The sequence below is a fragment of the Nothobranchius furzeri genome, chromosome 15, assembly GCF_043380555.1.
Source record: "Nothobranchius furzeri strain GRZ-AD chromosome 15, NfurGRZ-RIMD1, whole genome shotgun sequence".
Taxonomy (NCBI): Eukaryota; Metazoa; Chordata; class Actinopteri; order Cyprinodontiformes; family Nothobranchiidae; genus Nothobranchius; species Nothobranchius furzeri.
Window position 1 is genome coordinate 52393102 of NC_091755.1, and position 144179 is coordinate 52537280.

The 144179-nt window shown below is 42.2% G+C and overlaps 3 protein-coding genes across 11 annotated transcripts in view; 2 read left to right on the forward strand and 1 right to left on the reverse strand.

Moving 5' to 3' along the window:
- Positions 1 to 27284: 27284 nt before the first annotated feature.
- Positions 27285 to 115458, reverse strand: mtor (mechanistic target of rapamycin kinase). Its single transcript, XM_015968523.3, has 58 exons — positions 115317 to 115458; positions 114774 to 114911; positions 114462 to 114570; positions 114150 to 114382; positions 113399 to 113599; positions 113155 to 113289; positions 112810 to 113085; positions 112298 to 112406; positions 112031 to 112214; positions 111132 to 111260; positions 110809 to 111053; positions 109325 to 109534; positions 108527 to 108732; positions 108171 to 108293; positions 107921 to 108004; positions 107198 to 107290; positions 106894 to 107028; positions 105210 to 105339; positions 98237 to 98487; positions 98062 to 98148; positions 95259 to 95426; positions 93231 to 93343; positions 92780 to 92942; positions 92246 to 92338; positions 91798 to 91944; positions 91259 to 91401; positions 90861 to 91023; positions 89511 to 89656; positions 70259 to 70334; positions 65707 to 65846; positions 61481 to 61581; positions 58866 to 58981; positions 55808 to 55885; positions 55283 to 55390; positions 53845 to 53970; positions 53257 to 53388; positions 49082 to 49197; positions 46454 to 46571; positions 45292 to 45489; positions 45088 to 45188; positions 44868 to 44964; positions 44658 to 44756; positions 41108 to 41230; positions 40732 to 40914; positions 40517 to 40651; positions 38767 to 38941; positions 36806 to 36941; positions 36271 to 36418; positions 32673 to 32795; positions 31374 to 31456; positions 31212 to 31284; positions 31060 to 31134; positions 30761 to 30896; positions 29530 to 29595; positions 29359 to 29439; positions 29190 to 29270; positions 27789 to 27894; positions 27285 to 27693 (listed from the first exon to the last, which is right to left on the reverse strand). The coding sequence occupies exons 2-58, from the start codon at positions 114900 to 114902 to the stop codon at positions 27678 to 27680; spliced, it is 7551 nt and encodes a 2516-aa protein (XP_015824009.1). The 5' UTR covers positions 114903 to 114911; positions 115317 to 115458; the 3' UTR covers positions 27285 to 27677.
- angptl7 (angiopoietin-like 7) lies at positions 83328 to 86294 on the forward strand. The gene is made up of 5 exons (XM_015968524.3): positions 83328 to 83820; positions 84666 to 84766; positions 84860 to 85054; positions 85279 to 85474; positions 85587 to 86294. Exons 1-5 carry the CDS (start codon positions 83469 to 83471, stop codon positions 85754 to 85756), a joined length of 1014 nt encoding a protein of 337 aa, XP_015824010.1. The 5' UTR covers positions 83328 to 83468; the 3' UTR covers positions 85757 to 86294.
- A 23336-nt stretch (positions 115459 to 138794) lies between the features above and the next one.
- agrn (agrin) overlaps positions 138795 to 144179 on the forward strand; it is a 391168-nt gene continuing 385783 nt past the window's right edge. For 3 of the 9 annotated variants that reach the window (XM_054746151.2, XM_054746154.2, XM_054746157.2), the window contains exons 1-2: positions 138795 to 139336; positions 140834 to 141089. In XM_054746151.2, the coding sequence (XP_054602126.2) occupies positions 139136 to 139336; positions 140834 to 141089 (457 nt within the window). In that variant the 5' untranslated portion in view covers positions 138795 to 139135. The remainder of the gene's footprint in view (positions 139337 to 140833; positions 141090 to 144179) is intronic. The other 6 variants (XM_054746152.2, XM_054746158.2, XM_015968514.3 and 3 more) reach the window with 3 other exon arrangements.

The window sequence follows — 144179 nt, forward strand, 5'->3', positions numbered from 1 at the left end:
TCAGTTCATTGAGAGGGACTAAAAACAAGACCTTGAGATACTTCCATCATGAACAACATTAAATAAAAACGAGGTAGCAGATTTTCCAGACAGTTGGCCACATTTGTAGAGTTTGAGGGGCTGATCAGGTCACCATTTTTTTAAGGTTAAGGAGCTCAGAACTACATCATCAGCAAAAAAAAGCTGTTGTTCAAGCCAAAGGTCAAGAAACTGGATGATTTCCAGTGCACATGTGCACAAAAGTTTCTTTCACATCAGAGTCAAACCTGCACAATCTAAAAATAGACAGAAAACTTTTGTTTTATCAGAGACATTTTGGCTCCAGCTCACCAAAAAAAGTGTCTGTCATTTGCATTTCAAATACTCCACGCTGCTTTGCAAGAGCAACTTGCCAGTCACACCGCTGCAATAGAGCAGAAAAACAAAATCAGTCACTGTTCTTTTCGACAGCTGCAACTTGCAACTAAAATTCAAGGAGCTGTGCTCCGGTGAAAGGCCAAGATATGCACCAAGAAAGTTTTTTCACTCGACCATTGCATTTTTAATTAAAACATGATTTCAAAAGCTTTATTTTCTAATCTCAGGGGGTTTGATGATGGCTCATTACTCTGAAGTTATTGTTTCTTTTGTACCTCATGAATACAACAGCGATGTAATTTATAAAATGCAACAACACACATACAAAGTCTGCTGTTGATAACACTCAAAAGAAAAAATGCTAAACTTGAGGCACATTTCATTACCATATCAGCTATTTTCATTTGAATCTGGTTACTCGGAACAGCCGGTAGTTAATAGAAAGTCTTGGCTCTTTTGTGGGGAAAGGTGGGTGGAAACAGGGGAGGAAGGAGGTGGTCGTCACTGATTGAGCACTAATTTGGGGCCACTTTTGAAGCTTGTTTCTGTAAAAGTTATGCGTGAATAGTAGAAGATTGCTTCCTGGATGACCTCTATTTGGAGACATAGTTTACCCCGTGATGCTACATATTACTGCAGTAGGTGTTATTTTCATTTGAATTAACCATAAAACACCCTTTAAAACAGGGGTGCTCAATCCTGGTCCCGGAGGGCCAGTATCCAGCATGTTTTAGTTGTTTCCCTGCTTCAACACACCTGATTTCAGTCAGCAGGTGATTAACAGGCTTCTGTGGAGCTGGATGAGCTGCCGCACAGGTGACTCCACCACTAAATCAAGTGTGTCGGAGCGGAGAAACCTCAACAACTGCTGGATACCGGCCCTCCAGCACCAGGATTGGGCACCCCTTCTTTAAAGTAACGCTAGACAGTTTCCTGCTCCTCCGCCCTCCATGGTTGAAAGTGGAATTACAACAGACATAAACAGCCCTGCTTTAGCTAGAGCTAACTACAAGCTAACACTGACATGAGCCAACTTATACTAAAATAAACTACCAGGCCATGTTCACTCTGGTTTTAGCTCCAAAGGCATTACTCGTTTACCTTTACTTCCAGGCTTCGCTATGATGCCAACAATAAAGAAATTTAATTATTTTTGTTCGTATGGTGCTTTTTAATAGTGAATTGAAAAAGCTAACTGCTAGCTTTTATATTAGCTACTGACTCTGTGAGCAGCTAACAGCTGTGAAGCAGGTAAAGATCCCCCCCCCCCCCCCCCCCCCCCCCCCGGGGGGGGCACCTACCCGTCCTACAAAACTAAAGTTTCTGGTCAGCAGAGGGCCGAAGAAGGCTGTTTGAGGTGAAGTTGGTGAAGTTTGTACCTACACAATCACCAGGGGCGTCGGACTGGGGGGGAAAGGGTACCGTTTACCCAGGGCCCACAGCAGGGAGGGGCCCTGAGACAGCTTTGAATAAAAATGTTTTATTGTTGTTGTTTTTTTCCCCCCAACTTACTTAATGTCTTAATAAACTTGCCTTTACCTGGATAAAGAAGTTAAGAAACAGAATTTCGCCTTAAAAATAATAACTGAATAATCTCTGAGGCATCCATCACCCCTTAAAAATGTGCAAAGTGGTTTAGTCCACACCAGCGGCCAGGGGCTGCACGGCTGCATGTACAGCTAATGAGACTAGTGATGGGAATTCCGGCTCTTTTTAGAGAGCCGGTTCTTTTGGCTCAGCTCACCAAAAAGAGATGGCTCTTTCGGCTCCCAAGCGGCTCCTCAGATTTTCTGTTGCGTAGAGTACATTTATAACCAAAATAATGCTAAACTATATGTAAAATAATTTACTAATGTAAAAAAAAAGCAATTTATCAAATATTTATCATTTCTATGGATTTAATAACTGAACACTTTAAGAAATCTCCACTTCCTGACTGCTGGCGCTCATTTTCTCACCGTCTTCGTCGCGCTCTCCTCCCTCTCGCTCGCCTTTTTCCTCCTCCTCATTCCCTCTCGTCTCCCTCCTCCCACATGTGCTCTACTGTGTGTCTGAGTCTGATCCTCCCTCTTCCCCGCCCCTACTGCTCTGTGTGTGGACAGTCTGGACACACAGTTACACATGTTGACCAATCGCCTGTAGCTTTCACCAAGGCGGGGGGGAGGGGAGGGGACGGCTCCCGATGACGAGCCGGCTCCCGTCGTTCACTTCAAAGAGCCGGCTCTTAGAGCCGGTTCGTTCGCAACCGACACATCACTAAATGAGACATCGCAGATGCCGACAGCCAGAGCTGGAGGCAGGAGAGTCAGTCATGTCTTTTCCCAAGAAAGGGAAATCTGGCTTCCAGAAAAGAAAAGAAGGAGAAGGAGAAAAAATTAATTGAACAGAAGCAAGTATTGACTAGGTTTTTCAAGAAAGAAGGTGAGCAGCAGCAGAACACAGTTTTAGCTGATATTAGCTAGCTCTCAGAAGCTGCATTCATGTTAGGTGTTCAGTGTTAAACGCCTTTAGTTTCACCATCAAGATCAAATATAAATTAATTAGTGTTTCAGTGAAAACACTAATATTTATTTTTATATATAAATTAATCAGAATTATTATCACGGGCGGCCGCCGCCAATTAATTCGCGGACCTCGCAGTAAAAACAGGTTCACTCTGTGTGGATGTTTCAGCTCCTTCCCAGTCATGGACCAGGACAAACTTGGTATCGATGGATTCGTGGTAATCTCAGGAATGAGAAGATGCCACTGTTTTTCGTATAGCATGATGACACTGGTGTTAGAGGATTGTTATTGACTTGGTTAGATATTTTAAGCCTATTTTAAATTTCTTTATATTTGATCTTGAAAATGGACAATCTTATAATTTGGCTGATAATGCAGGGATTATAAAATTTAGAGTACATTACATTCACAGAGAGAACCTGGTTTATTTCATGTCATATGTATTTAATATATCAATATATCAGCAAAGCTTAACATCATGAACCATGACAGACATGACTGAAGAGCAGATGAAGATATCATGCCAGGCACTGATGAGAAAACATTACAAGGATCTCACAGCTGAATTTGAGAATGAGATGCTACACCTGAGAACAATATATGGTGCCACATTCCCACACATTCGGCCTCCTCTTGAGCTGCTTAATACCATACAGGATGCAATTACAGAGCATTTTTGGAGAAGTTTGTATTGGACTGAGGATTTTTTGCACACTACCTGTGACTGTTGCTGGGGGTGAATGGGCTTTTAGCAAACTGAAACTGGTGAAAAATTTTTTGAGATCAACAATGTCCTAGCTCTTTCTATTGAAAGCCAATTAGCCAAAGGATTGGACTTTAAAGATCTCATAAGTGATTTTGCTAACATGAAGACCCGCCAGTGGGCATTTACTGGAAAATAAATTCCAGGATTTTTGTTTGAACACATTGTTGGCAAATAAAAATAATTATATGTGAAGTCTGGGCATTTCACTTTTATTATGCTGGCATTTGTATTTGCTCAATATGGTGGTTAAACTAAGATCATATTTATTATCTTGTCTTATAGCATGACAAAAAATGTGTAAGAGAGATATTAAGTAATTGAGCATGGGGGCCCACCTAGAAGACTTGTACCTAGGGCACAGAATTTGGTGCTACGCCCCTGACAATCACTGAAACCTACTTTTAACAAATAGCAAGTGTTAAAAACTGTTTAGTTTTACTTTAAAGTAAAAATAGCGATGATGAAAAGGTGTCTGAACCAACATTTGCACAAACTCCTGTGAAATGCTGGAGATTAGAGCTGTTTTAGGATGGGGGCAATCCACTTGGTTTTTTGGCTGTGCTAAGACTAGCTGTTCTAGCTTTCCACCGGATGCAGGTGGAGTGTAATGTTTAACACATTTTCTGCTAGTTCAGCGGTGCAGAATCAGCCGTGAAAATCTGTGAAAAGCGTTAAACACAGCTGGTTGTGTAAGGTCATGAAATCACTAAAAAAGTGCAAGTTCACGCATGATTTAAGCAGTTCACAAGCAAGGAGAAAGATGGCAGCATGTATTCAACAGGTTTGTGGTTACTTTTCTTTTTTTTTTTTTACCTTGGCTTCAGAGGTTTCACAGGTATGACGTACATGTCACACCCTGTCCTGTCTCCCCATTCTGTTCAGTCATGCGTCTCTGTTAATTGCTCCCACCTGCCTCTCGTTTTCCAATCACCCAAGCTCCCAGCCCTCATGTATTTAAACCCCTTCAGTTCTGTGTCTCTGGTTGGTTCATTGTTTCATAGTCCTGCGTGGTCCTTATTAAAATCCTTGTTTTAATTGTTCCTGCCTGCCTGCTTCTTCCCCTGCAATTGGATCCTCACCTCCGCTTCACTCACCAGCACGCCTGACAGTATACATAATTTTTAAGCTAATGAAAATCTGCATGTGTGTTTTATTTTGAAAGTTGCCACATAATTCATACTGCTCTCGTGTTTGAGTTCCTGTCTGGTTCGATCTCAACTGCTGAGTTTGTCGTGTTCTGAAAGTGTAGCACATAAAAAATAGACACGGTGTAAATTTAGCTGAGCAACACGGCGCTATGTTCGGGAACACTTTAAGCAACGCAGTTGAGAACTGACGACCAGCAGAAAGCCGGGGTAAGGCTGTGCTTTAAAACAGAGGCTGTTCAGGGAGCTGTCTACAACAACTAAGACGGAAATTATTTACAACTTTTACACAGAAAGACACTTGAAAAGGTTCAAACGTTGAAAAGTCTTTCAGCAGTATGATCACTATTTTACCCATGAAGCCTATTTTTGTCACAATTCTCCCTGAAATCACATTTTGGAATTGTCACATTTGACTTGCCATTATCCAAACCAGCTACACGAGTGGCACTGCTGCCCCGAGGATAACGAGCCCATCGAACGGCACCGAGGTGGCCACCGCCCTGACTGGACCTGCAGCAGTATCGGGTATATGCCATAATGCTCCCATGATGTCTTCCTGTGGAGGGAGAGGGCCACGCTGCCTCCTTGCTCTGTGGTTTTGCTGTGTAATGAAATATGTCTCCCTTGATGTATGGCTGCAGGAGAAGTCCAAATCGAAAATTGAATCACACTAACTTCATTTGTGGTTGGGGCAATCAAATTACTTGTTTTGGCTGCTGCTCTGACGATGAATTCATCTTTGTGACAAAGTTGTCACAGCAGCGTAAAAGAGGGCGAAGAAGACGGACGAATACACGTGCGTATGTATTGTTTGGGGGGTGATGGTCAAAAGAAGCTAGCTGTATTGTGCCAGTGAGGCTGGATCTGTAGCCGGGATAATGCAAAAAATTCTCAGGGGTTTAATAACAGCAACAACAGAGGTTATTTTTTCACAGCACCCGATGGACAGCTACAGTTGCAAGCAGCTTAAGCAGGCCTGGGTTACCCCGTGGAGTAGTGAGGAGTAAAAGTGTCAGGAAGCGTCGGCATCCACAGTATGTGCTCATTTCTGCAGCAGCTGAACAGCTTGACATCAGTGCCTCAAGACCCAGAGCTTCATATGGCTACAGTAAGACTGAGCTCAGTGGCTCATTAAAGGATCAGTTCTTAGAAAAGGCAAAAAGAACAGTTTCTTTTTGCTTTTCGGGTTTATTTCTTGGCTGTAATTAAAAGATAGGTTCAGCAGGTGATGACATGTCCCTCTGGTTTGCTTTGGAGTAAAGCTAAAGGCTGAAACTGTGCCAGCGCTGTGACTTTCTTCTGTTCGAGTCAAAAGGAGTGGAGAAGTGGGAGCACATTATGACACACCAACGGTGTCAGAATGCAAAGTGCACAGCTTTTCAGTATCTTGACCAAGGACACTGACAGCTGGTCCTGCCTTCACTGGGTGATGGTGAACACATTTAAGATGTGGATGCCTGTTACTGCCACTGAATCACACCAGAAGTCATTAAAAGCCACTACAGTTGGCTTAATAATTGTGAATTATTATTATGTAAATAAAACTAGACCGAGAAATGAAGGAGTTGGAGGAAAAATAAACCAAAACACCCCCTAGTGGCTGGCTGCAGGATATGTTTGAAAGACCAAGTCACTCCAAAATAAACAATTTTTTGCTGATAAACTGTGTAAATGATTGCCTAATATTGCTTTAGACATGTAGTCATTATTTAGGGGTTTTAATGCATCTTATTTAATAAATCAGACTAAAACCATCAGTGTGGCGCCATCTTTAGGTAAAAAGTCTGCGCTACATTTAAATTTGAATCAGCCATTGCTATTGGCTGAGCAGCACCCTGATGATGTTGCTGGTGCCACATGACGGGCTGCACCGCAGCAGAGTCTCAGCCACGCCTCCGACCAGCTCAGCCACTCATGAACCGATATGAAATACTACGGCTCAGAGCCACTCACGACTCTTCCGCTGCCTTCATTCGCTCGTACTTGTTGGTAAAAAGGCATTATTGATGTTTCTACTAGCCAAGACGCGCCCGGCTCTCTCCTGGCTGCTAAATCAATACAGCCTTCTGTGGTCGCAAGCCAAGGTGGGTGAGGCCATGAATGCTAATTTCACAGTGTGACACAGATCTATGTGTCCTTTTTCTGACCTGAGCCTTTCCCCGCCTGTTTTCATTGGACAGTTAAAGCGGGAAGTAGGGGGGAGAAGACTACTTTCACGTTCTGCATGCAACTCAGACTGAATTGTGTTTCAGACAGAATGAGTATTTCAAGCTTCACTAGAGAAACTTCAGCGGAGTTCAAACTGCTGGATGAATATTTAAAACAGTTTGGTCAACATGCTTTTAACAAGTTTTGTGTAAAATTACAAAAAGTCGATTTATTTCACTAGTTTCTAAACCTGCTTTGAGTCTGGCCCTGCCATCACCTAGCAAGATGGAGGGTGGATCCTGGACAAGTCACCATCCTGAAGCTGACCCAACGTGCACATACATGTGTACTGAAGTCCCCAGGAAAACGTAGCGCTGCAAGGGAACAGTGGAATCCACGTCATTCCCACCCTCACACGGCTATATTTGGAGAGTATTTCAAATGGATGCAATGGTGATAATGACGTACATTTAGCAGGTCATTCCAGGGACTTGTGTGTGACACGGTCAAACACAGCAGTGACTCGTCCTTGAAGCGAGGCTGATGAGAGCTGACAGTAAGGGTGGGAGTAATGTTCAAGTGTCACTCATCTTCCGTCCATTCACTTCACACATAGTGAAAACCGGCGCCCCAGGCGTAGAATATTCCAGCGCTGTTTAAATCCCATAAAAGCAGAAATAATAGCGTTTTTATTCACCGAGGGTGAACACGCCAAGCAGAATTAACAAGTTGCAAGATTTGTCCCTCGTTCAACCAATTCCCCCAATCGGGAATGCGTCTGTGATGGGGCAGCGCAAATAAAACGTGTCCATGCATACAAGTTTACTCACCATCCGTGAATGCTTGGCACTCGCTGATGAAACAAACAGAGAAGCCATTTTAAAGGATGGATACCCTTTTATTTTTATCTTCAGGGAGCAAATAACAGCCAAGCAGAGAAGATAGAAAATGACTCAATGGTCAAACTCTCAGTGACGGATCAACATGCTTTTATCTGAGCCGTTTTATCACGTCAAACTCAACACAAAGGAAGAATCCTGATACGAATCGGCTAAGATGGGACATAATCTGGGCTCAGTGATAAGGCTGTGGGGGTGTAAACGGGACTTTCTGCTCATTTTTCTGCGCTGACTTAAACTCTTTTTTTCCAAATTCCAATGTGATGAAATAATTTTCTCTTAGTGCTTTGCATTCCCAAAGTGGTCTTATTATGACAAGTTTTAGGTACCTGCACTGTGATCTCACCTGTGGGTAGGTTTAGCATCGTGTGGTCTCGATCCATTCGAGCTTCAGAAGCTTTAGTGTCATTCTGTGAAAAGTGAACGCAGAAACATTTATTTGTCATATCGTGAGCACTCTCGATCTAATCTTAACCTTAAAGTGACGATGTGTAGTTTTAACCGTTAATCTCTGGAAATCTGCATGGAAATGTTGTTGAAAATGAATGAAATGATGCCCAGTTTTTGAACCATATTGGCAGCTTTGTTAAAAATTGGGTCTAAAGTGCATGGGAGCAGGTTTAAGTCTCTGGGCGACGCCGTATTAGACACTATGTTTCCTTCTACGGGAGCCCGTGAGGACAAAATGCATTTACTGGTCTGTTACAAACAATTACAAAACTTTCACCATTCATAAACTTTGCTGTTTCACACGTTTACCTCTTCACTTGCTGCCAGCGATGAAAGGGAGTCTGATGTGCTTGTTTTGTTGCTGAGGTTGTCCTCCCAGGGATTTTTGACCCTAATGGGCATCTGTTGGTAAGGTCTTACTTGAACACTAAAATACTGCATCCTTGCAATGATTTAGGAGCGTACTGCCCCCTTTCGCCAGGGAATATATTCTTAATTTAGAGCTGTTAAGTAAAGGGGCTCAAAAAGATTTCTGAGACAAAACGCAGCTTTAAATTAGGGATGTTTAATATTGTCGGCAGATACTGGCTTTAAAATGTAATATTGGAAATTATCTGTATCGGTTTTTACTCTTTAATGACAAAACCTTTACATGCCATGCACATCTAACTCTTCAGCTAACCTGCACTCACTCAAAATGTCAAGATATGACAGGTCGGAGGTATACTGGTATGGGGTTACAGCGCTATTGGAAATAAAGAAGGACACTCTATCAGTATATCAGATATCTGAAAAAAAAAATAAAAAGACAATGTTGAGCATCCCTTCTTTAAATCTTTGACCTTAACCTGATCCGCAAGGACAAAATAGTAGCTTCTTTTTCTATCCATCTTAGTTGTGTGTCTGCCGCAAAAGTAGAAATAAAAATGATGACTGTTTTAATATAATTCTTATAAATTCAAACCCTGAAAAACATAACATCTCTGAATCTTAAAGAGCAAATTCACAGAAAAACAATTTTCTACTTGTCCTTTTTGAAAGAGTCGGTGACTCTGAGTTTAACATGCAGGCTAAACGTAAAATTGTCTTCTGTCCCATTTCCTGCATTAGCTGCCAATAGAAAATAGAAACGTTCAGATTAGAAAATCCTGACAGACCCGTACGTCACACTATCACTCAACATTCATCGGCCCACCCATCTATGCTCGTGGTGGGGAAGGCTGTTGTTGGTTTAGCATTCAGGAATGCCTTGACTAGCAGAAGCTAACTATTAGCATTATCAACTCCACCACACAGCAGAACTCCTTCATGCTTGTGTTATTTATGGAGATAAAACATCAGCGTAATGGAGTCAGTGGTAGAGTTGTGTCTCTGTTATCCAATCAGATGTCTGAATATCAGGAAACAAGACTCCAGACCCTGTCGCCGAAAAACAGGATGGTGTCGATGGCGTTCGAGTCACAAAGTTCCAAACTCCACATTTCCAACCAAAACTGGGCCCAAGTGGACGTTTGTGAACTGATACATGAAAGAGATTCACATCACAGGCAGACTCTCTTAATGATGCCAGCTGACGTATGTAAACAGCACACGCTTCGGCCCAAACCATCCCAACAAAACAGACTAATGTTACATTGGTGCAAAGCAGATGCCCTGCTTTTGGCTTCTTTATGAGAGACAACAGCAACCCAAGAATAGTCTGCCCTGTGTCCTGCTGCGACTCCCCGTGGCGGCGCACTCCTTTTGCATGGTCTGTGTCACCTTCCATCACTTTTAGAGCAGCGCGAGCAGATGGAGAGCAAAAGAAGCTGATGTAATAGAAAGACTTGTGTAACATATAAAGACGTAAAAAGGAGAGATGTGGAGAAAAGACTGAGGCAGAAATTTGGATGGAGGAGGCGACTTTGGTGCTTTACAAGGAGACAGCTTTTAAGAAAGTGAGAGGTGGGGGGACAGAGGAAGAGGCTGAGAGGAAAAATGACTCCTGGGACGGATGGAGTTTTTGAAACAGGAAGAAAAAGAAATGCCAGGCAGAGTGAATGAAAACAGCTAGAGAGAGAGAGAGAAAGTGTGTCAGAGAAGCTCTTCTGAGAGCGATCTTCATGTCCTGGCTCCGCACCGCTCCGCTGTCAGGTCCACCTTACCAGGACAAGGACTCCTTGTCACGTTAATGGCCTGGAAGAAAGACTATGTCACTTTATCACCTTGCTGCGTCGTTAACATGGCCGTGGCTTTTGTCTCCTCGGCTCCCTCTCTGCTCCCCAAATCCCAGGAAGTGACTAATTGATCCTGAGAGACGAGGACTTTTTTTCCCCGTGTCCGTCTCGTTGGGCTGAGGAACAATGTCAGGAGAAAGCCACTGATAACGGGGGGGGGGGGGGGGGAAGCAGGATGTGCACCCAGCACTGTCTGCTGCAGCGCTATCTCATTTCCCCACACAAAAGTAACATCGCCACTTTGTAAATGAAAGTCAGTCAGGCGAAAGATGCCCCTCACGCTCTGGCAGCTCCTTCTCCAGATAATGGGCACAAGTACATTATTCCTGTAGACACACGATCAACTCAGAAAAAGCAGTATGTGGGTAGTTAATGAAATCCATTCAAGTGTGTGTGTGCGCGCAGGTGTGTGTGTGTGCACGCTTCTGGTATCCAACCCTTTTAAAATCCTGAGTATTTTTACAGGAACATAGATGGTGAATGGTGGGCTTACAGCCTGAAACATCCATCCAGCTGCTTCACAGTACGACTCCATATCTCTGCTCATCTCTGCTGGATCCCATCCCTTCTGGTCTAAAGCTACAAGAGCAGTTATTGTTTGCCTTGCCTTCATCGTGATGCTAAATGCCCTGGGATACAGACAAGTGGGGGTAAAATGAAAAGGAACGGTTGAGCAAACAATATGAAAACAAACACAAAAGAAAACGGCTCCATTTTGAGAAGGAGGAAGCTCGGGCCATGCAGCGCCCGTGGAAACAAGCCAAAAAGAACAGAAGGGTGGAGAGCTATCTGAAGGAGGCGAGAATTCACCCCCTCCTCCGGTAGCTCTGGCCCTGTCAGATCTGGTTATGCTTACTGGAGATGCAGGCAAAGGGGGTCAGTGCACCAGCACGCCTCCGAACATCACCGCGCTCGGGTTATGATGAGAATAGAGCCCTGAATCACAGCTCTCTGCGCAGCTTTGTGGTGAATGAACTGAAGACGAGGCCAAGAAGATGCTGGATGGTCTGAAAGCAGCAGCGCGTCTGCACCGAGCAGACTGTGTGTGTTTGGCAAAAAAAGTAACAGACTAGTTCAGGACGGATTGAGGAGCTAACAGCTAGTCACAGTGAGAAGTTGACAGCTGCTGTTTTCAAAACAACTTTAATCTCCGAAATGTCTCAGAGGTTTGTGCGAGCGTTTTATAAACCTGAACACTGCCATGGCTGTGTTCCTGTTAAAACACTTCCTCACAGAATTTTATATTATATAAAATAAATCATAGTGTTTTGATTTATAAAATTTATTCTAAAACAAATATTTCCCTCCAGAAATAAAAAGAAGTTTCTTAGGTTTGAATAACTGGGATCTACAAAAGAAAAATAATAAATAAAAATTTCTCACCTCGAAGTGATCCGTTTGTTTTACAGAAAATATGCTGGCAACAAAAAAACAGTTAAGTCTGTTTATAGTGTGAACTCGACCTGACAGAATGACCTTGTGCACGCTGCAGATTTGAGCCAAATGCCCTCCGGCAGCCAGGCTTGTGGTGCATTCTGGGATGGGGGGGGGGCGGGGGGGGGGCAGAGAAATGTTTTAGCTCCTAGCTAGCTGAAAGTTAAGCAGCAAGATCTATTGTGTCACTGCTAGTTGGATAGATGACTATATAGTAGCTCTGACTCTGAAGGAAGACATACTGAGACTTTTTTTCTTGAGTTGTAATAGTTTTATTATAACTTGCTATCTAACTATGTGTGACAAATCCCTATCACATTTTCAGTACCACCCAAAATGAGTTGTTTCAGCACTCTGTCACTTTAAGAAAACAAGCTGGAGCTGGCCACGCCCACCCATCCCCCACTCAGGTTGCATTAGGGTTAATGCCGCTGTCCCCTGGTTTGACGCTTCCAGACTGAATCCCTTCCGGGTTGCAGTGACGTTTGTTTATTAAATGATCGTTACAGGACCAGTCAAGTATATATGCGACAACTATAAACTTAGCTTAGTTACTGAACTATGATCACATTACAGCCTGAATGGTAACAGATCAACTGACAGCTTGTATATGTCGATGACCCTTTTCAGTGCGGACATGTTTTGATTCCAAGGGCCAATAATGCATTCTATATTTAAAGGTGTAGTCCTTGAAGAAATGGATGCTTTCCGACACTTTTCATTTCCATTTCAAACCAAGATTATTTAATGTGAAGGAATGATGGAGTTGTACCTAGTTGCTTACATGTAAAGAGTAATACACATTTGCTTTTGATTTAACGATGTATAACAATATATATTTATCTTTACATTTAAGCTACTAGGTTTAGTGGAATCAGCTGACATAACTGGGTTAAAGTAACACTAAACCGTTTCCAGCTTATCTGCCCTACTGGTTGAAAGTGGAAGTACTACTGTCATAAACAAACCTAGTTAGGACACCTTCCTGGTGAGGTTTTCCGAACACATCCAACCGAGAGAAGATCTAAAGGAAGACCCAGGACACGCTGGAGAGACTTTGTCTCTGGGCTGGCCAGGGAACGCCGTAGGATTCCCCCGGAGGAGCTGGCCCAAGTGGCTGGGGAGAGGGAAGTCTGGGCCTCCCTGCTTAAGCTACTGCCCCCGCGACCCTAAGAAATGATGCATAAACAAACCTGCAGCAGTCTGATGTAGCTAGCTCTAACAACACGCTAACTAATACTAAATAAGCCACACAATAAAAAGAGCCACACTGTTGTGAAAAAAAAATATTATTACATACAGGTCCAGTAGAAACAAAGCCAGGTCACCATCAGCCTGTGATTTTGCAGCTTCTTTTAGCTCCCTCAAACTGGTGTCGGCCGCCCGATGTTTACTCTGGTGTTAGCTCTTTGCTTCACCTCCACAAACATTACTCTTAATTTTACTTCCAGGCTCTGCCATGATGCTAACAAAATAACCAAACTTCTTTTACTTTCTTCTTGTCTTTTTATTTTTGATAAATGGCAAGCTGAAAAAGTTTACTACTAGTCTTTATATTAGTTACCAGTATAGAAAATAGCTAACAGCTATTTTGCAGGTAATTCAATTAAATTCAAAAGTACTTTATTAATCCCAGAGGGAAATTGATTGCTGTAGTAGCTCAGAATAATAATAATAATAATCAAGTCATCAAAGAGTTATTGTAAATTACAATGGCTGTTGGCAGGAAGGATCTCCAGTAGCGGTCAGTGTTGCAGCCAAACTGAAGAAACCTCTGACTGAAGACACTCTTCCGTTGTCGGACAGTCTTGTGAAGAGAATGCTCAGGGTTGTCCATCATTTTCTTGATTCTCTGGAGAATCCTTCTTTGCATCATCTCCTCCAGCGGTTCCGAAACTGCCGAAACTCTGGCTGAGTCCTTGAAAGGCCTTGGAGTTCCTCCATCTTGTTGGCCAGTGATCTCACGTTGCCCAATATGATCGATGGAAGAGATGGTTTGAATTTCCTCTTTCTCTGTCTCCGTTTTGCTCCTGCTCTGCACCCACGCTTCTTGCATGGTCATTTGGGATTTGTGGCTTCAGTTGAGGTATTATTTCTGCCTTTCCAATGTTAATCAGCTGCTCCCGATTGTAAACCAGCTTGTTGCCATGGTTACGCATCATAACAAATGCTCAAAAAGTGAAAAAAAGCTTAAAAAATTGCTGTAAAAATCCTCCAAGCTTCACAGCACCAGAAACAGAAAAGTAAAGTGTCCAAAAAATACAGTTTTTCTTGAGAAACTGGAAGAAAAATGCCCAAGAAAAGGCAAAACTTACATGTAGTCAACAGAGCTACTCCAACATGCAGCCACCCAGAGCAGCGCAGTTCCGGAAAAAGAGAAGGTAGGGCACCTACCCACTCCACAAAACCGTTAAGTGCTGTTTCGGGTCAGCAGAGCGCCGCAGAGTGCTGTTCAATGTGAAGTTGGTCAAATTTCTACCTACACAATCACTGAACCCAATTTTTAAAGGGATTAGTTTAAAGCTTATTGATCTAAGTACATTCAACGTTTCCTTTTTTACAGTGTAGCTTCAGTTCACGTTTCAGGCTGATTTTGGTGATCGGCTGGAAAAATGTCACTAATGAGTGAATTAAATAAAAACAAGAAAAGGGCACACCAACATTCACAAATTATGATCAGTTCTTTTAAAAATAGCTCTATCCTGCTTCCCTCCCTCCCCTCCCCCTCCCGCCTTTTACCATCACTCCCCCTTTTTCACACCCTAATCGCTGAGACTTACAGAAAAATCAATTTCCACCACCCAGTGGAGAAACCCAATGTTTCACCAGTGTGTCTGATTGATGGTGCGCAGACAACATCTCACACCCCACTGCTTTTTATTGCGCCTCAGAGTTGGTCGCCATTCACTGCATTTTTATGGCAAATAATAACAGCAGATGTAATAGCAATTCCCCCCCGGTGAGTAAATCTGAGCGAGCAGACAAGAGCACGGCCCACCCAGACAGCTGGAGGACAGTCCCACGTCAACAAGTTACTTAGGCTAAATGATTAGGTGCACTGCCGTGAACGGGGGTGGGGGTGGGGCGATCCAACAGTCAGACCTGAAGGCTGCTTCTGAGATCATTTCCATCCAATCTGAGCTTCAGGGCTTTAATACTGCTAAGTGGCCACTTTATCAGGTGATCAAACACACACACACACACACACACACACACACACACACACACACACACACACACACACACACACACACAGACACACACATTTTGAATTTAATAAACGGCAGAAAGCGTTTCCAGGATACGGCTGCTGGATGACACGTGTGGAAGAACATGTGACAAGAGAGATTTGAGACAGACTCGAGAGATTTTCACACACCTTCTGAACATGGTGTGAAAACAACATCATGCATAGCAAAAGGAAAAAACACCACGTCTTCTGCACAATCCAAAGAGACATGTACACGAGCCCAAAGGTGAGGGACGAGAGCTTGTTTCACACTGCAGAAGAAATCTCAACATTTTTTTTAAATAAAAACAACAAAGTCTTTTCTTTAATAAGAAAACTCAAAGCAACATTAATGCACAAATATTTTTCTTGCTTTCTAATGCCTTGGTTTTATTCCCCTGAACCAGTAGGAGAAAATCCATTTTACTTGAATGGTCATAAGTTCCAGGTACCAGCCCCCTCACGACCCAGCGTGGATAAGCGCATGTAGAGAAGGATGGATGGTTTATAAGTTCCCTGCTAAAAAAACAAGGATTGTGGAAACTGAAAGAATCCTTTCAAAAAGCTAAGTTTTCTTTTATGTTAGCATCTGAAGCTAATGTGTGATGGTGACAGCAGGGATTATTGGCTGTCTGTGGGTTCATTGATCCAACAATTTTTATGTTTAGAGCCGAAAGGAGGCAACAAAATGAGAAGATTTGTTTGTCACAGCCCTTCTGCTGAGTCTTTACAGGAAAAACGAGTCACATTTACTAATAATACATCCTTTTAGATATGCATTGCTTAAATAATACCTACAATCCATCACTCAGACATACAACTTCCCTTTAGCTTTGATTAATAAATCTGCCAGATCAGAAAAGCTTTTTCTTTCTATATAGACAAAATTCAGAAAATTGCAACAAATACCGCCATTACTGAGAATGAATAGCAGATTTTATACAGGGGCGGTTCTAGACTAACATTAAAGGGGGGGCCTAGAACCATCATTTACCGAAGCTAAATTGATGGGCTAGCAACACTCCATTGGAGCCCCACAGCTACGGCCACTCACAGTGCTTCAATTTAGAAAATTAACGTATGTTTGTTTCTTTATGTTTTATGCAGTTCTCCCACGATGTAATGGCCGACTAACCCGTTGACTGACATTCGTAGCGGTCCAATCTCTGTTGGTTTGGTGGACTAATCACAGCGCTCCATCAGCCAGGTGAGTAGGACGTTACTGCGACAGAGCAAAACTAAGGCCAAAGCTCCGGCGGTCCAGTCACTGCTCTCTATTGGCTTGGTTGGCCAATAACAGTGGGATAATGGGTGGGATGTTACTGTTACTAAGATGGGGATGCCTTGTTTGAAATGGCTTTGGCATTAACTTTGGACTGTTTTTACAAGCTTGCTGCAAGGGTGGAACTGAGCCACCCTGGCCCACCCCTGATTGGAACCACCCCTGATTTTATAAAAGCAAATGTCTAAATTTCTGTACTCTGGTTTCTAAGTTCCTGAGACATCTACCTCTTTACTGGGTGAAGCAGTTGTTCTTTTATCACTGACGTAATACCAACAGTTTTTGCTGCCTCGAAGTTTTCTTATTCAAGTCTCATACTCACTCTTTTTCCCCCCACAGTGTGAAAATGTTTTTTTTTATAAGTGCCAGACTTGGTGTGTGTCTCACACATCTCACATGAGATAAAGCACAATGGAAATGTCAATTTCAATAGCGTCAGTCTCCACGACTCGCAGTACAGCTGCGCCTACAGAGAGAACGGAGACAAACAATACTTTAACAACCTTTATTTATCCGGAGGAATGGTTTTGCTGAATGTGCAGCCTCTCAGAGCACATTCATAAAGTCCCAAACACACACCTGGGAGCTGTCTCACACACACACACACACACACACACACACGCACACACACACATACACACACACGCACAAACACACACACACACACACGCGCGCGCACACACACACACACACAGCTGCAGCGGACTTCTTACGGCTCAGCTGAAGCAAACACGATCCTGAGGCCACGTTTAGTGAGACGGTCCAATAACCGCGTCAGATCTGGAGTAATGTTCTAAACCTGACTGTGTTTTATCTTTGGAGAACAACAGTCTGTGTGTGTGAGTCCTACATAGGGTGACTCAACGCCGGTCCAAGCTCACGGCGAACGCAGGCCTTTACCTCCCCCTGACCTGCCTCCTGTCACCGAGAGCCAACGCGTGCTATCTGGAGGAAAGGCTGGCTTTTCACCAAGATGCAAATAAATACTTAGACCAGCGCAGCTGCACCTTCAACAAAGAAGATCTACGGATTTCGTTTGGACCTCTAAATAAATATGTCGGCCTGTTTGTGCGAGCGTTTGGTTCTGGCAAAGCACCTGCATCTGCAGATCTCAGAGGAATAAAATGTCATGATGAGATAATGGCCAATATAATTTGACAGCATGCTGCCAAAGTTCCCTTCCTAAACACATTTGTGTGCCTGACACTCCCCTCAAAAAGCAAAAAGGAGGTCTAAAAGTTAATCAGCTACATAAATAAACCCCAGCTACGTTCAGCACAGAGAAGAAAGGTGCTGTTGTGGAAATCAGGAGGATGAAAAACGAGGAACAATGAGCATTCAGTGAAAAGTATCATGCTGTACTGAAATAAGTAATGCAGAAATGATTTTACCCGTATTGTTTTTTAACTATTCAGGTTTGTCAGGTTTAAAATAATGACTGTTTAGAAGTTTTACGAGGAGCAACCAGAAGCATTTGTTGGTAATCAAAATGCTAAATCCTGCTTTTCGAAGACAGAGTGCATGAAAATAATGAGACTACTCTTCCATATAACCTTTGACCCTTAGTAATGCTGCAAGACCTGGTTATTCCGACAGGAATATTCAAATTCAAATTCAAAAATACTTTATTAATCCCAGAGGGAAATTGATTTAAATAAAATGAAACACTGCAGCAGTCAGCTACTTAAACCACTAATTCCCACTTGAAACAATGAAATATTTCCATTTAAAAAACTTAGTACTTCACAATTACACAACCATGTACATGTTAAACAGTGTGAACTTCTGTAAAACTTTTGGTGTTGGAGTGGCTTTAAAATACCAACAATCCATTTTGGGCCTTGTGGGACTAGATGTTAGTTCATCTATCCAATTAGAATTATGCTCTATTTCTACTAACTGTGGCTGTTCATAGAGCTATCAACAACAGGTGAGCGATTCAGTGAGATATTCAGCAACGGCAACTTACACTAAAGATTTAAAATCAATTCTGAGAGTTAGATTTCTTTCCACACGAGAAAGAAAGAAAACAAAAGGGGGATAAAACAAATCCCTGTGGAACACCTGTGGTTGTGTTTTTTTTCCGGCTCTTGGCAGGTGCAGACGCTTCTTTTCCTCCTCTCCTCCATATCTTATCCTCAAGGCCTTTGTCTGCCTCTGTGTGCTGGGTGCACGGCTGCTTCTACATTTTTCCGGAAACTGGAAACTGAAATACATTTAAATGGATCTCGTCAGCTGGTCTCTCAACGCGATTGATAAAAAATTTTCAAAGATGAGAACGGGAGAAGGGGCTCCCGGATGTCCTGCCGGTACAGACCCAGCTGGACACATCATGGACTCCTGGAAACAGTGGAACTTGAACTGTTTATCTCAGCTGTCTGTGGAGGACTCTGAAGATGTGTAGATATTCCTGGTGTTGGTGTCAGGTTTCCTGCTCATTGGCCTTGGAGGCAACCTGGCTTACCGGAAAATTAACGAGCTGTCGAAGAATATTGGCCTGATCCCGGAGCTCAGAGATGGATTGCACCATGCTGTGAATTCAGACTCACATAATTGTCGAGATGAATCGTGAGCAGGGCCGTTGTTAGGTATTTTGGTGCCCTAAGCACAAAGGCTTCGTGGTGCCCCGCAAAAAACAACACAATAACACAGTATGTGCACGCGCTTTGCCTTAAATTCTCTTTAATTCTCTTGTATGCACAAACTGCTTATTATTTCCAAAAAGTAGGATTGATATTTACATAATATAACATACTCAACACAGGAACTCCATATTGTTATTATTTAGAACTATGTAACAGATCCACACACCACAAGCACCGGTTGTGTCACATGTGTTTCTCCAATGTAATTTTCAGATGCTTTTTCAGATCCAGGACTCACTCTGCCTTCAGAAGTGCTGGCTGTGGGCTGTGCTCGGTCTGTAGGTGTGCTTTACTTTGTAATTCCTGGTCAGGGCTGGGTGATGTTGTAGAAGGTTCAGATGTGATGGCTGACAACTGATCTTGAGCTCTTGAACTGCTGGTGGATGGCTGATCTGAACTTTTGGCGTGAGCTCCTCCTTGAATATACTTGTTCATTGAGCCTGCATTCAAACACAAAAAGATAGTTTGTCATATTCATTCTATAATAAGATAAAAGTTTTAAACCACGGTAAAAAAATACTGCAATAGATTATTATAGGTTTATACTGGCTTATAAATCACTGGCATGTGACATGACTAAATTCAAAACTATTTAACCTTTATTAAGAACTAGAGAGGCACAATGTACACATTTTATACACAACTAGAAATTCTGAATATGAAGGGAGGAGGTTAGCATAATGGACTTTTTTCTTCAAATTATACCATCAGCAGCTGATGTTCCCCTTGGCCCGTAAATGTTTATGAAATATATAACATAGAGCAAATACCTAATTAGAAAATAAGTTAGTCTAATTTTTCATATTAAATCTCAGTTACATAGCCTGTAGGCCACATAGGCTATTTAATAATGATAAAAATCATGTCCACAGTTAACTCATGATTAATCACAAACAGCCGCTTATTTAAAAATAAAATTTCTTACTTTACCTTGACGGTGTTTTTGTCTTTCCTGTTTTTGTGATATTGAGAGGAAATTATCTCTGTCTGGCCCCAAAACTATTTCTAATCGGAATCTGGCGTCCTTGAGCCTGCAAGGCTCCAACGAAAACTCCCCCTCAGAAGATATGTGGAATGTGCCGTTGCTATGGCAACTCAACTCTGTCTCCTTTCCCAGCCTGGGCGGGACAGTGGGAAGGCTGCTGAAGCGTCCAGGGTCACTGCAACCATCCAACACTCAATGCTCCCCCCCCCCCACCCCTCCCCCCCATCCACACTGAGGTGACATGCGTTGCTTCATCGTGGCTGCAGGAACTGGAGTTGGGATAGTCCCAACCTCCCACCCCACTTAGTGGACAGTTATGTTGTGTTGTCTGAAGTCTGTTGCACATCTGTCTGAGGTGGGTTTTTTTTTTTGCAGAGCAAAGCTGCCCTCCAGCTGGAGAGTAGCTCTGAAGTGCCTCTTTTTTCCCTCCACCTGAACCAATCCTCATGTAACCCTCTTATCTCTATTAAGGTAGCGCGACTCAGGGTTGCGAATGACCACAGTCACCAATTCTTGTCATGTGTCTTGCCCATGTATGTCTGATCTCTGAATTGTGTGTACTGAAACTCTAATTTCCCTCTGGGATTAATAAAGTATCTTTGATTTGATTTGATTGTAGAGTCCGAATATCTTAACAGATCAGCAAATTCTGAGCTATTTCAAAAAGATTTATAAAACTATCGGCCTAAAAAGTTTTTCATTTACAATTTTACATTCTTTTAGAGGGAAAAAAACACTAAACAATGGTAAGTGGTCTGTATTTTAAGTATCTACAACCCCCCAAGGCACTTCACAACACCACCAGTCATCCACACATTCACACACTGCTGGTGATGAGCTACAATGTAGCCACAGCTGCCCTGGGGCGCACTGACAGATGCGACACTGCCGAACACTGGCACCAGTCTTTCAGACCACCAGAAACCTCTTCTATTTTCATTTGTAACTATTTGTGGGATAAATCCCGACTGAAAACGTTGCTCCTAATTGTTAATGAAAGAATGAACAGCTTCAGGAAGCAGACTGACTGAAAACAGGGTTCATCAGTGATTTTGTAGACACTTTCATCCAGTTTAACCTAAACACGCATGTTTTTTATCTTAGAGTGAAACCCGGAGTACCCTGGGAAAACCCACGCTTGCTTGGATAGAACATGCAAACGCAGTACAGAAAGGCCGCAGATGGGATTTGAACCTGCAATCTTCCATCAGCACCGCCATGCACACAAGTAGAAGTAATACGTAAACAATAGGAGAACCAGGTTTTAACGTGGGAGATTTGGATCATATGGCCTAAAAAAGAAGGCACAAAATTCCACCGTGATGTTTTTTTAATTCATGGCTCATTATGACCAGGAAGACTTTTTAAATTTGCACATTTGACAGGATTTTATGGCAGAAATATCAGAAACAGTGAGCCTCTTTGCAGGGTAACCTGAAAAAGACTCAGGAGTTCTTTTTTTCCAACTCGTTCTGAATAAAAATTGACCGGGGGAGAAATTAAATGATTGGTAAAGGTTGCAGGAGGATTGATGCTCCCTTAATTACACTCTTGATTAAATTTTAGAAGATCAGAAAAATTGTCTGCCAGGACGGAATCTGATGAGAATTTAAGCTGCATGATTGTAGTTTAATCCTTTGTCTCGTGCTCGGCTTTCTGCGGTTCTTCTAATTTCTAAATGATCAAATGTCCATTAATAAGTGCGAGAAGACCACACCAGAGTTTTCTTCATTTTGAAAGGGTTTAAGGGTCGTGAAAAAGTAAAATAAAATGTTGAATACATAAGACTGTGCCCCTCGGACCGAAAGGTCAGCATCTGCAAAGATTTAATCGGAAGAAACAGCAGCAGTGAGTAGTCTTGACTTCAGGTTATCTGGGAGAGTTTCTAGGCAATATCTCTAGGATTAAATGGCAACATTTGCATTATTTTTCTCCCGGAGTTCTGCTCTGGATCATAAGATCAGTTTATGCTCTGCGGCACTTTCTATAAATACATGTTTTCTCTGTAGGAGACATGTAAAACACTAAGGAGGTTAGGATACACATGGAAGAGATTTAAATTATTTGTTTATAGATGAAAAGAGAAGCAGAAGTCTGATCCAGCCGGTTGGAGCGGTGAGTTTGTTTGAAGTCATCCTAAGCCGAGAGCATCGGTCAACACTAACACAAGCATACTGTGCACCATTTGCTGGTGTCACTGACTATTAAACATGTGGTTTTTCAAATGCTTAAAAACTGCATGGTGTACAGATTGTGTGCAGAGTGCCATTTGGAGCTGCCAGCATGCAGAATGCCCAGTTCTTCCATTTTCATCTCCTCGTTCAGTGAAGAAGAATTTAGCCCCAACAGATGTACTCAGCAGGTTTTTGCTTGTTTATCACACTTAAATGTTTTGAATCAGAAAACAAACTTCAATATCAAACAAAGACGTAAATGGTAAAGGGAAAAAAGTCATAAGACATAAGATATTTTCTCACTAGTTGCATTCATTCACCGTGATTAACCAGATTATTAAGAATGTGGATTTTATTAAAGCACCATCAGCCACACTGGTGCTTTAATTAATGCCAGACCTGGAAATGAACAATATGTAAGAAGTGAAATAATCACAAAACAGTCTAACGTCTCAGTCGTGTTGGGAGGAAGGTTACATCCAAACAGATTTCCTTCTCAGTCAGCTGGGGGTTGTCTGGTTTTTTCCTTTTACAATAACTAACGAGAGATGCCGACAACTCGGGTTGTTGAGTCTGTTCCGGCTAACGCTGCAGCGCCGGTATTTGTGACAGCTCAATATTACAGTAAAAATTATATATGTACTTATCATCTTACCGTGCATGAGCTCTGAGCCGTAGATGTCAATAGCCATGAAACTCTAGCCATTTGTCTTTAGAGGCTCAGCCATAATGGACACGATACGATAAACGCCCACCATCTGTGGCTGATCTGCCCTGAGGTGTAAATGTGGATTGCTATAAAGCATCATGGAGACATCTCCCTTTGTAGGGGTCAAGGAAGCAGCCCAGCATCATACCAACAGTCAAACACGGTGGTGGTAGTGTGATGGTCTGGGGCTGAACAATAAATTCTGCTGATCAGAAAATCTTGAAGAATGTTTGACCTTTGACCTCAAACAGGCCGTTCACATTGGAAACCCCTCTTATGAGGCTGAAATAAAACAACTGTGTACGAAAGAGGAGTTGGAAAGTTCCCCCCCAGTGATCACTCATTAGCAGTATTCAGAAATGTATGATTGCAGATGTTGCCACAAAGTTTGATTAAACTTAGGTTATTACACTTTCACTGTCTGGTAATCTCCTGCGGCAGGCCCCAAGTCCTGCAACCCAGCCGCACACCACCAGAGGCCAGCGGAGAGTGTTGTGGAGCAGCTGCACCCAATTTACCATTAATGTGATCTCCATTCTTGGGTTTTGGTTTGCTGTTAAGTGTCCCAGAGTTTGGATTTAGATATTAGATATAGATAAATTGTGCCGTTTTGCCTCCAGTTACTGTTAATCTCCTAGTCCTCAGTTTAGCTCGACTCTTTGTTTTGTTTTGGAGGATTTTTAGTTAAGGAGATTTCTAGCTTCTGTTTTGTGGGTCGTTTTGGTTTTAGTGATGGTTTAGGTTTATCCTTTTGTTCCTTTAGTGGTCGATTTAGTTTAACTGGGCGTATTTTCCCTTTTTGGACTCCTCTCTCGCTTTAAGTTGTTGTCGGTTTGCTGCTCCCTGTTTTAGCAGAGGGAGTTTATTTAGTTTATGTATTAAATATCCAACTTTTTGCAAATACACCTTTTGAAACAACCACTCCGTTAACCTCCTTCCATTCACTTATTTACCATCACAAACAGACACCATCCATCCGTATTCATTCCTTTTTATTTTTACATAATTTAATTTTTCTGCGTTCTCCCCTCATCACTCCTAAGACGCCCGAGGGGACGCAACATTCACAAAGAGTCGGGATGGTTTGAATAGTTTTCCTTTATTAAATAAAATCCTCAAATGAAAACTGTAAATTGAGCTTACTCAGGTTGGATCTTTAGGTTTTGTTAGATGATCTGAAACGTTTAAGTGACAAAACGTAACAACAGAAAGCGTATTTCTAAAACGGAGCTACCTTACTTCCACCCACGTTCCGATAAGCCACTTCACTCGTCAGACACACCTGGAGTTTATTAGAGCTCAAGCCAACATCCCAGCTCTCAGGAACATCACCAGGCAGGGTAAATAAGGCTAAAGCTGGCAGGAGAATTCCTCTGAAGTGACCTCAGAGAGCAGCAGATCTCAGGCGGGCTAAACTGCTGTCAAGTTCATCGATACTGGCTTTACACCACAGTGCACAGAGACAGCCAGAGTCCTGGCTGCAGGCTCCAGAGCTTGCAATCGAACCGCTCCAGCTGACCGTCAATATCGCCTGTGTCTTTGTCTTCAGCTGTTGGACACGCCAAGAGAAGACGACTTGGACAGTGCGGCATGTGGGGCAAACTGTTTTCATAACACCAGAGAGGGAAGGAGAGTCAGGACTGTAGCTCACTTGTATTAAAGGAACGTAAATCGACTCCTTCACAGCTGTTTCTCAGACCTTTAAAGGAGCTATACATTTTCACGACACTTTAATTAGATCCTTTTCACAGTCATCAAGCTGAAGCGGAGTCTTGTGCTCCTTTTCCACATCACCTGTGATCCCTGAAGGGAAAATTACCCTCGTCTCTCATTCAGCTGCTCGTTTCAGCTTGCTGCACCTTAAATCTTCAGTTACTTTGAATTTCAAACGCCTTCTTTTTAAACTCTGGATTAGTTTTTGGAGTTTTAAAAAACACTCCGTTGACAAGGTGCTTATCAGTGAGCAGTCAAGATTAAAGAGCACCCTGCAGCTCATCTAGTTAGTCAGAAAAGTTTTTTTTTTTCAAAATAAAAGTATCCAAACTTTTGAATTTGATGTCATATTTTCAAATTTTGTGCAATTTAAAATGATTTTCACCCATTCTAGTATTTTATGACATATAAAACGTGTCGTACCTAAATCCTGCAGAAAAGTAATTAATCCCGATCTGTTTTGGAAAACATCTTGTTATGGTTTCACTCCTTCCTATTAACATGTGTTTTAACAAATAATACAAACAAAAATATGAAGTGAGTAAATGCAGGTACAAATGTGATGCATAAACTAAAAGAAGTGGAAGGATGGCCAATGTCAAAAGAAATGTTGAAGCTGTTGCCAGTGGTTCATTGCGGTCACCATGGTAACCATGGATGCTGTGCAAAACAGAAGTTATACAGAAAACATTCTTCAACTTTGAGCTGCAGGAAGTTTAGATGACCACAAAGTCACCTTTTCTTGTTTCTGTGTTTTATGAAGGAAACATAAAAGTTAAAATATATTTACCTTCAAATTTGAAGAGAATTTTAGCTTCAAAAACAACTGAAATCTACTGAATTGAACATTTTAAAGTGTATAAGACTTCAGCTGGGTTGTAATGGGTAGAAAAATCACACATTTAATCATGTAAAGTCCAGCTTTCTCATACCTGGGCTGTTTCGTCTAAAACGTATCTTTTGTGGGGAAATTTCTTGCCGATTTTGGCTAATTTTGATTATATTGTGAACTGAAGGTTGAAGCACTCCTCCCAACTGAACGACATCTTTTGAAGTATAATTAGCATTTTTATCCCAAAGCTGTATGATGGCCTAAACAGAACTATTTGAAAAATTAAACCTTGTGTGTTGATGACACTTTAAATATAGGCTATGAATGATGAGAAACTGGCTAAATTTGGTCTGCTTGTTATAATATATTAAGAATTATATTTGAGAGTTGAGACTAAACACATGTAACAGATTTACTGGAAACAGAAGAACACTCTCCACTTCTGGAGCATGCTCTGGTTAGTGTGACTGCACTCCAGACTCTACAAGGGCTGGAAGGAACATTTATGGAATCTCAAGGGGTTGTGGGGAAGCTAAAGAGGGTGCAGGGAGGTGGAATAACATCCGGAGGGAAGCTCTTGAGGAGGAATATGAGATGAAGGAGGGAAAAAGGCTAACACGCAAAAGCAAAAAGCTCTGGTTTCATCAGAGGAGCACATTTTAGTGAATGAATTGTTATAACCAATCATGCTTAGCATTTTGGCTCAGTGTACCGGGCCCGTCGCCTGATTGAGCGTGACCTCTAACATTCCCAGCCTCCAACGCCAAACCTTTCCCCTCCTCTCATTTCGGGGGCATGGTCTCCCAATAAGAATCATTTGTCACCATCGACTTGCTCGGCGCAGACACCTGGGCGTTTCTTTCTGTGGTTTGAGCTCATTTCCACAGTCGGTAAACAGCTAGATCCCCCCTAACAATCAATGCAACCTATTTAGCTTAAGCTATTGACTCGCACGGCCCCCACCAGACTTCTGACTCTGGAAAAATAAATGAATACAAACAAATTAGACCCGAAAGTGAGGAACAGAAACGGTGGCACCGGCTACGAAAAGTCACATTTTGGATAATGAGGTTCTGGGAGCAGGCGGGAGGAAAGCGACGGAAAGCAAAGGGAGGATAAAAAGAGCGAGAGAAAACAGAGGAATGGATCGATAGGAACAGATTATCGCCAGGCCTCTGTTCTAGCGTGTAAAGAGTGTGTGACATTGCAGAGGTGGGCACGGCAGGGAAGAGATCAATGGGCTGCCTTTTGTTGATCTCTAATCCTTAACTATCTATAAGTAATTAACCTTCAGAGGAGGAATCAGGGGGAGAAATAAATGAAGAAATTAGAGTGGGAATAGCAATGAGCACAAACACAACCGAGGCTAGCCGGCACTCGGCAGATAACAGAACAGGAAGCCAAATTAATCGTCGTCTCCAGAGCTGCCTCTGCAATTTACAGCATCTGATTCAGTTTTAGGCAGAGCGGGCGCACCTCAGCACGGACGTGAGACGGCAAGCAAGTAATCTCATCTCAGCTCAGGAGCTCACATCTTTAAAAAAAAAGAGTCCTCATCTGGTTCTGGTTGGAGAGAAGAAACTAATCTGGTCTCATCATCACCGACCTGCTGAGCTCCCCCAAAGACTCGCAGGAGGAGTCAGAGTGCCACTCTGTGGGTGAGAAGAAAGCCAGCAGGTTTCTACAGGAGGTGCTCCTTCTGATGGGTGCCTTTTAGTTCAGGAGCATAAATAAAGGTAAATAAATAAAAATAATAAATAAATAAAGGTAAATAAATGCAAAAGAGCCACAGTGTGATTCTGTACAGGGTTTAATGGCACACACTCCCCTTACAGTACGTTATAATCATCTCACGTCAACGTTTAACCTTAAACGTGTCTACGCTGGTAAAGGGCGTTATTCATATTTTATACACACAGACACAATCGATTGGCGCATTTTTATGAAGCGTATGTAAGAAAGACATCAATCAATGAAGTTATGGCAACGATTGAAAGCTTTTAGCAAATAATTAGGGTGTTAAAATGCACGAAAGTCCTTCTGAGGACGACTGCGGCTTATTAAATTATTTAATCAGATAAAAACTCCTAAGTTCTTCATATTCTCAAAGAATGCCACAAGAAATAGAAAGTAGCTCAAGGATATTTGTGTTTGAGGGTGTAGCTTCAGCTGAAACGGCGCTTCTTCACCAGAACGGGCACCTAGAAGGTAGAAGTAAGTATTAGAAAATAGGATGGTGTTGGAGTCGGACGTGATGGGTCTGAGCTCTAACTAAAACGCGGGGATGAGTACCGACCAGCCGATGTAGCACTGACACAGGTTTTCGTGTGAGGTGGCTTGTTTGATGAGGAGCTCCACTTGTGTTGGCACATCCAGCGTCTCTTCGTGAGAAAAGTCTCGACCTGGAAACATTTTCAGGAAGCTTTAGAAGACTTGGAGCTTTAAATAGTTTTTTAAAGGTTCCATTCACTCGTATTTTCCATAAACCTGCTCTGATCTCTAGTATGAATGACTGAGTAGTTTTCTGTGGCGCTTGTTTCAGGAAGTTGATGTTAGCAAAAAGAGCGGGGTGGAGATCGACAGGAGTATGCACCGTGCTCATTAATGTTCATGATACGCAAATGTCTCACCTCTGATTGGCTAAGCAACAAGACTCTTCCACTGCCTCCGTTCGAAGTCCTTTTTTATGTAAAAAAATGCATCATTGATGTTTTGTCTCCACACACAACACAATCCTGAACGTGTTCCACTATGTTGTGGAGTTGCTAATGGTAAGAGTTAGCTTCTTGGGCGACGGTGGCACAGGAGTTAAGCGCTCGCCTCATAATCGGAAGGTTGCAGGTTCAAGCCCCACTCAGTCTGTTGCTGTCGTCGTGTCCTTGGGCAAGACACTTAACCCACCTTGCCTGCTGGTGGTGGTCGGAGGGGCCGGTGGCGCCAGTGCTCGGCAGCCTCGCCTCTGTCAGTGCGCCCCAGGGCAGCTGTGGCTACATTGTAGCTCATCCCCACCAGTGTATGAATGTGTGTGTGAATGTGTGTGTGAATGGGTGAATGACTGATTGTGTTGTAAAGCGCCTTGGGGGGTTCCAGGACTCTAGAAGGCGCTATATCAAATACACGCCATTTACCATTCTACAAGCTGAGATGTGCTCTGCTCTCGTTTCCACGGCTAGTCACAATCCAAGGTGGGCGGGGCCATGAATACTAACCAACCAAACCAGCCGATTTCCCACCTAATTCCTTTCTGCGGCTAACACAGGCGATGGGGGATGAAGGAAGTTTTCACCATGCATGTGCAACCCAGAGTCACCGATCTTATTTAAAAAAAATAACAGTTTCTCAGTAGACCAGACCTTTAATCAACACCATCAAATTCAAAGTTTCTCACTTTTTTATTTCAAATTAATTAGAAACTCATAAATTTCTTCAAAGGCAAATTTACAGATTTTCAGTTCAGACATTTGAGACATTTTGAGTAAAATAAGAAGAAGAAGAAGAAAATATCATTTCTATAGCGCCTCTCAGGATAAAAATCACGAGCGCTTAGGAGACATTTTATGCATATTTATTTAATTTGCCATCATCTTGACCCTAAAACACTAGGACATTTCCTGGTTTCCTTATGAGTATTGTACATTTGGAAGGAAAACTGAATTCTGTTACTTCAGTTTATCAAGTGGCGTCTTTCATCACTCACCTGTAAGTTTGTCCCGAACTCTGTTGATGATCTGAATAGCTTTTTTGTTGAGCGCTTCAGGCTGCACCAGACCATCTCCAACTTTAAAACAGGAACATGCCAGAGTAAACACCAAAGGAGCTGCAGATCAGATCAGACTCAAGAGCTTCAGAAGCAAAAGGAAACTGACTGAAGGAGTGGATGGATTCAGGCACGGTGGTCCCTGCTTTCTTGTGCGTGGTCTCTCCGAGGTCAATCCCATCCAGAGCCTCTGCAGTCGACACGACACGTTCAAATGTTTCAACTTGTTTTTGTGCTAAAATCAGGAAGTGGTTATGAATGCAGTTGGTGGTGTACTGACCCACTGACTGCCCGGCGGTGTACGAGTCTGTTCTGGTACGGGATCGCTTGTTGCCTTTAGTGTTTGCTGTGAGTGAAGGAAAGAGAAAAAAGTTGGTTTTCTTTTGATTATTATTGCCTAATTTTGAAAATCTTGAAACATCCAACTGGAAGTAGCTCTTTAAAAGTAAACTGAATGTTAAGTCTTTTCAAAAAACTTACCTTAAAGCAAAAAATAAATATATAAAAAAATTGTCCTTCAGGTGGCATTTTCCTGCCGTTTCTGTCACTTATCCAAGGTTAGGGTTAGGAGCAGCTCTTTCTGGATGAAGGACCTTCTCACCTCATGCCCAACGGGCATCTATGCTCGCTTTAAAGCCCTAGTGTCTGAAAATACTTGACTCTTTAGCACCGAGAAGCTTAAAATAGTTATTGCAGTTATGCTAGCCCACACGCATCAAAAAGGCTATATGTCATCGACGGCTTCCAGCTTTCAATTCTGCGATTAACTTTTGCATTTTATTTAAATTTGAATTAAGTAAGTGTTGAGTAATATAAAGCTGAGAGGCAGGTGTGTCAAATGCAGTCAGCGCGGGGCAGAGAACCCGTAGAGATAACCGGTGCCATCCCGATATGTTGCATGTCCCCAAACAGATACCAGATGGTGCATGACAATGGAGCATCAACCACAGTTTATGTAAATAACACGGTTACATTTGAAGCCAATAGGAGTACTTAGAATAGACGTTGGTGAAAAATGTTGATGAAAAATTTGTGAACGGATAAACAGAATTTGATAGTAAACAAGTAAAAATATTCCACACTGGGGCTTTAAGTGAAAAAAATGAGTCAAAGAGTTTCAAATGTTGTCTCCATCACAGCCCACGCGTGTGCTTTCAGATCATGTATCTTCTAGAGGGCCATTCAATTTCAGACTAAGCGATGCCGCATGCACCTCTGATCCACTTGAACTTTTCCATGATCCATGTTCAAGATTCTCTCAAATATACTTTTTATATTTTTTTGTTCCTGCACCCAAGGGAGATGACATCATAGATGTTTTTATAATTCTGTATCGATTCAAACAGCTGCTCTTTTGCATTTTTCTGTAGCTGGTCACACAAGGTCTACGATGCACCGCTGCATCAGCGGCTTTGAGACTTTTCCTCTTTAAGTCTGTAACTTCAGATCGACCCAAAGAAAAGAATCTAAATTATGTCTGAGTGTAAAATGAAGCTCAACCAGGTGCTTACTGTCCATGAGCCTCCAGTTGAGCAGGGGGTCGTAAACAAAAGCCTCCAGAACAGCCATGACGCTGTCCCTGTGCTCCCTCAGCACCTCCATCACTGTGTGGCAGGTGATCCTGTAGTTCCCGTCCAAACCTGTCACCTGAGACACAACAGACACAAAATCAGCCGCTTCAAACTCACCAGAGTCGTTGTTTGAAGCCTAAAAAGCTCCTGTTGTCTTGAGAGATGACTCAAGTTCTCTCCAAAGCTGAAACACCCACTTTATATATAAAAGAACAGCATCATTAACACGAGTCTTGTACCTCCATCGCGTTGGTCAGCATCCTGGTAAGTCTGAATGGGATCTTTTCAGGGAACTTCTCCCTGGTCATGGCCACCTGTTTAATGTTGATTTATAATAAGTTACATTATTTACATCATTTTGTAATGAAGCAGCAAAAGGAAATCTTCTCACTTCAAAACAGTCTCCAAAGTCAATGTGAAGAATTTTGCCGCTTAAACGGTCCAACATCAAGTTGGATGGATGCCTGGGAACAAAACAAAAAAATCCTCAATTATGCTAGAAAATCGATTTTAAAGATAAAGGAAGTCTGAATTTTAGGGGCGAGGACCCCACCTGTCACCCAGGCCCAGAATGTAGCCCACCATAGACATCACAGCCAGGGAGCGGGTGTAGTTAGTCCTCCTGTCGAACCACACCTGCAGGAGAAAAGACGTCCAGTCAATAAACGAGTATCTGAATAAAAACTGGAGCTGCTTTCTGTTGCTTTTCCAGGATCTGGTTTGGGGACCTCAGGACCAGGGCTGAGGGACGTGCACTTCAGAATCTTAACTTCCCTTTTCTAAAAGCTCAACACTGGCAAATTCAGCTAAAATACATGGAGATATAAGTTGTAGTCCATATCACTCAGCCCTAGCTTAAAGACAAGGCCAGTTGCTCCATAATCAGCAGCAAAGGGTTCCAGGTGCTGCTTTTCCGTGTTTCCACTCAAGGAGGCCCGGGAAGTTTCTTGGAGGGAAGAAGATGATGAAAAATACGATGGCTCTGTCCTCTCAGCCGTTGTGTCTCCTTACTGAATCGTCCCTTTCAGGACTTTGCTAAAACATCAGCATATCACCACGTTTTGGCCGTGAGTGATGTCACTCATCAGTGCTTAAAGGAGTCCACGGACATTAATGACAATAAAAGTTTTATTTTGCTGCAATCAAATCACTTCAGGGTCCGAGGACAGCAGCTGTTTGATGTAAAATGTTGCGTTCAATGACCAGAAGAGTCAGTTTTTTACGGTGCTCTCTGACCATAAAGGAGCATAAATCACAGCGGTGTGGAGGGAATTCAGCCAAATTTTTGGGCACTGGGCGTTTTAAAAATGGTCATTTAAAAGCAGCGCAAAGGCTACTTGTTTTGTTTTTCTTCCGTAGTGCTTCAGCAGCAAATCTTGCACTTTTACAATTTTCAGTTGTTTTGCAACATCTGCTGACATCATTTCCCATTGAATTACAACCAATCAGCCCGAGTTAAGCCCAAGTCCTGCCTCAACCAGGCCATTTGTCAGGACATACCCTGTTCAGGTCCATGAAAACTGTCCTTTTGGGTTGGTCCAGTAAAATGGAGACTGTGGAGGTCCAGTAAAATTACCCGTAAGCTCCAATAGTTGAAACAGGAATAACCAGGCAGGCAAAAAGGACAACATCGTCGGTTAAAAACCGTTTTATGTATTAGTTCAGAGTGAGCGGACTAAGAAACTCAAAGCTCTGAAAGTAGGACCAAAAAAACCCAGTAAGCCTGTTAAATTGTCATCAGGTGAATTTCTAAATCTGCACTTTATCGGTTGTATAATTGAGAACTCTTGGCATTTTCCCACAGAAATCACTAAAATCTGACGGACACTGAAAAGATCGAGCACCATCTCACCTCAGAGCTGGGACTCTTGAGCCACAAGAGCTTGGCCAGGTCGTCTCCGGCGGTGTTGTTGACGGCGTGCTCGAACACCTCCACCTTCTCCATCAGCGTCAGGTGGTCGTAGTCTGGCGCCATCTGGAACACGCACATTTAGAAACACACGTGGTTAAAATCTTTAAAGGCAGACAAAACCGAAACATGTTTCAGGATGGAAACAGCTATTCCTCCAACCAGCCACTCATGTAATAACAAGAAAACCCTACAGTTGCCTTTTTTTACTCCCAGAACTGAAACAGCAGATCTAAAAGCAGATATATGAACAGAACGGCTCAAGGGAATCACTAAAAACAGGAAACTATTTTCTTTATAACTGGAGCTGTCATGACCAGGGTGATTGTTCTCAAAATGTCATCACAGCAGAACGATGTTAATTTCCACTTAAAAGGAACCCAGATGAGGAAGCAGAACCCACAGGGCATGCGTCACTCCCAAACAGCTGCAGAATTACTTTTTAAATACTTTTCCCTGTTGTGTCTCTTTTTGGAAAAAGATGAATAAATTCCTGACACGTAAAGTATATTAAGAAAATCTGGAAGTCATGCAGAGTGGTGTGTGTGTGTGTGTGTGTGTGTGTGTGTGTGTGTGTGTGTGTGTGTGTGTACGCTAATGCTAAGTCCCAAAAATAAGTTTACATTTAAGATATTTCAACAATTTGATCAAGTGTTGCTTATAAAACTAGAAACATCTATTTATATAGTACGTTTAATTAAATACGGAGATGAACATATGAAATTACAATTATATGTTAAAAAATTTGATGCCAAAAAGTCTTGGAAAGATTGGACTGAAGCGTTTTTTTCATGAAGTTGTCATTGCCAACTGAAAATCTTAATTATTTTTTAATGTTTTCTTTTTTTTGTTCAATAAGTGTCTAAGTATCCTTGGTTAATATGCTTGATGTAATCATTTCATTTAATAGATTTAAAAAGAATAAAAAATAGTAAAATTATTTTAAATTATAATAAAATAAACAAAACATTAAATCAATACATTTCATAACAGGGTTTTGTCCTGAAATTATTTTTATTCGTATTTGTTATGATGCCGTTTCAGGTCAAAAATCATTGCCTCTGGCTTCCTGACTGCAATATGACACGGCTTAAAGGTGCACGATATAAGAATGACCTCCGGTGGTCAAATCTGGGTACTGCAGTCCATGACAGAGTTCGCTCTGATCAACTCAGCCCCAGACTCTAGACAACGCGTAACGACGAGTCATACACAGTAAGATTAGCAGATACCGTAAATCCTCTAATACAGGCCCGGGCCTGTATTTGACTCAAGCTCATCAAGCTCCAGGCCTTTATTGGAAGGAGGACCACAATTAGAGGCAGGCCTCAATTTCTATTTGAGCAAAATGAACTAATGGTTCGTTGGAGTTTTTGACAATTAAAATTGCGCCCACATTTTCAAAGTTAAACACATTTCTTTTAACAACGGTAGTTTCTGCTTCAGCCCTCTCCCCCCTCCCCCTGCGCAGCGGCCGCAAACTCACTGATGCGCCTGCAGCCTCTCAGAGTTCCTGCTGCTCTAAACATTAAAATAATTATTTCATTTTCTGTTCCTCACTTCTGATTACCTTCAATGGTGTCTGTTTGTTGCAACCACCAGGTACAAAAACTAACTTGTTTTTATTTGACTATTTTTCTGTCCTGTCTGTTTATTATCTTCCTGCATCTCCTCTCAATCCTAAAGAGAAACTGCTACCTGGGTTCATATATATTCACCTCATGAGTTACCTTTGAACTGCAGTTCTAAAAGATCTACCGACCGCAAAAACAGCAGAGTGCTCGCCGGCCACATCAGTTAGGTGCGTCACCGAGGACGTAACAGGTGATGCGCCCCGATCCACAGCAGCGAAATGCATCAGGCACAAATAAAAGAATAAAAGACAGAAAACATAAAAGGAAATGAGCCGACATGAACGATCGCGTGTTAAATTAGTTTTTGAGGTGGCGACACCTGATTTGATAATGTTACTGTGGCCGTGCTCAGGACGCAGATGTCTGGAGCGCGTCAACAATCAAGAGCTTTGCATGCGCAAGCTGGTTAAGGTTAGGATGGAGGAGAGGGGAAGGTTAAATTGCAAGAGGGTAAACGTCACAATTTGGTTAAATGTCCGTTTTACGGCGGGTGTCAGTACCGACGCTCTGGCACAGCGCGTTGCCTCCCGACGCGCAGGAGCTTGTCACCTGCTGACAGCAGGCTGCTGTCTTTTCCGTGGACTGCATCTTGCCGGTCATTATCACGTGACAGCGACTAGTTGATGACAGGCATAAAAAGTCACTATAGAGCGGTGAAGTCGACTAGTGACTAGTTCATACAACCCCTGCTACTGCTCCCCAGAGTGTTCTGCAGCATAATCAGCACGTTCTCTTTGAACTTGATATCAAATTTTCGCCTCCTCTTCGTCTCCACACGGTTAAAGTTACCCTCGCGGTCTATCACTGGCAAATCAAAAGTGAGACGGATGACACAACCGCCCCCCGTACTTGCTTGTTACCACATTCCACTCGGCCACAATAAAAACCGGCCATTAATCACCTCCGCCGACTCCGACACCGGCCACAATATGATACCCGGCCGTTAATTAAATACAGGCTAATATTAGAGGATTTATGGTAATTACTTTTCACTGTAATATCCAGTTGTTGGTAATTGAAAAAGTAGCTTGAGATATTTTTAGAACCGACTACATTTCTTCTAATTCACTGTTAGCATAGTTAACTCAATTTTTAGCCTCTACATTCTTTACCTGATATTAAATTAAAAAAAAATAAAATAAAAAAAACGATGCTGTGACTTCTTGGGCCTACAAGAAATAACTTCAGGGTCGCTCCTCTCACTGGCTAACGTTCCTCTAAATCGCTGCTGCTCTGTGCCAGCTGATGTCGAATTACAAATGCAGGTGCAGGAGTGTTTGTCGGGGCAGACTTGGCAACCCCACAGACTCAAATGGATTGGCTCTGGAATCAGGAAGTATGTAGGGGCGATGATGGCCAACATGATCTACGTCCCTCTTAGAAAAACTGAAAGCGCCCCAGCTGGTTGAGAAGGAAATCTGTTTCAATGAAACTGCTCTTCCAGCATGATTGAGACATCAGACTGTTTCATGATTATTTCACTGTAGAAACTTTACATATTGTACCTTTAACTTCTCCGTTTCTAACAACTATAACCACCAGAGACTGTTTTGATATTATAAATAAAGTGACAGTAAAAAACAAACTACACAAGGATGAAAACTATGCTGTTTTGACTGACTGGGAATTGAGAGGAAGAGATATGTAGTTACATTGTGACATAGCCTGAATATGACTTGATTAGGGCAAAAATTGGTTTTCTTGATATAATTACATAACAGATGTTGTCAGAGCTGCAATAAATCTATCTAGTATAGTTGATTCAAATGAAAGTGACAAGTTGACTGGTGCTAGTTTTCCAGTCGCAAAACAGCAAAACAAAGTTCCAGAAGTTCAGACGGACATGACTGCACAGCTTCACAAGCCTGTAAAAGACGTAGAAGTCTAAAAGAATAAAGGTTCCTCACCCTGAGCATGATGCGATGTTCAATGTTGAGTAAAATCTTTTTCTTCTCTCGGTAGTCTCTGATGAGGGCGTGCAGGGTGTCACAGTGGGGCACCCAGCCAATCAGGCCGGAGTTGGTGGACAGGGGAATCACGGCGTAGCGCTGAATACTGACGATCCCAGCCGAGGGGCAACGACACACACACACGCACACACACACACACACACACACGCACGCACGCACACACACACACACACGCGCACACACACACACACGTAGGCGTCAGAGGTTACAGATGAGTAAACACACATTAGTGTTGCACATGCACTGTGATCAGTGGAAAAGTTGGAGAAGATACCATCATGTTAATATCTGAAATTTAAAAGAAAGCATCCAGTGGGTTTTATTTTAACATTTTCAGTAGTGAGAATTCATCTCAAACAAAAGATCTTCTGGAAAAGCGTGAAAGAAAAAGAAAAACTGAACAATTCTCAGAGCTGGTCCTGAGTCCATGCACAGAAGCAGCTCGTGTGTGTTTGGACTTGACTGAGTCTACCTGAGGTTCTTCCTCAGAGATGCGGGATCGTTGGCCAGCAGCGTGTTGACCAAACCGAACAGCTGCATGACTCGCTCATCCTGCCTGAGATCCTCGTGACCCTTCAACAGGAACATGAACTCATGGCCGTTGCTTCCTGCAGACAAAACATGAAAAGGAAAACATTATCGTTAAACTTCTCTGTAAAGGTAATAGTGTTCTGGGATTGGGCTCTGCTGGTCGTCTGCAGGGTGCTCTCCCGCTGCTCTGCAGCAGGATCTGCACAACCACAACCCGAGGCAATGTCTGGTACATTTCAGCACCAAATAAATTATTTCACATGAAGAACATTACCTTCAACCCAACTTTTAGAGAAGTACATTACTAGAATTTTTAGTGGGACGTGAAACTGATCAATATTAATTACAATTCTTTACACTCAGTAGGAACTATCTTAAAAATAACAAACAAGAGCACAGCTGTTGCTCCTGCAGTCATTATGAAGGATTTGTGTCATTTTTCTAATCACAGCAAATGAGACGAGTTTGAAGAGGCGGAGCTGCAGTGTGTCAACAAGCTGTCAGCATCCGAGGATGAAGTTGGGATCAGCATGAAATCTGGAAGAACAAGAGCTGGAACAATTTCAAATATTCATCATTAGCAAAGCTGGTTCTGAGGCAACCTACTGCATCATTTGTGAGTTGGTCCAAACAACAACCTGACCCTGCCAACACGATGCGACACAATAAGACAACACTACAATAACAGAAGTAGAGTGAGGAGCAAAAGTATCTGAACGCCCTGAGATTTATTAAAGTCCCCCACCTAGAAATCAGGGAGGGGTCTGACGCATTCCCACGGTGAGAGACAGCATTTAAAAAATAACACTGTATGTTTGCTAAATAGTTTATTTGTATTGCGGTGCTTTTTAATTTTCTTTTCAACTGAATGCAATATGTTGCCACAACAACTTCCCTTTCGACTTTTACAAAAATTTTCTCAAATGTTTCTGTTTATTTTCAGTAATCAATTCAGTCCATCATTCTAGATATTTTAGGCTTTGTTCTAAGATTTTTGGTCCAGGCAGACTTAAAGCATGACCCAGTGCCACCACTCGCCCTATGATGGGTGATCCATGGATAGCACCAAGAAAACACTCATTTGTTGAATCTTTAATCCAAACGGCCTAATTATTGCTCATCTTATCCACATTTTTTCATGAAAACTGAAATTTTTAGAATACCCCAGTTCTTTAATCAGGGTCACAGTGAGCAACACGCTGAGTGCAATAATAGGAAGAAAGCATGGACAGTAAATCTAAGCTGCCTGCAGTGGGTGACGTCTTGCTCTAGAGGTCAGCTGATTTATTGGCCATCATCCCTCTACACAGCGTGTTGTGTAACACTGATGGGATACATCAGACCGAGGTATCAAACCTTCCAGTGAAAGGTGTGAGGCAGACTGAACTGTTTGTGATTGATAACTTGGCTTAGAGACAAAGTGACTTTCATACTCTCGTGTCATTTCTCTGTTGTATTTTATTTCCTGCAGCAGTCGCTGATGGAGGAAGGATGATTTATTCCTATTATTTATTTCTAAATTCAATTCGGTGTCGAAGCGCAGTGATAGAAGATTTTGTGACAAACAAATCATTGCTTGTTTGTCTTGGGATAGAAAATGAAAAATTGATGACTTCTTTGAGTCTGGGATTCATTTCTGCATAAAGTTCATCAATGTTTTCATCTCAGTTTTGTTGGAGAAGACTATTTTTATTCTCATGGATTTATTACCCAAACACGTAACTTTGCCTCGACTGGTGAATTGTAAATAAATGATGGCTTTGAGGCAGCTTATCGTTTCGTTTAATATTGACTTTTCTCTAACGGGACGGCTCGTCTTCCCACAAAAGCAGAACACCATAAGTATTCTCCAGTCTAATGCTTTTTTCCCATGGGGCTTGTGCAGTTTCCTCCTTATCGTACCCATGATGGTGAGTTTACGTGGGCGCTGCTTGGAGGTGATGACCTGCAGGGAGGGGGCGATGGACTGGATGCGAATGATGGGCTGGTTGGGGTCGTACGTGCCAGGTACAGCGAGCTCCAGGTCCCGACACATCAGCAGCTTGGGAGACACATACTGCAGCTCCAGGGAGGTGAGCTGTAGGGAAAGTTGATGAATTTATTTTAGAAACAGATCATTAGTTTTCAGTCTGTTTTGCACAAAAAGAGAGCCCAAAGCAAAATGCATTTGTGGACTCGGACACTGGAAATGTGGAATTTAAGGTTTTATCTCTGGAAAGTTGTCTCAGAAACTACCTCCATGCTCCTGCAGCCATCAAATCAGAGCCTGAAAGACTATTGAAAGAATTTCAAAGTTAATTTGTAAACGTTGATTTACATTGACTGCATATGGTTACGGCCCCAACTTGCTCTAAATCTGCTGTATGGATGCGTCCTGGCGATGATTTATTCCTATGACGATACCCCAAGGAAGAATATTTGCACTGCTCCCAGCGTGTTATTATACAGCTGCGCTGCTCATGCTGCGGACTGTAATGTCCCTGCAGGACGGCCGCGCCGCCAGCAAGGCCACGTCACGATGACAAATCAGATTACCATCTCCATTTATTATATGGAGTAAGAGCTGCTGACAGAAATATTTTTAATGTCACCCCGACGTTGTAACGACGGTGGTGAGGAACGGCATCAATCTTTTTGATTTCTTTCCCATTTCAGAGGCTAATATTTAAGTGAAATCTTTTGACCCATGATGAAAGCAAAAGATTCAATTCAATTCAAGTTTATTTATATAGCGCCAAATCAAGACAAGAGTCGTCTCAAGGCACTTCACATAATAAACATTCATGATGACTAAAGTACTTACATCGCTAGCCACGATCAGGCTCATTACAACACTAAATACAATATTAAAATGGTGCTTCAGGTGCAGGTGGCTTTAAAGATAAAGAAGGAATTGAAAGTAAATGAACGTGTTTTTACCAGTACATTTTTGATGGTCTTTAGTATGAATGAATGAATGTTTTGTGAGTCTTTTTTAAAGGGAAGAAAATCTCTCATGCTCCTGTTTTAGTGGTAGAGGTGCGTCAGAGGAGTGTGTCGGCGGAAAGAAAAAGGATTACAAGTTTTACTCATTAATATTTATGATATGCAAACATCTTGCCTCTGATTGGCTAACAGTAACATGATTATTAATGACTTAGTTTGCTCTAAAACATCAATGTTTTATCTCCAAAGAAAAGACAAGAGCAAGAGCTTCTTCTGTTCTTTTTCTCCTCACGAAGCTCACAGGATCGTTGGGAGCGTTTTGAGCCTCAATTAGATCTCAAATAGGAAAATACAAGAAAGGCAAGAACTTTAAAAAGAGTTGTCAACCTCTGAGAGTAAGATGGTGAATTACTGGAGTAAAAAAAGAGAGACGAGACAAAACTGCAAAAAACAAATACGATACTATTAAGACACTGCGATTAGACGAGAGATATTACACATTTTCTTGGTATTTTGTATCTCTAACAAGTCGCCAACATGCTTTGCCAAATGCCGTTTCATTATGTTCTGCCATTCCTTGAACCTGGATAAGATTCCTATCCCGTCACATGTTGCCACTTTTCCTCATGACTATATTTTCTACCTGGAAAAACATTAGCCGTACATATTCCTACGTCTGTGTTTGTGATGTAAAGATGGTTTGCGGCAGCAGCCTGCGACAACTCACCTGTGGTAGCTGTTTGGAGATGCGCCTGAATACGTGGTAGTAAAGGTCCCAGGCCTGAGTCAGGTCTTTAACGTTCCCAGAGCGCATGTACTTCCTGCACCAGTCCTGAGCCTCCATCAGATCTCTGCCATAAGCCTGAAGCATGCAAACAACATATTAATGAAAGTCATGCAAGGCTGCACCACATTTACCTACTACACTAAGGCAAAACCAACCTGATTAAAAGAGGTCTCTTTGAGGGTCTGTGGCCCCCTCTCCATCATGGCATGAAGCGGTTCCAGCACAGCAAACATGCCCCTTACGTTGCGCTCACCAAAGTAAAGACGAGAGGCTTCCTCGAGGCCCTCGTGCCACATCTCATGCCACAAGATAGCGACTCGGATAAGCTCTTCACTCACCTGAATGAACAAGGACAACAAGTAAAAGGTCAGCCTGCTCTGATATTAATTCCAGCTTCTGAAACGACACGGGGATTTTTTTCTTTCATGTTACATAAAACATATCTGCTCAGATTTTCTGCAACTGACGCAGAAACCTTGTAAACAAACCCATTTTTAAATGTAAAGAACAACTCTGACTGCATTTCTCTACCATCATAGCTTGCTGAACCAGGGTGTTGCAGTGTTCACACATGTTCTTCAGGATCTTGTTAGCAGCGTTGTGTCGGGCCGTGGTGGTCGACTTCGAGGCCACGGTCAGTGGGTAGATTAAAGCCTGGTGAATGGAAACACAAACACTGAGCCTTGTTTTTACAGGTGCTGGCCAGTAAATTAGAATATCATCAAAAGGTTGAAAATATTTCAGTAATTCCATTCAAAACGTGAAACTTGTACATTATATTCATGCAATGCACACAGACCAATGTATTTCCAATGTTCATTACATTTAAATTTGATATTCATAAGTGACAACTAATGAAAACTCCAAATTTGGTATCTCAAAAAATTAGAATATTCTGAAAAGGCTGAATATAGAAGACACCTGCTGCCACTCTAATCAGCTGATTTACTCAAAACACCTGCAAAGGCCTTTAAAAGGTCCCTCAGTCTTGTTTTGAAGGCACCACAATCATGGGGAAGACTTCTGACTTAACAGCTGTCCAAAAGACAATCATTGACACCTTGCACAAGGAGGGCAAGACACAAAAGGTGATTGCTAAAGAAGCTGGCTGTTCGCAGAGCTCTGTGTCCAAGCACATTAACAGACAGGCGAAGGGACGGAAAAAATGTGGTAGAAAAAAGTGTACAAGCTCTAGGGATAACCGCACCCTGCAGAGAATTGTGACGACAAACCCATTCAAAAATGTGGGGGAGATCCACAAAGAGTGGACTGCAGCTGGAGTCAGCGCTTCAAGAACCACCACGAGGAGACTCATGAAAGACATGGGATTCAGGTGTCGCATTCCGTGTGTCAAGCCACTCTTGAACAAGAAACAGCGCAAGAAGCGTCTCGCCTGGGCCAAGGACAAAAAGGACTGGACTGATGCTGAGTGGTCCAAAGTTATGTTTTCTGATGAAAGCAAGTTCTGCATTTCCTTTGGAAATCAAGGACCCAGAGTCTGGAGGAAGAGCGGAGAAGCACAGAATCCACGTTGCATGAGGTCCAGTGTAAAGTTTCCACCGTCAGTGATGGTGTGGGGTGCCATGTCATCTGCCGGTGTTGGCCCACTCTGTTTCCTGAGGTCCAGGGTCAATGCAGCCGTCTACCAGGAAGTTTTAGAGCACTTCATGCTTCCTGCTGCTGACCAACTTTATGGGGATGCAGACTTCACCTTTCAATAGGACTTGGCACCTGCACACAGTGCCAAAACCACCAGCACCTGGTTCAAGGACCATGGTATCCCTGTCCTTGATTGGCCAGCAAACTCGCCTGACCTTAACCCCATAGAAAATCTATGGGGTATTGTGAAGCGGAGGATGCAATACGCTAGACCCAACAATGCAGAGGAGCTGAAGACGACTATCAGAGCAACCTGGGCTCTCATAACACCTGAGCAGTGCCACAGACTGATCGAGTCCATGCCACGCCGCATTACTGCAGTTATTGAGGCAAAAGGAGCCCCGACTAAGTATTGAGTGCTATACATGCACATTCTTTTCATGTTCATTCTTTTCAGTTGGCCAACATTAGAGAAACAAACATTTTTTCATTGGCCTTTAGAATATTCTAATTTTCTGAGATACCAGATTTGATGTTTTCATTGGTTGTCACCTATAAATATCAAAATTAAACGTAATAAACATCGGAAATACATTGGTCTGTGTGCATTGCATGAATATAATGTACAAGTTTCACGTTTTGAATGGAATTACTGAAATATTTTCAACCTTTTGATGATATTCTAATTTACTGGCCAGCACCTGTATTTTGTAGGCTGGTTTAAATCCTACCTGTCTGACAGATTTCATTTTGTAAATGTACATGACAAATCTTCTTCATACTCCAGGGTTACTTGTGGAGTACCACAGGGTTCAGTGCTTGGACCAATTCTTTTTACTATATATATGCTCCCAATTGGTAAAATCATAAGACAGCATGGGATAAACTTTCACTGTTATGCTGACGATACTCCGTTATATTTATCCATTAACCCTGATGAACCTAATCGGTTAGGTAGATTACAGGCTTGTCTTGAGGACATAAAAAATTGGATGACTCTAAACTTTTTCCTTTTAAATCAAGACAAGATGGAAGTTTTCATATTTGGACAAGAAATCCAGTAAAGGAAATTGCTTAGCCAATCACCTGACCTGAATGGCATTAAATGAGTCTCCGAGAACAAAGTAAGGAACCTTGGTGTTTTTTTTACCAGGACATGTCATTCAAATCCCAGGTTAATCAGGTTTGTAGGATTTCCGTTTTCCACCTTCGGAATATTAAGATTAGAAGCATCCTTTCCAGGAGTGATGCTGAAAAACTAGTTAATGCATTTATTACATCAAGACTGGATTACTATAATTCATTACTCTCAGGAAGTCCACAGAATGTAGTTAAAAGTCTTCAGCTTGTCCAAAATGCTGCAGCTAGAGTTCTGATGAGAATTAAAAAGAGAGATCATATCTCTCCTGTCTTAGCTTCCCTACATTGGCTACCTGTTAAATTCAGAATAGATTTTAAGATCCTTCTTCTCACATATAAAGCTCTTAATGATCAAGCTCCATCATACATCAGTAATCTGATTGTTCCATACGTTCCTAACTGAGCACTTTGCTCTCAGACTGCAGGTTTACTGGTGGTTCCCAGAATATCTAAAATTAGGATGGGAGGCAGATCTTTTAGTTATCAGGCTCCTCTCCTGTGGAACCAGCTCCCATCTTAGTCCGTGAGGCAGACACTTTGTCTAATTTTAAGAATAGGCTTAAAACATTTTTATTTGATAGGCCTATGGTTAAAATCTGATGTTAGCCTAAATCTGGACAAGTGGGGGAGTAGAGGGAGCTGCTATTTCAGCTGTTAACTTTATTTTCTCTCTAAGTGTTTTTCTCCCCAGAAGAAGCTACAACGATGTTCTGCTGAGCTGTGGTGGCCTCAAGGAGGGGGCCATAATCTAGCACACTGCTGCTAACCACTTAAACTTTCTCCCTCTCCTGATAATAACTTTTTGTTTCCTTGACGTTGGATGTGCTACTACTAGTTTACCCGTTTAACAATAGATTCACTAGGATAAATACAATAAAGTTTATCTCTCGCCAAATAGAATATTTACTAAGCAATCACGGTGTAACCATGGACAGATTGCTTGGTGTGTGTATGTGTGCGTGCGTGCGCGTGCGTGTGTGTGTGTGTGTGTGTGTGTGCTCTGTCTTCTTGATCCCCAGTGAGTCGTGGTGGATGGCTGCTTATACTGAGCCAGGATCCTCTGGAGGTTTCTTCCTGTTAAAAGGGAGTGTTCCTCTCCACTGTCGCTAAATGCTTGCTTAGTATGAGGATTGCTGTAAAGTCACTGACACTAGTCAGTGACTTGATGCAATTTGCTGGGTTCCTTATATAGGAAACATTTTTTCTGATTGCTTAATGAACTGACCTGAATTGGAATGTTTATTATGTGAAGTGGCTTGAGATGACTTTTGTCGTGATTTGGCGCTATATAAATAAAATTGAATTGAATTGAAACAGAATAACAGATGAGAGATTTTGGTACCTGTGGATGATAGCGTCCAATGTCTGTTAGCAGCTGGTGGATGAGACGACCAACCAGAGGTCGAGGCGTATCGATTCGAGCTATGAGCTGAGGGATCACCTGGAAAATGACACACAACTAACTGGAACTAACATATAAAAATATGCAGGATGCATAAATAAATGTGGGTCATATTTCACACAGCATCAGTTTGATGCATCGACGCATTACCTGCAGCCAGGTGTCTATCTGAATGGTCTTGATGCCCTCCACCAAAGCTTCGTTCACCTCAGGCCAATGACCGTAGTCAAACCACAAAGTTAAAACCCTGCAAGGTTTAAAAAGTAAAAATAAAAAAGCTAAATCAGAACTCTGCTGCCTGATTGTTAGGGGTTAGAATATGATGTCAGCCACTAGAGGTCCTCCTATTTCTATAAGTTGTTTCAGTCACCTAAGTGTGTCTTGCAGGTTGTTTCCTCTGGATAGAGAAATGGAGCGGAAGAATCCTTGAACAGCCGGTACAGTGTACAACAGCAAAGTCTTGGAGAGGTCCTGCAGACGGACAGTAAACACCACATGCTCCAATGTGAGACAAAACAAACAAATATATGATTAAACTAAAACACACAGAGGAAAATAAACCTGTGATTCCCACCTCGTTGACCTTTTTCTGGCCTGGTGAGGGAACGGGGCTGTGATCATTGCTGTCGGCCTCGCTGTCGCTGTTGCTAGCTTCACTGTTAGCACTGGCTCCACTAGCGTGGCGCAGCTTCTTCTTCTCATCGCGCCCTTGGTTCTGGTGTTTGTAGTGCAACACTGCCTCAAAATTCATCACAGCCCAGGCATGCCAGGCCTGGAGAGAAGACAGAAGTCACTGAAACTGGACTCCTAAGAGCTAATCATCTGAAATAACTTGCACATTTTGTTTGTGATGTAAAATTTCCAGTTTCATCAGGAAAAGTATCTTCAATCCGGCTGTAACTTAAATTCAGACATGTAAAGATGATGCTTTCTGTGTTCTGCAACCAGCTATGAAGAAGTTTTAAAGGAAAATAACTTTAGTAAAAGCAAACAGTTTTTTCAGCTATTGCTTTCCAACTGGTTTCAGTGATTCTTGAACCAGAAACTCCAGCTGCTACACATTGGACATAAATCAGCGGCCCACTGCTGACCAGAAACTGCACTTAACAGCTTTCCAGCAATAGCTGTTTACTGTGTTGGTAGCTAGCAGTTAGCTTTTTCCATTCTCCGATTGTAAATAAAAAGCACAAGAAAAATAATTTAGCTTTTAGGTGGCATCGTGGCAGAGCCCGGAAGTAGAAGAAAGGCTATGAAATCAAAAACTGATGGTGACTTGGCTTTGTTGCTACTGGACTTGTGGGTAATAATATCTTTTCGTCCAACAGTGTGGATCTTTTCCCTTTTTGGCTTCTTTTGTATTAGTTGGTTTGTGTTAGCATTAGCTCACTGTTAGCACTAGCTACAGCTGGGTTGTTCACGACAGTTGTAGTTACACTTTCAACCAGTAGGAGAAGCAGAAAACTTAATACGTGTTGCTTTTAAAGCTATATTGTTATTTAAAACAGAAGGAAACAGAAGAGAGGTCACATGTATAATTATTTAACGAGGAAAACAAACGAACCATGAGGACAAAGGAATAGATAAATAAATAAAACGCTAACTTTCCCAGAATCTGACTTTAAAGTATGATCTAATGTTTTCCTGTCTGGAAAATCGCTTGCTGACACAGCTGGGATTTAACGGCAGCCAGAGAGAAGTGCAGGGTCAAAGGCCAGCAGTGGGAGGGAGGGGCTGACCTTGTACCAGTTGCGGTCATGTTCAGTCGAATTGCTGTAATACTGCAGAACTTTGGGGATGGTGCTCTCATTGATGCCCTGCAGGCTGAGCTGCCACTCCCCCAGCTTCAAGAAACATCTGGATGGAAGAAAGAAATAACAACAACAAAGAAATTAGAAGCTGAAAAACACATCATTTATGTCTTTATTTATAGAAAATCATTTGTAGAATAGATTAGAGGCAGCTTGATAAAACCTTCAGGCATTTAAAGTTAAATAAAAGTCTAATACTCAATGAAATGTAAAAGTTGATGAGGTCAGAGGTCATAGTAATCAGCAGCATGTTTGCTGAGGAAAACTAAAAATATTTACAGGTTTGTTTCTGTTGTCAAACCTGGTTAAAGTACAGCTGCAGCTCTCTGTGAAATCAAAACACATGATGTCGAACTTTTTTTTCCCAGTTTAGCACCACTTCAGACAGTTAATTTATCTGCCGTTGTGGATCGATCACATGTGGAGATTTTCATTTATCCAGTCCAGTTTTCTCCTTCCCCGAGTCCACGGTGAGCTCTGTGAGATGCCTAAGGATGAACTAGCCCCATCCATCACCCACAAACACGAACAAAAGTCAAACTAGAGTCGCCCGAGGAGGCCAGGATGTATAATTTATGCCACGAGACTAAAGCAAACAAATGGGAAACACGACATCAATGAACCATCCGTCAGCAGCGTGCATATTGTTTTGCAAAAGATCTCCAATAAATTTCACTTATGTCCTTACATAATCTCCTTTTAGAGTTTGGATTTAAATCATTCGGTCAAACGGTTTCCAAAATCTGTTCACAGAACACACAGGAGAAGGGCGAGGGGTCCCGAGATGCTGAAACAACGATCTCGCTTCAACGCCCAAGTTATTGCCCCCGAGGAAAGCGTTGGTGAAATCAGGCTGGGAGTGGAGTGGATGTAAGCGTCTAACCCAAAACATCCAGGTGTGCACCATACCACATAGCTGGCCTGCATTTAAGGAAGTGTGGGTGAATGTCTGGAGCGAAGGCGCCCCAGCGGACGGCGTACAGGTGTTTTCCCTAACACGCATTCCTCAGAAAGTCTGAGTCGTCGTGCAGAAAAACGTTGTCACGCTTGTGTCTGGTCACGTTTGATTTACGAGATGGGAGGGGAGGACTGCTGCTGCGTGCTGGCCATACGACTCGCCGGTGTGATTCACGGTGCCGCCACACTTCCTCGCTGTTTACAGTTACATGATTAGCATAAGAAACAACGCAATCTGAGCCAATTCTTTAAACATGGTTATCTCTTTCCATCTTTTAGTTCTTTTTTAAAACACAGAAAGGTTTTATTTACCTGCAACGTTTCGTTTGCGGCTGCAGCCGCAAACGAAACGTTGCAGGTAAATAAAACCTTTCTGTGTTTTAAAAAGAACTAAACGATGGAATTAGAATTTCAACACAGCAAGAACACACCAAAGATGGCTATCTCTTGTCAACGCAAAGTAGACGCTGACTTAATGGTCAAGGCGGTGGAAACACTTTCTCAGGGCCATGAAGTGAAGAGTTCATCTGAATGAGTGGAACAAACCCTCATTACCGAGGAAGAGACACACCTGGTGAAACCGTTGCTGACACACTTACAGCCAGAAGAAGTGCTTTAATGAGAAGGTGAGTCCCGAGAAAGACCTCAGGATGCCAACTTGAAAGGAATGTTGGTTATTCTTCAGAAAAAACAGCAAAAAATGTGTCTGGTGAGGTTTAACGCGTGAGAAAAAAGGTAAAAGGCTATTTTTTAAATAAATAAAGTTGTTTTTAAAATCTAAATGCAGTTTTATCATCTCCAGACCACACGACTGAATCTTGTACTTTCTGGTGTGATTTTATGTAGAGGCAGTATTAACATTTATTTTTCAGGGGTTTGTGAGAGCGCATGCCATCATGTATGTTCAGTTAGCCATTAGATAAGTTAAGCTAGCGGCTAGAAACGTACATTTGAAGGTGAACGCTGCAGGAATTCATGCCTGGTTCTCTGCATGTCCCAGGCCGTTCTTCTTCATGGTTCTGGCCGAGTTTGGGTGCTCAGAATTGTCTCCAAAGGCTGCTATTTCCAGCCTGGTTCTCTGTATTTGTGAGGTGGCATGTCATCCTGGTTCAGCCAGGAGTCGTGCAACACAAGCGGCCTGCAGTGCTGCATCGTGCCAGGTACTAAGCTCCAGGAATCTGTCATTTATTGGGAACCAGGAAAACCTCCGAGGGCAATCTGATGTTGGCTCATTGTCCTTCGGGATAGCTTAGCATGATAACCCGCCGTATTTCCCTGGTTCTCCAATGATCTCCCCTACTAACCAGCCTTTTCTGTTAGAAGCAAACAAATAAGTTCATTTACGTACCGTTTCCCCATTCAGAATCAGTAAAAAGGATTTAATTTTTAAAATGTCTTATTGTTGGCATTATTTGTTATGGAAGGAGATGTTGGCATTACATATTTATTGAAATTCATACAACATAGCTCCGGTTGTGATAGGAACATTAATGGAGGCTGTCAGGAGTTGATTTCCACAATAAAACCAAGATCTATGCTGACGTGTGAAGTTCTCCTTCTGAAGGGCTTTTCACATCACGTTTCTAAGGAGACACAGACCTAGCCATCAGTTTGTGGAGCTCCTGTTTTTGCTGATGGTCTTCAGCTGCAACGGCATGTTGGGCCTGCTGCTGAACCCCCTGGACAAAATGCTGCATGTGCTGGAAAGCATCGATCTGGAAAGACAAAACATTCACCAACATCAACAACAGCAGTCAAAAGTCAAATCAAGTGCGATTAAGAAATATGGTTGCTTCTGTGTTATCTTGATCAGTCTGAGATCTATTCTGTGGTGAGTTGCTAGATTTTTACAGATTTATGCTTGAGCAGCACAGCTGGTTGCAGCAACAGCTTCACTTCTGCTCACACTTACCTAAGACCCCTAATGAGATCCAGTCTCACGCCACAAACACCGCTCAGCACTTGGCAACAAGTGTGGGTGTGTTTGTGTGTGAGAGACCGATGGTTAGACATAAAAACTCAGTCTGAAACATAATCTTATGACATTGACATAAGTGTCTGTGAGGTGTTACTGAGCTGGATCAAAAAAGAACAACTTGTTCTGACTAACGAAGCGTTTGTCAGAACCTACGTCAAAAGGCAGCATGGTTTATGTTATTGTTTCTTTTAGTTTACATCTAAAATTACAACAATATTTATGGGTTTTGTTACAAACAATACAGTCATGGAGACAAGGTTTTAGCAGGAAATAAAATACAAGCTATTGTGAAGCCCACAACAGAATCATTCTAAAAGTAGTTAGTGTGGGTTCTATGTTTGCTCATTTTCTAGCTTAAACCCTACTAAATATTTGAGAAAAAATATATACAGAAAACACTTTTTAAAGGGGACATATGACATCTCTTTCCTTATGTTGCTAAAGTATTATGATTGATGTCAAACATGTTTATGAAGTTGAGGAATAGAAAAAGGAGGGTGGAGCACTCAAGTCAAATTAAGTATTTAATATGTGGAAGTACAAAAACTAACATTTCGACATTGCTGTCTTCGTCAGAGTTCGGTTAATGAAGTCCTTCACTCAGGCTGCTATAAGCTGAGAAGCTCCGATACCCGGGAGGGGCTCAGAGTAGAGCCACTGCTCCTCCAGCAGCAGTGCTCTTGTGCATGTAAGAAGTGGATCTATGCTCATTTCCCTGAATGTGATATCACAAAAGGGGGGGTTCGGGTTTGAGCAGACAAAAAGTTGTTTAAGTTTGCAATAAACCTGATGGGTGTTCCAGAGATTAAATAGGCATTCACTTGTAGGTTCAACACAAAAATAACAATAAAAACACTTTAACTGTTTTTATTTAAGCACTAATTATTATAGGAACTATACATCCACACACAGCTGGAAATTCAAAGCAGGTTATATTTAATTTGATTTTTACATTTGATGTAAAAGTACAAAGTTTTTCTTTGCTTAATTAAAATTAATGCAATCTTTTTTATTTATGCATGAAATCAGATTAAAACAAATAAAAATTTTCTTCCCATGGGCTCACCACTTGTGGGAGGGGACAAAGGGGTCAAGTGCAGTGTGTGGCGGGTGGTAGTCGAGGGCGGGGACCTTGGCAGTCTGATCCTCGGCTACAGAAGCTGGCTCTTGGCACATGGAATGTCACCTCTCTGGTGGGGAAGGAGCCTGAGTTGGTCTGTGAGGTTGAGAGGTTCTGACTAGATATAGTCGGACTCACCTCAACGCATGGCTCTGGCTCTGGAACCAGTTTCCTTGAGAGGGGTTGGACTTTCTACCACTCTGGAGTTGCTCCCACTGAGAGGCGCCGAGCAGGGGTGGGCGTACTAGTTGCCCCCATCTTGGTGCCTGTACGTTGGGGTTTACCCCAGTGAATGAGAGGGTAGCCTCCCTTCGCCTACGTGTGGGGGGACGGGTTCTGACTGTGGCCTGTGCTTATGCACCAAACTACAGTTCAAACCACCCACCCTTTTTGGAGACCTTGGAGGGGGTGCTGGAAAGCGCTCCATCCAGTGACTCCCTCGTTCTGCTGGGGAACTTTAACGCTCACATGGGCAACAACAGTGAGACTTGGGGAGGTGTGGTTGGGAGGAACGGCCCCCTGATCTGAATTTGAGTGGTGTTTTGTTATTGGACTTCTGTGCCAGTCATGGATTGTCCATAATGAACACCATGTTCAGACATAAAGGTGTCCATATGTGCTCTTGGCACCAGGATGCCTTAGGCCGCAGCTCGATGATCGACTTTGTTGTTGTTTCGTCTGACCTGCGGCCGCATGTCATATTTTGGTCTGTGGGACTCCAGAAACAGCTGACGGGTACCGGCAGTCCAAGCGGAACGCGGCTTGGGTGGTCGCCATGGCAAAAACCCAGGCATGGGAGTAGTTCGGTGAGACCATGGAGCAAGACTTCCGTACGGCTTCAAGGAGATTCTGGTCCACCATCCGGTGCCTCGGGGGGGGGGGGGGGGGGGGGGGGGGGGGGGGGGGGAGTGCACTACCAACACTATCTATAGTGGGGACGGTGTGCTGCTGACCTCTACTCAGGATGTTGTGGATCGGTGGGCAGTCTGGGGACTTTGGGTTGGCCTCTCAAATCTGGTGCTGAGGTCACTGAGGTGGTTAAAAAGCTCCTCTGTGGCAAGGCTCCAGGGGTGGATGAGATCTGCCCAGAGTTCCTTAAGGCTCTGGATGTTGTGGGGCTGTGTTGACCGACGTGGCTCTGCAATATCGCGTGGACATCGGGGGCAGTCCCACTGGACTGGCAGACCGGGATGGTGGTTCCCTTATTTAAAAAGGGGGACCGCAGGGTGTGTTCCAACTACAGGGGGATCACACTCCTGAGCCTTCCTGCTAAGGTCTATTCAGGGGTTCTGGAGAGGAGGGTCTGTCGGATTGTTGAACCTCAGATTCAGGAGGAGCAATGTGGTTTTCGTCCTGGCTGTGGAACACTGGACCAGCTCTATACCCTTAGGGGGATCCTGGAGGGTGCGTGGGAATTTGGCCAACCAGTCTACATGTGTTCTGTGGATTTGTAGAAGGTGTTTGACCGCGACCCTCGGGGGGCCCTGTGGGGGGTACTCCGGGAGTATGGGGTACCAGGCCCTTTGATACGGGCTGTTAGGTCCCTGTATGACCGGTGTCAGAGCTTGGTCAGTATTGCCAGCAGTAAGTCGGGCTCGTTCCCAGTGAGAGTTGGACTCCGTCAAAGCTGCCCTTTGTCACCGATTCTGTTCATAACCTTTATGGACAGGATTTCTAGGCGCAGCCAAGGTGTGGAGGGCATCCGTTTTGGTGGCCTGGGAATCAGGTCTCTGCTTTTTGCAGATGATGTGGTCCTGTTGGCTTCATCAGAACGTGATCTTCAGCTTTCGCTGGAGCAGTTCGCAGCCGAGTGTGAAGCAGCTGGGATGAGAATCAGCTCCTCTAAATCTGAGACCATGGTCTTGATTCGGGAAAGGGTAGAATGCATTCTCCGGGTAAGGGATGAGGTCCTGACCAAGTGGAGGAGTTTAAGTATCTCGGGGTCTTGTTCACGAGTGAGGGAAAACTGGAGCGTGAGATGGATAGGCGGATTGGTGCTGCATCTGCAGTGATGCGGGAGTTGTCCAGGTGTGTCGTGGTGAAGAGAGAGGTGAGTCAGAAGGCGAAGCTCTCGATTTACCAGTCGATCTACGTTCTTACCCTCACCTATGATCATGAGCTTTGGGTAGTGACCGAAAGAACGGGATCGCAGATACAAGCGGCCGAAATGAGTTTTCTCCAAAGAGTGGCTGGGCTCTCCCTTAGAGATAGGGTGAGAAGATTGGTCATTCGGGAGGGGCTCGGAGTAGACCCGCTGCTCCTCCACATCGAGAGGAGCCAGTTGAGGTGGCTCGGGCATCTGGTCAGGATGCCTCCTAGACGCCTCCCTGATGAGGTTTTCCGGGCACGTCCAACCGGGAGGAGACCTAAAGGTAGACCCAGGACACAGTGGAGGGACTATGTCTCTCCCCTGGTCAGGGAACGCCTTGGGATTGCCCCGGAGGAGCTGGCCCAAGTGGGTGGGGAGAGGGAAGTCTGGGCCTCTCGCCTTAGGCTACTGCCCCCATGACCCGACTCCAGATAAGTGGATGAAAATGGATGGATGGTCATCATATGTTAAACGCAGTCATATATTCTGATCTTAATGAGACTTTTATCACTAAAAAATAATTATCAGAACTGTCAATAAGTTCTATTTTTAAAAATAACTGGAAGCAACAGCAATCTTTTTCCTACCTTGCGGGCGCTCTTCCACATGTACTTCATGTATGCATATGTAACATGTGGGTGGGTCGTAGGCAGCGGGTGATCAAGTTGCTTGGAGGGGTCAACGCCCAAAAGCAGCACAAGGGTCTTATGGGCCAGCGCCTAGAAGGATGTGGTTGGCAGCATAGAAACAAGAAGTAGATGAACTGTAGGAATGTTTGTTCTCTTTGATTTTCATACTAGGAACTTTATTCCTCATTAAAAAAACATTTCCTCTTATGATTTCTGAAAACATTACATTTGTTTTTTTCAATCCCAGCACTTCTAGTCATTTGGCAATCGAAAAAATGTCTGTTAAAAGTCTTCAGTTGATTAGAATAACAATCAGCTTAAAGATGGAGAAACCGGATAGCTTTAATTAAGTGTATGGTTTAGTTTCAAGCTTTTAAACAGTGGGATTGAAGGTGCTAGGCAGCTCTAAACCAGCTAAAATAAAGCAGAGGAGCCTAAACTCATCACGCTGACGAACAAATCTCAAATGTAATCCTTTAGAATGGCATGTACCAATAATTTACTAGATCATGAAGAAGCTTTGCACAAACGTGTCAGGCCACTCACCAGGCGTCCGCTCTTGCCACAAAGACTGGCATATTTCAGCCAAGTCCTCATGTCCTCATGAGGGCTTATAACCAGCGATCGGACCATCAAGATTTTCTGCCAATCTTCTACGATTCGCTGACAACCCTGGAGAAAAAGACAACAACTCATAATGCACAATATTCTTCCCTTAAGGAGAGACGGTGATGAACTCAAAAAGAGGTTTGTTGTAAAAGGACAAGACTGCTGCCCTACCTATAGACTGATTCTAACATGAATACAGGTGAAAATCAAATATGGTGCAAAATTTTGTTGATTTCAGTCGTTCAACTTAGACAGCGAGACCATCTAAAGGCTCAGGAGCCCTACGCAGGTGTTTTGGATTTATTAGCAGATTAGAGTGTGACACTTCGAGTCTAGAATATTGAATCTTTTCACAATATTGTAAATGTCTGAGAGTGAAGATGTAAGCCATAATCATCACAATTATAACAAATAAACGGGGACGCACCAATGTGAAAATGTAGGCCCATTTCGATATCCAATAACCAGTTTTTACCAATATTACATTAATATCAGTAGGGATGTGAGGAAATAACGATACACAGAAATATCTCTATTTTTTGTATTCAGATATTGACTCGATATATAAAAGCAGTGTAGATATTTTTTGAAGACTTTGGCAAGGCAGCTTTATTTATAGAGCACATTTCAAACACAGAGGCAATTCAATGACTTGCATGCAAACACTTTATTTCTTATGTGGGGTGCAAATCAGAGTTCAACTGCTAGGTGGCACTAGCTTTTACCACCTTCATCCTGACAGAGGATACCGATCAATCCATTGATCGATCCATCCATCCATCAATCTATCCATCGATCCATCGATCTATCCATCGATCTATCCATTGATCCATCCATCGATCTATCCATCGGTCATCTATCCATCCATCGACTGACAGATGAACACATGTTCTCCTACATGGTGGTTTTTGTTGTACTGGGAGTAATCCGGTGCACATTGTTCAGAGATGACACACACAGAAAGGCTGATTCATGCTGTAAAACCAGGACCTGCTTCCTTACTGTGGCTTGTAAAAACTTATTACCTGTTTGGAAACTGAAGTTTAATTTAGTTCCTTTACTCATACAAAGTTAAATAAACTATAAAATAACAGTTTTGCCTAATTTATCTAGAACCCCCCCCCACCCCACCCCACCCCCCCCCACACACACACACACACACACACACACCCCAAAAATTGAGAATATGGGAGGTTTATACAATGAGATATTGGTGTGTGTCTCAACATGCCTGCATAGTGGATGTTTTCCATTAGTAACAGTAGCTTTTCCAACATCTGCTTCACATTGCATTTGCTGCTGCACACGTGAGTGCATGTGTGTGTGCGTGCATGTGTTCACATTTGTGTGTCCATACATCATGTGCTGCAGTTACCTGAAGCCTCTCCCACCACGTTTCCCTGATAATGTCTCTCCTCTCTGGCACCAGCTTATACTGGATTACTTCCTCTAGCTCAGACAGCATCTGGCAAGACACCATGGCCTGGGACACACACACACACACACACACACACACATTCATCCACAGACTCCTTATTAGCAACATTTCTATCATCCAGATGATGAAAAGTCTCATCTGGGCGATGCAAAAGAATCTTTAAGTGTTTGTAAATAATCAGAATATACAATTAGTACATTCAGCAATCTACTGCCCTCACTTGTGTGACCTCAGGATGTTTTAAACATTTGATCATTTTGAACAAAACAAGTTGAATTTAGACTTTATTTAAACTTTAAAGTCAACATCAAGTTTTTGTGAAAACAATGTCCACAAACCTTTATTATAAGAATCGTAAAGTAAACTAGAGGCAAAACGCTTTATTTGACCTGTTTAAGAGTAGTAGTTAGAAATGAAAGTGTATACGTAGTTGCTTTAAAGAAACTGTTGTGCAGCGCTTACCCCATACGCTCGACTGTAGCTCTCTCCAGCCATGGCTGTCAGCTCAGCATCCAGAAGGTCTCTTGCTTTGTCAATACACTACACATATGACAAAAAGAAAAATTCTATGCACATTTATCAATCATGTTCCTTCAAGCATGCCTAAAAAGTTGTTGGATGTGTAATTATCTTTTCTTAAAACAGTTTTTGTATGAATTTAGCGTGGTCCATAAACAAAATAATTATGAATCATTTTCTGTGGAAACAAAGCTCTGGCGTTCCTGTTTGGAGGGGTAGAAGGTTGTCGGAGGGGTGGATGTGGTGGTTAGGGGTAGAAAACGACAGGATTACAAGTCTTAATCATTAATGCTTAAGATTTTCAAATTTTTGCCTCCGATTGGATAACAACAACGTAATATTTCTGCTGCCTGAGTTCGCTCTTCTTTATTGGTTAAAAATAAATAGATAAAGCTACGCAGATGTTTGATGAAAAACACGAGTCTGAATGTGTTCTATTATGTTAAGGAGTTGCTATTGCTAACGGTTAGCCTTAGTAACCTGGTTGCTACATGAAAACAGCTTTCTAGGGTCACGAGCCTGGGTGGGTGGGGTCATGAATGCAAATTTTCTCTGTGACACAGAAGAGACCGGCTTTTTTGGCCCAATCATTTCCCCATGTTTCCTTTCTGCTATTAATGAAGGCAATGGTGGAGGAAGAAAATATTCACATTCAGAATGCGTGTGCAGTTCGACAAACAACGCAACCGATCATATTTCAACAAGAACAAGTATTACACGTTTTTCAGACCTCTACATAACAGGTTCTTTGTTGTATTTTCCTAACTTAGATTGCACCGTCATACATTAGCCTCTGGAGCACTCCTTCCTCAGGACTTGCCAATTCATAGCATTTGCCAGGAAACAAAACGTTTTGTACGACAGCATGAAGGTGTGTTAGTGTTCCCTCCTCACACCCTTCTAACTCAAGAGTTGCCAACAATGATGCATTTTCAGAAACTAGAACCAAAATGTCTTCTTGCATAGCAAACTGACTTGAGGCGCCGCTGAGAGCCAAATGTTTTATGAGGAGAGGTAAAGAACGTGCTGAGAGCAACAGTGTGCAAGGGTTATATAACCAAAGTTTTGGATGTCAAAATGTGTGCACAATGACAGATGTAAAGAGGAAGTGGAGAGTGGTGCTGGTCATTGCCACTGTCATCATGGAACAATCAGAAAACACTAAAACGTCTTTATACCTTCCCTTCTTTATGCATCACTGCAGGATACTGACTGATTTGCAAGTTTCCATCTTTCCAACTTTTTCTTCCAAAACTCTAATTTTCTAGCGCTCGGACACAGGAGTCCTCCCATCTCTCGTGAATACCCTGAAGGGTAGAACAAGGGACAAACAAGGACACAAGAAGCCTCCTAGCTAAAAGTTTGCAGATTTCTTCTCCAGCAAATGTTTGTGGGAACTGTTATTAGTGGAATGGGAAAATGAAGGAGAATAAGTAAAGGAAGCTCTCTGAGGCCAGGACACACAGCTGTTTCAGATGGACTCCCACCAATTATTTTTTCTTTCCACAGGGATGGAAAGGAGGGATGGCATGCCAAAACACCTCCTTAGGCACGTATAACAAGAGGCGGGGTTATTTGGAGGGTGCTTGATACGAGGTGACGATGAGACTGCTTTATAGTCTGTGTGCAGTTAAAGTCCTGTTTACTCCCTAAAATACTGTTCTGGGGCCTCATTGGAAACGTGCAGTCCAGACGACTCCTGATAAATGCTGCGTCTGGCTTCTGGTAGCACAAAACAACAACTAACCAAATCTTCTAAACTCTTACGTGAAGCTTGTACTTATTTAACTAGATTTAGAGTCCTGTGATGTTGTTTGTCCTTACGGAGGGGCATGAAGCCATGTTTGTGAATAGTTAGGATCAAAGCTTCCACTACAGAGAACAGGAAACAAAATAAAAACTGACGTCAAGTCAAGAGGGACACTGATTTGGAACTCCCACCACACAGAGGACGGACCGTACCATGGATACCGGCAAAGCAGAATGATTCATTGAGAAACAGCATGATTCACAGCTTAGGACAAACAGTTAGATGTTGTTTAAATAATGACATTTCACATAAACACAAACCATGAATCATGCAGCGCATGTTTGGTTGTTAAGGATGTAAAGGGGAAAATGGAACCATCCCAAAGAATCAAAAAGACTCGAGTGTGAAGATGATCTACTACATCCGGAAAACTAGTCTGAGCTCATGCTGACATTTAAGCTCTAATCCTCCACTCCATCTGCTTCCTATTCCTCTTCATTCACTGCGAGGGGTTTATTGTCAGCAAAAAGTCAAACGCCTGTTTTCTGCATCCAGCAGATGCCAAACGCAGAAGCCAAACGCTAAAAGCCACACCTGGATCTAATCTCTAAATTAGAGGGAGGGAGAGTAAGGGTTGTGATGAGAAGAGGGGGGCATCGAAAGCAAGTCTCCAGGCTCTAACGGTGAAGAGAGGCCCGAGAGGACGAGAGAAGAGTGTTTACTGTTGCAGGGTGCTGAAGCGTGCATGTTAGATGTGCTGGCATCCAGATTGAGCAAATTCATCTCCAGGGACCATGAGCTCATCTCCAAACCCGCCCCCAACCTTCATGCAAAACATCCCCCCGACCTCCACCAGACCTCGTTAAAATGCAGACAGGAGGAATAACAACCTCTTGACTGGTTTGAGGCTAAATTCTGTGGTGATTTACAATTTCACCAGTTACATAACTTTTCCACACCAAAACAAAACCCTTTAACAAAAAGGAGAAAAAAATCTAAACAAACAAGTCTGGTTTGTTTTAATACCATTAATGAAAAGCCAGAGCAAATAAGGGGAATTCAATCCTCTCTGAAACTCTAGTAAAGACCAATAAAGTAATAATAATAATAAAGACTAAGTGAAATTCCAGAAGCTACAAGTCTGGGCGAAATCCCAAAAAGCACGTTTATACGAGAAAAGTTCAAAGGGAATAAACCTTCCGTGTACATTTTGTTCATTGCTTTATAGTGCTGAGTAATGATGTCACCCACCTGCTGGGCCAATGAGAACAGGTCCTGATGTAGGGCTAGAACGGCTCTGTAAAAAGCGCCATCATGCGTGTCTCTGGGGATCATACATGTGTACTCCTCCATGCTGTCCCAGTGTCCTAAAGACATAGCAATCAAATTACTCAAAAAATAAAAACACACCATTAAGATAGAAGTTTGTGGTAATGATTTAAAAAATGTGTTGTGCTGAAAATATTTCGATTAGCGAGTTACTATTGATCTTTTAAACAGCATCTAGTATTTAACTTTGACATGCAGTACACGGGAGACCAAAAATCTTTGAGGCAAACTCTTTAGCGTGCTGAAGTACTATCGTCACCATTGCACATTAAGACATTTTACCGGTGTTGGGAATGTTATTTTTAAAAAGTAATTAGTTATAGCTAGTGATTACTTTGTCCAAAAAAGTAACTTAGTTACTTACTGAGTTACAAGATTATAAAAGTAACTAATAACGAAGAAAACTTAATATTAGATCTTGGAAAAGGTTGTGGCTAAACAACTCACAGCTGCTCTTGATGAACACAACATCTATGATAGCTTCCAGTCGGGTTTTCGTAGAGCTCATTCTACTGAAACAGTTCTTCTTAGGGTCTCTAATGACCTTCTGACTCACAGTGATGCAGGGGACTGTTCTGTTCTGGTCCTGCTGGACCTGACTGCAGCCTTTGACACTGTTGACCATCACCTGCTACTGGAGAGGCTGAGAGACTAGGTAGGCCGATCAGGAACTGCTCTGGAGTGGTTCTCCTCTTATCTTTCTGAGCACTCCTTTTCAGTGGCCGTCTCAAAGTTTAGGTCCTCTACCACCTCCTTTACCCATGGTGTCCCACAAGGTTCTGTGCTGGGGCCTCTGCTCTTCCTCCTCTATCTGCTTCCTCTTCAGCACATCCTGAGCTCCTTCAAAGGAATATCATACCATCTTTACGCAGATGACATCCAACTGTACATCTCCTTTAAGCCCCATGAGATGTCTAAGCTGCAGCTGTTACACACCTGCTTAGACTCTATTAAAGCCTGGATGGCTGGGAGCTTTTTTCAGCTGAATGAAAATAAGGCTGATATCCTCATCTGTGCCCCAGACAAGCTGGTTCCCAAAGTCAGAGACTCTCTTGGTCAGCTTGCTTCTCACACCAAACCCTCCGTCAGGAATCTTGGTGTGACCTTTGACCCAGCTCTCACCCTGGATTCTCATGTCAGTTCTCTTGTTCGCTCTTCCTTCTTCCATCTCAGGAACATTGCTAAGCTGAGTCCCATTCTGTCTCGCTCTGAACTTGAGACAGTCCTCCACACCTTAATCTCCTCACGCTTAGACTACTGTAACTCTCTTTTCACGTGTCTGAGCAGAACCTCCCTGAACCGTCTACAGGTGGTTCAGAATGCCTGTGCTCAGCTTCTGACCAAGTCCTCCAAACACACCCACATCACCCCGCTTCTCCTCCAACTTCACTGGCTGCCATTCACCTTCAGGGTTCATTTCAATATCCTGGTTCTGGTCTATAGGACCATACATGGACAAGCACCATCTTACATTGGTGATCTTCTTAGTCCCTACACTCCCAGCAGGTCCCTGAGGTCCAGTGGTCAAAGCCTACTGGTTGTGCAGCACCAGGCTAAAGACCAAAGGTGACAGATCATCTGCTGCTGTGGCCCCCAGACTCTGGAACTCTCTCCCCCTGAGCCTGAGATCAGTGGACTCAAGGGTCTCATTTAAAAGCAGCTGAAGACTCACTTGTTCAGGCTGGCTTTTGTATGACCTTCATCACACTCTCTCTTCATTCTGCTCTCCCCACCTATTCTACCTTCCTCAGGATCCACTGATTTCCCTCTTTCCTATTCACTCTCTTTCTTTCTTAACATTTTTCTAATCACAATTGTCTATTTTTTGCTCATTAGAAAAATATTTTTAATCATTTTCTAAATTCTTTTTTATATTTTTACATTTTTTGTTTTTGTGAAGCGCCTCGTGATTTTTTTTTATCTTGGGAGGTGCTATAGAAATGATATTTTCTTCTTCTTCTTTTGTTACTTTTTTATTAAAGAATGCAAAAAAAACGTGTTCCCCTTTTAATTAAACTAACAATTTACTATAAATTATGTCACTGTGTGATTTAATATAACTGCAAATAGAAACACCTACAAAGGTTCCTGAGCCTTTACTGAACAAAATATAACTTTGCACAGTATTCATATTTTTCCAGCTTCACATAATTGTGTGTTTTTAGTAGCATTTGTGTTGCTGGTAATCTAGTAATGGCTAAATAAATAAATACAAATCCTAAAATGACACTAGAAGAGGCACAAATCTGATAGATTACTTACTTGGGTCTGACCCAAACACAACAGAGCTGAAGCTGGGTGGTAAAGACACACAGGTAGTTCTAATAACACCTGAGTGCCCATGACGTTTGAGATTGATGCAATAAGTGTTACAGCGGGACTAAAGACATGATCAGAAACAGGTTACAGTTGGAGGAAGGTGGCAGATCGTCACGTTTGAGTAGAGAACTGGTGAGTGGACCTTCAGGGCATCCCGCTGTCCTTAAAATGTAATTATTCACTTGTATTTCGCTGATATGAGGCAGATGTGTGGTTACCTAGTCCCCAGGCGGCAGCAGCGGCCATTCGAGCCATCTTGGCCTGGGTCTCCTCACTGACCAGCGTCCACTCTTCGCAGCACTGCTGGTGCAGCTGGCCCCTGCAAATACATTAACCATTAACCTCAGAAAATGTAAGAATCAATTTCTAATTTAATAGGTTCCACTGGCATTAAAGGTTTCATCTTTCCAGGAAGGCAAAGCCTTTGATTATTGATGCATTGATATCGAGACAACGGAGGTACAAACCTAAGCATGCACTTGCAAGTGCAAATATTTCTATATATGAAAAATGCCCCAAACATTAGTATTTTACATTATTAACGGGTGTACATTAAGGTTCAAGGTTGTCTTTATTAATCCCCAAGGGGGAAATACAAGTAAAAAACAACAACATGCACACACACACAACAAAACACTCACTGGACACTGCTATAAGCCACAACCATGATAGAAATATCAAATATACAATCATACAAAATGCTCGTTGTAAAAACGCACGGCAGCAGGAATAAAAGAGTTCCTAAAACGTTCAGTGGAACAACGAGGCATTAACATTCGCCCACTAAAAGAGCTCCCGAGATCCTTAAAAATCTGGTGAAGGGGTGATCCTCCAGAAACATAACTGTCTTAAGTTTATTCTTCATCCTTTTGTCGAGGATCATGTCACATGAGTCCAAGCTTTGCCCAACCACTGAGCCAGATTTCTTGATCATTTTGTTGATCCTGTTTTTGTCCTCAGCAGTGAGACTCCTGCCCCAACACAACACAGCATAAAACAACACACTGGCCATAATCCCCTGATAAAACACATTCAACAGCCTCCTACTTATCAAAGGATCTTAGCTTCCTAAGAAAAAACTATCTGGACTGGGCCTTTTTAACAACAGCCTCGCTATTCCTTTTCCAGTTTCACTTATCGTCGAGGTACACCCCGAGATATTTATATGTCTCCACAGTTTCAACAGGTTGGCCTTTGATGACTACTGGAGAGAATGTTTGTTTTTTCTTTCTAAAATCAATAACTAGCTCTTGTGTTTTGTCAACATTGAGTTGTAGAAAATTTACATCACACCATCTAACAAAGGAGTTAACTTCCTCCCAGTAAGCCTGGTCGTCACCCCGAGAGATCAGGCCCAGCAGGGCAGTGTCATCGGAGAACTTCTGTAAGTGACAAGATGGTAAACTTGGATGAACTTTAAATTTATAGAGGAGAAGGAGGATGTGGGAGGGAAACATTCACCAACCTTAACACTACTGCAACCCTACTCTAACTCAGCGGAGGTATGTTGTGTAATCTATCGATCTCAACCCCCCTAATTCATCACAAGAATACCTCTAAGGTCCATGTCTTAATGAAGATTTACAAGGAGATTGCCGAAAAGCAACACTTGTTTAAAAAGTACATGGATTAAAAAAAACGTGTTAATAATTAAAATATGTTACGTTGTTGCTCATATTTTATATGTTTACATTCTCAATGTGTGGCTCTATTGAGCGATAAGCGATCTTGCAACGGGGCAGGCACGTGGCAACATGGCCAACAGGCTAGCTTTTCTCTGCACAACACCTGCACCTACCACAAGTGGCTCAGGAGCTGCAGGAGACTGGTAAACCCCAACAATTAGCAGTTCATTGGCAATTTCTCTTTGTTTATTAACGTATCTTTATTTGTTGGCTGACTCCTTGTTTTTGTCTGAGTTGCCGCTGTAAACTAGGATTCTTAGAGAAAAGCCAAAAGAGAAACTAGTTCATTTTGAAGGCTGTGTATCATGCAGGCCCGTCTTTTTCCACCATGTTGAATACCCATACCTGTTGCTCTGCCTTCGCTGTCCAGTTTTTTTGTTGTAGACACGTTAGCTCTGCATTAGCCTGCTACCTAACAGCTACATGTTTTGGTGTCTGAACTCCTGCCTGCCATAAATTTTTGTGTGACGTTACAGTGTTGCTTTCATCTAACAAACAAAGAATATTGATGCAGAGGAACTAAAACTAACCCATTGTGATTCCGTTAGAAAGTCTCTATTTCAGGGTGAATTAAAAATATCAATGTTTGTTGTTTTATAAGGTTCAATTTTATCTTTTCCACCTGATTTCAATCCTTAATAAAATCACATGATCGGGCTCAAATTCCGATCAGGTGATCAAAACAGAGCATCCCTAGGTCCCACTGGGGATAAGTGTGTCTAATCAAGACTAATGCTTAATTTATAAAAATGTGCAAATCAGTGCACTGTGCAGGAGATTGATGATAGTTTATTTGTGACTAGAAAGGTTAAAGTTCTATGTAGAATTAATACACTTACTCGCCACTATGGTTTGACTCTGAAATGCATGAGCTGCACTTCATCAACTTTGGTTTAGAAATAAGAAACCCTGGAAAAAGCCAGTGTGTAACAACATATTGTCTTAAGTCATGACCAAGTCATCTGTTAAATCGTCTTCAGGCGCAAACTGTTCACACACAAACACACGGAATATTTTCCTGAAACAAATCAGAGCGCATGACAAGGACACAATAACGGCATGTTACATAATAAAATCAGCATCTGCTTTGTGTCATGATTTCTGAGGGTGAATCACTGAGATGGACGCTTTGGACAAAATGTTATTTGATTTTTTTCCTAAAGAATCCTCTCATTTGGTGGATGGCTTTCTGGACTTGTGGCTCAGCTGTGGTGAGGTTTGACTTTACAAGCGCCTTCTCCTACTGGTAATGAGTCTCTGCTAATGCATTTCCTGGTATAATGACTCTGGTCAGGTCTTAGCAGCAGGGGTAAAGACTTAATGACAAGACTGATTAGAGTAGGTGGAATTAGCACAGAAGGAAAACAAAATGTTGCTTCAAACCTCAAATGCTGCTCTCTGTCTTTGTGCACTTTAGTTGAGGTTCAACACACACACAAAAACAGAAATAAATAAGAATGCTATGAAATCTTAACTCATTCAAAGCCATTGACGACAAACGCCGTCACTTTAAATCCAACTGTTCACATTTTTTTTACAGTGTGGACGTCGGAACGAGCCCCCCGCGCCGAGAGAACAAACATCTCAGCACTAAAGCCGATTTTCATCCGCATACGTCACGTGATCAGGAAGCAGAAAATCCATGTGTTAGGAGATCGTTTTGGGCCACTGCTGTAAAAAAAAAAAAGAGACGCGAACCGGAAAAGCTTCTGCTGATCACAATTCAACAACGGATTATGAAAGAATGGATAAAGCTTGAAATACGCAGGTTCTTCCTGATGTAAGAGGTGAGTCTACTCTTTGTTTTGTTCGTTTTGGCGTTGACATCATCCAAGCGTGCAATGTTCTGTGACTCTTCAAAAAACAGCAAAACGCTGAAAAACGCTGGCAGCGAAGGGCTTTTCTGATCAGGAAACGGCTGGCAGTGAATGAGTTAAGGGGGGAAGGTGAGATGGTTTTCTGAAGCATTTTTGCTGTATTGAATGCAAAGATCTTCACATAATGACATGTAAATGTTCTGTCATAGAAAGGAATAACTGTCACTGCCTCTGAAATGTACAATCATGGAAATACCTCCTCCAATCATTGGGAACATCCCATTCTAAATGATTGGTTCCTGATCCATCCATAAAACTTCCCTCTTACGGCCCTTCCCCCCTCTGTACTCCCCTCTTTGTGCACGAATCGCAAGTTCTTGACTTGGAGAAGTACAACAGGATGCAAAGCCAGAGCTTGGTTAGCTATATTAGCTATACTAAATTTGTTGACACTTACTTAGCCTAAGCGGGAGGAAAGGAGGGGGTTTCCAGTGTAATAAGCCCTGTCCTCCCTGGAATCTCTGATCTAGGTCCCAGTGGTTTCTATCTCCTAGCTCTCAGTGGAGACAGAATCCAGTTAACTCCTAACCAGCAGTGAACCATCAGGAGTCCATCAGAAGCCTGAAGGCTCTGTGGCTGTTAAGTAGATGCATTACGTTAGGAATTATGGCAGAAAAGATGCCAACAATGGGCTGAAAAAGTAAGATAACGTCATGTTTCTATGGTTGTTTGATTGGATCCATTGTGTCCAGTGTTGCACCATTTTCTGCAACCATCAGATTATATGACATTAGGGGAAGACTCTGAAGAGACAGTTTATTTTTGTTTGTTAGTTTGTTTGAAATTGTAGCTTGGTCGAAGAGGATTGTCCGAGCACTCCTATCCTGTCTTCAGTTCAACAAATTCATTTAGTGAGTGAAGTAAATAATGTTAATGACAAACCATTCCCCTAATGCCTCTAAGCAGCGCATTCTGCCTAGGATGAGCTCTGGGTCCTCTTTGTTCATGTCGATCTTCTTGTCGTATGCCACCAGAGCATCCTCCCACTCGTGAAGCTTCTCATACCAGGTGGCTTGAATCTCCTAATAGACATCAACAGAATAGCAATTAGAAATGACATAAAACTGAAACGTGCAACATAACGACACTATATATAATACAAAGCACTGAGCCATGCTCATGACAGGCAAGCTCAAACCCAATTCTGCTCAAGATTCTGTTCATTTAAATCAACCTATCGAAGACACAAGTGTTAAAATTAAGCTTGGTACATTACTTACTATTCCTCAGCAGCAGGTCGAGCTTTAAACCCTGTTGCTTTTAAATTATTAATTATTCTTATGGAAATGTGTTTATTTTTAACCGATTTTTGACCGATTTCCACTTAGACAAATAAAACTTCCAATTTGATAAATAAAAGTGGGACACGCTACTTCTAACTGTGACTTCTAAATGCTGCTTCAGGAGCCATCAACGACGTTACCGCGCAAAGGTCTTTAGTGATGCTTTCTGCTGGAGTTTCTACACAGAATAACCTTGCATCTGCTGATAGAAAAACTCATAAACAAGCAGCTTTAAAGTGCACTGTGTAAAACAGCTTTTATTGGGTCTTTATTGTGTTTTTACAGGGAAAACATCAATGCAGTTTACAAAGGAAGAAGAAAATACATTTTCCATATGAGACCTCATATGGAAAATTTGATCAAATCATAAAACTCAGGGCCAGACAGTTTAGATTCAGGTCATCACTTCCAGTCCTGTTTTTATATTTTATATTTTAACCGCTTTTCCCCAGCTATGACTGTATAGACGGCAGGTGTTACTAATAGACCAATTTATGGCAATTTTATATTATTTAAGGAAGTCTCAGCACTAAATGACTGTTGCTGTTATTTAGTAGGGAAATGAGAAAATATACATTTATTATATTGGGAAATACATTGTTTATTATTTAATGTAACCGAAAGGTAGACCCTGTGTCCTGGGTCTACCTTTAGGTCTCCTCTCGGTTGGACGTGCCCGGAAAACCTCACCAGGGAGGCGTCCAGGAGGCATCCTGACCAGATGACTGAGCCACCTCAACTGGCTCCTCTCGATGTGGAGGAGCAGCGGGTCTACTCTGAGCACCTCCCGAAAGACCGAGCTTCTCACCCTATCTCTAAGGGAGAGCCCAGCCACTCTTCGGAGAAAACTCATTTCGGCCGCTTGTATCTGCGATCTCGTTCTTTCGGTCACTACCCAAAGCTCATGACCATAGGTGAGGGTAAGAACGTAGATCGACTGGTAAATCGAGAGCTTCGCCTTCTGACTCAGCTCTCTCTTCACCACGACAGACCGGTACAATGCCCGCATCACTGCAGATGCAGCACCAATCCGCTTATCAATCTCACGCTCCAGTTTTCCCTCACTCATGAACAAGACCCCGAGATACTTAAACTCCTCCACTTGGGGCAGGACCTCATCTCTGACCCGGAGAAGGCATTCTACCCTTTTTCAAATCAAGACCATGGTCTCAGATTTAGAGGAGCTGATTCTCATCCAAGCTGCTTCACACTCGACTGCGAACCGCTCCAGAGAAAGCTGAAGATCACATTCTGATGAAGCCAACAGGACCACATCATCTGCAAAAAGCAGAGACCTGATGCTCAGGTCTCCAAAACGGATGCCCTCCACACCTTGGCTGCGCCTAGAAATCCTGTCCATAAAGGTTATGAACAGAATCGGTGACAAAGGGCAGCCTTGGCGGAGTCCAACTCTCACTGGGAACGAGCCCGACTTACTGTCGGCAATGCGGACCAAACTATGACACCGGTCATACAGGGACCTTACAGCCCGTATCAAAGGGCCTGGTACCCCTGGAGCCTTGCCACAGAGGAGGGTTTTAACCACCTGAGTGACCTCAGCACTAGAGATTTAAGAGGCCAACCCAAAGTCCCCAGACTCTGCTTCCTCAATGGAAGACGTGTCAGTGGAATTGAGGAGGTCTTCGAACTATTCTGCCTACCGATCCACAATGTCCTGAGTAGAGGTCAGCAGCACACCGCCCCCACAATAGATAGTGTTGGTAGTGCACTGCTCCCCCCCCCCCCCCCCCCCCCCCGAGGCGCCGGATGGTGGACCAGAATCTCCTTGAAGCCGTACAGAAGTCTTGCTCCATGGTCTCAAGGAACTACTCCCATGCCCGGGTTGTTGCCATGGTGACCACCCGAGCCGCATTCCGCTTGGACTGCCGGTACTCGTCAGCTGCCTCTGGAGTCCCACAGGCCAAAAAGACCTGATAGGAATCTTTCTTCAGCTTGACAGCATCCCTAACCACCAGCGTCCACCAGCAGGTTCAGAGGTTGCCACCACGACAGGCACCAACAATCCTGCGACCACAGCTCTGGTCGGCCGCCTCAACAATGGAGGCACGGAACAGGGTCCATTCAGACTCAATGTCCCCCACCTCCCCCGGAACATTTTGGAAGTTCTGTCGGAGGTGGGAATTGAAGCTCCGTCTGACAGGAGACTCTGCCAGACGTTCCCAGCAGACCCTCGTGATACGATTGGGCCTGCCTGGTCTGACTGGCATTCTCCCCCACCATCTTAGCCAACTCACCACAAGGTAGTGGTCAGTTGACAGCTCCGCCCCTCTCTCCACCCGAGTGTCCAAGACATGTGGCCGCAGGTCAGATGAAACAACAACAAAGTCGATCATCGAGCTGCGGCCTAAGGTATCCTGGTGCCAAGAGCACATATGGACATCTTTATGTCTGAACATGGTGTTCATTATGGACAATCCATGACTGGCACAGAAGTCCAATAACAAAACACCACTCAAATTGAGATCGGGGGGCCGTTCCTCCCAACCACACCTCTCCAGGTTTCACTGTTGCTGCTTACGTGAGTGTTAAAGTCCCCCAGCAGAACGAGGGAATCATTGGAAGGAGCGCTTTCCAGCACCCCCTCCAAGGTCTACAAAAAAGGTGGGTAGTCTGAACTGTAGTTTGGTGCATAAGCACAGGCCACAGTCAGAACCCGTCCCCCCACATGAAGGCGGAGGGAGGCTACCCTCTCATTCACTGGGGTAAACCCCAAAGTACAGGTACCAAGATGGGGGCAACTAGTACGCCCACCCCTGCTCGGCGCCTCTCAATGGAAGCAACTCCAGAATGGTAGAAAGTCCAACCTCTCTCAAGGAAACTGGTTCCAGAGCCAGAGCCATGCGTTGAGGTGAGTCCGACTATATCTAGTCGGAACCTCTCAACCTCACACACCAACTCAGGCTCCTTCCCCACCAGAGAGGTGACATTCCATGTGCCAAGAGCCAGCTTCTGTAGCCGAGGATCAGACCGCCAAGGTCCCCATCCTCAACTACCACCCGCCACACACTGCACCCAACCCCTTTGGTCCCTCCCATGAGTGGTGAGTCCATGGGAAGGGGGACCCACGTTTCCTCTTCAGGCTGTGCCCGGCCAGGCTCCGTGGGTGAAATCCCGGCAACCATGCACTAGCCAACGTGCCCCACCTCCAGGCCTGGCTCCAGAGGGGGGCCCTGGTGACCCACGTCCGGACGAGGGAACACGGTTTCCATTTATATAATTCATCATAAGAGGTCTTCGGGCTGCTCTTTGTAAAAATATCTGTCATTTATTATCTGTGGTTGTTCAGATTTTCAGTATGTAGACTGGTGCCTAATATCAAAGAACTGAAGTCTTCTGTTTGAACAGGAAAAGGAATCCATATATGAAAATATTGATCATTAGAACAGTGAAAATATTTCTGTAGACATTAGACCCAACATTCTGACATCAACTCACACGAAGAGCTAGTAAACGTTTCCATTTGGAGTGAAATACTATTTATAATTGTTAGGATGAAGCACTACATAATAAAACAACTGTAAAAAGAAGTCAGTATAGCCCCAATGAGGATTAGGAAAATTCACCTGAGAGATATAAAAGGTGAGCAAAGTGTAAAAACCAACAAACAAGCTGTCAGTTAAAGCAAATAAGTCCATAATTCTCCTGCAGGTTCTTGATTTTAGATTAGTAGAGCAGATGGCTTTGCCACATGTTGCAAGTTAAGAGCACGCTGTTCATAATGTGCAGCCTGTGGAAAAGCAAACAATCTTAAATAACTATCATCTCCTTGTTAAAATATTTTTTATCAGGAGAGAACATCGTGCAGAGAAGGGAAATCTCATACAACCCCCTAAAGATGGCATATTTGAGCCAAAATTATGTTAAAAATGTGAATGTGTGGGCTCACAGCAACTGCAATAAAGCACAGCTGTTAAGTTAGAACTGCTAGAAAAACTAGAATATTTATAGAAAAAATAGTAACATGTCAATCTGCATTTGTGGTATAAATCTTAATCCCAGAAGCGTTTTTAAATTGTAGAATTAACATTCTGATACATGATTTATGTTTAAAAGGACTTTGGTGTTTGGCCAAAAAAAAAAAACACAAATGTGTTTTAAAAATATTTTCCTATTGGTCTTGGTAAACTTACCAATTCACCAAAGTGTTTCATTGCATATTCCAGCACCCCCGACGCCGCCTCTGGCTGCTGCAATTTGTTGTTGATGCTGAAAAATTGGACAAAAACAATGATAATGTTACAATTTAGGAAGAACATACTTTTGAAATTGCACATTTTTTGGTCTTACATTTATCTAATAACTGGCTTTGACAGCAGTACAAGGACAGTGATTTTTAGACAAGTTCCTGATATACACCCAGTAACCCCAGTGGCTATTGCTCACCATTTCTTACATGGACTGTGGCTTTTAATATGGTAGAACTGGTGTTTGTTTCTGGTGGTGCATGTCATGACAAATAGGACCTTTTTGAACTTGGTTTTGAAAAGATAAACACATGACAAATAAAGGCTAAAGGATGGTGTTTTAAATGGTGTCTAAATAAGGTACGGTTTGATTTTCCTGCAAAGCTGTTTATTGTTAAAAGCAAAAGTATTTCACTAGGAATTTGCCACATTGGCTTGACAAATGAAGTACTGTCCGTCAAGACACAACAATCCCCTTTTCTGCATCCTCCACTCACCCGTGCTGCCACCACATCTGGAAACACTCATAAACCACAAGTCTATTATATTTCCTCCACTGAAAAGACTCCTGTGCATCTGAAAAATGTAGTGCCTGAAGAGAGCTGGTATGCAGACCAGTTGCTGAGGATGGCAAGGAGAAGCTGATAAAGGGAATGTGAACATAGAAGCAAAAATCCACTTTGAAGTGTGACAAAGACAAATAATGTGACCAATTTGCACCCTAGAGAGTCACAAATTTTAATGCATCTGTTTTTACGGCTCCTACATATAACATCTTTTAAATAAAGCTTTTAATAAGCTGGTATTTTACATTCAGGATGGTTTGATAGCCTTATGTTTATTTTTCTGGCAGACACTTTTATACTAAGTGACCTAAACGTTAACTTAACTTGCATTTTTTTGGTTTGTGGATGGAAACCAGGGTTAGGGTTAGCACCCACAGTAAACCCAGGCATGCATAAGTAGAACATGCAAAATCAACACAGAAAGGCAGTGGATTGGATTTGAACCTGCAACCTTCTTGCTACTATCTGCACCACCATGCAGCATGTGTGTGTACCAGTGACGTGCAAATACTGCGTACAAACACCTGCATGTCACTGGCAGACTGACCAACTGCATTACAACTGATGTTGAGTGTCTTTGATCTCACACGAACAATGAAGTCAGGCTGCTGACACAAGTGACCACTTTGCGATTTTTCAAAAACCACTGATGTAAATAAAACGTAAGATTTGACTTTGTGGAAATCAAACCAAACAAAGTGTGACTGCGTCAAAATGAGCTCATTTCAGTGAACAATCGTTTGTCTGTGACTCACAGAGGATGATGGAGTGCATTGTTTCAGCGCCCAGTTAAATAACTGTGATACAATAACTTCCACAAAAACTCCAAACAATGATGATATCACATATGTTGTATACATTATGTGTTTTTACTGTCCTTATAAATTTGTTGTTATGCTGTGAATGAACAAACGTACAACCATCACTTTGGAACTAAACATCTTAATTTCTGTCACACAGAAGCTGCTCAAATACAGGGAGTGCAGAATTATTAGGCAAATGAGTATTTTGTCCACATCATCCTCTTCATGCATGTCGTCTTACTCCAAGCTGTATAGGCTTGAAAGCCTACTACCAATTAACTATATTAGGTGATGTGCATCTCTGTAATGAGAAGGGGTGTGGTCTAATGACATCAACACCGTATATCAGGTGTGTATAATTATTAGGTAACTTCATTTCCTTTGGCAAAATGGGTCAAAAGAAGGACTTGACAGACTCAGAAAAGTCAAATATAGTGAGATATCTTGCAGAGGGATGCAGCAGTCTTAAAATTGCAAAGCTTCTGAAGCGTGATCATCGAACAATCAAGCGTTTCATTCAAAATAGTCAACAGGGTCGCAAGAAGCGTATGGACAAACCAAGGTGCAAAATAACTCCCCATGAACCGAGAAAAGTCAAGCGTGCAGCTGCCAAGATGCCACTTGCCACCAGTTTGGCCATATTTCAGAGCTGCAACATCACTGGAGTGCCCAAAAGCACAAGGTGTGCTATACTGAGAGACATGGCCAAGGTAAGAAAGGCTGAAAGACGACCACCACTGAACAAGACAAAGACTGGGCCAAGAAATATCTCAAGACTGATTTTTCTAAGGTTTTATGGACTGATGAGATGAGAGTGAGTCTTGATGGGCCAGATGGATGGGCCCGTGGCTGGATTGGTAAAGGACAGAGAGCTCCAGTCTGACTCAGACGCCAGCAAGGTGGAGGTGGAGTACTGGTTTGGGCTGGTATTATCAAAGATGAGCTTGTGGGGCCTTTTCGGGTTGAGGATGGAGTCAAGCTCAACTCCCAGTCCTACTGCCAGTTTCTGGAAGACAGCTTCTTCAAGCAGTGGTACAGGAAGAAGTCTGCATCCTTCAACAAAAACATGATTTTCATGCAGGACAATGCTCCATCACACGCGTCCAAGTACTCCACAGCGTGGCTGGCAAGAAAGGGTATAAAAGAAGAAAAACTAATGACATGGCCTCCTTGTTCACCTGATCTGAACCCCATTGAGAACCTGTGGTCCATCATCAAATGTGAGATTTACAAGGAGGGAAAACGGTACACCTCTCTGAACAGTGTCTGGGAGGCTGTGGTTGCTGCTGCACGCAATGTTGATGGTGAACAGATCAAAACACTGACAGAATCCATGGATGGCAGGCTTTTGAGTGTCCTTGCAAAGAAAGGTGGCTATATTGGTCGCTGATTTGTTTTTGTATTGTTTTTGAATGTCAGAAATGTATATTTGGGAATGTGGAGATGTTATATTGGTTTCACTGGTAAAAATAAATAATTGAAATGGGTATATATTTGTTTTTTGTTAAGTTGTCTAATAATTATGCACAGTAATAGTCATCTGCACACACAGATATCCCCCTAAAATAGCTAAAACTAAAAAACTAAAAACTACTTCCAAAAACATTCAGCTTTGATATTAATGAGATGTTTGGTTTCATTGAGAACATGGTTGTTGTTCAATAATAAAATTATTCCTCAAAAATACAACTTGCCTAATAATTCTGCACTCCCTGTACACTAAATCTATCCAGGTGTGAGTTTTTCTGAAGAGACGAAACAGAAAAAGGTTGCTCTGTCCCGCAGACCCAGGAGATTTCATTGTCCCTCTGTTTAAGGAATCTGGCTCACAGCTCCAAGCGCAGGCAGTCTAAACACATCCAGATGGAAAGGCTCGCATAACGTTCATCACAAGTAAAAAATGTCCAGCACTGAAAAGCTTATCTTGAAACACTTTTACTCCAGTACTTAATAACAAAACTAACTCAAATGTTTATATTTTGTTTATTTTGTTTAAGCACAGCATGTTTTCAGAAGTGAAAAATGACCCTAAACCTAGTCCTTAATATCAGATGGTTCTAGATGACAAGCAAAGATGAGTCATACACAGTAAGTAGATAAGTAGATAAACACATTTCACTGTAACATCAAGTTGTTGGTTATTGAAAAAGAAGCTAGAGATATTTTTAGAGGTTACTATTATTTTTTTGTCCCGAATTCACAGATAGCATTGTTAGCTCTTTGTTAGCCTCTAGCCTTCTTTGCCCGATGTTAGAGTAAAACAAAAAGGATACCATGGCTTATTTGGGGTACAAGAACAACTTCTACGTTGCTCCTTCTACTGGTTAACACACTGTTAACTCTGGTGTTTTTTATCGACTCGTGTCGATTTATAAATACCAGCGTAGCAGATTTGCTGGCAGACTTCGCAACTGTGCACGCTCACAGACTGTACACAAAGACTACGACCCACTTTGGCTTTTTGCAAAAAGAAAAAAAAACTGCTAACCAGTCAGCTGGCTGAGAAGGAAATTGTTTCAATGCAACCTTCCTTTCACTGTTTTGCAATTCTTTAACTGTAAAATTCTTACTCATAACACTTTTAATGAAAGTCTAAAATTTAAAATTGGTGTGTAAGCTTGGTCAATGTAGCATAAAGAGATATAAATCGAAGCTTGAAACCAAGGCTGAATGAAGTGGGTTAAGTGAAACTTAAGGTGCGCAGACATTTCCAAAAACATGATAGAACATTTCATTTGGTTTATTCTGTATGTTAAAACAGAGATGTCCAACTGGTAGAGAGTTGGACAAAAGCTATAAAATATTCCTTGTGAGCTGCTTCTATTACATGCAGAATGAAAACAAAAAGACGACTGCAGTTTGACATTTCTTTGGGACTCCTACTCAAACAACGTTCATGCCAACACGTTCTCACTCCCAGCGCGTCAAAAACAAACGCTTGGTCAGCCACCCTCCACGTCAGACCCCAGACGCCAAAAGTGCCCTTTTTCGTTACTTATGTGCGAAAAGGGGTTTTTCCCTTATTTGACTGCAGATCCCAATGCAGCGTAAAACTGAAGCGATGGGATGTCCGCTACCGTTGCATCCCAATGCAGCGTTACACTGGCACCAAACAAGCTCATTGTACCTCACCTTAACCTTATCCTCTTATTTAACCTTCCCCTCACCCCCATCCTAACCTTAACAATCTTGCCAGCGAACACGTTAGTGATGTGTCGCTCGCTCTAAAAGCCGGCTCTATGAAGTGAATGGCGGGAGCCGCCTCGTCATTGGTCGAGTTTGGACCGAGCCAACGCGAGGGGGAGGTTTCAACTACCAAGGTGGAGGTTAAAAGTAGAGGGTATGTGTAACCTCCCCAGATGGTATGTTCTAACGTTCCCCTTGGGCGGCAAATACGAAAATTCACAGTCAGACTCTGACTGTCAGAGTCAGAATGCACGGGAAACAAAGGCTTGATCACAGTGAGAGTAACGTTTTAGGTAGCAAGAGGGTTAAGGTTAGGATGAGGGAGAGGGGAAGGTTATAAATAGTGAAACGTTAAGGTTTAGGTGCGGTTAAATGAGCTGGTTCGGTGCCGCATCAGCGGATCTAATCACGTCAGTTTTACGCTGCATTGGGATCTTTAGTTACAAAAGGGGAAAACCCCTTTTCGCACATAAGTAACGAAAAAGGGCACTTTTGGCGTCTGGGGTCTGACGTGGAGGGTGGCTGACCAAGCGTTTGTTTTTGACGCTTAGGGTGTGAGAATGTGTTGTTCATGCACAGACCAGCCAAATTGCAATCACTAATATTCCAGAGAAAAAGGGATAAAAAGGAAGCGATCTATTTAGTGCCTTGAAGGAGGGTGTTTACACTGTGCAGGCCTTCCACAAGTACACAACAAATGAGAACATAGTTTAAACATATCACTCTTCCAGACCAAAAGAATAACCTCCAAGATGAGCGAGTGTTTACAGGAAAACAAGTCGAAATGTTACAAAGAACCCTGGATCTGCACAATTTCTCAACACAAGAAAGAAAAATGAATGAATCACTAACATTTGCTGAACTGGATAATATGATAATTGATAAAAAGATAAACAAAAGCATCAGAAAATATTTTTTCTCTCTTAAAATAAAGACAATTTTCATTCAGTCAAATGTGTTCCTTGTAGCTTAGTGACCAGCCTAGCACAAACTTCAGCTACTTTCTCTCCCGCTCAGACAATCTCATTCAGACATCTGTCAGACACAACAGGAAAATGACTGACATTAATAGACTCCAAACATTCCCATTTTTACAGCTGGATATTGGGTTTTGAAAGAAAATTATACTGTACTACTGACTGTTGACACATGAATCAGACATGAACGACAGAAGAGAACCTGAAGAATATTTGTATAATTGTTTAGCAACATAAAAAAAACAAGTACTGGAATTACTTTTGTGACTAAAATCAAAGTCTAGACATGTATCATTCAACTGAAGAATCAGGGTTTGTGCAAGGGCAACACACTGGCCCTAAAAACCTGGAAAATCAAGAAAAGAGCTGAAAACAAAAAAAATACAATCTTATAAACAGATAACCATTTTATGTATGAAAGAGGAAATAAGATAAGTCCTTTGTAGAATGTAGATACAGTTAATAAGGTGCTAGATGTGTGTGAGATACTTACAATATATTATATCTTAAATAGAGATTTCAACTAAATAAAACAAAGATTCTCAATTGAAAATAAAGACGGGTAAAATACAGAAAATTTACCCTTACCAAAATGTACGTCTAATATCGATGTCATTCTGCCCTCATGAATACATTAGGTATTTGGAAAAAAATTAAAAGATGTATGTAGTTTGCCGATGATTATATTCCCTTAAGATGCTGTTCTACAAACTGCATGGAGAGGAGTCGCAGGACTCCAACCCAACCGGTTCGTAACAAGAAGGGAAAGACAGGATGATTCAAATGCTGAAGCAGTGGGTACGGGTGGGGAGAAGCAGCTTCTGCTAACCACCGCTGTACGGGTAGTAATCATCTATTTATCCTTATCGAGGTGAACTGCTCAATATATTGTGATGTTGAATTGATCCTATAACACCCAGCAGTTCAAAACCTCTAAGACCACCCTTACAAACCTGGCAGTTAAGATAGACCCACAGATGAAACTGGACAGCCAGGTGAACTTGATGGTGAAATACAGATTTTTCCATTTGAGACATCTAACCAAAATAAAATCCATTTTCTCCAGACAATGCATGCAGATAGTAGTAGATGCCTTTGTAACATCAATATTGGTTTACTGTAACGGCTTGCTTAAAGGCATTTCTCAGGCTGCTCTGGGATGTTTGCGCGCTTTTTGACTGGGACGTGTAGATTGGACCACAATCAGTTCTGGCCTCACTACACTGACCGCCAATCTTGTTCAGGATCAAATTAAAAATCCTTTTATTTGTGTTTAAAGCTATAAACACCATGATCCCATCATACTTATACTCAATCTCGTGAGATCAGCAGATCAATTGTTACTCAAAGTTCTAAAAGTGTGATGTGTTACTAGGGGGGAAAGGGCCTTTGTAATCTCAGGCCTCAGACTGTGGAATACTTTTCCCTTGCACATTAGGCAGGCCAAGTCGCTTCCACTTTTCAAATCAAGCCTGAAAACCCACTTTTATCGTCTAGCTTTTGCACAGGAAAGTGGATCTATGCTGCAACTTCTGTTATACATCTGGCTGTGTCTGAACTGTTGGATTCCTTTGAAAATCACAGTGTTTTTCATTCTTTTGTTCTTTTAAATGTGTGATTCATTTAACTTTATGGAGATGTCAACGTGTATGCTCAGCACGTTGTGCGACTTTGCTGTGGCATTTTTAACCTCTTTTAAAAATAAAGCTGGTACGGCACAGTATGGTATGGTAATCATCAACAAAACTTACAATTTTCTCCTCCATAGGTTTTAAGGGAAAGCAGAGTATAACACCTTTAAAGTGACAGAGGCAAAAAAAGATGTCCTAAGCACAATGATGTCATGTGTGACACTAATTATTTGCTTTGATAATGATTTATCCATGATGCCTGATATAACCAAAGGATTACTTTGAAAGGAAAACAAAAAAACAGGTTTTTATTACAAATTTTTGTCACAAAGAGGATAAAAACAATCCCAGGACAAAATGTGCCTGTTAACGTTATAGTCCAGAGAAAAACGAGCCACTCCACAATTCCATAACTTAACATGACATTTTTATGTTTTTCTTCTTTTTCCTCAAGGAAGGGGCTGCTGAGACATCAGCCGGAGAAACCATTCGATGCCGGTGTACACCCAAACTATCGCCCACCTTGGGTCATGGCTGAAGTATGTATGTGTCCTCTGAGATCCTCACTTTCAGGTCAAGAGGCTAAAACAGAACAAAGTGTCTCCAGTGACCCCCCAAAAAAGAAAAATGCAGAATGATCACCGCACTGGAATACTGTTTAGTGGACAATGATGCATAAAGATCCTTACACAGTTATTTTTGGAAGAACTGCAACTTCCATGGATCACATATTGAATTCTTTTAGGTGAAATGATAAGTTCTTCTACTGAAATCTGTCAATTCTTTGCAGCCTTTATTTTTGCTTTGTTAAATTTCAATTGACTAACCTGTGTTCTTGACTAGAAACAAACCTACAAAACATCTTTCCAGTTTTATTAATTATAGTTAGCAATAACTACCTATTACCCCAAAGTCATAATCATAGCTCAGGGGTCACCAACCTTTGTGAAGCTGAGCGCTAATGCATGGGTACTGAGCCACAGGAAGGGCTATATCACACAATAGTGACTTTTGAACTAGAATAGATCAGAGTTAAATGAACCTTTATGTATTATGTGTTTGAAATTTGTGGTTTTAAAATCTACATTAATGCATTTCTGATTAAAACTGGTGGCAGCAGATTTTGTCTATTTTATTTCAGACTTGTGCTATTTGGAGACAAGACCTGTGGGCACATGATATGGTTCCTGGGAGCACCAGATTGGTAACCCCGGCCATAACTAGCCCAAAAACACATTCACAGAAACCAGGAAAAAAATGAGGATAAATTAAATGCATTTCTACACGTCGAGTGTTTTTTGTCTTCAGTCCTGCAAAACAACTGGTTAAAGTATCAGTTTCACAAAATAGATCTCAGAGGAAATACAACATGGCAAATGTTTTTGCACAATGCTGGAGAAACTTCAAAAAAGATGATCCTAATCCATTATTTTCCTCTCCTGTACTGTTGGTTCCATCTACAGGGCTGTAGTATGGTGCACAAGCAGTCATGGTTCTGGCCTGGGCTCAATTTGGATGACACCTGGCAGCAATGCCTGGCTTGGTTGGTTTATGCTTGACGCGTCCGCAAGGTCCGCACGGCTCCGCGGGGAAAAGTTGCGTCATTTTAACAACCACGCCCCTCCACCGCGCCTCCGCACGGCCCAGAATTTCCGCAACGCGCACCTCGGAAAATTTCTAACCACGCGGACGGACGGACGCGGAAAAACATGGTGGACCGGCATGAACTAGTATGGCAGAGGTTCGTAAATACAGACATTTGTATGACTCAGCTCTCAAAGATCACCGTGATCAACATGTTGTTAATAATTCTTGGAGAGAAGTAACTCGCACTGTCGGAAAAGATGAGAACCCTGTTAAAAATGCTGAAATGCCATGTTGTAAACAGTAATTTCTACTTCTACTATGGTGTAGTGTTGGATGCTTGCTGTAGAGCTCCATGCTGCCCCCTACAGTTTGGGAGAATATTGGCTCACCGCAGAGACGAGCCGCACGAACCATAAACACTGCGAGTTGTGAAGCGCGTTCCATCCGCGAGCCACATCACCGCGTGGAAAGTGAATGCGTCAAGCATAAACCAAGCTTAGGCACCAAACACTCTGAGCAGGAGAATGCCCTAGCGCATATTGTGTCCCTCATTGTGTAAAGTTTATTTAGCCCTTAAACGTGACCAGGTTTAGCTAAGAAGCCAATTCTGCTCGCTAGAATATTTTTATGTGACGCTACAATAGCTTGTTTGAAGCCCAAGGTTAAAATGAGCTGATTTTTTATTAGCTTATAGACACTTTTGGCCTTTTCCTACCTCTCGGCGTGGCTCGACGTGACTACGCTAAACAGTTCTGGAGGTTTTCCATTAAAAATGAGAAACAAATTTAGTGGTGGTCTACTGGTGGGGCTCGCCATAGCAGGGTGGACCCCAGAGATTGAAAAGTAGTTTGAGGTGATCTGTATTCAACACAAAAAACACAACACAACGCAACACTGAAGAAAATGGTGGTGATGTTGAGCATTCTTCAGTAGCTGGCTTTTTGTTAGGCTCAGAAAAGAAGAGAACTGGAAAAGTCTGTGAGGAGCCAATCAGTGACTAACATCGCGTTTTCAGGCTGGCACGATATGCTTGAGGCCACTTCAAAGCAAGTAATAGATGGGGGGGGGGGGGAGTACCTGGGACCCGTTGCTAATAGAAACGCCTTGGAGCTGGGGAAAACCAGGTCGAGCTGCATTGAGCAGGCACTGCTGGAAAGGTCTTACATTCTTCCCTGGCAACTGTCAGCCTGTGTCCAAACTCAAATCTTGTGACCATAGAATTGGAACCTGTATTCACTTGGACACCGACTCCCTTCTGCACCAACACAGACAAAAGCAGTGCCCTGATCATAACATCTTGAATTATCAGTCCATCAATCACTCATGAGCAGGACACAAATCTTCTACCTCAGCCCAATTGGAGTATTCCACCTTTTGCAGATCAGCAACCATGGCTTAAGATTTGGAGGGCCAAACGCTCATCCTGAACATTCACTCATTCACTGCCAGTGATGACAAAAGTCCTCATTTTAAATCCAACCAGTCACTGCCAATCACGACTAAAGTTGTCATTTGCATTTTTTTACTGTGTGGGCGTTGGAACGAGACCCCGCACCGTGAGAACAAACACTCCAGCTCTAAGGCCGATCTTTATCCGTGTTCATCTCACATCACGTGATCAGGAAACAGAAAATCCATGTTGCTGCTGCTGTAAAACAAAGTGAGGCGCGAACCGGAAAAACTTCTGCCGATCACATTTCGACTACGGATCATGAAAGAACGGATAACGCTCGAAACACGCGGATTCTTCCTGATGTAAGAGGCGAGTCTCCGCTTTGTTTTGATAGTTTTGGCGTTGAAGGTAACAGATTTGCATCTGTAAAAATGCTCACTGCAAACAGCTGTGATCACTTTTTGATAAACAGGATCAGCAACAAGGAAAAACCTTAGTTTAATCAAATGTATGCACTTTTAGAGGATGTAACTGTCACATGGCAATGCTTTAGTTGGTTTGCGTTTTTAATGCATAAATATTAAAGATTCCATCGAGTCATGGTGACAAAGTCCAGGTCCAGAGAAAACAGAGATGCCTCTGGGAAGCTCTGCTTGGAATAAAATGTGACTCACTGAGCAGTTAGCACAGAGAGAAGCAGGAAAGAAACTGATCGTCTTTTTACCAAAAGACACTGACGCACGTCGATGCCTTAAGGTTAAGACTTACGGGAAGACAAACAGGTCATCATCAAACGTAGAAAGTCGTTTGAACATTTTCTCATTTCCAAGACATTGTGTTCAGCCTAGGAAGAAGTAGGAAAAAGGAGGACTCAACATCCAAATGGTCAGTGCCAACCCATTTACACATAAAAGAAAGAAGGTTTGTATTATGTAATTCTTTGGAAAAAGACAAGAATCTTTTAAATTCACAAAACTGCTGTTCTCTTGATACAAAGATGAGAAAAACTTGCTTAGCCTTTTTTTGTGCTTGTCTGAAAAAGTGCAGGTGTGATATGGTGCTTGCCAAAACAGTTGGCCTTTTAAAATCTGGATGAGGAAAAAAAACTTTCCAACATATAAAGTTAAACTGGTGGTGTCAGATTATGTAATGTAAAATGTAAATGCCTGTTTAACTGACCAGCTTTGTATTTTGCTCCATGGTTCTGATATTCCATCGACCTTTTCAACCACAGCTGGCATCTCCGAGTTTGCTGTTATTAAAAAAATCAGCTAAAATACAGATTTGTCTCACACTTAAGTGTATTAGTTCTTATTACTGGTGGTAAACTTGGAGTAGATGAGGCTAAAGTAACTGTTGTAACAAACTAATAATAAATTCACATACTGAACACCAATGTCACATAAGCTGGTTGCACAAATAAGTTAATTAATTAAAAACTAACAACCTAATACTGTTTTTTTTTATTCAATGCAAGATTTGTTGTTTGACTTCCGAGAACAGGAAATGACAAAAAGGAGACAAGAAAGTTTTGTGAGATATTTCTCATTTGGAGTTTTAAAGGGAAGACAATTCAGAAGCGGTGACGTTCCTAGTGTACAACATATACTACTGTAGACATTCATCAAAAATGAGAAGTTGTCCTTTCTCAGAAGACCAAGAAACATATACGGCTCTAAATTAAACTTTTGTTTTGCTGCATGGGAAAATGGCTCATTGGACTGTAATGGTTGAAGACCCTTGTTCTACACAAAGATGCAGTTGAGCCTTTTTTAAATATCTTACTAAAAATTAATTAAAAAATCAGTAAATTATTCTACCTTTATAAATAAAGTTTGATTGATTTGATACCTGGCTTCTCACCCGTGACTACATAGAACTCCTTTCTACAGGTCTAAAACCACACAGAGGTTGCTAAAGGGCACTTAGGTTATAAATGAAGATGACGAAGATACAGTTTTTTCCAGCTGTTGTGTCCTTGGGCAAGAAACTTTACCCCCCCACCCCCCGTACTTGCTGGTGGTGGTCGGAGGGACGGTGGCGCCTGCGCTCAGTAGACTCGCCTCTGTAAGTGAGCCCCAGGGTGGCTTACGCTACCGTGTAGCTCATCACCACCAGTGTGTGAATGTGAATGGGTGAATGATTCACCACAGTGTAAAGCACATTTGAGTCCTCTGACTCACACAGGCACTATACAAGTGCGGGTCATTTATAATTTTATTTTTATCCAACTAAATTCAACCCGTTTTGATGTCATTATTTTTTCCTAAAGGTTTTAAGTTAATCTTTTTGTGACTGAAAAGTTTAGTGGTGGTGAAAAAAAAAATAAAACTTCTTAAGCATCTGCCAAAAAGGTGGCATCAACAGAACACCAAACCCACAATTAAGAGTACTTAGTGACTTCACACGTTTCTCGGCAAATTCACAAGAAACGTGGTGAGGCCTAAGGACAAATTAACGTGATAACTTAAGTGTGACAACAGACAAGGAAATCACCTCCAGCTGCTCCACAACACGAAACAGCCATCCAGAATGTCTAAATGATATTTCAGCTCTCAATAAAGTTGAAGCCTTGTTACAAATGCAACAAGTTTAGGCAGCAGCTCTGGTTTTATTTCATTTAGGATGTTCTTCCAGCATCAGGCAACAAAACGATTGCTGCCGAGAAACGCTAAGGACCTGATGGAGTGGGCGATTCCTGTACAGTGAGTGAAAGTAAAATGAGCAGTTACGTAGTGGAGAGAGAGGGGGGAAAGGGTTGAAAAAGGTCCTCCACCCACAGGGTTGGAGAGGGTCAACACACCAGTAAGGAGGGGGAGGACCCAAATGCAAACTATTTAAGATGCTCACCCAGAGGAGGGTTTCTCTAAGGAATGAGGACAAACCATCGGTGAGCTGCTGCACAAAGGGAAAACCTGAACTCAACACTTCTGTTAGCTACACGGGCGCTGCTACAAAAACCCTTACTAGAAACAGAAGGACTGCATAATTTTTAAATCTAAAAAAGACAAAAATGAATTTCAGTAACGTAGCCTTGGTGGTTGCATTGATTCTGTTGACAGAGACTAAAGCTCAGAATCCCAAGAAGAAACCGGCGCCTCCAAAGATCGCTAAGGGTCAGTGCTGCGATGAAGTGCGCACTCTCAAAGTTCAGGTGGCCAATCTGACCAGCATCCTCGAGGAGCTGAGTCGCAAGCAGGAGACAGACTTGATTAATGTTGTGAGGCAAATAATGGAGCTGGACAAGCAGAAGCAGCAGCTAGATAATCGGGTCACAGAGGCAGAGAGCAAGTACTCAGAGGTCAACAACCGCGTGGAGATCATGCAGCTGCAAACTCTGCAGTCGGCTACTCAGACTTCATCAGGTGAGTCCTTTGTCTAAGTTTTATCTGCAAACAGTTGTTAAAAGAATGGCAAAAAACTATTATGTCACTCAACTGAATATCTATTTTATTAATGTAGATAAAAGTACATTTTTAAAACAGTCAGAAGACAAATTGTGAAAATTTTCACAAACTGTCAAATCAATGAGATGTGAGTCATTTTTGAAAAGTGCAAACTAGTGTCCACACAGAATCGTATATTTGTTTTTGCTGCAAAGTACTATGATCAGCCTTGTTCATTGCTTTGCGGGCTCCAGTCAGCTGCTGGGAATCAGTGGTGGGGTTGATTACAGTGCACACACTGAGCTGCCCAACAGAGGTTAAAAGTATTCATTTGGAGTCACTGAGTCCCATCTGTAAGGCTGTCAATAAATGGCTCCATCAAAGCCAAATCTTATCCCCCAATCAGCTCATTTCCAACACGCCACCAGTAATCAGTGCTGGCTGCTGCACAGCCAGCCATTACATCATTTATTATTTCACTACCTTCACTGTGTGGTCTAGCACAAGCAAATGAGAACACAGGACCCTTTCTCAAACCTGAGTGGAGAGCAGGACAGGAAGAGATGAACTGATTAGAAGACATGGAAGGTTTCCGTATGACATCAGGTATAAGGCTCACTGCTCCGTTGTGACCACATAGTCACTTTTTGGACCAGGAGTGCTCTGCAAAACTCACTGTGCAAACGTTACTTTCATAAATGGAAATTAAACGACATTTTTGCATCTGTCAAGTCAATCAGATGACCTATAAAGCTGCATTTTACAGCAGTTTCCACAAAACTACGTTTGGTTTTAACACAACTTCCAATCTTCTTCTTTTCCAGATGCCATATACGACTGTGCATCCCTTTACGGCAAAAGCTACAAAATCTCCGGCGAATACAAACTGCCTAAAGATGAGTTTCTGGGCACACCTGAGCTCAGCGTAAGACAGACTATGATCTAAATTGCATAGTATGATTAGTCATCCTTTTTACATCAATGCAGCTAAAGAAAAACAAATGCTCTTTCGTTTCAGGTCTTTTGTGATATGGAGACAAACGGCGGCGGCTGGACTCTGATTCAACGACGCAAGATTGGTCTGACATCCTTCAAACGTGACTGGAAGCAGTACAAAAGTGGGTTTGGATCCGTCCGTGGAGACTTCTGGCTGGGCAATGAGCACATCTTCCGTCTAACCAGGCAGCCCAGCACGCTCAGGATTGAGATGGAGGTATGTGTTGGAAAGCGCATCGGTCATTTGGTTTCAACCATGCGTGAATTCATTAGTAACCAGACGTAAAAATAAATGCAGACAGGACCACTTTACATCTATTAGTACTAAAAGTAAGACCATTAATAATACGTCAAAGGAAATGCACACCACAGGGGCCAATATTCTCACGTTTCTTTAAATAAGCCTCATAAAATCATGCTTGTTTTTTTTTCTCAACGCAGGACTGGGAAGGAGAGACACGCTATGCAGAGTACGGCTTTTTCACACTGGGTAATGAACTCAACAGCTACAAACTCTTCATCGCCAATTACAGTGGAAATGCCGGAAACTCGTTGCGCTACCACAACAACACCAACTTCAGCACCGTCAACAGGGACAACGACAAATGTGTGGACGACTGTGCTTCCCTGCGTAAAGGTAAATGATGAGAGAAAAACTAGTAAAAGCAAACCGGCCCCGTTATATTAGCATCTAGATTTATTCTTCCAGTCAGCCGTGAGTGTAATAGTTTTCCCTCTATGCCTCCCAGGTGGCTACTGGTACAACTGCTGCACTGACTCCAACCTGAATGGCGTTTTTTACCGCTACGGTGAGCACAAAAAGAACACAGATGGGATCACTTGGTATGGCTGGCACGGCCCCAACTATTCTCTCAAAAAAATCGAGATGAAGATTCGGCCAGTGAGTTTTCAACCATGAGTGCTTCAGCTGCTCGTCCCGGATCAAGACCATACGTATGAATATCAAGAGATCTCACCAATACCAGGCTAGCCACACTGTGGCTGTCACCTGACTGCAAAAAGAATGAAATGCCCGTTTGTGATGGTCTGGTAAATTAGTCAGATGAATGTGTAATGGTTCATGTTGTGTTTGATTGTAAATTGTAGTTATTTTTAGTATATTTATCAGTAAAATATTTTGGTTAAATAATTTCAAAGATGCTTTTTTAAACCACTGTCCCTTTGGGGCTACTGGATTTTAATTATTTCTCTCATTTGTTTTTAAAAACACAAGAAGGGAGTTTTTTTGGAACAAGTTAGAACTAATTCAGACTGGTTCAGATGTAAATCACTAAAAAAATGGTAAAAGTATTTAATATAAAAGAAGTTAGGCTGGTATTTGGCTCCTGTGAAACTTGTTTTTTTGTGATTGAAATGTGTACTTTGTAAGATATGTACAGCTCTTTTATCATGTTGTTTCATGTGATTTAAAATAAAAATATTTTTAAAAGAAACAACCCAAAGACTTGATCGGAAATATAAATCCTGTGTTGCTTTGTGACTAATACTAAAGTCTGGATTAAAAAAAAGAACTTCTTGTGTCCATTCAGGTCAACTCATAGCGGCAGCTTTGCCTCAAGCCTCTAACCTTAGGTCATCTGCTGACATTCTGGGCAGAGGTCAAAGGGTACATGAGCCAAATGAAAGAATAGGACCACACATGCTCTGCATCAGAGGTTTTCTTTTCCTCTACAGAATACTTTTGGATTCACTTAATTTTGATTCATTCCTTAAAGTTTGGCATTTATTTGTCCTTTATGCCGTAATGACTATACGGCATGCAAAAGTTAGTTTGATGCTGACAAATGTTGCTCTATTTTAAGAGTTTATGGTATACAAAGGTGTGACCCCCTACAGCAAAAGCAGCCCTAAAGTACTAGTAGACAGTATAAATACATGAAGCCAGTGATGTATTTACCACTTGCCATTGGAATGCAATGTTTCAATGTAGAGTAAAAAAAAAATTAAAAAAAATAAACTTCATGTAGAAATCAGCTGCTGTGAAATGTCTTTTTCTAGAGGGTTTAAACCTGAGTAAATGTGACTGCCTAAAGTGGCGATCATTGTTAAAGTATCACTGAATCCTTGAGCAAAAGCAGGGAAAATGAGATGAGCTACAATAAATGAAAACTTCTGTTAACTTCTTTTCTTTTAAGGCTGCAATAAAGAATGAGACGTTCATGCAACACGAGTCAAAACTGAAATGCAAGGCAGCAGCAGCCGTTGGAAGAATTCTTGTTTTTATATTATTTCTCAAGAATACCATAGGGCTGCACAATATATTGCAAATGTACTGTCATCGCTGTATCATCATGCACAATACGCAAAAAACAGAAAACACATCAATGAATTGTCAGCTCAAATGTTTGCTAGGCATAATGCTTTTTGTCAATCAAAAGGAAGCATGAAGTGTTTGGCAAATCAAATAGAGACTAATCGGGTGGTCCTTATAGGTTAGATGCCCACCCCCTATGCGGATGACGCTTAATTTGGATGGCTAGCAAACACTGACTTAGCTTCGTTCTGCTATTTCTGCCGATTCTGTTTCTCCAGGGATCCACTGATTGCATTTTCCTGTTTGCTGTCCTTTTCCCTTTCCTCACATCTTTTGATCACAATTTTTGCTTTTAGTCTTTTAGTCATTTAGCATGGCAGGTTTTCCTAATATCGTGCAGTCCAAGTATACCAACCCCCCTACCAACTCCCTTAGTGGCTGGCTGCAGTTTAGGTTTAACGTCATGCATCTCCATATAAATACAATTATTTATTTAATTTTCCAGCTGCTGATTTTAGTAAAGTCACTAATTTATGACCTTGTTGGTTCAAACACTTTTTTTTTTTCAAATAATTTTAGCTGTAGTTTGTTATTTAATGATTAGAAAACATCATGATATTATGAGGGAGAGTAGGTGGGACTGCCAACAGCTCAATAAATATTAACTACAATTATTAAATACTGACCAATAAAGATTTAGCCTGCTGTATTTGAGCAATAAAAATATCTCCTGAGAAGATGAGTCATCTTCAAACTTACCGACTCACAGCAAGAACTTTAAAAGTAATGATGCTTTCTGGTCATCAAAACGAGCGCTGTAAAAAGTGACATTTTATTTCTGATGTGGCCAGAACGGAGTACATTTAAGAGCACTTTTGCATCCTTTAGTCTAAATCTTCCATGGGAAATCCTAGAGAGGTGAGAACCAGATGGGGATAACACCAGAGTGCCGGCTCCCATCATTCATCATCATCAAGGCTCCCAAGAAATTGAAAACAGGCTCCAAAGAAAGACAAGTCCAGACACTCGTAGATGAAACGGAGGCAGGCGTCCAATTAGATGCCTGGAAAACAGATTTCTCCTTGCCATGCCAATAGTAGAGAAATGAAATGAGAGAGAGAGAGAGAGAGAGAGAGAGAGAGAGAGAGAGAGAGAGAGAGAGAGAGAGAGAGAGAGAGAGAGACGGGATGGAAAAGATGACAGAAGGTATTGAAGGGCTTAGATCAGGAGGATATGTATAATGTTTTTTCTATTTATTAGTTGAAGGATCAGATTTAAGAGGAAATGGGTTTTAACCAAATGCTTCCAATGCATCACTCACCTGATTATTAATTCAACATCCAAATAAGTGAGGTGGTGGTGTGTGTGGGGATGACAAGGAAAATTCGATGGCTCGGGCCTCTCAGCTGTTGTATCTAAAATCGTCTCTTTTAGGACTTTACCAAGACATCAGTGACCTCACTGATCTGCTCCAAAAGGCGTCCACGGACATCAATAAGCTTTATTTGGTCAAAGTCAACTGTAATTTAATCCATTCAGGGGACCTGTAGAGTGGCTGAGTGACGTAGAAAGTGGCGTTCAATAACCAGAAGGAGCCTTTTTTTTACAGCACAGCCAAAATGAGGACGTTTGTGTGTGTGTGTGTGTGTGTGTGTGTGTGTGTGTGTGTGTGTGCTGGGGGGGGGGGGGGGGGGGGGTTAAAGCAGCTCATATTCTTCTTTGGTATGTTCTTGCTGTGTTTAGTTTCTAATTCCATTTTTGGTTCTTTTTTAAAACACAGAATTTTTACCTTGCTGACAGTTTCGTTTGCCGACTACAAAACTTCCTCAGAGCTGGCGCTGATGGTGGCATCACTTCCTACTCCGTTGGGGAGAGCGGGCAGCAGAGGGCGACAACGTACTCTGCTGCCCGCGGATAAACGGAGTAGGAAGTGACGCCACCATCAGTGTCAGCTCTGAGGAAGTTTTGTAGTCGGCAAACGAAACTGTCAGCAAGGTAAAAAAAAAAAAAAAAAACCTTTTCTGTGTTTTAAAAAATAACAAAAAAATGGAATTAGCTCATATTCTTTTTCTTCTATTCTGCTTCTTCAGTGATTCTTCCTTCTTGAAATGCTGGTTGTCTGCCGATGTCATTTCCTACTGAGTCACAACCAATCAGAGTGAGTTTTAACTCAAGTCCCACCTAACAACTGTACTGGGTCATTCCGAGTAAATGTTATGGAAAAATGGTTCTTTTGGGACTGGACGGTGAAACAGAGACACACGCATGTTGTGAAGGTCCGGTAAAATTACCCAGAAGTCCAATAGTGGAGACGGGCCACTTGTCATTTCCCCTTAGATTTAGTGAAATATTGAGTTAGACACGTAAGTTTACTTCTTGGGGTTTTTGGATCTCCTACCTGATAAGAGACTCCAGGATGAGAGGAGAGGGACCTTTCTGAAACTCCAGCTCTTTGTAATGTAGCGCCTTGGCGTAGGCACGACATTTAGCTGCTCTCTCTCCAAGCAGCACAATGCCATTATCATCTCTGAGAGGAAGAGGGCCCTGGTAAAGGAAACGTAAAACACCACCAGAAAAATACAAATGAGTCATTCTGATGCAATCGATCCTCAGATGACAATATGACACCAAAGGTCATATCTTCACTAGGAATGCTTGAATTCTTTTAGCATTAACAATGGCCTCCCAACCTGAAGTCTGTTAAAATGCTGCATCAAGACAAAATCATGGCAGGTTCAAAGTAACAGTCCCAGTGTGTGTGGTCAAACAGAGAAGAAGACAACTTCCCATCTGGAAACGCCTTCTCTGGGTAGTTTAGCAACACCTGAGTGACAAATAATTGCTGTAAATGGAAGCGTTATTAAGTCCTGGGTTGTTTTCCAATCGGCTCTTATGGTGACTTCAGTTCACTGTTCAGACACATAATGTGCTGCTATGAAGATTCAACATGCAGAACACGACTACATTTTAGAGTTTATTTAAGACCAAAAGGCCATTTGACTGAATCACATGAGCTCATGGTAACATGTGACAGTGATTCAAGATTAGAAGATCAATATAATTAATAATGCATTTAAATCTTCCGTGCCTTTGTGTAACTACACTGAATGCTTTCGTGCTAATGATGGTTTATAGAAAAGCACTTTATAGTACATGTGTTATAAGCATGACTGAAACAGTATTTAGCTACATGTAAGTTTTATTTTCTTAGAAATGGAAAGCTTCAACCAGTTTAAACTCGGTCAATGTTCAATCTAATTAAATCAGCACAAAACATTTTGGTGTGTTATCCCACTGTGATATAAAATTACAATTAATCACAGCAACCGATTACAAACAAATGAAAAAAATAAATAATCTGCCGTGCATTTTAGAAAGCCGGGAGTTTTTTGCCATTTATTGCGCACCTTCAAGGATGTGAGACAAATATTGATATACAAAAATATTGCCATACTTAGTGTTATGGTACTGAATCAATATTCAAACATTGTTTTGTTTTTTTGGAATATTTACATTCAAACATTTACAGTTTGTCTTTTGTGTATATTCAAACTCCGACTGCTAGGTGGCAGCAGTTTTTATCACCATCATTATGACGGAATACCATTTTGCAATAACAATGGATGTCATAATGTCTGGTCTGCATTTTTCTTTTCAATTCAGTCTTAAAAATCGCAAAACCCCTCTGACTTTTAGTATTGGGATACATCATATCGCCAGATCCTTGCCAACACCCTGACCTACTCACCTTGTCGCTGTGCTCCATGAACTCTGCCAGATTAAGTAAAGTCTGTGTGACTTCAGCGATATCCTGGGAGGTGAGAGCCAACTCGATGCTCCGGATGAGCTCATCCTGCTGATCTTCACTCAGTTCAGACCAACAAGACAGAAACGCTGCGTTGAACAGGTCTCTGTGGACCACAGGAACAGCAATTACAAATGATGAACCCTTCATCACTAACTGTTACATTTTAAAGAAGCAGGTGTAACTTAAAATAGAGATCTAAGTTGACACAAATCTCTAAATGTATTCATATTGTTAAGTGTTTTTCTAAGATTCTGTGGCTTATCACAGATGGCAAGCATTAAAATAAAAGGAGACACCCTAGTGGGAGGATGAAAGAGGGCATGTCAGTCATGGTGTACCTGGCGAGAGGAATATAAGTTTGTGCCAGCGACCAGCATGATCGCAGCGCTGGAGAGGACGACTCTTTGAGAAGGACAACACTCAGGCGTCTCAGCCACTCCAGCCAGTCATCTTTGGACACCTTCCTGGCAGCACCCCAGGCCTGTAAAGCAAGACCAATTGTTTGATTTCAAACAGCACTGGAACCGTGTGGGAGATCCAGCTTTTCCAGATCTCAAAAGAGTGAAACCACAGCATAAAAACCATCACTCTCGTATTCAAACCACTCCAATGACCCCATGTGCTCTTAAAACAGGCGTCTGCATTCAGTGTGTTCTTCTGCTCTTTCATTGAGAGTTTTTCTTCAAAGGTATTGCTGATCTGTTGGTTTCTATGGCATCTCCTCAAATAAACTGCGGGTTTGCAGTCAGAACTGTTTACCATATTGATTTTCAACATCTGCAGCAACGCTGGTAAACAAACAAAGGACTTCTTATGCTTCATTGTGAAAATAAGAGTTCAGATTTCAAAGAAAGTAGTGTTAGTTATCTCTTCTCACCTTCTGAAGCGCAGTAGTGCTAACATGAAGCTTTTTCATAGGGCCTGGCTCCACAGGGCCACTGACCAGAGCATCGCCTTTGTTACCACGAGTCTGGCGATGCTGGAAGATTAAAGGGTCTTCTTCCTCCTCTGCCAGAGTATAACCCTATTAAGGCCACAAATATGCACATATAAACACCAAGGCCACACACACACAGCCCACACACATGCTAACAGTTGTTTAAAGCATCAAAACATGTTTTTTGAATGGAGAAAAGCATTTCCTCCTGGAGGGGGCTGCTGGTAAACACAAGGAAGAATGTACAATGCTTATTTTACTGTTTAGTGATTTATTTCAAAGCTACATTGCAGGCAGATTAAAAAAACACACAAAAAAAAACCCCTGAATTACAGACACACTGGAAAGGTGTGTGACCGATTTAACATTAAAATCTGAATGCACCTACCTTTACAATCCGACATATGAGTATGTCGTATCGCTGGTGATTGACCCTGTGCTTCAGCATCACTTTGTTTACCATAGGGATGAAAATCTGGTACTGAAATCAGGAAGAAAGGAACGTTGTTTAAAAGTCAATGTGTGCCGCATGTGTTGTAGTCTAGATACGTCTTTCCTTTCACTATAAAGTAAATAATGGGGTATGAAGCATGAGCGTTTAACCTCTGAGAGCCTCACATCAAACGCCACCTCGACGTGTTTGTTGCCAAACATGGCTGGAAGGAATTCTGGTGGGTCTGAGGTTGGACCTCCAAACAATAAAAGTGTGTAGAGGTAAAACGTAGAAGGCTCAGGAGGAGAGGCGGGGTTACATGTGACCTCATCCATGCTCATAAACACCAACACCCGCTGATAGAGTGACATAAGCAGTCTGGCAGGAAGTAATAAGAGACTGGAGGGGGGGTAAAAGTGCTGCTCATGTAAAGCCAACAGTAGGGAAGTTGGCCATTTAAAAGGCAGTTCCAGGGATGGATGTGACTACCTTCTTTCCTAACTGGAATACGAGTGAGGACAGGGTGTCCATGGAGGTGGAACGCAGCTCGGGCGTGCTGTCCAGCGTCCTGACAATCGGGTGTATAATGCGTGACGCGTAGTCTGTGAAGTCCAGTGACTCCGTCAGCCGGTCAAGGGTCTCCAAGGCAACTCTGAGCCACAAAGACAAACACAAAACTTGGTTTGAATATTGTTGACAGCAGCAAAACAAAAACACACTGCTGCATCACACTTTACATATGTTTGAAGAACTATTCCGGGCCAGTTTTTAGAAGTAAAAACAGAAACATAATAAAACAATAGGGATGCACCGGAGAGAAAATGTCCAACATTGATATGTAACTTATATTATTTCCCTACACTTTCAACATGATGTAAAAGCAACCACACCACCCAACATTTTTAATCAATTCATAATTTTCCTTTGGGGTTTTACTGACTTTCGGGCTTGCGGTGGTACATCGGGGGCATCAAAGAGCTTGACAATAGGAGGCAGCAACAAGTGAAGGTAGTCGTCCAAGTTTGCACCAAACAGCTGGATGGCAATGAGCAGCTAGAGAAGAGAGGGAATATAACTTTATAACATTTCCCATGAGATGGTTATTTGCTGCCCCCCCCCCCCCCCAGTACACCTGAAGTAAAGCTTTTATTTTGGTAAGTTGGTGGCATAAACACAAGGCTTCCAAATGGTTCAATGGTGTAATACAAGAGCACATTATATATATGTATATATATGTAGGTATATATATATATATGTATATATATGTAGGTATATATATATATATATATATATATATATATATATATATATATATATATATATATATACATTTACATCAACATACTATAATGCGCCATCGGCCCATGTCTAAAGTTCACACGGCGAGACAGCAGGAAGCTGGAGTGTAGGCATTTATTTGTGGTAGTGTGTGGGATACTGAGCTGAACTGTGTCATGAAATGATGGAAGTGTGTTTTTCTTCTTCCCTCTTCTGAACCTGAGGGTAACCCGACTCCAAATCCCCCGTTCTATGAACCCCATCTCGTGCTTGAGATTAGACTCCAGACCCAGACCAGACTTATAGACAATCCAGACTGCGAGCTCCTAAGTTACATAAAACTGTAAACGTTGAGACCGAGAAGAACCAAAGAAAAGTCGACTGTGTGCTCATGATTCCATCTTTGTGCTCTCTGCCCAAACCCATGATTTAGGGTTTGAAGTAAAGTTCTGAAAATATTGGCAGCAGCTGCAGAAACCAGAGAGCGTGTTACTCACAGGTTTACAGCATCTTTGAAGTGACATATTACAAGTGAAAGGCCTAAACCTGTTTGGTGCTGATGAATACTGATGGAGAGCGAAAGCAGCAGCCCGATGAGTCAGCTTTGGGTTATAAACGTGGGGAGTGATGGCAGTACATTAAAAACACAAACTCTTCTTGGCTGCACCGCTGAAATGAATTTATTGCATCAAATCTGAAATATAACCTTGATAATGTGCTTTAACCGTGTAATTTATAACAAGCCACAGGTCACAATATGTTGGTGGAGTTTCATGTGCAAGCTGCCATCCCTAACCTTAAAAGAATAAAAAATTATACACATTTGTTTCATTTAGACTTTTTACAGGGATTAATGAATTAAAAACTGCTACTTGATGCTAAAATTGGTCAAGAAATCTGTAAAATGTACTTAAATCCCATTTTTCTCTTCGAAACAGGCAGAATAATAAGATGATTATTTAATTTTCACCTTAATAGAAATTATCAGGTTTTTTCTATTTGCTGTTTTTTCTATTGCTTTGTGAACAAAAACAAAAACATATTTTGCCAATATGGAAGACAAAATAGAAAAATTAATGCAAATCTTCTTATTTATTAGAAATGGTGAAAACAAAAGATAAATTTTGATTAACCTCAATAAGAAAGGCAGAGCTGGGCTGTAAAAATGCTACGAGAACACAAAAACCACCAACAGAACAAATTAAAAATCAGCAAAACACCAAGTCTCTCTTTCTATAATAGCATCATTCCCACGTGTGCTTTGTGAAAACGACTTCACCATTCAGAGACTGCTGTGCACTTCGCCAGGAAAGCATTCAAGGAACATTATTCCCACAATAAGCTATTTATTTATTAATCCCCTGCTGGGTGTGTGTGTGTGTGTGTGCGTGCGTGCGTGTGTGTTTCAGACTGAGATGTTGCTATGACTACAATCTCCATCTTGTTTAATTAAATTCTCTAACTTCTAGATTTATTTACCCTCGATACCCTTTTCAGTTCATGACTATTTATATTTAACTTTTACTGCTGAATTTTTTTATAATTGTAACACAAGATGAAGTATTTTCTCTACAAATTCTAACCTTAAACTCAAATTAAACCTCCACGTGTCCCAGGTGATGTCTCAACCTGTAAATTAGGAGTGAATTCATGTAATTCTGGACCCTCTCTCATCTCCAGAGTAACAAACCTTAATGGTGACGCTGCGTCCGGTGCTGTTATCGTGCATGAAGACACGCAGCATGTGTGGGATGAGCTGAGGCAGATAGAGCTTGAATTCTCCACCCAGAGCCACCACAATCTGCTCTATAAGAAGGATGATGGTGTTCTGCATGGGGTTGTTTGGTGTCCAGTACTCCTAAAGCACAGATCAATTCAATAGAATACATCATTAAATAGTTTTTATGTTAAAGAACAAGCTGCCACAAGGAAATAGAAACAAACCTGGTTATGGGTTACAAGCACCCCTGCAGTTCTAGGTCTGCGAGTTCAACGAGACAAATTATGACACTTTTTATGAAGTTGTAGAGGTGGTCTATAGTCATCTATACAAAAAAATTTTTGTTCCGATTTTGGCACAAAGCCCCTCTCACATAGAGCAATTTCAGCAGAAAGAATTTAAGAATTAAGAATATTTGCCAAATGAGTTTTTGTCTACGCCCACCATTGTGGGTTCCTCCTCCCTAATATATAATAATACCTAACACAACATGCCACCCAGCTCCTGGTGCAATCTACTGTCATCTCCCGCCTCAATTACTGCAACGCCCTTCTAACTGGTCTTCCAGCCTGGACTGTGAGACCTCTTCAAATGGTCCAGAACGCAGCGGCGTGTCTGGTCTGCAATCAGCCAAAAGAGCACACGTCACCCCTCTGTTCATTGAGCTCCACTGGCTACCGCTAGCAACACGCATCAAATTCAAATTGCTAACACTAGCATACAAAGTCCGAGATGGTACGGCTCCCATCTACCTGAATCCTCTTGCAAAGGCTTACGTCTCGGCCCGGCCGCTCCGGTCATCACAGGATCGTCGGCTAGCAGTGCCTACACCACGCTCAGGACAATCCAGACTCTTCTCATGCATCGTTCCACAAATGTGGAATGACCTACCAAGCACTACCAGAACAGGGGCTTCCTTTTCGACTTTCAAGAAACTCCTGAAGACCCTGCTCTTCAGAGAGCATCTTCTTAACTAGCACCCTCCCTGCACCCGACCCCTCTCTACCGTCCACTCCTTGTTCCCTCCTCTCCATGATTGATGTCATGTTGTTGTTGTTATTGTTGTTGTTGTTAGCCTCAAGGGCAATATGCCGATTATCACTTGTAAATCGCTTTGGACAAAAGTGTCTGCTAAATACATAAACATAATACTCTCCCTCTGTGTGCTCCGCTTGTCTCCTCTCCTCAGTCGGGAGTCTCAGATGGTTTTCAAGCTCTATAAACTCAGATAATTTCAATAGAAACACCCAAAAGTGTTGCTCAGATCAAAGTTACACATCTCCACTATCTTCTGGTGTAAAGTAATAGCTTCATGAGGGTTTATATTGCAACCTTGGTGCTTAAAGGGTTAATTTCACAGTCAGTTATATGTCCGTACATTCATCATTATTATTTTATTTATAATTTATTATTATTCAATATACACGAGCGCGGTCAAGTGAAACATTTTATTTTGAGTTTGAATTTATATTAAACATTGTTGTTATGTCAGCGCTATATGAACATTTTCATGGCTTTGTAAGTGATTTATTGCAATGCCTTAATGTTAGTGAGGTTATCGTAGCCAGAAATGCTACGGTAAGTTTTGACACGATCATTTCTTTCAGCGTTTCGGTTTTCATTTGTTGGGCCTTGGTTTCCTCGTTTTCGGTTTCGGCCAGAATTTTCATTTGGGTGGATCCCTAAAAAACCAACAAAAATAAATAGATCTAAAAATATTAGAGGTACCCAAGTGTCATTCTGTTATGTGCATTCAAAGACCATTATTAAATCTATATTTTAAAACATAAAGTTAGTTTTTTATAAATTCTAGCTAAATATATTAAGAGCCATTGTTGGAGGTCCAGCGAACTGCATGTTTTAGACCCCTAAATAAATAGTAAAATAACTGTGTCTGAAGCACCACCTGCACCACCTTGCTCCCTGAAATTTCCAGCGAGTCTGTAGAAGTGGTTCAACGCGTTGGCTTCTACCAATAAAAACCTGGACAGACGTTTTCTCTGGAAACACAACTTCCAGCTGGCAGACGCTGAGATGGAACATCGCACACAGCTAAACGGTACGAAATGGAGACAAACTGATCATTGTTTCCCCGAGTTGATTACAGCACAGCATTAGAAAATCTAAGCACAGTAAGAGATTGTTAACAGAGAAGACCTGAAGTCACTAAACATGTCAATGAGTCAATGAGCTTCAGCTGTGAGATCTGGCTGGAGGTGTTGTCTCAGTTACCAGAGTTACCAGAGGTTATGAGCACCCCCCAGCTTCCTCTCCACTGTGGCTGTTGCAGCACATCCTGAATGGCTAAACCAGCCCCCTCATCTGGATGCAGAAGCAGAACTAAATGATGAATAGATTCTTTGTTTCACTTTCCATTTATGAAATTATAGAGACTCGAGGCGCAGGGGTCTACTTCTCTCAATTACTTCCTTCAAAGTGAGTTACCACCACTGCAGAGGCTTCAGTAACAGAGTTCCAGAGATGCCAGCACTAACAGGGTCGTGTGAGATTTCTGCTTTCCTATAAGATTATGTGCTAGACAAGCAGTGAGACAATCGCTTTAGCAGTGACTTTAAATCTCACGATAGGACGCACGTGTTGTGGATTGGGGTGCGACGTGGGGCCAGAATTAATCCTTCTAATGAGCCCTGTAGAGAGCATGGCCGAGTCCAATTAATCATTCGCAGCTGTGTGACCGACTTGCAGGAAAATAAGAAAAACTACACGGAGAGTGTTTAAACGACAGAGAAAGAGAAAACGTGCTGTTGCTCACTCTGATGAGAGTAAAGATGTCATCCATGTAAGGGCGAATGTGAATCTTCACAAAGCACACCACCATTCCCATTTGCTGGAAAAGGAACTAGAAAATGAACACAAAATGAAAAGAGTTTAAATGAACCAGCAGAGCAATCAGAAACCCAAATTATACCGCCAGGATGGCTGATTACCTCTCGGATGCTGGCATCACAAACGCGGATGACATTGAGGAAAGTGGGCATGACCTGCGGCAGGAACTGGACACACTTGAGGCCCAAAGACTTGAAGATGAAGGTAACTGCCTGGACCACCATGCTGTGGTGGTTGGAGAGCGATGGATCTCTCAGGATGCGCATCAAAGTGACGATCGCCACAGCGGGGTAAAACTCATCAAGGGGCAGGTTGCCCATATTCACCAGCATTTCACTGGTGCTGTAGTCAGCTGGGAGAGGAACAAGAAAAAATGGGTTAAGATTGTATAAAATACAGCAATACCCGTCATTTTACACACTTGAAGAAAAAAACTGTTTAACTGTTTCTCACTTAAAGATGCAATATGTAAGAATGACACTCTTGGGTCAAATTTGGGTGCTGCAGCCCATTTTTCGAAGCTAAAAGTGACTTTCTCACTCCCGCTCCATGAGTGTCATAGCTGTTCAGCACCAGAAGATTCTAGATGACAAGCTAAGATGAGTCAAACACAGTAAGTTGGAAAGTAGAAAAATATTTTGTCATATATGGTGTTAGCCCTCTCGGGTGTTTTACGGTAGGGAGCACTTAATAGGTTTACGACGGTAAATGGTAACCTTATTTCACTGTAATATTGAGTTATTGATAATTGAAAAAGTAGCTTGAGATATTTTTAGAGACAACTATGCTTCCAATCCACTGTTAGCATTGTCAGCTCAATATTAGACTCTAGCCTGCTTCATAGGAGTAAAACAAAAAGATTCTGTGTCGTCTTAAGGGTACAAGAGATCTTCTGGGTCGCTCCTGTTTACTGGTTTTTGTTCTGGAATTTCTTGCAGGCTGGTGTTGAATTACAAATGCCGGCACTAAGCCTTAGCTTGGCAAACTCACAGGCTCACAGATTGTAAACAGAAACTACGTCCCTCTTTCCTTTGTTTGAAAGGAGAAAAACTGACAACTCCCCAGCCGGCTGGGAAGGAAATCGGTTTCAATTCTTTCCAACATGATTGAAACATTACACTGTTTGGAGATCATCTCACAGTAAAGTTCTTACATATTGTTCCTTTCCATTTATTTGACTATGAATTATGACTTTACATAAAAATGATCCAAATTTCACTATTTAACATAACTACCTTTTTAGATAAGTGACCTAAGTTATATTCTTGTGAAGGAAAACCAAATGGATTCCTGCTGTCTGCTCATATACGCAGAGCTATCAAATTTTACAAGACATCTGAAAATCCAAATGTCAGGTATTAAGTGTTGTACTCTGCTGTGCCGTTAAAGCCGTTCTACTTGTTTCCCCTAAGACTCTGCAGACAGACCTGCAGAATGTTTTCACACTAATAAAGCTTTAGTGTTGGAGATCATATTATTGCTAATTTAACAGTTTAAAATAAATGGCAGTTGCAAAAGCTAAATATTTGGAATTTTGTAACTCAGAAAGTGGCATCAAGGCAGTCTATTAAAGTAATACGACTGCCGCCTTTTAGCCTCTAGCTGTATAAAGAAAAATGAACCGTTTCATAGCTATAATAGGGTCTTTCGCTGCTTTCTTTAAAAGTTCTTCAGTTTTATGACCCTTTTGTTCTGTTTCAATGTGATTCGCATTATTTGAAGTCATGTGAGGCAATGAACTTATTCTGTGTCTTCTCACATTAAAAAGAAAATGCTGTCAAAGATACTTGTGATCCAGACAGTGACCCCGACGAACCGGCCGGCAGATATACAGCCTCAAGATCTGGTCACAGCCCATTTAGTTCAAGAACAAACTGGTAAAACCATTACCATATTGTCCAGAGTCACAGTTGGAGACACTTTACTGGATCATATGGCAAGAGACAGATTTATATTTTTGTCATCAGCATTGTGAGCTACTAAGATGATCAGAATGATGGTCTTTGGGTGAAAGCTGAACATTTCCAGTCAAATCCTCACAAATTACCACAAGACGTCCAACAGCTGTTGTTTAAAAACGTTATGCCTCGATGGAATGTATTTCAACTACTTCCTTCCTAACACCAGTTCTTTGTTTCAAATTAAGAATAATGTCACATAAACTGATGGGATCTATTAGAGTTTTAGGGTGTTTCTCAATGTCAAGGTGTCTGGCCTCGCAAGGCGATGTCTTGCGAGGCCAGACACCTTGCTTACAAGGACACTGTCCTTCCTTGGTCAAAGAAAAGGGTTAAATGGAACAGACTTGCATCACGTGACATAACACGGGACGTAACGTTTTATTTTATACGTATAAGTTTCAATATGTAACAAGCCTTTTACTTTTGAAATTGTGTATATGTTGGTTAAATTAAACATGTAAGCACGTTACTACCTGCTAGCCACCAAAGCAGCAACTACTAAGCAACTAACCAACCATAGACAACTGCTTTGGATAAAAAAAACATTACAGATATCAACCCAATAGCTACAATATGTAGACTTACATTTAAACTTGAAATTTTCCCCCAAAGTAGCTGCCGGCTTCCGATCCGCCATCTTTTAGAAAATACAGCGCTGTATTCTGGGAAATGTTTGACCAAGGCCAGGCTACAAGGCACCTCCCATGTATCCTTGTTCATTTAGCTAAACGGCTAACAAACAGAGAACAGACTCCTCGGTAGAACATGAACATTGGAACACGCCTTGGCAGTTCCTGATGACATATCTCCTAGGCAACTGGGGCGGGACCAAGACATCAAGGCAAGGTTCCTTGGCAATGAGAAACACCTTTGGTCTTCAACATAACACAACAGCATTAAGCAATTTTTTTATGGTGGTTCAGATCAAGTGTGGTGGCCATTGCGAATTAACATAATCTGAGTTGCATATTCATGGTGAACGTAAAAAATTTCTTCAACCCCATCACCTGGATTTGCCACTGAAAGGGAATAGAAGGAAAAACGATCGAGTCAGAAAAAGCCGGTCACTGCTATGTCACAGGGAAAGTATTCATGGCCCCGCCCACCTTGCCTTGTGACTGCAAGTGTAGAGAAGAACACAACTTGGCTAGTAGAAGTTAACCATTAGCAACTCCACAACATGGTGAAACATGTTCAGAACAGTGTTATTTGTGGAGATAAAACATCCACGTTGTGCTTTCTACTCTAAAAATGGGGATATATAGGAAGAAAGTATTGATATTAAGTATTGGACAAGGGCTGTAAATTAGCCTCTGGCTAGAAGCCTTATGTATACTGCATCTGTTGATTATGGTGATAATGTTTTGTTGTACAGTCCCTGAAAAACAAAATAAAGATAATAGAAAGATACACTGAAATATCGCAATATTTTGTGTTATGTCACTAAATCAATATTTAAAAGCAGTGTATGGATTATTTATTGAGAAATTACTCACAAACATTTACGCTATTTCTTTTTTGTGGTGCAATTCAAACGTTGACTGCAGGGTGGCAGCAGTATTGCACTGGGTTTTCCATTTAAATTCAGTTTTAAAAAAATCAGATATATCATCTGGCTTTTAGTATTGCGATAAATCACCTTCCCGGTATTGTGATATATCAGTGTTTCCCCTAGGAATTTTTCCAGCTGTGGTGGTGTTGGCGGGGGGGGGGGGGGGGGGTTATGACACGTCTCACCTTTATGTTAATATTGTTTTATTTGATGCACTCCACTTTGAACTGCACCAATCCAGCAACTGCTGCATTGTAATAACTAGTATTAAAGGTGAGTACACCAATATTTGCACAATAATAATTTCTGTTTTAAACTCTCAGTGACACACTTTGCAGGGTGGATTTGGCATTTAATTTTTCTTGGCGTCTGGAAAAACATCTTCTTTTGCCCCCTTTATTTGACTTTCTGCCCCCTTTATGTTGGTCCAAGATCATTACTGGGCTGGCCCTAATAAAAACGTTCTACACCCCTGCTTAGTAGACTTAATGGAGTATTTTTAAGCCAGTATAAAAATGACTGAAACACAAATTTACATATTTGGCATTATTGACCAATATTTTTGATTTGATTTATTTGTTAAGAACATCAAGATGCATTACAGTGAACATTATAATAAGCTGGGCGGACACTGTGCAACTTTTTCACTTTTTTGAGCAGATTTTCCACTCGTGCGAGAATCCACAAGATCGGGGCGAGTTTTGCGCCGAGCGTCGTGTAGTGTACAGGGGGTTACAAGAGGCGATTAACACCACGTGACCAGCTACCGATCAGCAATCGTGAGCTCGCACGGACTTCTGGAGTGTTTAATATTTATCTCGTTCCTCATGAGGGTTGAAGCGGCGCAGCGAGCGGCTGCGACCCAAAAAGTATCAGAACCGCTCACGGCGCATTCGCAATCCTGCATCAACTCCGCTCATTGTCTGTGTGTGTGCGTTGATGCCTGGGCCGAGCTGACGGAGCTCCCGGCTGCAGTTTTGCGTGTAGGGAGGGGCGGGCGCTCTATCTGACTGGCCAATCACAGAGCGTGAAGACAGTCAGTTACCCAATGAGAATTTCATTCAGCACGATTATAGATATTTCCGAGTTTTACACTCGTTTCTTGCTCGTATTCGTCGAAAATGCTTTATCCGTACGCTCATAGCTGTAACCACCCTGCCGTGCCTCCTCCTCCTTGCTACCTGCCGGCTGTGATCACAAGCAACGACACAGTAGTTCCTGCTGCTTCTTCGGGAAACGGCGCAAAAAAAAAAAAAAAAAACATCAATAAAACTTGGGATGTTGTAGGCGTGGCGGTGGGATTTCAGCCGTGGCGGCCCGCCACGGCTACGCCTATGTAAGGGAAACCCTGTATATAGATTGTATATATAGATTCTTGCCAATACAGACCTACAAAAAAAACATGCTTTGTAGTTGTTTTAGTTTAACGACGGCAGCAGAAGAGTCGTGTTGCTGTTAGCAAATCAATGTTGATAAATTTGCATATCATAAATATTAATGAGAAAGACTCATAGTTCTGTTATTTCCCTCCTGCGATAAACTTCAACCCACTCAAACAGAAGTGCCAAAGCTTTTTTTCACACAGAAAACAACTCTCAAGGCATTTATTCATATGAAATATAAAAAAACATGTAAATGATACCTATAATAGATTGTTTCTCTAACAAACACGCACACATGAAGCCTACGTCTCCCCCCTTTCTGGTCGACTCATCGGTTACGGAAAAAAAGGAAAAAGAATGCAAGTCAACGGGGCTAAAAGAGCCATCTTCTAATCTGCTTTGCCTTACGCCCCGGATCACACATATATATGTTGTACTGCAATTTAAATGAAGAGTAATGATGGGTGTTTCAACCATGTCAGTAAGGTACATTGAGATTTATCAGCTTGTAAACATTCATAATCAGCATGACTACATCGGCAGCACGTCGCATATGTGACGTCACCACATAGTCCCCCCCCAGTGTAGCTGCTACTTACCAAATGGCCAGATTTATGGCGGTTCTTTCCTCCCGTGGGAAGGATTTGAAGTTTGCTGAACCTACAGCCATTTTCCATCAGTATTCTCCATGTCTGGTTTGTGTGAGGCACATTTGTAGTCCTTGCCTTATTTTCACACAAAACCTAAAATACCCCCCCCCCCGGACAATAAGGGCGTTCTTGGTATTAAAAAGCTTCTTTAAAATTCACAGACATCATATGTGAAATCCATGGAACATAACAAGCTGAATTAGAAAATAGCGTTTTTGGCCCCGTTGACTTGCATTAATTATTAAATATTGAATTTCCACTAATAACATTTATATTTAGGTATGAATCAACAAGAATTCAACAGAATTAGCCCTGGTATGAACAACACTACAGATGAAATTCAAAGTCTGACACAGTTTAAGTTCCCCCTCATTATCTATAATAACCAACACATTTTGACCCAGTAGCCCTAAACGGCAATAGCTCAGTTTATAGATGACAGATGTAAACCTATATAAACTTCAACAGTTACGCACAAAACGGAAGTAAATCACTAACAGATGATAAAACAGGTGAATCGCCTAAAAAAATCACACATCTCCTCTTTGAGGCAAGAACATTTTACCCCAAACTGGAAGCGCTTCACACCGGAGGACATTCACTTCACATCAAGCAGAAGCCAGAAATGAAAATTTAATGAAGCAAAGTTTACCCAAACTGCTGCTCCAGTCTTAATTATGAACTTTTCAAACATGTGTTTATGTCTTGACTGCACTTCAGATCGCTGCTCTCTGATTTCTAATCAGCTGCAGATTGAGAAAACGTGCGTCAGCCAAACTGTAAGTACGTGGTTTTGGACAGATAAGACTTCATGGGTTTCTACAACTTCAAATACTTTTGACATTTAAGAAAAAAAAAACTTTGGTGGTTAAAATAAAAAGCCATCACCTACTCACTATTGTGCCTCATCAACCATCTTTACATTTCACTTTAACAATTTCCCTTTAATCTCCGCTAAATCAGGTGGATGAAAGTGACAAAAATGTCATATTCCCATTACTGCTTCCCTAATACATTCCACCGTTTCTTATTAAATCACCTCGGCGAGCGCCTTTCTTCTGATATGATTTTCTGACATTCCAGAGAAGAATTAGCTCCATTTACCGACTATCCTGAGGGGGGTTCTCATTTCTTGCATTCTAATTAGATTTTATTGACATTAACTTAATGAATTTAGTTAAAAAGCCAAAACACTCAAAACTGCTGTGAGCACACTGAGTTTAATTATGCAAGATTTAAAAAACAAGCACCAGAAAAACTGGAGGCAGCAATTTAACTTGATTTTCTACAGAAATGTAGTATTCTGGGACTATATCTATGTTATTTTAATGCCATAATTGCATGGTGCAATTTGTGTTTACAAAGCTTCAAATCATTTTGATTGGTGTTTTTTCCCCCAATTCTCAGTCTAAAGCTTGGGCGTGTCACTAACAGAGTGGATCTACGTATCAAGGCCAAAGTGATGGAATTAAAAACAAGCAACTCCATAATTTCAAGATTTTAGATTTGTATTGAGAAATTAACCCTACCCGAGTCCTGACTGGACTTGGATTCAGAAAGACTGACGGCAGAAGCATCACGGGATTGGTCGATCATTCCGATGTTCACCTTGTGCTTGTAGGGATCCAGAGCTCCAAGGAGACCAAGAACACGAATAGCCTGTTGTGGGGAAGATACAAATGTTTGTAGTTTAACTTTATTTCATCATATCTACATAGGGTTATTTGTAGAATTATAGTAACAAAAGATTAAAGTAGCTCTCCGGAGTTTTCCCCTTTCAGAAATTACGTATGATTTTTCAGAAATCCGTAAAAGTGATTATCTTAACATGTACTGTGAAATAATGTTAACAATACATCTTTTTTTTGTTTTTTGCTAAGCTCACCCCTGCCCCACAGACCTCTGTGCAATACGAAACTGAGCACCAACCAGAACTAACCAATATCGTTAGACTACTGCTTACCTGCTTCAAATTTAAGTAATACCTTGGCTGATGCAGAGTTGATGAACTATCATGGACAAGTAAGTTTTTAAAATATAAACATATGAAAACACAGCATGACATGAGAATAACACTTGTAAACAATGTGTTTTAGCTCTATTTGTTGGCTACAGACGCACATTAATAAGCAAGAAACATGAAGTCGCCATCTTAAAAAAAAACGGATCAAGAGACTATTTGTGTGATATGCTCGTCAGCCACTACATGGTGCCATCGAATAAGAGAGATACTCTGGAAAGAGCCTTTAAAGAAGTCCTAAAACAACTTTTTTTATTATTATTAATGGAAAGTGTTCTTCGAGCATCTATATTGTTAGGAGAATGAAACTTTGTTGAGGCTCAAAATGGCCCAGGAGCCCTGACAAATGGCCAAACACAACTCCATCATGAAGCCCTACAATGGAAAGACTGATTTGCCCTGCCCACTTAACCAGGACATGAATATTAAATGAACTGCATGCTGATTGGCCAGTTTATCCCAATGGCTACCTGAATCTAGAAACTCCATGTACAGCAGTGTACAGTATCCAGATACCTCAGCTATGGATCTGTCTGGAATTCAAAGTATGGAACGTTACACTTGTGTTCCGACAATCTTCACTGTTACTCTCATCCAACATGCACGTTACCAGTAGCATGGCTTGGGTTAGCAGTAGCTCGGGCTAGCGTTTTACAGTTAGCATTTCAACTACAAACATCAATACATCGTCAACACTGAACTGGGTTGACATGCAAATTTAAGGGGGGATTTCTAAGCCGGGGTGGGAAATTCCAGTCCTCGGAGGCCACAATCCAGCATGTTTCATTTGTTTCCCTTCTCCAACACACTTGTTCAGCAAGTCATTGAAGCAGAGAAACAACTAAAACATGAAGGATACCCTCAAGAATCAGATTTACCATCCCGGTCTACGCCGATGACGTGTTGTACCAGCTTTTCTCTAAACTAATCGTTGCTCTATAGCCAATACAACTTTACTCGTTTGCATAAGAAAGTAGGTCGAAGACGACAGACTTTTGGCACATGAGTCATCTCAAGCCATCTGTGTTCAAACAGAAAAATGTGGTTTTGAATTCTAGGACACCTTTAAACTAGAAAAGTCTGGATCACAACTTCAGACTCTTTGAACTATTCAAAATAAAGCTTCAAATATTCTTTAATCTGCAAATTTTCATGTTAATTCATTCATTTCATGCTACAGCCTCAACACACACCTCTCTCCTGATGCCCTGGTTTTGTTCAGTCTTGAGAAAATTGAGCAGCACTTCAAGCAGGGATGGGTATTTACGATAGGGCTCCACCACATAGCCAGTACTAGCCACCTGCTGGCCCAGAGTCCAAAGCGCCACCTGCAGGAGAGCCAAAAATAACCACCATAGAGGTATTACATTTAGGAAGCGGTTTCATACGAAGTAAATCAATTTATTCAATATGTGAAGTGCTACAGAACAATTTTATTTTATGGTATTATTCAGACCTAATAAATATTCTTCTGACTAATAATTCCACCTTTCATACCTGGCGTTTAGCCAAAGAGGACGAGTCCTGCAGCATGTCCATGATGATAGGAAAAAGCTCATCCATCCACTTCCTCATCTCTAGGCCACTCACCTGACAGGTTAAAACACACCCAGAAAAAATATACTGACAAAAATCCAAAAAGTCATCAAATGTGTATCATTCAAATCAGCAAATTTTATTACTGTAAAATAAGGTAAAAGTTATAGAGAACTGCATTTATACATCAATACTTGGAATGCACCAGAGTGAACACAGATAATATCACTGGCCAATAACCGATATTTGCCGATATCAAGATGTGTCCAATACCAATATGTTATTACACACACACACACACACACACACACACACACACACACACACACACACACACACACACACACACACACACACACACACACACACACACACACATTTACGCTCCTGAGACGATTAGCACAGGACTAAACAATTACACATCATCACCCCCTCACCCTCTGAAACTGATACACAGATGGAAACGAGATGATATGTTAAAAATGACTAACACTGGCCGCTAACAATATTGATGCCGATATTTCGTGCATCCCTAATCAATACACAACAAAACATGACTGCTGAATGAAATTATCATCCAGGTTTGTTATTTTAGCTGCAAAAACTGCACATTAGAACAAATACGCCACACATAAGAGCACCATTTAGATCAAATATCCCAGACGAGAGAATGAACAGGTTTACCTGAGCCAACTCTCCGATCGTTGCAAGGACACTGATCACCACTCCAGGGTTGGGATCTGGATCTTTAAGCTTGAGAATCAGAGCCTGCAAACAGAAAAACAAATTATTTATTTTCCTGGTTAAAAATAGAAAATTGCTTGAACAGAAATGGGAGTTACTTTAAAATGAAATCTAGAGGTTTTAAAAGCTTTTCTCAGTACAAACGTGTGATTTAGTCATATAGGTATATGGAAAAGTCGCAGAATTTTACCTTGAGAATGGGTTCCATATATGGACGTATGAGTCGGGGGGCGTTGGAGACTAAGTGACCAAGCATACGTGCACTCTGCTCTTTGTTCCTCCCAACACCGCTGTGCTCCAGCTCGGTTAAAATCTGAAAATAAAACACAATATTCATGGAACACTCGATTTCCCTTTAATGCAAAGACTGGCACACATTATGACATTTGTTACTAAAGATGAAGAAACATCTTTCTTGATCCGGGCTTTGCTGCCCTCAGCTGGTACCCAACTTAAACAGCAGGCCGGATTTCACAGAACCAGCACCTTCCTTCTACTGGGCTAAAAATGTCTAGCAGCTTGAAGTTGTGTTGTGTCCTCTCCTACCTGGATTAGCATCTTGCGAAGGAAGGGCATAACAAAAGCAGGATTCATGCTGCTGAGGCGTCCAATTGTGCAGATAGCCAGCTCTCGTATCTCAAACACTTCATCGTTCAGGGCAACAAACAGGGCCTGTAAATTCTCCGCCTGGGCGAGGTGTGCGTCAAAACGCTCATCGAGGGAAGCAAGTACACAGTATCGGATATCTGGATCTGTGGGGAAACAAAAATGAGAAACTGTGAGATCACAGCTGCAAGGTGGCACAGTTGGCAGCACTATTGCTGCACAGCAAGAAAGTAGCATGTCCAACTCGCAGCAGTTGCATGAGTGGGTTGTCTTCAAGTACTCCTGTGCCCTCCTGTCCCAAAGGCCAAAATCATGCATGTCGGGCTAGCTGGAGACTTGACTTGATGGCTGCTGGAGATAGACACCAGCTCCCCACGACCCCACTGAGTCATACCATATCATATCATATAGTATCAACTTTATTTCTATGGCACAATTTAAAATACAGCGTGAGAGCTGACCAAAGTGCTGAACAGGCAGGGTCAATTAAAACAGAGAAAGACAAAAGCAATAAGGAGCTAAACAAGGCGTCACTAGCAGGTAAAATCAATAAGAACAGTAAATAAAACACAACACTAAAAACAATAAAACGATAAAATGAGACACTGTCTAAAAGCCAAGTCATAAAAGTGGGTCTTTAAACAAGACTTAAAAACAGGCAAAGACAGGCATTCAGCCCGAGTCATGAAGGCGAGTGAGTCTGAGATCAGTACGATCCCAAAATCTTGACAACTTTACCTGGATCGGTGATGCCCACGACCAACAGCTTGCTGAGCACATCTGCAACAACCTGAACAGCGGTTTGACTGACCACATGGCCACTGATCAGATGGATGGAGGGCGTGAGGAGACGTGAGCAGGTCCGGGCAGCTTCCATTCGGATCTCTTTGTGTTCACTGTTCAGGAAGTGATCGGCACAGTGGCGCACAAACTGGGTCAGGGAGTGTCCTGGCGAATAAAGTTTAAACGTTGTGTTAGCGAGGAAGAAAGCAACCGTCAGCGCTTTGCTGTGTGGTTCTCTGAGCCCAGTTCCACCACCAAACTGGCACGGAACAGGGAGGGTTGGTTTGCTAGTTTCACTGTCCCGATGACCCAGACCACGCCAGTCACAGGACATTTGCCTCCTTCTGCTGTAGGCACAGAATTTTGTACAGCTAATGTGGAGCAACAATACAGTCCACTGATTGGAGAGCAAAAATGTGTCACTACTTGCAACAAGCAAAACAAACCTCAGAGTTTCGTTATTTGTATTTTCATTAGTTGTACACGAATGTGAGAAATTCCAGCAAGCGGCTTGAGAGCTCCATACATTCCTCTCCATCATCGTGAGAGTCTACGCTATGGAAGAGCTAGGTGGATCGGTAAGGATTGCAGGTTTCTCAGCGGATGGCAGCCGAAGGATTTGCGTGAATGTCGGAACGGTGTCGGGCCAAGCTGAAGAAATTAAAGCTTAATGTAGAAAAGTTAGGAACAGAAACAGCCGGAGTGGAAATGGGAGAAATACACAGAGATTAGGGCTGGGCAATAAATCGAAAATTCATCGTTATCGAAATTTCTGACTTTTATCGAGATTAATTTTCCCATGTCAATAAATTTGATAGTGAAAAAAATGAAAAGCTGTGTAGGTTGGCAACGTTCATGTCCCTTTAAGAAGCTGTACCACATTGAGTCACGTACAAATGTGGCTGAACGTAATACACGTGACAGCCCCATCTAGTGGATAACTTTAGTTTCTGCGCATACCTGTAGTAATTGTCCATTTATCGTTATCGAGGGGAAATCCTCAATATATCGTGTTATTGATTTCAGGACATTTCGCTCAGCCCAACAGAGACGCTACGACGCGCTGGATGCCACAGACCGGCAAACCGAGGCAGCGAGGCAGGCTGGGACTCAGCGACCGCACTTGGGGAGCCCGTTGGTAAGCATTTGATTTTTTGACTTTAGCTCTGCAGAACATTTATTGCAGCACAAAAATACTGAATAGTTTCAAAAGTTATTTATGAAATCGCGCATGAGGGTTGATTTAACCCTGCCTGCCAACATGAGAGCCCAAACTGTGATAGAAATGCTCTCCTGAAATTGCAGACCCATACTGGTCCACAATGACCCGCCTCGCCCAGTCCCAAACCCAGAAGTGGATCTGAGGCTTCTGTAGCAGAAATTTTATAAAAAAACTGGAGCCTATGAGAGCTTAGCAGAGTGTGTTTAAAGGTGCTTACCTTCAAATTCAAAGCTTCCTAGCGTGCGCAGGGCCAGGGTGATGCTGCCAACATCACTGGCCTCTGGAATGTTTGTGAGGCTCGGCGAGGCGAGCTGGTGAGCCAGGCCTTTGGGCATTCCTGGGTGTCTCAGTGGCTTGTGCATTAATACCAAAGAAAGCATCTTCAGCAATCCATCCTGGATATCTTTTTTCAGCTGGGGGATTTGACGGCTCAGGTCGTAAAGCACTGCAGTTAGAGCAGGACTAGACCAAGACGTGAAAAAAGATACGTGAGAACACCACATCACCTTTGAAAAGTCAAAATCTGTCAGCCTGTCCTACCTAAGGCCCACTGCCAGCATTGGTTCCAGGAGCTCCTTGATGTCGGGCTGGATGCTGGGGCCCATGGCTCTAGAGAGCATGCTAATGCAGGTAAACACTGTGGCATCCACCTGCATGGTCTTCTGCCTCCTGTAAACATAACAAACATCAAAGTAACATGGTTATTATACTGTTCTAAACCTATATTAGCTAATCCCAACGCTCCTGTTTCAGGAAGTATAAATTAGCGGGAGGAGTGGAGAGGTGGAAAACGGCAACATTTTGAGTTTTACTCATTATTATTCATGATATGCAAACATCTTTCCTCTGATTGGCTAACAACAACGAGCCTCTACTGCTGCCTTCGTTGCCTCATCTTTCTTGGGTAAAAATGCAAACGTTGAGGTTTTATCTCTGCAAGTAAAACAAGCACATTCCACCTTGTTTTAGAGATGCTAATGCTAACGGTTAGCTTCTACTAGTTGAGACTTACTCTGCTCTCTCCTGGCTGCAAAACTCAACAGCTTTCCGTGGTCGCGACCTAAGTTGTCGAGTCCTTGTATGTAATTTTATAGAGCGACGTATATCTGTGTGGCTTTTCTGACGCAAGTGTTTCTGTGTCTATTTAATTTTGGCAGTTTACACAGGAAATATGGTTGAAGACATACATGTGAAACTCAGCATGACCGACTGTCAGTATAACATTGGGTTATACATGAAATGTGTTTATGTAGAGTGTGACCAACACACTCCACTCCAAAAACTCAATACATACAATAAATAACAGAGCTTAAAATAAATCACTAATAATCCAAAAATGTACCCTCACAGAAACAAAAATGGGAATCTGAATATGAATAAAATGTAGATAAATAAAATAATGGAACCTAAAAATCATAGACACGGTGTTAGTGACTAACTTGTGTGCAAAGTCTTTGGGTGGCAGCGCAGCCTTGATGATCTCAAGGATCTTCATGAGGTACGGCTGGATTTCCGTCCTGACAGCCACCACTAGAAGCCCCAAAGCCTGGAAAGCTGCCGTCCTCTCCTTCTCCTTCTTCAGACAGCCCAGCAGATACCCCATAGTGTCGGACAAGTACTGGTCTGTCAGTTCAGATAAACATATTATGTGCAGATGACTTTAGGTTAATGCATCAAAGCGAAACTGTTGATCCAGACAGACCCACCTGTAAACGTATGCGGCTGGAATGCAGCTAAGCGAGGCAGCAGGTTGAGGATGGTCATCTGGATCAGGGGGTTTTTACAGGTTTTGTATTTCAGGACCCACCGACACACCTGCTCAGACAATGGCAAACATACATTTAATCCTGTGAGCTTCTGACCTTTTTCTTAACTGTACAAATGAGATCAAATTACCTCCAACAATAAATCAAAGCCAAACACTTTTACTGCTGTTTTAAAAACGACACTTTTTGTCTCTTATGTCCATCTGGTGAACATACAAGACTCAAAACAACTCAATGTGACTAGTTGAGTTCTCAAAACAGAAGACATTAAGCATGAAGAACAAAACTTTATATAATAAAATTTACTTTTAATGTGAAGGCAAAAGCTAAATGAAATCCGTGTTTATTCAACGCACACTTTTCTTATTCAGCAGTAAAACATCTTATTAGTATTTCTGACTTCCCTATTTGTCACATTCTGTTTTTTAAGACACCATTGCCAAAATTCCTACTTGGTCGAATCTCTCCTCCATCAGCTCACGGCAGTATCGACTCTCCACCAGAGAGCTCTTGGCAGGAACTGGAGTGGCGCCAAAGCTGAGGAAGCCTTGAGGCATGTTGTAGCCCAGCAAACCCAGGAGGGCATTTGACTGCTGTGGCTGCACTGACTGGAAGCTGGTGAAGGGTGTAATGTGGCGGGGCTTAGTTCCAAATCCCATCAGTTCTTTGCAGTATTTATCGTGGACAAGTTGCTGCTGAGTGATCTCTTCCATCTCCTCATGCATACGCTGGACAGAAATAAGACGATGTTTAGCTAGCCATTTGATGTAAGTCTGAAACGCTAAACCAAAACCCACCTCTCCTTCCATGCTGCTGATCCGAACCAGCTCATTAAGGATTAGAAGAGCTCCATGGACTCTGTCGTCACGATTCATCCCTTTCTCTTTGGCCAAAGTCTCATCGAAGCCTTTCTCTGCTTCATCAAAGGTTTGCTGTTTCACAAAACACAAACATCTAAATCAAGTCACCAAACCAAAAACAGAACATCTGCTGATGAAAAAAACATTTTTAGCTGCGAAACACAACAGTTGAGTGACTTACTTTGTACCACTGTGGTTTCTGCATCTCTTTGGTCTCTCTCTGTGTGGTGAGGATAAGACAGGCTTTCAAAGCAGAGACAGCACCCTCACGGATGGCCTGCTTAGGATCCCAAACGGCATAAAAGATGTTGTCAAAGAACGGTTGCACTTGTTGAAAAAAGAAGGTGGGAGCACTCACAGCCAGCTCCCTCAACACTAACACCTGGAAAAAGAAAAGAAACTCATTTTGTGTCGATGATGGTAACTTATGGAAGCATGAACCTGACTTTAGTACTTGTAACTTGTATCATGTTTTGTAACATGTAACTTTTATTTTTAAACATAAAAAATACACATCTCAGAATACATGTTGCAAACCTTTTTATCACACACCTAGCTTGTCTACTTTTGTAACATGCAAAATTTGACTTTTAGCATGTAGCTTTTGTTCGTCAACATTTAACATTTGTTTAGTAACATTAAACATTTGTTTAGTAACATTAAACATTTGTTTAGTAACATTAAACATTTGTTTTGTGACATGTAACTTTAGTTTAGTAAAAATGTTTTGCAACATGTCACGTTTGTTGTATAACAAGTAGCTTTGCTTTGAAACTTGAAACACGGGCATCTAGAATACATGTTACAAAACCAAAGTTACATGCCACAAGTTACAAAACATGATACAAGTTACAGATACTAAAGTCTGAGTCCTAGTTCAATTGTAAACTCTATTCCTTAATCTCCATTTATGTCAGCTGATGATTACTTACTGCTGCATGTCGTCTGCCTTCGTTCCTGTCTGCCCCCAACCACTCTAGAGCCCTCTTCACTTCAAACTCCACATACTCAGCAGTAAAAGTGTCTCCAGCCATGGACAGCTGGCCCATGGCTTTGGAGGCCATCTCCATAACCACAGGGTCACTGGAAGGCAGCAGGTTGCGGAGGTAGTTGGCAAATCGGCTGATTCTGGTGGCATTGCCTCCCTCGACTCTAATTAGACTCACTGGAACAATGTCATAACAGCGATGTTATGATCCAGACAAACATTGACATTCGATATAAACATATTGGTTGAAGCTTACCTATAGCAAGGATGCCACCTTTCTTCTCATTCACATCAGAGCTGGATACCAGCACGAATATGTGGTGGTTCAACTCATCGTAGAATGTCGTGGCTTCATCTTGGCTTAACTGCAGCAAAAAAAAAACATGTCTCAAATGTATACCATAATGAGTCAAACACTGTAACACATAAAATTTAGAGCTTTACTGTGGAATGTCGGGAAAAGACCACCGACCTGCTACAGTGAGCAACACAGAACATTTAACATGCAGTGTATTGAGGAAACCCCCTAATGGCTGGTCTGTAGTAACTGATTTGTGTTTTCTGTTACCTCTCTGAGCTCTGTAGTCACATAGTGCTGCAGGTCTTTGGCTGACTTTGCTCTGGTATCTTCATTTCGACTCTTCAGCCCACCAACAAACTGCTGAAGTACAGTTGCTGTGCCTGACATAATCACCATGGCTTATATCTGAGAATGTAAAAAGAGACACTTAAAAACTAAAACTATCCCTGCTTGAGCACCAACGCATCCTAAATTGTTATAATGGGATCTTAAAAGACATTATTCCCGAGATGTGGGTCAATAACACACCAATTCAATGTTGTTTACAGTTAGCTGGCTGGCTAGCGTGGTTAGCTAGTGACTGAGGCTAACTAATAATCGAAAACATGCCAAACAAAGACTTTCCATAAAACAACGTCGCTATAATTCCTTAGAGCAGAAGAACTGACCTGATACATTCACGAACTGTATGAAACACACACAGAGTCACAATTGAGCTCGTGCTCAGCTAATGTTGGCTAACGCTGAGTTTAAGCTAGTTTATGTTGAGCACAGTTTTCAAGGAAATAGCCAAAACGATAGGTTACTTACGTGTTTATAATAACATTCCGAACTGTAAATTGGTATTCGACATACGCTGAAATGTTCTCATTGTACGACTGCCTGGCTACGGCACCACAGCAGTGGATAGCTGGGTCGAATACAGTCACACAACGGTTTAGCTAACATTTGCAGGCTGCGCAGAGTCGAGAGCAGCCCGGATGCTCCTGACAGGCACGAAAATAATAAAATAAAATGTATTTTTAATGTTACATTTTTAATGAGCACTGTAAATTTTTCTTTTTAAATAAAATAATACATGTAATAAAAATAAAATAGTGCAATGTTTTTTTTTCTTCCTCTGTCATGTACGAAAGAGCATTAGGACCACAAAAATCTGAGATTGAAGTAAGCGAAAAAAAGTCAGAATTCTCTTTTCTTTTCTTTTCTTTTCTTTTCAATGGCCCTAATCCTCTTCTGCAGATCATTCTTCAGTGTCCTCAATAAGACAGAGATTTAAATGGCTTCCAAAAGGGGCTGAGTCCTCGGGAGCAGAGTTTGAGGTAGAGGAAATATAAATAAAGTCGTTTTTATCTCAGAGGTCATTTCAGATTCACTTTTTACATTTCTGTTCTCAGGAGGTCCATGTTTGGAGCCAACCTCATTGATGTGCCTGTGAAGTCATACATGAGGCTGCTGTTTGAGGTGAGTTTGGAAATGAAATTCAATTTCTAGAAAATACTGAACAGATTAGGCTGGATGCTTTGATTAATTCAAGCAGAAAGTCAGACTGAGTTTAAAATTCAAATGATCAGATTTACCTTTTTTCTTTTTCCTTCCCCTGCAGTTCTTGAATCCATTCCATGTGTTCCAGGTGTCAGTATCACTCTGTGGACCATTGATTCCTATTATTTTTATGCCTTATGTATCCACCATTATCTTCATCTGTACCTCACTTTATGAAACTTATAAGATGAGCTATTAAACAGTTGTCTTATCTAATCCTGATATTGTTCTATTCTATTTATTAAATAAATAAAAATAACTGTTATTTTTCCTCCACAGCAAAGTGTCACCCTCCGCAACATGGCTCGGTTTATAGCTAGCATCTCCATAGGCAAAGACTCAGGAGGTGAGTTTTTAAATATTTTTTTAAATGACATTCCAGTGCTGCAGATCCTGGTGCTCCATCGTCTTGAACATTATATGGGAATTTCTGGTCAAGCCCTGAGGTTTTTCATCCGGCTTGATGTACCACAGGCAATACTGGGGCCCCTATTGTTTTCAATTGACATTATGCCATGACGTCATAAAAAGGTATGGAATTTGTTTCCATCTGTACGCCGACGACTGCCGATTGTACCTAACTCTGGATGGTGCCGGAGACCACATGATAAACAATTTTACTTTGACTGCTGCAACTCTATCTTATTTGGTGTTGGTAAGGGTACTGTAGCTCGACTGCAGCTTGTCCAGAATGATGCAGCAAGATTCTTGGATGGCAAAAGGAAGCATGAACACGTGACGCCAATCTACTGATGGCCCCTCATGGAGGGGGCCCATCGCCTTGAACACTGCTGCTAACCACTCAAACATTCTCCCTCTCCTGATAATAACATTTTACTTTCCTTGACATTGAATGTGCTACTACTAGTTTACCCGTTTAATTATAGATTCACTAGGATAAATACAATAAAGTTTATCTCTCACCAAATAGAGTATTTACTAAGAAATCATAAAGCACCCATAGAAACATTACTTGGTATATCTGTTGTGTGTGTGTGTGTGTGTGCGTGCGTGTGTGCGTGTGTGTGTGTGTGTGCGCGCGCGCGCGCGTGCGTGTGTGTGTGTCTGCTCGTCTTCTCGATCCCCAGTGAGTCGTGGAGGATGGCTGCTTATACTGAGCCAGGATCCTCTGGAGGTTTCTTCCTGTTAAAAGGCAGTTTTCCTCTCCACTGTCGCTAAATGCTTGCTTAGTATGAGGATTGCTGTAAAGACTCTGACACTAGTCAGTGACTCGATGCAACCTGCTAGGTTCCTTAAATAGGAAACTTATTTCTGATTGGCTTAATGAACTGACCTGTATTGGAATATTTTACTATGTGAAGTGCCTTGAGACGAATCTTGTCGTGATTTGGCGCTATATAAATAAACTTGAATTGAATTGAATTTCTCCATTGGTTACCTGTAGATTTTAGAATTTGTTTTAAACTTCTTTTATTGGTGTTTAAGGTGCTGAATGGATTGGCTCCAGCCCATTTGACAGAGTTGTTGCAGCCACGTGCTCCGGCTCAGACACTGCGTTCTGAGAACCAGCTTCCACGGCTCGGCTGAAGTCAAGAGGTGATAGGGTGTTCTCCGTTGCTGGCCCGAAACTGTGGAACGCACTGCCCCTAACTATTAGGATCTCTTCATCCGCAGCAGTTTTTAAAATGAGGCTGGAAACCGACTTTTACGATGTGGGTTTGAATTCTGTGGGCTAGCCATTAATGTTTTACATTTTCTCATCTTGTAAGTTTAAATAGTTGGTTTTAACTGAGTCTGTTGCTTTTCTATGTTTTATTCTTCTGTTGTACAGCAGCACCGTGGTGGCACGCTCGTGCCTGTAAGGTGCTTTAAAAATAAAGGCTGAGTTGAGTTAAATATTAGTTTATGTGGAATTTTCGTAGGATGATATTTGGGATCGTCTTTCTAAAGCTTTTGTTTAAATTTCTTTTTTAAATGTATTAAAAGCCCAAAATACTTTTAACAAAAATGACCTTATTCTTCTGGTGAAGAGAGAGGCGGAGCTGTCAACTGACCACTACCTGGTGGTGAGTTGGCTTCGATGGTGGAGGAGGATGCCGGTCAGATCTGGCAGGCTCAAACGTTTTCAGGTCTTCTGGGAACGTCTGGCAGAGTCTCCTGTCAGAAGGAGCATTAATTCCCACCTCCGACAGAACTTCCAAAACGTTCCGGGGGAGGCGGGGGGTGGACATTGAGTCCGAGTGGGCCCTGTTCCATGCCTTCGTTGTTGAGGTGGCCGACCAGAGCTGCGGCCGCAGGGTCATCAGTGTCTGTCGTGGCGGAAACCTCTGAACCCATTGGTGGACAGCGGTGGTTGGGATGAAGGAAGAGTCCTATCAGATCATTTTGGCCTGTGGGACTCCAGAGGTAGCTGATGGGTACTGGCAGTCCAAGGGGACTGCAGCTCGGGTGGTCATGGAGGCGAAAACCCGGGCGTGGGAGGAGTTCGGTGAGACCATGGAGCAAGACTTCTGTACGGCTCCGAGAAGATTCAGGTCCACCATCCGGCGCCTCATGGGGGAAAGCAGTGCTCTACCATCGCTGTTTATAGTCTCACAATATACCAACATCGCTTGGAATGTTGTGGATCGGTGGGCAGAGCACTTTGAATAACCTTTGCCCTTTGTCACCATTCCTGTTCATAACTTTGATGGACAAGAGTTCTAGGTGCAGCCAAGATGTTGAGGGGATCCGTTTTGGTAACCTGATGATCGGGTCTGCTTTTTGCAGGTGGTGTGGTCCTGTCGGCTTAATCAGAACGTGATCTCCGGCCCTCACTGGAGCGGTTCGCAGCCGAGTGTGAAGCAGCTGGGATGAGAATCAGCTCCTCTAAATCTGACACCATGGTCTTAAGTCAGAAAAGGGTAGAATGCCTTCTCCAGGTCAGGAATGAGGTCCTGCCTCAAGTGGAGGAGTTGAAGTATCTCGGGATCTTGTTCATGATTGAGGGAAAGCTGAAGCATGAGATCGATAGGTGGGTTGGTGCTGCATCTGCAGTGATGCGGGCGTTGTACCGGTCTGTCGTGGTGAAGAGAGAGCTGAGTCAGAAGGTGAAGCTCTCGATTTAGCGGTGTAAAGGATGGGTAGTTCACATCTTACTTATGGACCATAAAATGTGAGATTCCATAGAAATATGAAATATCAATCTGATGGATCTTTGAATATTTTAACCAGAAGATCAGAACTTTTTATTGCAGGGATTACGTGACACTTCGTATTAACTCCGAGGAAAGAGAGAGAGTCAGGTTTATAATAGTTAAGAAATTTATTTCTACACAGTTTAAACAAGACTAACTTTAACACTCTGTGTACTGATGGAAGTAAGGTGGAGTGAGACGTGAGATGATGGTGTGTGTGTGTGGAATGTTGCTATCAGAACCAGCAGATCCGGAGAAGCATTTAGTTCTGAGTGGATGTTTTGCTCTAAACTATGGTTGGAGATTTATAACATATGAGACGCCATATGTCCGTCTACGTACCCAGGGGAAGCCTCTGTTTAGATCCAGAATGTGGAGGTCCTCTTGGACCCTCCTTGGAACCGAAGCCGGTAGAAAAGCAGCGTTGCAGACCAAACTAGTCTTGGAATGCTTCCAGGTCACGACAGGTTACCACTGTCTACGAGACCCTGAAGGGGTCGTGAGGTTCAGCTTTTATTCTGAAGGAACCATTGCGGTCAGGTGTAAATTGCAACCGATTTTATCCAGCTTGTCGAGGTTCTTTTGGCTGAAGAGGAAGTCCGGATGGCCTGTCCGAGACTTCTCTAGAACGCTTTGAACTAAAGAAAAGGTGGCGTGGAATAGTTTTTATAATTATTTTGGTTTACTGGCAAATCAGAATTTTACATGCAAAGACGGTTTATACAAACACCACAGAAAACCACGCCTCACATCAGAAACGAAGGTTCTGATTGGGTCAGACAAAAGGAAATGTGTCGTGTGACTTTAGCATTACGTGTCTTTAGTGTCTAGTGCAAATGTCCAAGATTATAATTACTTGTAAAATACTACTGATCACAGGATTATAATATCAAGTAATAACATTGTTATTTCACAGATTGATTGAACATTTGGCTCACATTATTATTGGTAATTAACAAAGTTGGTTGAATATGTGTTTACCAAGAGAGTTCTTCGTCTTCGTCTTGAGCTGTAACAGAGGTGAAGCAGTTCAGATGAGCAGAGTGCATGAAAGACCTTGGCCAGTATCTCATGTAGATTAGCCTGTCAGATACTTTATGTCTCTGCTTGAGCAGACGCAGCAGAGCATGACCTTTAGGTCAAAAACAGGACATTCATTACGCTACACCAGTCGATCAACGTTCCTACCCTCACGAGCTTTGGGTAGTGACCGAAAGAATGAGATCGCGGCCAAAATGATTTTTCTCTGCAGGATGGCATGGGCTCTCTCGTAGAGATAGGATGAGAAGCTTGGTCATCCGATGGGGCTCGGAGTAGAACCGCTGCACCTCCACATCGAGAGGAGCCAGCTGAGGTGGCTCAGTCATCTGGTCAGGTTGCCTCCTGAGTACGTCCCTGGTGAGGTTTTCTAGGCACGCCCAACTGGGAGGAGACCCAAGTGAAGACCCAGGACACGTTGGAGAGACTACGTCTCACCTGGCCAGGGAACACCTTGGGATCTCTCTGGAGGAGCTGGCCCAAGTGGCTGGGGAGAGGAAAGTCTGGGCCTCTCGGCTGCTGCCCTCGTGACCCGTATATTTGTATATTAACCTCTTCATTTATAGATAACTGTCAATGGAAGACCTCTGAGTTTGTAGCAGCACCTGGGTTTAGCACTTTTAGCACCAGATGTGAACGCCCCAATGAACTCTTCACAACTACTTCACACTGTTACATAAATACAAGTTTTTAGTTTTTAATTAAGTAATACGAGAAAGAGCAGGCTTCCTTGCTGCTAATGCCACAAATATAGCCTTTTATTTGGAAATAATAAACAAAATGTGTATCTAATAAGGGACTGTTGTAACTTTATAAAAATAGGTCATTTGTCCCTAATATTAATACTCCCAAGAATACAAGAAAGATTATTTATTTTCAGCCACTGAGATGAGGAGGTTAGTTTACAATAGTTCAGTTGAACAGTTCCTGCTTTTCACCGCTTGAGGACGCCAAATTCCCATCCCCCTTGCTTTTAAGGCATGAGGGGAAAAAAATACTTGAAACTCCATTTTTAGTAAATTTTTAAAATTAAATCGGGTTTTACAGGCAGCTCACCTGTTTAAATCTACTTAACAATATCAGGAATTCTCCATGAAGAAGTTTTTCAGTTTATTGAACTAAAAGATCAACAACCAAGAAGTAAAGATTTACCAGAGTTACAAGCTGAATTAAAACATTACCACAACAGCCTTTTGTATTGATCTTGCACAAATAAATATGTCTGTGAGGTTTCCTCTGAACGATTAAAGCTGAACAGAAGTTGGGCACAGTGATCCTGGAAAGCCACACTTGTTTCACATCCTGCGATTCAGTTCTGCTTCAGTAGCAGATCGTCTTTTACTGAACGATTCCACAGCAGGTGAAGTTACAGTTCACAGACCAAGATATCAGACAAAACATATAACAGTCCAGCACATCAGGACACATGTAGGAGAGCAACAACTGAGCAGCAGGACCGCTACCCCTGCCTTTGTGCAAGGAGGAGCAGGCAGAGCACCGCCAGAGGCCTGCAAAATGACCTCCAGCGGCCCACAAGTGGGCATGTGTCTGCTCAAACGGTCAGAAACAGGCTCCATGAGGGTGGAATGAGGGCCCCATGTCCACAGAGGGGGTGGTGCTTGCAACCTAACACCATGCAAGATGTCTGGCATTTGCCAGAAAACACCAAGACTGCACCCAGATGAAAGCAGGTTCACACGGAGCACATGTGACAGGTAGGACATAGTCTGGAGATGCTGTGGAGAATGTTCTGCCACTTCCTGCAGCATGACCGGTTTGGCAGTGGGCCAGTAATGGTGTTGGTGGCATTTCTTCCAGGGTCAATAATCAATAAAGTCCTTCTACTTTATTTAAAAAGTTATTCTTACGTACTTGTTTCTTTGTTTTTTAAACACATTTTTATGTTCTTGGTCAAACCTGTTACTAGTTTTTTAGACGTTTCTGGTTGTTTTTTCTTTAACACAGCTTTTTAAATGTTTCAGGATCTTTTTTGCTTTTCGTCCTCAAGGCAAATACATTTAATTTGATGTAATTATTTATTTGTTTTTGTATTTTTTGCATTTTGATTCCATCACCACAGCTGCAGTGGACATTTGTGACACAAGGGGGCGACATTGTCCAAGTGTACCCACCTGTCTAACCGAACAGGTGGAATGGGGTCCACCTTTTCCTGGATGTTTCGATAGCGGGTAAAGTATTCATAAATACTGACCAGCACTGCACTGCAGGGATCAAGACTAGTAGAGGAAGACAAAAAATAAAAAATAATTAATACTCACAAACATACAAAATACTTTATCATACATTTCATTTCTTTTGGGACAGACTGGACTTTACATTGTTTATCAAAAGTTGTTTTGGAAGTTTTGACTGAAATATCATGTGTGCAGAACAATGTTTGGACTTCTCAATAAAAGCTCCAAAAATCTATATTTGATCACTTAAGAGCAGGATTGTGACATTCAGATGCTTTAAATAACTAATCAGAGGTACATTTCTTGTTTTGAATTACTTGTTTCACAGAGAACAAGCAGACGAGGAGGCAGGGAAGTGGTGGGAAGGGATTAGGTGTAGAAAGAGAGCAGATCCTTGCTTTTGCACCCAAGGGTCCGTCTTCCTGTCTCAGGCCCGGCCAAAGCGGACATACTTCACTGATGAGACATTCACTCAGTCAGCAACACTCACCTTTCTTACACACACACACACACACACACACACACACACACACACACACACACACACACACACACACACACACACACACACACACACACACACACACACACACACACACACACACACACACACACACAACACACACACACACACACACACACACAAAACCACTTGTGCATTATAAATGTCTGCACATCAGAGTCTCACGGGCTCTTGACCGCCAGCCTCCTCTGATAAGTGACAGACAGGAAGTTGGGCACATTTTCATCCGTCTGAGAGTTTGGGTCCTCCTGTGTAACGCCTGTTTCGATTCTGTCTTCTCTCAGCCCTGCTTTTGAAATATTTCCCTCTGACTGAGTCTGTCCTTCTTCTCCGAGAGTGGAGAGAACGGGGGGTAGAAAAGGTGGACTCGCTTCAGCGCTTACTTCTTCTCCTATTGAACTCTTCTGTCCAGCTGTTCATCTTTACCTTCATGCATCTGTCATCCTGTCTTTCATTTCGCAATATATCCTCATCCACCTCCGTTTTCTTCTCTGTTTTCAATCAGGTCTCAGGGGGGTTAGTTATGCAGAATGAGGAATTTGGGATGAGTCACAGATTCCTAAGCATGGATTCATGAGGTAACATCTGGTTCTGGAAGCTGGAGGCAGCTTTTATCTCCCACCTGGCTGTGGTTCAGGATTAAATCCTGGTTTAAATGTTGCCCACCTGCTTGGGCAACATGCCTGTCTTCAGTGTCACACATCAACCAAGGAACTTTGGTAGCACAAACTTAACACTGATTATTTTCATCTTGTCAAACTCGTGTAAATGTGCTGTAAATCCAACCGGTGAACCTTCGATTAGAGGGAAAACTCCTAACCTTAAGGTCCTAATTGTGCAGAGAGCACAAGTAGACTAGTGATGGGAATTACAGCTCTTTTTAGAGAGCCGGTTCTTTTGGCTCAGCTCACCAAAAAGAGCCGGCTCCTTCGGCTCCCAAGTGGCTCCTCGGATTTTCTGTTGTGTAGAGTTCATTTATAACCAATATAATGCAAAACTATATGTAAAATGATTTACTAATGTAAAAAAAATGCAACATATCAAATATTTATCATTTCTATGGATTTAATAACTTGAACACTTTAAGACAGGGGTGTCAAACTCAAACTCACATGGGGCCGAAATGAAACTCTGGGACGGAGTCGAGGGCCAAACTTATTATTTTTGAAAAAGTGACGGCACATTTGCACATTTTCTTTATCAACATATATGCAATTTTGAACCTTTAAATTTGGAAACAAACTTATTTCTGCATTAACACTGAATGTGGAATAACCAAACTACACACGAGCAAGTCAGTTTTAAATAAAAGGCATCAGTGGTATTCATTACTTGTGGTATAATCAGCATTTTTAAAATCTATTCAGGATTTATGTTTTCTTGTTTATTCATTTTTCTTATTTTTTATTCTCCTTTTTTCTCCTGTAATACGTGTCATCGCTGCTGTGACGTCTAGCTTTCCCCACTGAGGAACAATAAAGGGATTTTCTATTCTATTCATCTATCTGCAGCCTTTCCACTTCCTGTTTACTGTAGGTTAAATCTTTTCTCATGGGCCAACAACAAAATAAAAATATCATTTTATCTTAAATGAAAATGCAACATCTCACCTGTTAACTTTCATGTTTTGGAGCAGAAAAAGAGCATAAAACCAACAAATTTAAAGCTCAGTTTGCTGCACTGGTTCACTGTGATGCTCACCTGTTCCAGCCAGATACCTGCATCATGGGGTTGATCTGAGCTGAGGAGGAGACTCCTGTTGTTTTGTTCATCTTCATCATAATAATGTCAACATTAGATGATAACAGGTGCTCACATAGGTTTGTGCTGATGAACATGTCTGAGCAGCTTGACCACGTTGTTGTGTGTCGGGGAGGAAACACGACGACAGCAGCCACAGAGCCGTGCTGGTTTGAGCGTGTCGCTGTTCGCTGGAGTTATATCAGCTCTGTTTGGAAGTTAGTTAAAAAACTTTCTCTTTCAGTCGTGAACACATTACTGAGCGTCTAGAATCTCCGTTTCTGGGCTTCAACGTCAGAAAACAGCTGAGTGAACTCGGCGCTGAGTGAGAGGAGTGTAGTTTGTCCGAGACAGCGGAGCTGCTGAGAAAGGCAGCAGGCGCTGAAAAAACACAAAGGAGGGGGCTTCGTCGGCTCCGCGCTGACGCCGCAAAGCATCATGGGAGTTGAAGTCTTTGCGGTAAAATCGGCCAGTGGGCCAGTTTTAATATATTTTTGATATTTATCTCGCGGGCCACACAAAAATGCTCCGCGGGCCGCGGGCCTTGACTCTGACATATGTGCTTTAAGAAATCTCCATTTTCCGACTGCTGGCGCTCATTTTCTCACCGTCTTTGTCGCACTCTTCTCTCTCTCGCTCGCCTTTTTCCTCCTCCTCATTCCCTCTCGTCTCCCTCCACCCACACGTGCTCTGCTGTGTGTCTGAGTCTGATCCTCCCTCTTCCCCGCCCCTACTGCTCTGTGTGTGGACAGTCTGGACACGCAGTTACACATGCTGACCAATCGCCTGTAGCTTTCACCAAAGTAAGAGGGGGGAGGGGAGGAGATGGCTCCCAATGACGAGCCGGCTCCCGTTGTTCACTTCAAAGAGCCGGCTCTTAGAGCCGGTTCGTTCGTGACTGACACATCACTAAAGTAGACAACACATTTACGCTTGCATAAAATACCTCAACAGGTTTTTGTTTGTGGTGGGAACAAAATCTGACAGTAAAAAATAAAGGTGGCCTATGACAGCCTTGTTCCTTTGCAGGTGTGTTTGTGCTCATGGATCCCTCCGTGGCAGCGATGAGATCTACAACTGGTATTTTTGTGGGGCGATAAAAGATAAGCCTGTCTGTTTTCTGTCCAACAAATATCTGTCTGGTCCTGAGGATTTTAGCTCCAAGGCACCTCGTGTTTTTTTTTACCGAGTAGACTTTTCTAAAGCTTTAGAAGAATTTCTCTGCTATGCGGCCTTTGATTGTGGATCTGAGTTGAATGCTATTTGGTGTGACTGAATCCACAAACGCCCTTGACATCTTCACACATCCCTTCACCATTTCAAGTATTTTAGTTTTCCTAAAGTGGAAGTCTGTATTTTCTTACAGATTCTCGTTTATGCAGAAAATAATGGTTGGAGAATTCATGGCTTATCGGTCGTTTAGAAAAATAAGCAGAAGTTAGGGGTCATTAAAGTAGCGTGAGTCATTGATCCAAACCTTCATCATATCATTAGATATGATCATTTGAGCCTATGATGATGTTTTCTTTTCAATGCAATATTTTACACAGCATGTTCTAGTTTTGACTGGATGTAAAACCCCTCTGAAGACCAGAGTCAAGATGTCTGAGACCATCTTCAAGGGTTTTAATTTAAAGGTGCATGATGTGAGAATAAAGACTGCCATCCTGTGGTCAAATATGCGTACTGCAGTTCATGTTTCCAAATAAACAAGTGACTCTTCCCACTCCCATAGTTTCATGGCTGTTGCAAGCTGCGGCTCAGCACCAGAAGAGTCTAGACGAGGAGGGAAGAGTAGCTCAATGTTAGCCTCTAGCCTGCTTCAACCGATATCAAAGTAAAAAAAATGCCATGGCGTCTAAAGGGTAACAAGAAATAACTTGTGGGTCACCCCTGTTAGTGGCTTAGGTTCTGTCCAAAACTCTGCTGCATTTTGTCTCCGATGTCGAATTATAAATGCAGGTGCAGACTCAGCAATGCCGTGAGTTTTCATATTGTAAACAACAACTACTTCCTTCTTCTGCCTTTTTGAAAGCAGAAAAATGGACAATGCCCCATCTTTGGTACGTTCTTTCTGTGTTTGGCTTCTAATTCCATTTTTGGTTCTTTTTTAAAACACAGAAAAAGTTTCTCTTTACCTTGCTAGCAGTTTCATTTGTGTCTGCTAACATCCTCAGAGCTGACACTGATGGTGGTGTCACTTCCTACTCCGTTTATCCTCTGCTCTCCTCTCTCCGACGATGCAGTCCCATGTACGATCCAATGAGTAAACCCCATCGTCTCTGTTCATAGTCCCGCATCCACATCTCCTTATCTTTCTTTTATCCATCTTTTGTATTTCTGTTGTTCGGTGTTTATGATCCGTGTGTTGTCCCAGTCCATTAAACGGTTTTCTCTTATGCAGTGATCAGCTACGGCTGACTTCTTTAATGGTGCTTTCTGCTTCTTGTTTTGCTGCTCTTGTGTGTTTTCGACTTGTTTCTCTCTCGCACTCCTTTCTATGTTCTATTGTTCGTGTGTTGAGTTGGCGTCCGGCTTCTCCTATGTATGTTTTATTGCTGAGTATCCATGGGATTTTGTAAACGACTCCATATTTAAGTCCAGCTGGTATCTTGTCTTTTGGGTGTACTAGTCTGTTTCTAACTGTTGTGTATGGTTTTGTTGGTGTGTTTATGTTGTGTTTTTTCATTGTTGCTCATATTTTTTCTGTTATGCCTTTGATGTATGGTAGGGTTATCACTGGTTTTGGTTCTTGTGTTTCTGGGTTTCTGGTTCTTTGCTTTGGTTGTTCTTTTCTTTCTGTTGTTGTTTGTTGTTTTCCTTTGTTTATTGCCCATGTCGGGTATCCGCGGATAAACAGAGTAGGAAGTGACGCCACCATCAGCCACAAAAATAAACAATAATGAACAAGAGTCTGCTTCTAGACCTGCAGAAAGAGAAAGAGCAGAAAAAAATGGGACACACAACAATACATCAGCAGCAAGCTATCACTGCGTCAGCCTGATGAGGAAATATAAAATCAACATTGTTTAACTGAACAATCACACGATAATAAATCACAGTGCATTTAGTGGCAACCACAGCCTTAAGACAGGTGTTGAACATGCCCAAGCCCATACTTTTGAGAGCACCATGTGAGCACCTGTGTGTGTACACGCGCTTGTTTATGTAAGGTTTCTCTATAGGAGCATCCAATAGAGTGTGAGGGGCCACAGATCTGCCCCCTAAAGATGTGCAGGAGACGGAGGGAGCTCCAAGTCCCAGAGAGAGAGGACATCTGTTTCAATTCAACCTCCTGTCCAACTTGATAGCCATAGACTGTTCTGTGATTATTTCACTGCTTCCACTGCCTGTCTTCACCTTCTAAAATGTCTGCATCATACGTCTTAAAAGAGAGTTCTTTGTTTTGTCCTGTGTTGGCACCACAATTGTGAAGCTGCTGTTTGGTTTGACCAACATGGAGGTCAGAAAACTAAAATGCAAACATGAATCAGCTCAGATTGCATTTGGTCCTTGTTCTTATGGGCACGTGTTGCTCTGGACATCTGATTCATTCAGTCATTTGGTTTCTCCCTTTTCTTTTGGAAATTCAGTCCTTTTGGTCTTCAGACTTTTTAGCTTCTTAAATAAAAATGTAAAAATAAAATGGATTAATTGATCCATAACATAACAGCTTTAATCCTTATCAGGGCTGTGCACAGCACTTTAAAATGATGTTAAATATGCAACAAAAAAAAAAGTTGATGAGAAATGAGTAGAAGCAATCTTAAGTGTAGTGTCCTGAAAAATCATTGAATATGAAGGGACTTGTGATCTTTCAAGACTCTTCAATCGAACTCCAACCAATAAAAGAGCTGAGCCAAAAAATATATAATCATTCATTCTCTCCAGAATGAAAATATCGGTTCATGAATAGCGTAAGAAAATGAGAAAAAAAAATCAAAGATCAATACTCTGTTAATTTCTGTGACTTATAGTTACGTAGGCTGCCATTTCAGATGTTGTCTTCATTAATGCAAGTAGCTTCAAACTCAGTCAAGGCAGCAAGACATAAATGATGAAGCTGTCAGTCTGAATTGAATTAGCATAGCTGGTCAGATGAAAAGTGCAACGTGGCTCAGAGACAATAGAGCGGACGTTTAGCTAATGCAACCTGACAAGAGCTATGGATCAAACGGTCTGCAGAGGAGGAATCCATGATGATGCTGCACTTTCTTACCGGAGTGCTTAGTCTGTCTTCTGGAACTCTGCTCAGCTCCTTGACTTAGGGGACACACACACACACACACACACACACACACACACACACACACACACACACACACACACACACACACACACACGCACGCACGCACGCACGCACGCCCGCACGCACGCACGCACGCACACACACACACACACACACACAGACTGAGAGAGGGAATGTGTTGATCAAGCGTTCTTACTGTGGTGAGACCATATTTATCAAACACTACTGCTAATCCATTCATTACACTGCAGAAGGGTTTTAAAAACAGCTTATCGGGGTCTGAAAGCATACTTGTATCAATATATCTTTAATCAGGATGTAGACCATTGAACATTGGTGCACATGACCTGAAATGGCATGAATTTCTCTTTATTTCCACCAGGCTTCTCTTTTCCTGTAAATTAATGATTCAGATTGTTGCGTTCAGATCTGTCAAACATAAAACACATGATGTCAGACAGAATTAATGAATGACACAACAAAATGGTCTCACCACAAATCAGCCCAACAGTGTTGACTCAGCCAAGAGCCATGCAGGATTTGAGCCCATCATTCTTCTCCAAAGTCTTGGTTGTGGACTCATTTCCAAATGGACCCAGCTAAGCTCCTGCCAAAGTCTACACAGAGAATAAATGAATGGCCTCCATTAGACAAAATGACCATCTGTAAATTGTGACCACCCTGCATAAATGAGCAGTGAAGACAAAAGTGGATGTCTTGTAACAAATCTTGAAGGAGGCTGTCACTGCAGCTGTTTCTAAACATAATGATTTGCAGGAGTCTGTACTGACACACTTCATTTCAAACCTGGCTTTTGTTAAGTCCAACAAAAGCAGCAAATTATGTTTTTGCTTGTGTCTGTGTGCACATATTGTTGGTTGAATCACTAGGTTTTAATTACACTTCTTAAAAGGAATACTTATAATTATATATGGACTTTTTAAAGGAGCAACATGCAAGAATTTCACAGTGAAACAGTCTAACATCTCAATCAGGTTGTAAGGTTACATTGAAACTGATTTACTTCTTAGCCGACTGGGGGTTGTCAGTTTTTCACCTTAAAAGAAATAACGAAAGAGGGACATAGTCACTTTTTACAATGGAGACCATGCAGTTGCCAAGTCTGCATCAAGCTAATGCTGCACTGCCGGTATTTGTAATTTGCCACCAGACAAAAAGCTCCAGAGTTTTTTTAAGAACTGAAGCCAGTAAATAGGAGCGACCCAGAAGTTATTTTTTGTAACCCTATGAAGCCACAACATATTTTTGTTTTACTCTGATATTGGGTGAAGAGGCTAACGTTGAGTTAACAATGCTAACAGTAAATTAGAAGAAAAGAGCAGAAGCTCTACTCCAAGTCCCTCCCAGATATCGGACCGTCTAAGCATAAAGCAACCTGATTGGGGGGGGGGGGGGGGTCCATCTTGTTTCCTTAAAATGACAGAGCCCTAAAACAGCTCATTGGGGAAGGTACTGAAAATGTCTTGAATAAAACTTCTGAAATTACTTTTTGTGAGAGGGATTTAATGCAAAGTGAAGAAACGAAACAGGATGTCAGTCAGGTTTGTGTAAATCTTCTCCCAGTGTGTGCTGCTAGGAGAATAAGCTATGTCATGCAGGAAGGTTCAACAAAGACTTTATGACATATGACACAATTTTGCAAATGCATCAATAAATTCTCTATATTTAATTTAAAAAACTGTGGGAGTAACTTCTTACATGCAGGATCACTTGTCTCTACACTCACAGACAGAAAGCAGCTACAGCGTTGGTGGTATGGATATCCCCTTCAGTGTCTTCACAGCAACGCCTCGCTCTGCCTCTGCATGTCTTAAAACCACATTAAAGATCTGAGGTAATGAAGTGTGGTCTATTTTAAATGTGTTATTTAATAATCAACACCATCCATTCCTAACTATGAGTGATTCATTCAGCTTTCTCCTGCCGAACTAATGAAGCATTTCCTGCCTGTTGAATCACAAGAAGAATTATCATGTCCACACTACAGATCCACCTTTCAGTTGTTATCGAGTTATTTGCTTTGCAGCGTTCACAGATTCATCACTCTGCAGCTTCAGGGCGTCTTTCCCACCAAAACAAGCTCTGTTTATGCAGCCTGTGGGAGAAAATCATCTCTAAGTTTGAGTCTTAGGAAAAGGCAAGCCAGTTAAATTTGCTTTGCAGAATAAAACAGGGCATGCAGACTATATTGAGTCAGTGAAAGGGAATAAACCAATAAGTGTTACATTTAAAGGCTTCCATCCATCCATCCATTCTCAGCTGCTTATGTGGGGTCGGGTCGTGGGGGCAGCAGCCAGACTTCCCTTTTCCCAGCCACTTGGGTCAGCTCCTCCGAGGGAATCCCAAAGCGTTCCCTGGACAGCCGAGAGACATAGTCCCTCCAGCGTGTCCTGGGTCTTCCTTTAGGTCTCCTCCTGGTTGGACGTGCCCAGAAAACCTCACCAGGGAGGCATCCTAACTAGATGCTCGAGCCATGCACTTTAGTTATACTGACAAACATCCTTTGAGAAAATTACTTGTCTATTTCCTTGGAGAACAGACACAGCACTAAGAAAATTCACAAGATTTTCTCTGTATTTGCATACCCATAAGGAAGTTTTAAAGCAATCTATTTTTCTAAACAAAAACTCACTTTCTCACTGCCTTTCCGTGAGTTTTGTGGCTGCTGCCAGAAGATTCCAGATGACAAGTGAAGATGAGTTATACAAAGTAGGTTGATAAATAGATAAATTCATTGTTATATCAAGTGATAGCCCTCTTGGGTGTTTTACAGTAGGGAGCACTTACTGCACTTATTACGGTAATATTTTTCCAGCATTAGAGGTGGTTTGGTGGTTTGCTGTCTTGCATCTAGCTTGCTGTTGTAGTAACAAGTCATGGCAGTAAAACACCACGATTTACTCATTATTCACTTTACACATACATTTCACTGTAATGTTGAGTTGTTCATATTTGAAAAATTGGCTTGAGATAATTTTAGAGCCGACTATATGCTTTTAGTTCACTGTTAGCTTAGTTAGCTCAACATTAGCCTTTAGCTTGCTTCATCCAATATCAGAGTGAAACAAAAAGAGGTTGTAGCTTCTGAGCGGTGCAAGAAACAACTTTGTTTTAGTTTAGTTTTTTGGCTGTCTGTATCAAATTACATATGCCAGTGCTGCAGTGTTAGCTTGGTGCAGACTCAGCAACCTCGCAGGGCTCACAGATTGCAAACAAAGGCTACATTCCTCTTTGACCATTTCAAAAGGGGAAAAACTGACAACCCCCCAGTTAGCTGAGAATGAAATATGTTTCAGTATAACCTTCCTTCCAGCATGATTGAGACATTAGACTGTTTTGTGATGATTTCAATTTAGAAATCTAACATATTTTACCTTTAAGACTGAGCTGCATTTGATATATTTCCACATAGCCATCAGAAAATCCTGTAGAGTGAGATACATTTTAGTTTAGCCTTTTAAAGGTAATTACATTTATTTTTGGTAATTTGTAAGTATTTTTTGTAAAGGTTACAAATAATCAGTACCTCACCCTGTGTAGAGGGAGATCGAATTACCTCACATTGGAGATAGTTTACATCCAGTTGGATTTATGGTTTAATTCACACATACAGTATGTGAACATTCAAAAGACAGAATAAAATACACTTTTTTACAGTGAAATGTTGGCCACTTGAAGGGTGTATTGTGTAAAAATATCTTACTTATTCTTATGGTCTGAGAGACAAGTGTTTGCTGGCAGGATTGATGAGCTAACCAACAGACCAAGTGCAGTCAAACCAAAATGTTTTGCTTCTTTCTTAAAATGGCTTTTTAACATTCATTAGGCTCCGCTCTCTTGGCTTCACTTCGTTCAAAGGAGCCAGTCTTTTGAACGGCTCTTTGAGGTAAATGACCGACTAATGAACGGCTCCCATGAAAGAGCCATAAATCCAATCACTACCACATGACAGAACTCCTTCAGACTTGTGTTATTTGTGGAGATAAAACATGTTTATGTTTATGTTTATGTATTTAGCAGACGCTTTTGTCCAAAGCGACTTACAAGTGATAATCGGCATGTTGCCCTTGAGGCTAACAACAACAATAACAACAACAACAACAAACAATTTCCAGTCAGTCGTAGGTGGCAGTGAGGCAGAATGATGAATCATGGGGAGGAGGGAAGAAGGAGTGGACGGTAGAGAGGGGGGACGGGTGCAGGGAGGGTGCTAGTTAAGAAGATGCTCTCTGAAGAGCAGGGTCTTCAGGAGTTTCTTGAAAATTGAAAAGGAAGCCCCTGTTCTGGTAGTGCTTGGAAGGTCATTCCACATTTGTGGAACAATGCATGAGAAGAGTCTGGATTGTCCTGAGCGTGGTGTAGGCACTGCTAGCCGACGATCCTGTGATGAGCGGAGCAGCCGGGCCGAGACGTAAGGTAGATGGGAGCCGTACCATCTCGGACTTTGTATGCTAGTGTTAGCAATTTGAATTTGATGCGTGCTGCTAGCGGTAGCCAGTGGAGCTCAATGAACAGAGGGGTGATGTGTGCTCTTTTAGGCTGATTGAAGACCAGACGCGCCTCTGCGTTCTGGACCATTTGAAGAGGTCTCACAGTGCAGGCTGGAAGACCAGTTAGAACATCAACGTTACACACGCATCTGACCCTCTTCACACACTCTCACGCCACACACAATGGTAACAATAAATAACAATCCAATATAAAAATGAGAGATAAGGGTTAAAACTTATGTTTCAATAAAAGCAGCATAAAAGATTCTGACAGTTGAACTGTTTTAGGATGGCAACAACACACTTTAGTTTTGGCTAGCCTCAAACTAGCAGTTAGCACATCAGTCCTGAAGGAATCAACTCTTATTTCTTCACGTTTCACAAAGATTCATGTTATTTTATTATTTTTTTGCAAGATACCGGTACTCATGATAAACACTTTGTGCAAGAACAAAAAAAAAAAAAAAACTGAGGAGGGGGAATCTTGAAATTCACACAATAAGCACATCACCTTGAGTTCATTGACAACATGTTTCCAGTCAGGTGTAAAGATACTGCTGCAGGGAACTAAACACCAGGCCTGTAATCTGAAGCAGATAGATGCCAGGCAGCTGAAGCTTGCTCCACTGTTCTCATGCTGATACCTGATAAAGAGGCGTAGGCCTGTCTTCTCAAAAAACAAAAGAGCTACAGCAGACAAGTGTGATAACACTGGAATGTCTAATTGGAGTTGGTTGCATATCTTCTGCAACGCAATGAACGGCAGGAATGAACAGACACAATAAAGATGGAGGATGTTCAAACAAAACCAAACTGGATGCAAGGAAAGGGATTCACTTCGGAAGGGACGGTGCATTATTTATGTGCCACATAGTGTAAGGTATCGCTTACATGAGTCGAACACAAGCCAGGAGGCTGGGTTGGTTTTCAGTTCTGCACTCAGCTGTGATTCTCTGAGATGCAAAGACGAGCAGAGCTGCAGCGCTCGCAGCTGCTTCCCAACACACAGCCTCTAGACTGCATTCAAATTGTTTCTAAATGCTGCAGCTCAGGTTGCAGCTCTTTTTTCCAGGGACACACGCCTGAACAGTCAACTTCCACCAGGTGCGGGCGTGTCAGCCATCTTCATAATTTATTAAAATAAGCTGTAATAAAACAAGATTGACTTCTGGAATCTGTTTTATGAAGCCAAAACCCTCCAGATGCTGCAGAGAGTCAATATTTTATGTAAATAATTAAAAATTTAAAAACTTTTACAAGCTTAGTAATGATCTAATGTTTTTATATCCACAGTAAATTCCTGTGGGATAAAAGAAAAAAAGTCCTCCTCACTAACCTCTTCTTCTTTATCTCCTCCTGCGGCTGCAACTGTCTTCACTTTGTTTCCCACACCTTCCAGCTGTTTCAGCCCGTTGCTTGTTAAAGCCTGTTTACGTTTGTGTGTTGAAATGTTTTTAGGAGTGAGACCATCAGAAGATAACCTCACAGAGAGCTGTGGTGGGAGATCCACTGGGAAATCTCGTGTTAGTAAAGTTTTTTTGTATTCCCACCAAACACACAGAAGCATCTAATGCAGTAGATGTAGAAGTAAATACACTCTAAAAATGAAATGTTGAAATTACTTAACCAAGTTATTTCAACTGGTTCTGCAAACCTTGTTTCCTAAATGTGAAGAGTAATGTACATGGAATATGTTAAAGTAAGTGTATATTACTGGCAACATTTAAAGCTACAATGGCAAATATGTAAAACAAGCTAGCTTAAAACGGTTTTCAGTGTGAGATATCTCAGAATCCCTAAAAACCTAAGTTGACCTTTGTTTTAATTCTTTTCTAAACACAGCGCAGATTTGTTTTTACCTTTTTTTGCAGACAAGTTTAGGCTAACGCTGCAGTCTTCCTCAGAGCACTGCCGATGTTGGTGGCATCACTTCCTTCTTCGTTTATCTGCAGGCAGCGGTGGACGATGTCGCCCTCTACTGCCCGCCTCGTTGATGACAAGGCCCCATGCGTGAGCCAATGTGTAAACTCCATCGTCTCTATTCACGGTCCTGGGTCCATGTTGCCTTATTCCTATCGCTTCCTTAATCCATCTTTTGTATTTTTGTGTTTATGATCTTTGTTTTTTCCCAGTCCATTATATGGTTTTGCCTTGTGCAGTGGTTGTTTACGGCTGATATTTTATTGTACTTTCTGCTTCTTGTTCTGCTGCTCTTATGTGTCTTGGACTGGTTTCTTTCTGTATGTTCCAGGGGCGGATTTAGGACTGAAGAAGATCCGGGGCTTAACACACGCACGCATGTGCATGTGCGCCTGCGCGCGCGCGCGCACACACACACACACACACACACATGACACGCACTAGTCAACATCATATATATTTGTCTTGTACCACATAATTTTTTATCTGAAACTATATATTAAGCATTTTCGGGGCAGAGTATTGTTCCTGTTAGTGTTTAGTGTGAGGTGATAGTAAATGTTCCCTTTCTTTCTCCAACAACTTTACCTGATAGTAAGCTAACTTTAGGCAAACCAGCAGCACAACAAATATTTTCTAATAAGACTCACAAATCTGAGTCAGCACCAGTCTCATCAAAGCTGGGGATCTGTCGCCGTACTTTTGGTCTAAAAAAACGTCCTTATGTCCATCTTCACTCATGCATTACAGGCAGAGACTGTAGAAGAAGCCGGCTGCTGAAGGGCTTCTTCTTCAGTGGTGGAGGCTGAGGCAGGCTGTATACAAACTACTGCCAGCTGCTCCCTCTCTGTTGGACTTTGGTACTGCATGTTACTTCCAAGTTTTAGATCCGGGGCTTTTCATAAAACATTCGGGGCTTGAGCCCAAGTAGCCGGGCCTAACCCCGCCCCTGGTGTGTTCTATTGTTGGTGTGTTGAGTTGGCGTCCGGTTTCTCTTACGTATGTTTTACTGCAGAGTTTGCATGGGATTTCATGTATGACTCCACATTTTTGTCCAGCTGATGTCTTGTTTTTTGGGTGTACGGGTCTTTTTCTGACTCTCATGTATTGTTGGTGTGTTTACGTAGTGTTTTCTCATCGTTATCATTATTTTTTCTGCTACGCCTTGGATGTATGGAAGTGGTTTTGGTTCTTGCCTTTCTTGATTTCTGGTTCTTCATTTTGGTTCGTCTTTTGTTTCTGTTGTTGTTTTTCTTTGTTTATTGCCCATGTCGGGTATCCACAGCTTTCTAAAGGGTTTCTAAGCGATGGTTCTCTTGATTACGGTCTCGTTCTTCTGTTATTATGTTTGCTCTGTGGTACTATGTTCTGATCACTGACATTTTATACATAGGATGTTCTGATGCCCATAATAAATACCGGTCTGCGTGTGTTGGTTTCCTGTCAGTAACGCCACCATCGTCAGTGCTCTGAGGAAGGCTACAGCGTTTGTCAAAACTTGTCAGCAAAAAAAGATAGAAACAAATCTTATACTCCGTTTAGAAAAGAATGAAAACAAAAGAAGGATTACACAGAACGAACGTTCAAAAGACCTTTTTAACATTCATTAGGCAGACTGGATTCCAGATATCTACAATTCTATTGTGCCTAGTAGAAATGAACATTTCAGACACCCATTAGAACATTCTTAAGGAACAAACCTTTTAGAAATGTTCAGTAGGAATCCTTTCTTGTTATAGATATTTACAATGTAATGGGTTATAGAAGATAAAAGTAACGTCACAGTTACTTAACTAATTACTTTACAACATGGTAACTGAGTTACTAACTCAATTACTTTAGGGAAAAAGTAATTTGTAACCATAAATACTTTCTACCATAAGATGCCCAACACTGGTTATAAAATAAAGACTTTTCCAATGTTAAAGCCAATGAAAATGTTTTTAAGACCACGTAGTCTGCCTTTCACCCTCAGCTTTCAACTCCAGGTTTTAATAACGTTTTATGTCACGGGATGGTTTCAGAAAAGATTTGTGTTCAAACCGTGTTGGCTCAGCTTCACCTGACCAGAAGAAAAGCAACGTAGAGAAAGCGTTCACCTCTATAAAACGATGTTAGAGGAAACAGCAGCAGTAAACTCTGACTTTATTTTATTTTATTTAAAACACATGTTGGGTTTACTTGGGTCACCACTGAAACCTGCTTGGACACATTTCTGCAAATATCCTTGTGAGCAACTGTGCATAACCAAGCCTGTCATTTTCCCAAGAATAGATCTGCAGTTAAAATTACAGCTGTTGGGGAGAAGAAATTTACGCTCTGCCTGCTACTAAAAAGAACCTCTGACAAAAAGATCCATATGGTTGCATTTACAGACCGACACTTTTTAGCAACTTCAGGGGAATCTCTAATAATACTCGTTACACGTTGGGTTTGGATGTTCGCTCACTCAAGCTGCACGACCTAAGGTGTTCCCAGAGTCACATCTGCATAGAGGCTGTAGAGATTATAAAGTACTGTTGAATAGATGCTAAAGACCAAGTTACAAAACTCAAAAACCTAACAGACTGGGGGGGGGGGGGGGGGGGGGGTCTTTGTCCAGGGAGGTGTGTGGGATAAATTAGCAGAATTGATTCTACAATCATTCATCTTTTGCCTTCCCTTGAATTTTGATCTCCACTTTATGCCATGTCCATTTTCTCTTTCTACTCTGCTTGAGGATCATCTCCTTCCTGTATTCTCTAGGTCTTCTACTTCCTCTTTGAACTATTTTATTTGGCAACCTATTTATTGGTGCATTACCACCACCAACTAGACTGGGGCAAGGCCCAGGACTCTAAATATAATTTATGTCAATCTGGAAAAAAATTAACAGTCATTTAGAAACGTTCTTTAGGTCCGGGGCCAGAAACCAATGTCAAAGGTGCATGCTGCAACCTACTGTTATTAGGATTTACAGCCGCAAGACTTTTGTGGACAATCTAAAGTCAAGTTAAATTGAACTCAGTGAGGGGGCATGCGCCACCCCAGGCCTCTCCCTGGTCACGCCCCTGGGTGGACCCCACTTTTTGGGTCAAATTAAATAATAAATGACATTTTACTTTAACTGATTAGAAATTAGTTTTGTTGTATTTGATGTCAGCAGAATAACTTTTGAAGAATTCCCCAGTAAGGTCAACTTTGGGAGCCAATGCAGATTGCTGGGGGGGTGGGGGGGTAGGCTTGGGGGTCCACCATGAGGACCGGAGGTAGAGACGCCCTGTGTCCGACTGGGGGCGGCGTTGGATAGCCTCCTTCAGGCATCTTTCCCCCGTCACCCCTACCATCCGCCTCATCCTCGCTCTTTGGATCAGCAATTCAAATTGCATGCAAATCCAGGAGCGTCGCTGTGGAAGTGTGTGTGTGCGCGCGCGTGTGTGTGTGAGAGTGAGAGAGAGAGAGCAAAGAAAGGAGAGGGGGTGAAGAAGAGAGGTGTAGTTGCATTCCTGGAAAGAGATCCCTGCCCCTTCCTCCTCGCTCCTCTCCTCCCTCCTGGTCTCCAGCCACACCGGCGGCGGCGGCAGAGAGGGGTTTTGAACCCGGGCTGCAGATGCGAGGAGCGGGGCTGGCTGCAGGCTGAAAGACGCGCTGCTCTCCAACGCAGGGAAGTTGTCGGACGGAGAGGAAGGTTTTAAATCGGGCTCGCGCTGTTTTTTCTGTAGTTCCTCTGGACGCACCAGGTTTAATTAGAGAAAAGGAAAAGTTGAACTTTGCGTCGGTGCGGTGGTGGCCATGGGTTCCCAGCGGAGGCTCCAGGCCGGCCGGACAGCGCTGCTCCTGGCGGGGCTGCTCCTGCCTCTGTGGCAGCCCTGCGTCGCGAGTTGTCCGGAGAAAGACTTGGAGGACCGGGAGGAGGAAGCCAACATAGTCCTGACCGGAACCGTGGATGAAATCCTTAACGTGGACCCGGTGCATAACTCATATTCTTGCAAGGTGAGTGTTTTCGTGGCAAATGCGCACTTGTCTCGGTGGCTGAGACACCTGCCAGTGGGCTTTAGAACTTTTCCCACCATTCTGATGATTTTCTTTCGTTTCCCAGCTGATTAAACCCATTAACACCGAGTTTTTGTCCAACTCTGAATTGCATCAGAAGCTTTTCTGAAATCTTTTACAAACTCATTCACCCAGAAGCATTTGGCAGCGATTACATGGACACTGACAGTCAGTCCTCTCTGCCCCCGACACAAGGAGCTTTTTTCATTTTTTATTTCCATTCACCAATTACAGCTAAGAGGCAGGCCTAACCGACCATGTAATCATCCCCAACATACTGCAGCAGGAAGCTGGTCCCCAGGTGGCCCCCTCCTGCAGCCTGCTGATGTCAAGTAATAAAGATTGAAAATATACAACCTGTCATCTCTCTGTAGCTGCAAGGATCACATTTTTGAGTCTTGATTTAATCTATTGTGCTCCTGACAAGGAGTTTGTGATTTGTGACAGAGTCATTCATGTCCTCAGGGAGAATTTAGTGCATGTTTTTGAGAAAAGATCAACAACTTTCCACAAAAACGTAATAAAGTCACTTTTATACAATAATATTTGTATTGTGCGTGTAGACCAGTGGTTCCCAACAGTTTTTCCTTACGGACCCCCTAGCCTGGGTCCAAGTCCAGTGAGGACCCCAACACCAACTCCTACCAGCAAATATGCGTCAAAAGTGATTTAATGCAGACATACAGAGTTATGGCTCTCTAAGTTTTAATTATACTACTGGGTGTGCTGTTGGCATTTTTAAAAATGCTCCTTTTAAAAATATAATCTTGGTAACCTGACAGCTTCAGCACAGACAAAATTGTGGGGACCCCCTTGGAAGGTCATGGACCCCAGATTGGGAACCACTGATAGTTAAGCTTTTCTATACACACAATAAAACATTGCGTACAATTTTCTTTATTTATTTAGTTAAATTTCTGATTTATTGGCTTTATTTTAGAACAACTGAAGACCCCCTAAAATGTTCCTTTTTCCTATGTCTTCCTTCCTTGACCCCCGTTCATTGTGAAACTAACTTTTGCACCGTGGCTGACTTGCGGTAGGCCACTCTATAATCTGTGAAAAATAAACAAGTTGTGTTTGGTCAGCTCCCTTGCGGCTCTTTTCCTTTTTGCCCACTTGCTTCCCGTCTCCCGATGAATGAATGGGAAAGATTAGAGGCACACACACACGGCTCTCCTTCTGTTAACAGAAACCAGCAGCAAAGTGTAGAAATGAGACGAGACGACGAATATGTAACAGAAAAACCGACTTTTTCCATGGCTTTGCATAAAAGTTGGGAAAGTTTAGACTTCAACTCCAACTTATCTATCATCACAAAAACGTTAAACACTCTAGAAACTTCACACCTCCACATATTGATGAAGACTGTTTCTGTTGCTACTTGCTACAAATTAGAAACACCCTTTGCATTTTTTGTGATGTCCTTTTCTGAAGGTCAGAGTGTGGCGTTACTTGAAAGGGAAGTCCAGCGTCAACCGTGAAATCCTCCTGGATGGAGGCCACAAAGTGATGATTGGTGGATTCGGGAACCCCCGGATCTGTGACAACCAGGTAGCCACGGGCGACACTCGCATATTTTTCCTCAACCTTCCCCAACAGTTCGTGGAGCAAAAGAACGAACTAATGCTCAACTCGAGTTTGATGAGGATTACTCTTCGCAACCTGGAGGACGTGGAGCACTGTGTGGAAGGTAAGCATGCCAGAATGACTCCCCGTGTACGCTGTCTGGAAATGAGCTCATCTGGATTTAGGGTATTTGTTCTACGTTGGTAAATCTAGGAGTAGCTCAGAAGGTAGAGCGGGTTGTCCAGTGATCAGAAGTTTGCAGGTTCGATCCTGGCTTCCACCAGAGAATGCTGCTGTTGTGTCCTTGGGCAAGACGCGTAACACACCTTGCCTGCTGGTGGTGGTTGGAGGGACCGGTGGTGCCAGTGTTCGGCAAGCCTCGCCTCTGCGAGTGCGCCCCAGGGCAGCTGTAGCTACATCGTGTCTCATCCCCACCAGGGTGTGAACGTGTGTGTGAATGGGTGAATGACTGATTGTGTTGTGAAGCGCCTTGGGGGGTTGTAGAACCCTAAGAAGGTGCTATACAAATACAGGCCATCTACCATTTAGGAGTGATTTTGTATTTCACGGTCAGATTAGCTGTTTTTGAAGACTCTGTGATTGGAAGTCACTTGGAGCAGCCAGGAGTTCATCCCTGCCGCTAAATGCAGCCTCGGGGTCACGGTGTGAAAGTTTTACCAAACTCCATGAAACAAGAACACCTGAGGCACTTTAGAAGCTTGGTTGCCATGGCGTTGCTTCAGTCGTTCAGAGCAGCCCAGAGGTAGGCGTGACTGAACTCTGGAACGCGGTGAAGGGATGATTCGCAACCCTTGTACCGTGTAGCTGGGCCATTTTATTAGACCAGAAGATGAACTCACGCTGTTTTTACAAACACAAGCGACTCGGAAGCACGCAGGTTCACATCGATTGTTACAGGTGACCTGCGGACTTCTGTATTTTAGCGTTCCTGTAAAACGACGACTGTGGAGAGCAACAAGCTGAAAGCAGGGTTGAACAATGAGTAAACCTCAGCCACATGGACAAAATAAGAAATGATTGATGCTGCTCATTGAATTCCTTTGCATAACAGCTTCAGCATGAAACAAGTTAATTACCTGCTGTTATTCTTTGAAATCCTTCTGTAGTAATTTGTCAGGTCCTCATAAGAAGAACCATGTGGCTTTCACTAATAAATCTCACCACTGACCGTGACTTTGAGACTCGAGCAGGCCGTGCCCTCACGCCAGTGAGGCATAAGCTCGCTGCTGTTTAACTTTTACAAGGTTGGCAGCCGTTCAAAGTTTGAATTGAGCTCCTAAACTAGTCGGGAGCACCAGGAATGAGGTAAACCAGAGAGAGAATCGCTTTTTAGAATCCCGTGCTCTATAGTTCTTCTCTCTGAACAGTTCAGGGTGGTAGGATGTTCCATGGATGGAGCTTGTTTGCAGTGTTAAGTTGCATTTGGCACACACATAAAACTTCTTCTGTTTGTCTGTCCAGGCACGAAACACTGCTTTGCTAACCTTTTTATTCAGCCCCCTTTTCTTCCCCTTAGACTCCTGCAGAGAAAAGGGGAGTTTCTTGGCTCTGGACAACTGTCTAGAATGTGCCTTTTTTGTTTTGAGGCTTTGTATTTGAAGAGGGTTTACTTTGCATCGCCTGATTTTCTCATATCGTCTTGCACTTAAATGAATAGTTGAGAGAAAAGTACAGCAAGGGATCATTAAAGAAAAGTAGGATGCAAATCTCTTTAACTAACAAGACACAGACGTTTTTATCCTCTGGTGATGCACTAAGTCATATTTAAAGAACGTCCTCTTGTCCAGACCGATTATGATGTCTAACTTTTGTTTTTGGCGAGTAAAACTGGCCCTGATAATTAGCCCATCCAGAGAAGAATGAGCGCTCAGGCTTGCTCAAGTGAGGAGTTTTAATTAAGAGAACCGAGTCAGATCCCGTCCTTTCCACTTGAACACTAACCCCAGGAACTGTGGGAAGAGCATGCAGCGGGACAAGACTCTACCTGCCGCTGATCCCGTCGCACCCTCCCCTTCTCTCTTCTCATTCTTGACATTTTCGATAGCTAGGACAGACTTAGGAATGCCTGGCAGAGTGCTAGGTGGGGAGGTGCATTGTCTGAAGAGGAAGAAAAAAGGCTTTGTGTGAGTGCCTTTGCTGCTGAAAGCCTTGAGGTAGACCCGGACATGAGGGAGAATGAGATGAGCAAACTGAAGCCAGGAAAAAGGCCTTGCTTTTAAAATGTATGACTAGAAAAACTCTGAAAGGTTGTGTTTGGTGAGCATTAGGGTTAAATCTGGGGGGCACGATGATAGAAACCTTACGTTTTACACTCTTGCTGTTATTGTGCACTTCATGCAGACTGGGGGCAAGTGACTCAGTCCTTGAGTCCTTATCCCATTTGTCATCTTCTCATTGTCTGCTCACACCAACAGATAGAGCCATCCTAATTTTATTTATGGTTCTGGAGAATAGTAAATCTAGTAAATAAAAACCTTGTGAAGAGCAATAGTCCCATCTCCATATCTTTGTACAAAATGAAGCCTAAAGGATCTGATGCTGCCCCCTGTGGGTTGAACTGTGGCTACTGCATTTTAAGTTTGTGATTGACTGGGGCTGGTACAATTTCACGTCATCATACAGTCGCCTTCCACGCCCCTTCCCTCCCAGGAAGCGTCATTTGGAATCATAAGCCAAGGAAGGTGCCGCCTTTCTTGCCTCTGATTGGCTGGAAGGGCCTATGTAGGAGACCGTTTTCCCTCTCTGCAGGGTTTTTATTTTACAGCCAGATCTTGAGGTGTTTTTTGAAGAAAATGTGAAGTCATCGCTCTTAATAAACATTCCCAGCAAACATTGTCATGCCGGCAACGTGGTGCCAACGGCCAAAAATGGTCGCGGTAGGGTGGCTTAAATTGGTAAAAAACATGTAACTGAACATTTCCTAAAAATCCATTCAGATACATTAGAACACGTCTACAGTTACCTGGGGTTACATTATTTTGACAATTTGTTACGTGTAGTTCCAACATATAGCATGTTGTGAATCCATTGTACGTTTATATCTACCTACTAGGTAACATTCTGTACATGTCAAAGAAATGGCTCAACTGGTAATGGGCTCGACACACGGGAGGCAATAAATGACCACGATCAGCGAAATTTGTCGCCGTCGCTTTTATTACCTGACACATGGGAGGCGATCCGCGGCAGCGGC

Coding starts and splice junctions, on each gene's coding strand:
- mtor (XM_015968523.3), bottom strand. CDS start 114,902: ATGGTGATTATGTCAGGCACAGCAACTGTACTTCAGCAGTTTGTTGGT. Junction 95,427..98,061: donor ACATCTTTACTCTCATCAGA/GTGAGCAACAGC, acceptor TCTGTGCTTTAG/GAGTACTGGACACCAAACAA. Junction 92,339..92,779: donor TATTCCAGTTAGGAAAGAAG/GTAGTCACATCC, acceptor TCCTGATTTCAG/TACCAGATTTTCATCCCTAT.
- angptl7 (XM_015968524.3), top strand. CDS start 83,469: ATGAATTTCAGTAACGTAGCCTTGGTGGTTGCATTGATTCTGTTGACA. Junction 83,821..84,665: donor GGCTACTCAGACTTCATCAG/GTGAGTCCTTTG, acceptor CTTCTTTTCCAG/ATGCCATATACGACTGTGCA. Junction 85,055..85,278: donor CGCTCAGGATTGAGATGGAG/GTATGTGTTGGA, acceptor TTCTCAACGCAG/GACTGGGAAGGAGAGACACG.